We start from the raw sequence: 115389 nt of genomic DNA, 5'->3' as shown, positions 1-115389 counted from the left end.
AATATTATTTTTAGAAAGTGTTTATACATATTTCAAATTTAAATATATTTTCTATAGTGTTCTTCATCTCGTATCTTGTTTTCATCCTCTTCTTTCTCTCTTCGTGTATTTTCCAACATGCACACTTGTAGGCCATGGGAGCAGTACGGAGGGCTCGATCCGAGCTATGCCGGCCGCGATGTTCATCATCTGCCCACCATCCTTGTTTGCTTAATCCTTATCCGTCGTAAAGCCGAGCATTAGAAGGAAGACGCACCTGAGGGAGGCTGGCCAATGTTTCTCGCGGTGGCATCCGTGACGACCATGAGGATGGCGAAGGCGAGAAGAAGAAGAAGACGATACGAGAGCTCCCATTTCTTGGATGCAGCTGAAGGGCAAGTACGAGGTTGACCAAGAAGGTGCTGATATATAGGAACGTAGGAAGGTAAGAGATTGATGTGCTGGGCGTGGAGACGTCTGAGAGCGACTAGCTAAAGCGAGCTTCCATGGATCATGGAGGCCAGCCGGAGAGATCACAGGGTTCACGGCGAGCAACTGAGCGTCGGGAGAAACATGGTCGGTTGGCATCAGGGGTTGGTGAAGTGCATGTTGTAGGTCCTACTTCCTTCCTTCCTTCCTTCCTTCTCAATGTAAGTGTACAAACTTCACACCAAAGTTCATGAGCTGTATCTTCTTCATGTGGCTCATACTCGAATTGGGGCCGCATGAAGCTCCACAACGCCGACTTATCCGACGCCTCTTCCCTCCGCCGCTGGGTCGACGCCCTCCTCCCCGATGAGGTCTACAACCTGACCGCCCAGTCCCACGTGGCCGTATCCTTCGAGGTCCCGGACTACACCGCCGACGTGGTCGCCACCGGCGCCCTCCGCCTTCCCCCAAGCCCATCCGCTACTACCTGGCCGGCTCCTCTGAGATGTTCGGCTCCACGCCGCCGCCCCAGTCGGAGGCCTCCCCCTACGCCGCCGCCAAGGTGGCCACCCACTGGTACACCGTCAACTACCGCAAGACCTACGGCCTCTTCGCCTGCAACGGCTTCCTCTTCAACCACGAGAGCCCCCGCCGCGGCCAGAACTTCGTCACCCGCATGAATCACCCGTGCCGTCTGCCGCATCCGCCTCGGCCTCCAGACCAAGGTCTTCCTCGGCAACCTCTCGGCCGCCCGCGACTGGGGCTTCGACGGCGACTACGTCGAGGCCATGTGGATGATGCTACGTGGTGGCCACCGAGGAGTCCCACACCGTGGAGGAGTTCCTCCAGGCCGCCTTCGGCTACGTCGGCCTGAACTGGAAGGACCACGTGGTGATGGACCCCAAGTACTTCCGTCCCGCCGAGGTCGACAGCCTCAGGGGCGACTCCACCAAGGTGGGGTTCCAGGAGCTGGTGAAGATGATGGTGGACCATGATCTGGAGATCGCCGAGAGGGAGAAGGTGTTGGTGGACGCCGGATACATCGACGCCCAGCAGCAGCCATAGATAGAATCAAGACATTTGTTTTCTCTGCTTGGTTGTTGAACTCATAGATTGTTTCGTCTCGTTCAAAAACTCGAAGCTTTCCTGTTCTTCTCTTCCTTTCCGCTTCATGTATTCCCTTGCATTGTATTCTGCACCTTAATTTGGGTCCGATGAATCCACAATCTGTCGCGGTCAAACCACGGAGGTCAAAAGGCGGCTGCAATGGACACGTCAAAGACTGCGTGGAATTTGTCTTTACGTGCACTCGGTGAGGTCGATTTCTTTTTCTTTTTTTGTGTGTATAAATATTAATTGCATGACGGCGATAAATATCAGCGGAAATATTGTTACGAGTATATTCCAATGAAGAAATAAAGGCAACAATTTTCTCATTAAAATATCAACGACTAATTTGTGGCGTAAGTAAGTGGGAATTTATTTATACTCGAAAATAATTAAAAGAGAAAAAGAAAGGAAAAGAAATATCTATCTCCTCTGTGGCGATGGCATCGCCTCGTCCGCCGCTCACCAGTTATAACAGCCAGGGCAGGGATTCCTCCTCCTTTGGCACGCGCGGAATCCCCTAACGACCCCCATGGCCATAGCTTCCCGTTTCTCCCCCGTTTGCCTTCCGTCCCCCTCATCCCTTTTCCGGTCCGATCGTCACGGCTCCACCTCCATGCCGCCACCGTTGGCTTCCACGCCCCACGGTATTCTTCTTCGTCCAGATCGCTTGCGTCGTGTTCGACCAATGTTTCTTATCTGTCTTTCTTTTCCTCCCTTCCGGTGACAAATTTCTGTGGAGTTTTTGTTGCCCATACTTTTCTGTCGGAGTTGCGGCTGTTGTTTCCTCAATTGAGATCCGTAATTTCGTCTCTCCGCGAGCTTGGGAGACCAAATTTTCAGGAAATCGTTTATGTTCTCACTGCTTTATGTACATCCGCAAATTATTTTTTGCTTCTTGAGGTTCATATGCAGACTGTGCAACGCAATTAACCCCTAAGATTTACAATAAAAAGGAAAAAGGTGTATTTTTTTTACTTAGATGGTTATTTGTGTGGATTAGTTTTGGATTTACTTTTATTAATGCATTTACCTGGGCAAGAAGTATCCATTTCTATAAGCAATTAGCTAACTGCTGCTTTTCATCGATGTCCTCAATGGGGATGAAGCTCTTGGTGCTTATTATTTTTACATTAAATCTTACTAAGCAATTATTTCTTTGTGAAGCGGCAGATTTTGCTGGTGCATGTTCTATGATATACCGGCACAAGCAAAGGTTTGTAAGGACAATCCGAGAGGCCAGTGTTGCTGCAGCTCCAACTGTGGAGGAAACTAAAGAGTAAGAATATTTTAGATTGATATGACCCACACATATTAATGATATCTATTCCCAACTGTGGAGAAAATTAGAGCTAGCTTTTTATTTTACCCTGATATCTGCTGAATACTAGTAATAATTATCAGAACACCATATTCATAATGTCTGATATTGGTTTCTTTAACCTTTCTAGTGACATTTATCTTATATATTCAAATCATAAAGGTCATACTAAACATGGAACTTGATGGCCATACTCTCTCTCAAACCAGTTATTTCGGTCTGATCCACTAAAATATTTGGAAAACAATATTTCAAATTGGCTTCCTCAGTTATTTTGAATCAATATCGTATCCTGGCAATAATCTTTGGGAATATATTTACAGATTTCCACACCCGTTGTTGGAAAACAAATGATATATTGGAAAAAGGTTGCAAATTATTGTATATGGAATTAACTCCAGTACTGCACTAAAACTGGCTTCCACAGTAGTCTTTATTTATAAATTTTAGAAATTGTTACCATTTCCAAATTCAAATGGTTTGCAGAATTTGCTTACTGTTTGTGATCCCTTTTAATTAGCTTGTGCTTTTTCTAGACGTTTTATTAACTTGAGAACATTTTCAAGCTTACATTCTAATTTCTTGAATTTTTACAATATGACTTGTTTGTTTTCTCAATATTTCAGGTATACACTTCCTACTTGGGCTGAATTTGAACTGGGGATGGCTCCTGTCTTCTGGAAAACCATGAATGGTCTTCCTCCAACATCTGTATGTGAGGATATCAACTCATCATATAATGCCTTGATTTTCTCGTTTTTCTTCACCGAGTATAACTTTAGTGTTTGACAGGGAGAAAATTTGACACTCTTCTATAATCCTGTTGCGAGCAACCTCGTCCCTAATAACGAATATGGGGTTGCATTTAATGGTATTGAATCATCCATGGTTGATATTTTAGTTGTTGTGGTAATTCAATATTTAACATCGATATGCAAATAATTACAGGTGGTTTTAATCAGCCCATTATGTGTGGTGGTGAGCCAAGAGTAATGACAAAGAGAAATAGGGGGAAGGCTGATCCTCCCATCTTTAGTATAAAAATACGTGTACCGAAGCATGGTTTGTGATATTTTGTTATTGTGGTCTGAAATTTCTAGTTCACATAGGCTTGTTATAACTATAGTCTTGCAATTGTACAGCTGTTAACCTAATTTTTTCATTCACAAATGGAGCTGAATGGGATGGCCCATACAGGCTAAAGTTTCAGACCATGAAGATGTGGCGGAACAAACCACTAAGCTTTTTTAATGAGGTAAATAAGCTATTGCTCCCAAATTTCTTGAAAATCTTACCATTTGGCATTTTCCAATTCTTCAAAGGTAAGTATCGGTCATCTCGAATTATTTTAGCTATTGATTTGATTATTTGCGGTGCTCTGTCTCTTTTCATACTTCTTGAATTGCAATTTGTAACAAAGAATATGCAAATTTTAGCTTTAAGGTGGATCTCTTTTGCACAAACTATGTTGTATCTGAGAACTCCATGCCTTTTTTTGGCCAAATCCTAAATTAACCATAATCAACTCCATCACCTCATCTCCTTTAAACATATAGACAAAATGTAGGAGGGACCTTTTAACCAGTACTCCCACGTCTCTAGAAGAGCAGTGGTATCCTGGTGCCATCCAGTAGATTTAGGGTCCAAACCTTTACTTATGACACCTTGTGTATTTTTCAGTGCCTCATGCACGAATTTGAAAAAACTAAGGAAAAAAAAAAAACATGTATTGCTGTCAAGAAATCTCAGCTAACCTGGCTTCTGCAAGAAATCTCCAGATGTTGCAAATATGTATTGCTGTCATGCCATTTTTCTTAACACACTTTTTTTTCTCTTTTATCTGTATTACTTAGTGAACATGTGACTTGAGAAAATTAAGGGGTTAAAGGCTTGATGTAGGGTCTGGCTCAAGAGCTCAGTGTAGAAGGAGCTTGCGAGAGAGCCATCTTTCCTGATGCAAACAATTTTGTGGCAAGCTGTGCAATTGGCAACATTTACACCGAAGGAGTAAGAAACTACTTCAGCTTTCCTTTCAATTATACTAGAAAATCTTCTTCTCTCTTTGGGTGCATCATATTATTTGAAGAGAGTTTGAGGGGCTATGGATGACAACTTAGCCCATGAATTCAATACAGGGAAATAGCTGCAAGCTGAATCTTGTACAAGGATGCATGGATCCAGACTCTCCATTATATAATCCATTAGCAGATGTAGATGATGGGTCTTGTCCTTTGGACTCGGATTCCGAAGAACAGTGTGCTTCCCCATTGTAATAAAGGTTCTCAGGTATGGCTGCCAGATCTTATTCTAGCATGCTTATAAACATATTGACAGTAATATGCTTGGTTGATGTAGACTGTATTATCCATATACTTTCTACATAAGCCTCTTACTGTTTAGTGTACAGCATGTTTGGCAATCACAAGCATTTGCTGCTTTCTGTTTCCTTCTTGATGGGGGCATTGGTTCTGTGTTACAATATAAAGTTGCTATTTTGCTTCCAGTGTTTATCTTAATTTTCAAGATAAAAACAAAAAGCTCAACATATTTTGTGCTACACCCATTAGTCTAAACATGAGGATTTATTTGCCATTAGAATTTATTACAAATTGGATCATCTAATAGAGGCATCCATCCATAGTGTAAGTGTATTTTGATAGATAATGAGGAATAAATAATTCATGAAACAAAATGCATTACAATGGGATCTTACTAAGAGAAAAAGAGAAACAATAACAGCAGCATTTTGTTTATTACATATTACACGGAGCAAAGTGGACAGGAGATAACATAACATGTAGAGTTGTTGTGCTAAAATGGCAGCAGTCACAACACTTGTACTAGGCGACGTCGACGGCGGCGGACTCGTCGACGACGACGCGGGTGGGAGGGTGGAACCTGCAGTAGGGGCAGCTGGTGGAGAGGAGGGAGGTCGTGCGGTACTTGTCCTCTCCCCCCATCATGGGCATCGCCACCCCCTTCTTCACTGGGCTCACGTATTCCGCCCGGTAGGTCTGCCCCAGAACCCCCTCGACCCGCTCCGTCAGCCCGGCGAACCTGAACTGCATCTCCAGGTGCGCGAAGGCGTCGCCCGGCGGCAGCCGGTACCCGTGTGCCCGGTCCTCCTCCTCCGTTATCGGCACCACCTTCACGTCCATCTCCACAACCCCCGCCACCGTCACCCTCACGCTGTTCGTCTCCCCCGTCCTTTCGACCACCACCTCCCTCGTCCCGGTACCACCGCTTCCCTTCTTACCTTCGCCCCCGGTCGGCGCACGCCACTCGGCCTCGCCATCGGTGGGCACCGTGACCTCCTTGCCGTCCCAGCGGACCGCGAGCGCGTCGAAGCGGTCGTCCCACTTATCCACCCTCCGGGCGGCGACGACCAGGGAATGGGACTCGAACATGACGGCCAGCGCCTGCACCCAGGTGAAGTCGCGCGGCCTCCCCTCCGGCCGTATGCCGATGAAGTGGGCGTTGATCTGGAACTGGTCGTCGGACACTATGGCGAAGTCCCCTCCCTTGGCGCCATGGAAGTAGAACATCTGGCCGTCGCCGCCCACGAACCGGGGGTCGTAGCACACCGATCCGTACCCATTGCAGTTGGGCAGCCTATCTGCATCAACACAAGCCAAAGGAAACACAAAACATGAACGAAGGCAATGCACGTCATCTTCGAGTGAGAAGCTAAGAGTGACGGCCGCACGTTTGCAGGTGGTCTCGCAGCGGCTGCTGCAGTCGGCGAAGCATCCCTTGAAGACCTTGTTCCTCCTGGGCTTCCGTTGGGGGCACTCGGCGGGGCACTCAATGGTCTTATAGCGGCAGCGGCCTCTCGCCAGGCAGAAGAAGCGTTCCTGCCTCGACCTTCTCCTCGGTTCCAGCACGATGTAGTGCGTGGACGCAGGATCCAGTGCTCCCTTAGCCTTTAGATCCTTATAAGCAGCCGAGACGGCTCCCATGGACACCACCACCACCAAGGCGGCAAGCCAGACCAAGATGACGGCCCTCTTGCCACTCCAGACCACCATGCCTTTGATCTCCCTGTGCTCTTCCTGACAATAAGCCCTACACTTGCTATCAAGATCTGTCTCTCTCTCTCTCTCTCTCTCTCTCACACACACACACACAGGAGAAACACCTTCGAGGGGCTTCATATATATATAATATATATACCTCGAAGTAAACGGGATCATAGGTTGACTTGAGATCGATTTACAGCTAAGCTCTCCACGATCTAGGCGATATACTAAACATCTATCTCTGCATTCTGCATCCACCATTCCAAAATACAGCATAGAATGAGGAGGGTCTCATGCAAAGACACCAAAACCCAGGCTTATGCCCGTGGCCGTAGCATTACTTGCGGAGTGATCCGTAGTTTGCGTACTCGATCCGGTTGAGCTCGAGCTTTTATACGGTCTGTGTTGCGCAAGCAACGATCCATAGGCAACACGATCGAGGACAGCGCGTTGATGGTGAAGCCTCCTCGCACTGTGCCTGCCAACTCACGGGAAACGCTGGCGTTTGCTTCTGCTGCTGGACTTCGTCGGCTTGTTCGTGAGCCCCGAGAGAGTCGACTCGTACGGTGGATATACAAAAGAGAGCAGATGGAGCGGCGTCGGACATGCAGAAGGCTGCCGACTGTATGTATGTATGTATGTACGCATACCATCCATTTCATTCCCTCTCGTCGTCTTAATTATATTCGCTTAGTTACAGCAAATCATTCTCTGAAGGCGCAAAGCCATCAGAGTCGCAGTGGAGAATCGTGACGGACGCACATGCCGCACCGGAAAGAACGCCGGTCCTCTTCGCTATGTTCACCGGCGGGTGCCATCTCTCACGTGCACCCATGCACGTCAACTTTTATTTTGTTTATATATACAAATACATAATTTTGGATGAATTGTCGAAAGAATTTATTTTATGTTTATTTTTTGCTTCTTTTCATAATTTCTAATGGGTGTTTCTCATTTTACTGTAATCCTTAAAATGTCTCTTGATAAGATAAACAGTACAGTATCTCCTGAGTATACCCTATGGATTGATCTAATAATTCAGTTATAATATTATCATGTTTTGATAGAGATGTCAAAAAATAACTAATAACTTTATTATAAACAAATAAAAAAAATCTATTTGTAACTCTGTTTTTTATAGGAGATTAATTTTTTTTTGGGTTTTGAGTTTAATTTGTCTTTGTTTTAATATTTTTGAATACATTTTTTTAATGATAAATGTGTCAAAAATATTATAAATAATATAAATATTATATATTGGAGGTTAGACCAAATCGAATCGGTCGATATATATATATATATATATATATATATATATATATATATATATATATATATTCTCATTTCAAATAAGTAAAGCCATGTGGAAATAAACTAAGGAACTGTCGACATTAAAGCATGCGTCGATCTCAAGTTACTGTTCTAACGACTGCGTAGGTGAGGGAAAGCTATGTGCGTGGGCTTTTGACTTGGCTCGTCGACCGATGCCGACCATTAACGGAAGAGGCCATCGACGGTGCCCATCGCATGTGCGCCAACTGTCACTTTGACCTTTGAACTCCGTTCAACACAAAGATTTGACTTTTTTTTTTTTTCAACTAATATTAGTATTTTTATTAAAAAAATGATTTACTTATATAATATAAAAATAAAATTTATAATTTAGCAGAAGATGATGATACAATTATAACAATGTATGAATTACAAATAGATTTGATCCTTTTCGGATCAATATACATGAACATATTCATAACATAAGTTGAGAGCAATTCAATCAATATTTCACAGATTACCAGAACTGCAACCCATCAGAGAGCAAATCTCTCTCACTCCATTATTCTCGCCTTTCATACAAACCAAGTGACTTGTGAAATGGAGTACTTAAATATGATTCATTGTGCGTAAAACAAGCAATAGAAGACCAGGAAATCATTTAAAGAACAAAGGTTGAATGACTGAAACAATGAGGTCAATGTCCAGTGAGCAACAAATGTAGAGAATGGAGGCTTCCAAAGTTGTACATTTCATCTGATATCTTGCACAATCACACCCAGGAATTCATACTATACAGATTGACAGTAATGGCAATTTGACTGTTGATAAATGGGGGAGAAAAAGAAATCTTCAAGGGCACACCAAAAATTGGCAATTAGGAGCAGCCATTCTTGCTTTTCACCTACACGCCAGTGACCAGAAGTTCATGAGAAATGATGGGCAGACTGCAAACCAACTGATGAAAGCCATCGCCGTTGCAGTCTCGAAGCTCGTGCAGTGGTTCTGTGAGCATATGTTGAGATCATTGCCGATCAATACTGTAATGCCGGAAGATGCACAAGCAGCTGCAAATGTCAGTGTGGCCGTGATCTGCATGAGAAATCAAATTAATGCACTTTCCACTGCATAGATATTTACATGAAAAAAATTGTGCAAATCTTATGTCGGGAAAGGAGATTTCTAACTAGTCTGACTTCACAGTTATAGAGACATTTGATAGGGGCACGGTTGGTTTGAGCTCACCGACAAAGTTAATTGATGCATACTAAATTGCCAGATGGGAGACTCTTAAAGGATAAATTTACTTTTGTGAAGTCCACAGATTGAATTTATATGACAACATGCATCCTGGTGTTTATCTGCATGTGAAAAACCTCTTGATTTTGTTTAGAACAAAACCACGAAGCTAACATCCATCATGCAGTCGACCAACTTCCTTACCCCATCTCCAAGAGTAAACAAACGCAGTGCTCGGGGATTCCGCAAGCAGCGTTTTACTAGAAGTGCATATATATCCAGAAACGATGTTGCAGACAAGAGAGCATTCACCATATATGCCCACACTAACAATCTTCAAGAAGTATCTTAATTAAGAAATTTAAAGCGAGTTTTAATTAGATTACAAGAGCATCATGATTTCTTTAGATATAACTAATGGCTTATATTTATAGCTCCTTAGCTGCCTATTCACAAGGGCTTCATCACTCAGTTCGTGAATTTTTCAGAACACAAGTAAATTTGCAAACTAGGCAAAAACAAAAAAGACAGAGACAACCAGCACTATCCATCTATACATCCAAACAGATATCAGTGCAGCATGGCAGCAGTACATCTATTTTGAAAAGTCAAGGACATGCCAGAGAAGACAAATGAAATATCATGTTATCAAGTCGAAACAGACTGTTCTGAAGACCCTTCCTCAAGCTTATCTACATGGATGAAGGTAATGTGTATCATGATAAATACTTTACATAGGGCATTTCAAAGAGAATATTCTTAATTTTCATATTATCGATGATAAGAGCAAATTTGATGGCTTTAAAAGAGACAATAAAAGGCAGAGCAATGTACAAGTTATTGAAACTAAGAAAATGTAACTTGAAAACCAACAGCTGCTGTTCACCATAATTCAGCAATACTAAGACTAACTTGGTCACTTGAAAATGCCGATCCTAACACTCCTTATTGTCGACCTCGACCTCTGTCCCAGTCTCCCAGACTCAGTTTCTTCTCCAAACATGGTAATGATATATTAGTCAGGCTATATTTATATAAACATGAATGTTTGAAAAGAAAGAATGACCAGAAAGTATTACTGTGATTCCTTAATTAAAGGTTACTTGGCGTCATAAGAGGACAATATATTTTCCTCGATGCCATATGAGAAGTTTTTGGGCTTAAGAACGAATGGATAAAATTGACAAAAGAATTAAAATCTATATCCATGGCAGAAAGAACCATGGACAAAACCATAATCAGCAGAGCAACGATGACGGTATCTCCACCTTCTACTTAAGAATTTCTTTTCCTAATCTGATAGTAGTAACGAAAGAAATTCTAGAATCTTAAGAACTCAGCGGCAGTGTGATGAGACATACTCAAATTCTAATTCCTCAAAGGTTCTAGTGCAACTTGAGACATTTGAGGTACTGGTAAAGAGATATATTGGACCACAAGAACATTAACTTTTTGCCAAAATTTACTTTAGGATTATAATCATTATTATTCTGAATTACTTTGGCCTTGTGAACAATTTAGCAAGATAAATTTCAGAAGACAAAACCTCCAACCAGGCAAAAACATGACATCATCACTGCACCATATATAAACCCATAGTACTGAAAAAGGGATGATGTAAGTGTGTATATTACATAAGTGCACGTTGTTACGTGCTAACAGACTAAAAGTGTTGCCCAAATTCTGGCCGATAAACCGATTAAGTCTCCTCATCAAAACAGACACTCGAATACATGTACCTATTTGATTCATGCAACAACTATATTCATACATGCATGAAAAGGGCCTCCTTGGTACAATATGGATTCGCACATGGTGGATCATAAACCTTTATGGGAGGAACATAAATTAAGATATTGTATAGTTTCAGATTATGGTCGCTAAGTTTGAGTGAGCATTAAATCCTTCCTCCCAACAAGTTTCAATTGTTTGAGCAAAGGGCAAGACAAACAGAACCAAAAAGAAATTGACTTGTGTAGCTGTTTGTGAGTAGCCATCAATAAAGTGCCTGAAAATAATAATATGGCAATAACGGCTTGAGAGTCTGACTCATGCTGGAATTTAGTCAAAGGTGCATTCTGACTCTCTTAGCCCATCAACAGTTCAGGAAAGTTCAATGCAAGAATTGCATGCATCCAAGAGAGGCAAGACTAGTGAAGCCCCATTTTATGCACTTTGGCACTAACCACCAAGGATTGTGAACCATTAAAATAAGTAGAATGGAACTTGTATCCAGAAACAAATATCCAGTAACCCATACCCTAACCCAAAGAAGATGGAGGGACCCTGAAAAAATAGATACTTGAAGATAACACAGATTATGATGACGAAAGGCAAACTCCGCGTAACAACAGCATTTGCTCTTTTCCTGGCAGTTGCTGCCAATGCCCACACAAGCATAGTCAAAAGCAATCATTAGTCTTCAAAGAAGTAAATCCTGGTACCAATCCTGTAATGGTCACCTCATGGACAAGTATGATACGTTGGTACGGCGCACACCAGAACATCACTGAGAAAGTAATAGAATATTACTTTTGATAATGATAACATAATACAATGTGCTTTTGTACATGGCCAGACTGGTACAACGTATATGATATTTGAATCCATGACTATCCTTGTTGCTATTGCCGCTTCTCTCTGTAGTGACAGGAGCGGACATTCTACATCGTTTTCTTTGTAATTGACTTAAAGTTGGAGTGATAAGCTCTTTATGAGCCTAATGGAACTTACTCTAAAGTAATTATATTAACAAGTCTACAGTGTATCAATCAGGAGCCTCATAAACCATTGACTTGGTATACTGGCTGAAAGAAATCAATTAACAAGGATACATGCATCATCAATCAAAAAGAAACATTAAGGAAGACAAACTGAAACATTCAGAAGAAGAGGCCAAGGTCTCTTATAATTCAAACGCTGAAAGGTCAATGGATAATTCCTGTAATGGTATATTTGTTTTAAGAATCTGAGTTGTGTTAGCAAAATTTTATCCAAAATTTTATTTTTTATCATACAGCAAACTGTACTAAGAGCAAAGGAAACCAAATCACAATGATCAAAACATGGTGTATAACTATTGTAACCCAGTTGGTAAAGTTCTAACAGTAATTGCATCCACATGCAACAGACTTTGGAACTCCAACACCAAAAGAAGATAACCAATGGAGTATCAATAACATTTGGACTCTCTTTAGACATCCTAAGCATGAAACCAAAAGAAAGATTTGTTTATAACATGAATAAAAATTCTTCCACCCTGATTACAATGTCTTGTTGATCATTTTAATCCTAAGCACATCTATTTATGGTTCTCAATGATATTAATGTCTTAATAAAATAGTCTGTCAAGTCAAGAATGTAGAGAGCACAGTAAGTGATCTCTTCAACTAACTAGTAGAGAGGCTGGTTCTCTTAGAAATGCTTCAGGGAAGAAAAAGGAAGAAAGAAGGGAATCGATGAAGGGCTAAGTTACCAGAAGGCAGTGACGGAGGCAAAATCGCTGGCGGAGACCATGACGCCGAGGGCGGCGGCGGCGAACACAAACTGAGAAAGGCGCAGCGCGAGGCCGCCGGACGTCCCCGGCATGCCCTGGATCTCCTTCATCCTCACCCTCGGCGGGTTCTCGGCTGCATCCGTGAGAGGCGGCGCCTCCACGGGGTGCACTGCCGGCCTGCTCACAAACATCTCTCCTAGGCGAACTCCCAGTCCATGACGGCCGACGAGGCTACCAACTAGGCGTCGGATCAGGTGAAATCCCATCATCATCACCACCCTACCACCCCCCTCGTTAATCGAGATCCCTCTCTTCCTACCTCCAATTTGCCGGACTCCGGAATAAGATATGATTCTTGTACGGAGGACGCGATAGCAAAAGGAGAAGGATCAGAGAGCCGAGAGAGCGACGGCGATCGAAAGAGACAGCCGAAGACAACACGACGAAAAGAAAACACACGAACACAAAACGATCACTAAGAGTGACCGAAGATTTCTAAATGGTTTGTGGGAGCCACAAATTTCTCCAATCACAATACAGGTAGAGCTGTATGGTGTTGTGTAGAAGACGTAAGCGTCTTTAATATACAGGTGTGTGTATATATATATATATATATATATATACCTCAGCGCGTGCTCGGCAAACGTGTAAAGTGGCCGTCTCTTACGCCCGGATGCTTTCTTTGTTCTTACGCCGTTACAGCTATTTATTGAGGACTTCCGTTTCCTCTACATTGCCCCAAAAGACATACCCACCTCGGACGCTACCCGAGACGGCATAACCCTCACAGATGGGACCCGGTCCAATCAAGTGTGTATACAAATATACGCCACGTGGTTTCATGAGGTACGTGTGCAGTATGCTTATGGGCTCAAAAGTCAACGATTACAGAATCTTTGACCGACGACCTGTAAGACCTACAAATTCCATGCATGAATCCGTGGCGTAAATTCATTTACTCGTATTGGATCTCAATGCTTACCTACGTGGTTATTTAACGGAGTGGCGGTGACGGCCAAATACGACCTTCCAAGACAGTGTTCGGAACAAAAGGCTTCTTCCTCCTCTATCATCTTCTCCTCGCCATGAACCAACAAGATCTGGACTGCGTTCTGGTGCCGGCCGGCCTCACCATCATGTTGGCTTACCATCTATGGCTTCTCCGCCACATCGCTAAACACCCGACCGAGACTGTCATCGGCATCAACGCCATCAACCGAGGCATGTCTCTCTCTTTCTCTCTCTCAAATGCATACCTGTTCATGCAGATCTTGGCATCATGATACAGAACTCGACTAAGAACGGAGTCCTGGCTATCCAAACCCTAAGGAACAACATAATGGCGTCGACGCTGTTAGCCACCACAGCGATCATGCTCTGCTCGGTGATCGTCTACCTAATGACCAACAGCGGCGGGAATGGAAGCTCAAGCAAGCACAGCGGACAGGACTTGGTGCTGGGCCACCGAAGCAAGCTGGGTCTCTCCGTCGAGCTGTTCTCCATCTTAGTCTGCTTTGTGTTCGCCTTGCTTCTAAACATCGAAGCCGTTCGGTACTACAGCCACGTTCGCATCCTCATCAACGTGCCTCTCCGGGGCCGGCGGTCACCGGCTCACCTCGATACAGTCATGAACAAGGGGAGCTATTTCTGGTCTGGTGGACTCCACGCCTTCTACCTCTCCGCTGCTTGCTACTGGTGTGCTTCCTGTACCGAGGAGGAGAAAGAGAGTAGTGGTGGTGGCGGTGAGAGGATGATGGAAAGTGCGGTGAGAGGATGATGGACCAGAATCGACCGGTTGGGTCCAGATCTAATCGGTCACATGCAATGTAGTATTTTTAACGCTGACAACATCGCATTATGCATGCACTTTGGCATAAGAGACAACCAAATCTGCACTATCTCACGTCAACAAATGCAATGCACAGAATCATGTGTGTGTGTGTGGATCCCATACTACTTCCTCGACACGTCAAGTTCGTGAGAGTTTCTTTTCAAGGAATTTGGGGTATCGACGGTCGATGAGGAGAGTGCTGCTATTATGATGGTGAGTTTGTCCGGTTAGTGGTATCTTTTCGGTGACATCAAACTCATATTCTAACTTTCATGTTAATGCGGGCAATTCTCTCAACGAGTTAGTCTTGGTGAACAAATGTGTTTGTGACTGATGAATCAGCACGGTCTAGTTCATGAGCCAATATCGAGAGTCTTCGATCGATAAGCTGGTTGCTGAAGTTGGTCACGCTCTTGGGTCGGAGTGGGGCGCCGGAAGCCGTGCGCTGGCATCTCTCGATCGGGATGACGATGGTAGCCTGGTGAACTCCGCTTTCCTGCACATAAGACCCTTGTTGGTTGGTTACCGATGTTGGCCCCTCTGATGATCTAGTCAGTGCTTGGTAGGGGGGTATTTGTTTTTACCTCCCCTTTGCCAGATGCTGACTAAGAGTTTTTATACTACTGCACAAGGGTCGACCATACGCAGGCTTGGTGTGTCAACCGATCCTCGAGGGGCGCATTGGTATCTTTATGCAGTCGTTGTCTCGGGATGTGTGGGGGACGATGCCAAGCAACCATTGTACGTAGGTTTGGCGTGCTAGTCGATTCTCGAGGGAGGTATCAAGGAACGTCATTGTATGGATTCCGACTCGGCACATGGGAAGGGTATTCGTCGGTGGTGATGTGATGATGATAAAAAATGTTCAATAGAAGCAATAAGAACTAGTATCCAAGTATCAGCAAACGATCATCATGGCAAAATTTTGATGCCGACAATACTTTAGATAGGGCATTTCAAAGTGCCTTATGTAATTATTTATAAGATAATTATGATAATAGTTAAGAAATAATATATGTATATATATATATATATATATATATATATATATATATATAATCTATGTTATAATAATATTGAGAAGGATATATAAAGTTATCATAAAAGATGAAAAAAATATTTATATTCGTAAAGAATTAGATATCATTTTGAATAAGATAAGTGAGAATTGTTTAAAATGGTATGAAATATGGTCAGAAAATAATTACTATTAATAATGAAGAAAATCTTAAAATTTTTTAATAGAAATTATAAATAAATATATAATTACTTTAAACTTAATTAAATATATAAAATTTTACATATTTCAATTACGATAAAAGATTTATGCAATCAATCTTAAATAGTTAGAATTCATAAATTATTATTATTTTATAAGAAAATATAATTTACTATAAAAGAATGTCTCTTATGGTATGAGATGCATAGTCATCAATTTTATCTATAAACATCACCCTTAAATAAAATTATTTTTAAAAATAAACAAATATGAAAAGTTATGTTAGGAAAGAAAAAACATCTTTATGTTGTCTTCTTAGATTTGATAAAGATAAATTAATTAACGGTGACAGGTGAAGTGATTCATATATCTCTAGATAGCTGGGGATTCCATATCCCAAATGTCATGTCTACTATAGATCACATCGTCCTCTACATAGTAACGGAATGATTCGGTCCACCCATCTCTCTCTCTCTCTCTCTCTCTCTCTATATATATATATATATATATATATATATATATATATATATATATATATATAAAGAGAAAAATCTTATATAAAAATGGTAGAGAAAATGGGGATTTGAACTTTCGGGTGGGGCCCAAAACACTCGGGAGGAAGAGGATAACAAATGTGGGGTCCACGACAGCACGATGGTAGTCTCGTGATTCATTCCAAATCCCAACCTCTTTCCGTAGTTTTCCTCCAGAGGTTTCAATTCCAAATCAAATCGATCCCAATAAACAGATCGGGGAGAGAGAGAGAGAGAGAGGGATCGACTCCCCTCATTTCCTCTGTCGCCGGAGATCTCTGATTCGTCGGCCCAGATCCCACCTCTCCCTCTCCGTAAGGCAAGTAGGTGGTTGCTTCGATCCGTAGATCCTTGGATTGTTTTGTTCGTGGAGTTTCCTATCTTTGATTCTATCTCACAGATGGATCTGAGCTTTACTCGTGTGATTGGTCTCGGCTCGTAGATCTCCTCTCCCAGTTGCAATATTTGTCGGCGATACACTCTTCTCTTTGGGACCGAACGGTGGTTTCCGGCGAATGGAAGAGGTAAAGCATGTTTCGACCTGTGCTCGCTTTTGAGCTTTTCTAGGGTTTCCATGGTTGCTTTCTCCATGTAGGGACATGATTTTGTTTCTCTTTTTTGCTGAGCCTTTTGTATGGTTTGTGGTTTATGCGTTTGTTCCGCTAGATGAGCAGCTTATGGTTCTAAGGGAGAGAGGGAGTAATTGCGGAATTTTAGGATGGAGGATCTCTCCAAGTACGCCCACAGTCCAGCCCACCTCGCCGTAGCACGAAGAGATCATGCAGGCCTCCGGCGGATGGTCGCGGCGCTCCCGCGCCTCCCCAAGGCTGGGGAGGTCACCACTGAGGAGGAGTCCCTCGCCGGCGAGCTCACGGCTGATGCCGTCTCCGCCGTCATCGATCGGCGTGACGTTCCGCACCGGGAAACCCCCCTCCACCTTGCTGTCCGGATGCGCGACCCCATCTCTGCGGAGATCCTCATGTCGGCTGGCGCCGATTGGTCCCTTCAGAATGAGCATGGATGGTCGGCGCTGCAGGAGGCTGTTTGCACCCGTGAGGATGCAATCGCTATGATCATCGCCCGCCACTACCAGCCCCTCGCTTGGGCCAAGTGGTGCCGCCGCCTCCCTCGCATTGTTTCTTCCATTGAGAGGATCCTGGATTTCTACATGGAGATCACCTTCCACTTCGAAAGCTCAGTGATCCCATTCATCAGCAGGATTGCACCATCTGATACTTATCGAATATGGAAGCGGGGTCCAAACCTTAGAGCTGACATGACGCTGGCCGGATTTGATGGCTTCAGAATCCAGCGTTCTGACCAGACATTCCTGTTTCTTGGTCAGGGTGCTCCGGCTGAGGATGTGCATCCACCACTGCCTCCTGGGTCTCTAATTGTGCTTGCTCACAAGGAGAAGGAGATCACAAATGCACTCGAAGGAGCTGGAGCCAAGCCCACAGAAGCAGAGGTGGCTCACGAGGTTGCTTTGATGTCTCAGACTAATATGTACAGGCCAGGTATTGACGTTACGCAAGCTGAACTTGTTCCTCACTTGAATTGGCGACGTCAGGAGAGGGCTGAAATGGTTGGGAATTGGAAAACTAAAGTCTATGATATGCTAAATGTAATGGTGAGTGTGAAATCAAGAAGGGTTCCTGGTGCTATGACTGATGAGGAGTTATTCACCGTTGACAATGATGAAAGGATAGCCAATGGTGGGGATCTTGATGGGGAGCTTGATGATGTATTGACACCCGAGGAGAGGATGCAGTTAGATTCAGCGCTTAGGATGGATAATTCACAGGGCTTAGATGAATCTGAGGGGAATAGTGGGGCATTGGAAGGTGTTGAGAACTCTGAATCCAATGGTGTAACCAAAGAGAGGACAAGCTGGTTTGGCTGGAGCAATAAAAGGACTTCCAAGAACACTGGAGGTGAGGATGCAGATGATGTAAAGAATAAACACGTGAAGTTGTGCCCAGAGAATGGTCATCATAAATCTGAATCAGCAAAGGAGATGGGAGATATTAAGAAGGGGAAAGAAAAAGGCAGTAAGAAGAAGACCGGAAATGAGTCTAATAAACATGAAAGTGAGTTCAAGAAGGGTGTGAGACCAGTTTTGTGGTTGACTCCAGACTTCCCTTTGAAAACAGATGAGCTTCTTCCTTTACTCGATATCTTAGCAAACAAGGTCAAAGCTGTGAGGAGGCTGAGGGAACTCTTGACCACAAAGCTCCCACAAGGCACATTTCCTGTCAAGGTAAACCGACAAATGTATACGCTATTCTAATTTTTTCTTTATAATTTTTCTAATTCTTTTTTTTGTCAGTATGACCACTACTCTTTCTACTTGCTTGAAATCGAAGAGTAAGCCTTCCTTCTCTAGTGGTTTCACTCTTTTGTCTGTTAAAAGTTGTATTTGCTAATTCTACTGGAAAACCTGCTTTGCTAGTTATGCTGCCATAGTTTATGCATTTGTGTTTTTGTTTTTTTTTATTCATAGATCTATTTACAGGTAATGCTGATAATGCTTCTTTTAGCTGCACATTATCTACTGAAGTATGGTTCAGACATATTGTACTTATTTTCCATGTCAGACATCCTGAACTTCTCATTACCTGGCCATTAACGAAAGGTTTTAAGTTATCCTTATTGAGGAATTCAGCTTTAATCTTGGTTGTGCAATTTTAATGGTTCTCAGTGAAAAGATCATCTCAAATTCTGCTGCAGCTTTGTGTTATTCTTGTTAATTGGGGTGGATTCTTCTGACTTCTACAGAATCCCAGTTTCATTAGGAAGCGTAGCAGTCTAAGTTTGGTCAAAGGCCCTACTTGACGAGTCTTATAACTGCTTTGTTATTGTTTCAGTGTTATGAGCATGTCCTGCAACCCTATCAATCACTGTTTTGTCTCAAATGCTTCTCCAATCTCCATGTCTAAATGTATAGTTTCTTTCATTTTATTGGTGAAATTGTGACGTATTATTTGGTAAAAGGAAAATATTTATTCTAAGGAGGAATGGGTTCCCTCAGCAAATTTTTGTTTTCTTCCACTTCTCCAGCTTGAGAATTTCTCTGGTGGTAATAAAGTCTCTTTTCTTTTTGTTTTCTTCAGATATGTTCCTCGTAAATGACAACGTTTTTGAGATTTGGTTCGGTTGGATTAGGTGCAAATTCACAATAGTTCTTTTTAAGTGTAAATCTTTCTTTCCTTAATTTCACTGTTGGAACCAGCTAAGTATCATTTCTGTCTTGACACTTCTATATAATTTCTCCAGGTTGGAAAATTTGAGAAGCAAATGTGCAATTTTGTTGAGAATATACTTTTTTTGTTTGATCATGTGTCATCATAAACTTTTCTGATGGGTTTCTACTAGCCATTTTTACCCTTAAGGTGTATTTGATGAATTTTTTTGCAATGATCTGGACATTATGGATTGAACTTAAATCAAATAAATCTTTTATAATATATCTTCTGCAGCCTTTGAAATTCAGTTTATGTTCACATAAATAGTTAGTTAATCCAAAAGAATTTCAAAGCATTAATCGTGGTAGACCAAATTCCCAGTATGATCTGTCATGAATTTCCACATATATGATTTGCCTTTAATCTAGTCTTGTGATTTCTTGTCTCATTTTTTTGTTGTCTTATCCCTTGTGTGCTCAGCTGATCTCAGTCATGTGCAATCTTTTGGGTCTTTGTCCCTTCGCCAGATGATGTGATATGTTTATAGTAAGAACAGATTATCTCCTCACACCACCACGAATTGTTGTGGTTGTTGCTTTTGTTTCTATAGCAGTTTATTAAGTTTAAAGGTCTTTCCTTTTGGAGCAGTGAGTGCTGTTGAAGGGCTCATGGAGTGGTCAATCATAAGAATTGTCACCAAGGTTTTTCGTTATAGATCTGCAATGGTGAAATACTTTAGTGGATGAATCTCTAATGAAAGTTTAACATGCAATGACATTGTTTATAAAGCTTATCCTAATAATATTTCTCTTATTATGTCCTTTCTGTTTCTGATGCAAGGTGCACCTCTGTGGATCATGGAATATGACATAACATGTATTTTGTCAAATCTTTGTCTTGTGGTCACGGAATGGAAACAGTCAATTGGATATCGAAGTAGCCATTAATTTTCAGTCCATTGCTGCATCTATGATGTATTTAAAGATTAAAATGGCAAATTTTCATGGGCAAAATTTCACAATTCAATACTGCATCTATGATGTTTTGACTTTCTCAATCATCGACTTAATATTTTTTATAACAATTTCAGTTAGCCATTCCCATCGTTCCTACCATTCGGGTTCTCATCACCTTTACAAAGTTTGAAGAGCTCCAGCAATCTGATGAATTTTCGACTCCACTTTCCAGCCCAACTCATTTCCAGGAAAGCAAAGCCAAAGAAACAGAGGGATCAGGTTCATGGTATTCATGGGTGAAACGAAGCCGAGGCGGGCAGTCTAGTGATAGCAGTGAAGGACGAAGCTGCAAAGATGAGATCGATCCTTTTCATATACCCTCGGATTATACTTGGATTGATGCCACTGAAAAGAAGCGCCGGATGAAGGCCAAGAAGGGCAAGAGCAAGCGAGGTACCAACAGAAAGCAATCCACCAGAGGTTCAGAAGATCAGCAACTATTGGATGGTTTCGAATAGCAAACCAAGTGCTGTATATCCGGAATGTTAGGTAAATTAACACAGGTATCGATATGTGTATCTAGAGATTCATATTCATTCCATTTCGGTGAGAAGTGTGTGATATCCTCAGTACCACGCTTAAGTAGTTCTATTTGTTCTTTTTTTTGCTTGATGAAATGGTCAGTAGCAACCAGCTCACCCCTCCCCCCCCCCCCCCCCCCCCCATTTGAGGGTGTTACCTGCATTATGTTATGGATGCATCTATATCATTAAAAAAATCCAAAAAAGAAGAAGAAAAATGTAGTGTTCAATCAAAGAACAAAGTTTCTAGTGTGATCCACTCCTTTCTTGTTTTCCAACTTTGTTGTACTTAAATGATGTCAAGTAATTTATGTTGATCGTCTGATGCATTTCATTAAACTATGTTTTACCTGCCCATTCTGCAGTGTAGTTTCTGTCTTTCATGAATTCGACGCTGTTGTTACCATCAATGCGCAGATTTGAAGTTTATTCTGTCTTTCTTTGTTTGTAGTGGATGTTAATTTGATTGTTATGCTGCAATTTCTTTTAATGAAAATGGTTTGCTTTGCTGGGTCTGACCATTTATGGTCAACTAGGTTAGAACTTACAACACTCTCAGTCACAATATTGCAGTCTCAAAAATATATTATTGCTTATATTACATAGACTGTTATTTTGTTATCGATAGTTTTCAGATCAATTGGCATAATTTTAATTTTTACCTCTGAGAAAATTATATTTAGATATCTATGTTTTCAAAGATGAAATATTTAATTCTGTTCATCATCGTTACTTGTTTACGATCAGTATTTTCACTGTCCTCTCTTTCAATTTCGTTATCCTGCTTTGTTATTTAAAATCATTCACGTTGTCTTTGATGCTCTCCTTCCTCTGTCGAGCCTTGCTAGAGACGAAGTCAGTCCGCCGCCTCCTCGGTGGTTCCTTTGGCGGAGCCCCATGCATCTCCGGCCACACGGGATGCTTTGTCCCCCGATGTCTGCCACCTGACTTATACAACTCTATTATTGATCCAAGAATCATATAAGTCGAGACACCAAACTGAGAAGATGTGTATTGTATTTACGAAGGTACCTGACTGGCTGCATCACTGGCGATGCCTCGGCTCTCCGTCGCCATGTTCGCCTGGCCGAGGTCACCTCATCCTCCTTCGTTGACATCGGTGGCGCGTCCTCTCCCATATTCCCCTTTGCCACACACACACATCAACTCGACATTTCAGCCCGTCCCCGCAGTCATAAACACGAACGAGACAAAAGGGATACTACATTTCTCGCACCTGAGAAGGCCCCGCGGCAGCAGTGACCAGAAACCGCAAGCTCCTCGGACTTCCCCCCGGCGATGGCCGATCCGAGAGGGACGAACCTGGCGATGGCGCCGGTGAGGACGATGCTCGCCATTCTGTTGCTTTCTTGTTTGTGGTGGTGCGGAGGTGATGATTAAGAGGAGGAGGTATTTATAGGGCGGAGGAACGCACTCATCTTCTAACATCAAAGTAATAAAAGACTCATCTTCTTACATTAATAGACTCATCAAAATAATATTAGTTTCTTACAATGGATGAACTAATGTCGTTTATTGCTATAGATTATGGAACAAGAGATACCAATAATAATAATAATAATAATAAGAAGAAGAAGATGGTTATGAAACAACTGTTCTCCGATTCCCATGCGTCCAAAGAGTCTGACAGAACCCTTAAATTGGAAGCAAGACATATCAATGCTTCCAGTCACATACATTTACTACAGCACACCATCACAAACACCTGAAGCTAATTTTATTCCCCTGAAACCAAACCAAACCAACCAACCAAATAAAATGTAACGTGCGTTATTTGTTCCCTTTCTGCTTCTTCTGCAATCGACGGCGTAACGATCTAATGCTTTATTACCTACTTCCACAACTTGACAGACTTGTCGTGGCTCGCAGACGCTACCATTCCTGCGGCTGGTGACTCTGCCAGTGCTGCAATCAAACCGTCGTGCGCTTGGACTGACATGGTTTGGTTCTCTCCCATGTTCCACAGCACCAAAGTCTGCAGTTAGTTCGCATGTCAGTGAATGAAGAAGAGGACACCACAAACAAGATATAAATCGACTCTCAAATCCTATATGAGTTATCAGGTAAATGGTGATCGATCCTAGTCAACGAGGAGAACAGGAGGCTGTAAACCAACAGATACTAAGCAATTTAATAACAATCAGTAGTAGAATTGAGGAGATTTTGACTTGAGTTCTGCAAAGTGCTACAATGATCGATGAGAAAGCTGTGTCAGATACGATTGTATAACAGATCACTTGCTTCTATAATGCATGAACACAAATGAATTGTCAAGAATGGTTGGAGAACTAGACCACTACCTGATACCCGCCGATAACCAAGAGATTCGCATAGCTTGGATGAAAAATGCAAGAATGGAACTTGTTCCCGTTGGAACTTAGCTCATGAATGCACTCGCCTTTTGCTAACGACCACACCTTTACACAATCCTGACTAACAGATGCCAGGAGTTCTCCAGTGTTGTCCCAGCAAACAGATTGCACATCCTTTTTGTGAAGCTGCAAATAAACAGAGATGATGGTTATCAGAAACAACAACAAAGATCAACATTCTTGAGTTTGGCATTTCAATAAAAGTAATAACAATGCTAAAAGCTACTAATCTCTGGTAGAAGAACACCTGCCATGTGTGTTTCTTTCTATCTGTTTCCACATCAAAAATTGACACCACATTTTCCGCAGCTGCTGCCAGAAGTTGTCCAACATTAGGCTGGAACCTAACTTGTACTGTACCACCCTGAAGTGTACACAAGTACCATCCACTATAAAAATAGACATTTATATAAAGCACAACACAGGAAAAGAATTATAAATATTAACCTTCAAAACACGTGAGAGTGTGTACTGACTGACATTCCACAATCGAATTTCACCATTACCATCACAAGAGCACATTAGATCTGTCTTCTTTGGATGAAAATCCAGGGATGTCACTTGCGAATTGTGCCCCGAAAAAGTGTGCAAACAATAATTTGGCTACAAAGAGATGAAGATGGTCGCAAAAATCAGCTACTTCGTATAAGATTGTTGAATGAAAAGAAAAGGTGCTCCAATTTTGTCTTATTTCTGTTTTCCATTGGGCAGGATCACATGAATGGAACTCTAATTCTAATTTCTATCAGTATGCTAACATCAAAACAATGAGATCTCTCACAACAAACAAAGCAGACATATATGAGGATCAAATGAAAAATGTGGTAAGACGGAACATTTAGGTATAATGTTAAGGTAGCTTATAATCAATCTGGCTTGAAGCAGATTTTGTACAAGGAATAAGATATGCATTGGGTAGCTCAAACCAATGAAACTTTCTAAAGAAGATTTGTCACAGAGAATTATGCTTAGAAAAAGCAAGTAAAAAGAGAAAAAAGCAAAGGACCATCAAGTGTGCAGAACAAACTGGTACAGTTTAGACAAACTTAGGAGCTAGTTTGGACAAATCAAAAATACAAGACAACATTAGAAAAAATAAGTTGAGAAAATAAAATCCAGGGATTTCTTCTTTAGTGCTGTCATGACAATTACTACTATCTGGATGACATTACAAATGGTACATGATAACACAACATTAATCACTTCGAAATACACAGTTCCTATGATTTATCACTATTGTAAGTTCTTAAAAGAGCATAAATGCCATTGTATAGATTTTTATTGTTTAGTGGAAACATAAAGATTGATTGTATATATTTCTTTATGCATGTTGAATCAAATATGAATTTGGATATTCAATTGACCCCCACAGACAGTGCCATATGCTTCCACGTACAACATATGCAGCATACATTATCTTGACTGCCAAGATACCAACTATAAGTACATCAGAACTTGGTTAATATAGCATTAACTGTTACCCACTTCTTAATTATCAGAGAAAAGTTTTTAGGCTATAGACCTCAAAGCTGCATCATAATTGAAGCCATTGTCACATATTAGGGTTGGCCATACTGTCGTCCAAAATAATAGTCAAGAAAAATACAGTCAAAATAAAGTTCATTACAAAAGCCCAAGCTGCAACATTAAACTTGAAGAGCCTAAATAAAAGGGAAAAGTGACAAGACATGGCTTAGGTTTTAAGTCCAAAAAGCACCTGAAGCAAAACCCGTTTCAAGGATGATATCACAAAAGAACAGCTAGGTTTCTGTATATGCTACAAAATCATAGATGAAAGTTGTAGCTAAATATAATAAAAACCCAAGATGAAACATAGGACACATGAAACAAAGATACAAGCCAAGGCTTAAAGTCCAGAAAGAATAGATCCTTACTTGTGTTGCATCCCAGAGTTTCACATGCCGATCAAAAGATGAAGTTGCCAGTCGAGTTGAGTTTGGCATAAAACGAACATCGGTAATGATAAGACTATGCTCTTCCGGAGTACTCTCTGTTTTATAAGTATCCATGTTCCATAGAACAGCCTACAAGATGACAAATAAATTGTTAAATAAGACAAATTTCACTAGTTCAATACTGCAATCAACATAAATTACATAAAGAAACCTTAAGGCAAGTTAGTAACCATAAATTCAAATGGCAGAAATACTTGCAAGCATGGTTTGATGTTATGAGTACTGAACCCGTGTTGGTCCCAGGTTGGACCGGAATGGGTCTAATACATGTACATGCTAGTGTACTAACAGATGATACGCCAGCATGTGCCATGAAACTTTTTCTAAGAGGAGACTATGCAGTGTTGGGAGGCACGTGACTAGTCCATGATGCCAACCCAACAGGCCAGACTGGACTGGCATGTACTGGTCCAAGCAAAACATAGAACCATACTTGCAAGCACAAAAACAGAATGACAATCAGCAGGTACAGGAATTTTAACATCTAACTGGTCAAACATGTTCTACAAACTAGAGAATGAAATTATTTACCATTAATAAAAAGCCAGTGGAAGGCTCTAAGGAAAATACTTATGTCTTAGCTCTTAATGACCACTCGTGCTTCAATATAAGAGCAAAAAAGATGTACCTCAAGATACACCCATAATATCTTGGTTCCTTTTTACAACTAATGCACAATAAAAAAGACCAGTGGCAATAACAAACTATGTTTCAGTTGTAGCTTAATGAATCTCTAAAACTTGATACTACGGAATCCCTCTTTTAGCAGTTAATCTTTTGAGAATAATAATATATCATTGCACCAATTTGGCATCCAGAATTCTCAAATAAATGCTGCATGAGTTCAACTAGTTCCAATACCAATGCTTAATACCTTCATCTCATGTCCAGCACTGGCCAAGAATTTCCCATCAGAAGAAAAATGACAGCAGACAACCTTACTGTTACTTGTGCGAATACAATTGACTTCAGTGAATGTAAAACCTGGACAGAAAGTTTAAGCCTATTCAGGATCATTTTTGTAGTATAATACAAACAGCACTGTCATGTATACCTTTTGAAGACCCTTGATTTTGATCAGAAGGGCCTTTTTTTAATGCAGCAAATATGTCCCTTGCATCTCCATCCACATGCGATAAAAATGACTCTACATTATCTTCCAAAGAAGCAACATCCCCAAAGTTCTCCAGATCATCCTATACAAAATTTTAAACCAACATGGGGTTAATTGCAATAGATTCCTCTTGTAACTTTAAGATCAAAAAGAAAGAAAAAGAGAAAGAAAATTGAAATTGATACCATCTGATTTGAAGACGAAGCAAGCCCTGGTCCATCAGCACCATACATCATTGAACTTTTTGGCATACTGCTAACATGGTGCAAGTTTCCAGCCATCCCCACCCTATCACCAATTGTATGGGTAAATGGTGTTGACGAAGGAGAGTTGGGAGAATGACCCAGAGTGTTTCCAGTGCCAGTACTGTTGGCAGCCCCAGATGAAGAAGGTTGTTTCCTTTTCCTATTGTTCTGGATATCACAGTTAAGAATTGTCAGAAAATATATTTTCATCACTCCAAAAAACAGAAAGAACACAAACAGATTGGTTGAGGTCATTTGATGATGAGATAGTTGAAAACATAAAATAAGGGAGTTGCAAAAGTGGTTCTTTATTACTTGCTCTAACTGTTGTTGCTGCTGGAGATGTTCCTGTGGCTTCTGAGATGAGGACTGCTGCATCTGCACAATCTTTATCTAAATTCATAAAGTACCAGACAAGCAACAACGCAGAAAGGGGAAGACATCTATCTGCAGTTATCAACATGAGCTACGAGAAAGAAACCATTAAAAGCAACAGTTTCCAAAGAAATGGTGAAAAATAATATATCTGATGCAATAATAACACGACACATGAACATATCTTTTATGTCAGAATAACCGTAGTAAAACCACTAGGTTTCTCAAACGGAAAAGAAAAGAAGAGAAAAAAAAAAGAACACCCTCCACAGATAACATTGTGATTTTCAGTTAGTCGGATTTTCTTCTAGTGTCAATCATAGGACAATCCAGGAGGTGTCCTTGTAGGATGGAAAGATGCCAACAGGGGCGGGTTATATATGATATATTTTCTTATAATACTATATTTGAAGTTTCAAGACTCCGTTTTGTAGAAACAAGGAAGAATGGAATGCAATGACACAGAAAAACTTTGAAACATGGTTCAGATTGATCAACCACCTTATTCAAGTAAACATGGTCTTATATGAAACACTTTATTAGATTGTACCTCTTGCATAATAGATATACCAGATGTTTTATGAATTATGTTTGAATTTGAGAACAGGACTGCCAAAGAAATGTTTGGTTTGATTAGAACTTATAAATATCACCAGATTTGGTCTTTAAGGCAAATCTATAATGTACATTTCATGTCTGCATTAACAAAAGTTGATACATGTTGACACTCCAATATAGGGCTTAAAAGGACTGCTGAGAGCAAACGGAATCTGGGGCAAAAAACAGAAATATCTAGGAATTCATTATTGATAGGAAAGGATAAAACAGTTTGGTTTAAGATGGATCTTAAATGAGTTTAGGTTGAGAACAACAGGAGTCATTTATCTTCAACAGGATAATTTTCATCTTTATTTTCAGTTGTTAATGCAGACAGCCCTTGGTGTCTTATTTCAGTTTACGATCCATGTTCTTAATTTGAGTCCTATTTCAAGTACCGGTTGCATTCAGTGTTGTTGAAGATGCACCTAAGGAGTGATGCCATCAATGCTTTAATCTTGTGCCTTGCTTCAGTTGTGGCTCAATGACTTCAATAAATAGCACCTAAGGTGAGCACCGCAAGTCCATGAAGCCACTCCTTATGAAACTGGCCTCTGGTTTCCTTTATAAAGATAAGATCATCATTTGATTCCAATCTGCATGAGGTCCAAAAAGATGACATGAGACAGATACTGTCATGTCCATTGACAATGGTGGCAAGGTTACGGTCCTGTTTTCCTAATCGATAGACACAAAAGAGAATGGCCTGGAGAACCAAGGTTCGCCTTACCAGTCCGAACCGATGTACCGGCTGGCCAGCAGTATGGCACATACCGCTCCATACCGACATAGTATACAGATATACTATAATTGGTTGTGGGATCACACATGTGATCAATATATTGGTACACTGTATATAGTATATCGATACACTGTCCCAATCTTGAAATTGAACCCACGACATAATATATCGATACACGTGTGATCAATATATTGCTACACTGTATACAGTATATCGATACATAGTCCCAATCCTGAAATTGATCCCACGACATAGTATATCAATCAAGGTTCGCCATACCGATGTGTACCGCCCGAGAGGCGACCGGTCCGAGAGGCGACCGGTCCGAGAGGCGACCGGTACGCGGACCGCCCTCTACCGGGCGGTACACCAAAAAAAGCCTGTATCGGGCGGTAACGGTCGAAATCGACTGTTACCACACTGTAACAGTGCTACAGTGCTCCAACGGTCAATTTGACCGTTGGAGCCATTTCTCCTCCTATTTAAACTAATCTTCTCTCCCCTATTTCATTATACACTCTTAAACTCTCTCTCAAACATTTCTTTTCTCTCATAAACTCTATAAAATAACGATTTGTAAATTCAATCGAGGTAAATTTGGGAAGATTAAGATGAAGAACTTTCTAATCAAGAGGTATGAGTCAAACTGCTCGAGGAACTACCGATACCCAACGGTCACACTCGTCCGCCCAACGTGCAAAGGCAAAGGGGAAGGCAATAGCATCAGTTGCATCGTTGGAAAGAATCGAGTCGGGCGACGAGACACCTTCACAATCACATTCTCTTTCTCGTTCGGTCCAGAGACATGACAGCAACACGGACAGCAGTGCCTCAACAGATGATGGCGGTGATACCGGGCAGTTGTTGGTCTCGTCTGCACAACTTGAGGGTGGTGAATGGACTGAGGAGCAATATTTTACACATGCCACTCAAGATTCAGATCATGGAACTCGACAAGGTACTGGTTAAGTTTATGCGCGGAAGGGAAAGGAGAAGGGGAAGGGGAAGGCAGTGGATGAATATGAACAAATGCGACAGAGCATACATGATATAGACACAGAAAGAGACTCATCGTATTCACAGCCATCGTATTATGAAGAATCATATGGGCAACAACAGTATGGTGATAGTTGGTCATCCTTCTCTGAGCAACAGCATGATACAGAACAACACCAATATATGCCTCAAGAGCTGCCTCAGACAAATATGATTTATGACGATCAATCTACGATCAGTACCACATTGATGCATCAATGACATACGGTGTATCAATACACTATGTCATGGGATCAATTTCATGATTGGGTCCAACAAACGTATCATATTGATATGTATCGGATCGAGGACCCCGATCCACCACCCGTGGAGGCCCGTCGTTCGTTTTGGTGGTAGAATTAACAATCAGGTATATCTAGATATATGATTATTTAATTCATTTGAATTTTAGAGTTTATATTGTAACAAAATAGTCTAACAATTCAACTGATTTTTCTATAGATATTTCAATCTATAACGAGCTGAAATACGAACCTCGAACAAGACTACCTCAAAGCCCGAAAAAGATATGTGATGTTATTTTTACCAAATTTACATTGATTTTGCTAAACTTATACTATTACTATATTTATTTGTAACTTGAAAACTCTATCCTAACTTTTTTTTTAATTTTCAGGTATTTTCGGAGGGATAAATCGGTGAAATCAGGTGTACCGAGCGGTACACCTCGGTATACCGCTCGATACGCCGTACCGTACCGTACCGAGCCAGCGTCGAAACGCCAGTACGGTACGATTCGGCGAACCTTGATATCAATACACTGTATGCCATCGGTGCATCAATGTGGTTATGGTCATAGTTTGATCGTTGTGAATCACACGTGTTCGAGGCGACTCCAATGGTAAGTACAATTGTTGCATTTATTGGTGCGGAGCATGAAGAATGTCAAAACTTCTATTTTCACCACTTATTTGTTGCTCTGTATGATAAGATCGATCACCGTACTACTACTCGAAGAAGAATGACCAACTATTACTGCTGCTTAAAGATGAATGGCCAACTATCACGTCGAGCTCCATGATCTGAGTTTGGATGGTATGCATAAAATATTGCTTCTCGATCTATGCACCACTTTCAAACTGTGTAGAAGAGACCATTGACTTCCCAGTGTCGACACCATTGTCGATTGAGGCATTACTGTCCACGTCATTGCCATATCTTCGGACCAAGTGGGTTGTTGAATGCGATTGAGAAGTTGTCTACGATTCTATATACCTTTGATTAGAAAGTTCTTTCTCTAACTTAGGTGTTAATCCTCCATAATTAGCCTCCAAAACTTGATTTAATCCATAAATCGCAGCTTTGTGAAATTTTAAGAGAGTGCAAATATGAGAATTTTGAAAAAAAACGAGTGAGAAAGAGATTGGGAGAGTATAAGAGTTTGAGAGAGTGAAAAAGGATGAAAGAGAGGAACGAAAGAGCCGACCATTACCGAACGATACAGGTCAGTAACCGTCGAATTTTGATTGTTACCAAGCGATACAGGCCTGTATCGAGTGATATAGAGCTTTTAAGTATATACCACCCAGTACAGGGTAGTCCACATACTGATCCTCTGTCGAACTAGTATGTACCACCTGTACAAGGCGATATACCGTAGAACGATGAACCTTGTGAAGAGCAATACTTCCCTCATGTAGTCATGCCACCCAAATGATGATAACGACACAAATGAAAAATAGGTCATGGATGAAAAACACCAAGGCAAGGAGAAGCAACTTAAGCCTTTGAGAAGATGAAAAGAGCTTAGTTGTAATCGAGTTAAATAGGAATTTTCATAGTAATAACCATACAACCAGAACATAATTCAGGGCTATGATATGTTATCTATAATTGGTCCTAATTTGTGACTTTGCTTCAAATGGCTCATAGCCCCCATGGTCTCACCACTCAACACTAGTTCTACATCAATTGTTGCATAGCCCTACTTACCTTGCAACACTGATATAAATTAGACATAACGAACAAGATATCATAACTATTGCTAGATTGAATGTTTCAAAGTAATATCATGGGAGTTGTTTATAATTATAATACTTATCACCAACTGATTCACCTTGTGGACCTAGACACCTCTGATCCAACATGCCATTGCTTTTGGTGGCAGTAGTCATTAATAGCGCATGGCTCATATAGCTCTAAAATTCATGTATCTATAAGTTTTTCAATAATATGTTTATGATTTATTAGTCATACATGTATAATGTTCTAACTTCATGCATTTTTAGAATTTTTTTATGTATGTATTTTTAACATACGGACTTTAGTAGATCCTAAATGCATTTTGGTTTAACATTCGGATAAAAAAAAAGAAGACAAGATTTACTAGAGGTTAAAAGGGCCAAATAGGTACAGGTTGACACAAGCTCATACTTGTGGTAAAGTACTGGCCCAACCAATGTTTGTTATTGATCTTGAACAGAGGTTTTAATCCTTGACCCATCTGTCCTTTGACAAAATGTAAAAGAAAAAGAAAAAGAAAAAGAAAAGAACATTTAATTTATTGTACTTCTGAGATTGGAATTCTTGGTTGTATTTTAAATTTTACGCATTACAAACTATAATGTAAGATATGCATATGCTTCAGTGAGCTGCATTACTATGTCCAAAAATCCTGTCTGCTAATACCGAATATCGTGTCATGATAACTAAAACAATGGCAAGAACCAAAGGATGCACATAAAACATACAAAACTCTCCCTCCTGCTCAATTAAAAGAACAAATATATTATCCATGTTCATTGACAGACAAGTAGCCAAATATATGTAACTGAATATTCTTGTTCCAAGTAGTATTAAATAGTATGCAATGAGAAGCTTGAAATAATCTCAGTGTGATTACAAGTTGGAAAAACTAACCTTCATTATGTATTCAGCTTGATCCTGTCTGATCTTTGGTGAGGTTGACTGAATCAAAGAACCTATTGACCCATCAGTTCCAGTGGGTTGGCCCTCTTTACCACTTAAACTACCCCTAGGCAATGTCCTAAATCGTTGAGGATCCATATCTCCAGAGCTAGAAGAACTACCAAGATTGCCCTGTACTTGTGCTTGTGCTAGGAACTGTTGCTGTTGCTGTGGTGACAGAAGCTGAAACTGAGCTGGTGCAGATATAACAGGCTTCTGCACTTGAGGACCTAAATTGGGCCGAAGCTGGTCGATACCCTGTGCATGAATATGTAATAGAAACAAGTCAACATAGATAAGTACAACAAGATGAAATTACAGAAATCTTAACGCTCTGAAAAACTACTCACTGTTAGAGGCCAACCCTTCAATGGAAAACCACTGACACCTTGGTTCAGTCCTGTATAGGCAAAAAGTCATTTAGCACCTAATCTCGTATAAGTCATAAAAAATCAAATTCACCAAAAGGTATGTCTTGACAGCCTTGCACTTCCAAAGGCACCAGACCCTTGAAATACATAATTCTTCATATAAAGTCAAGAATCATGAAAAGAATGTGATCATCAGAAGACAGAAACAGATAGGAAATTATCTCAAAAGATAAAATCAAAAACTTAGAATGATCACTTCCCTTGACTTTCAAATAACAAGGTAAAGCTGTTTCTATGAAACACACACACACACACACACACACACACAAAAAAAAAACCTCAGTGAGAGCTCATTGTTGCAGCACAAAGACTCGTCCAGTCCTATGTGAAGCATAAATACAAGTATAGGATACTAATCCATAATGATCCTGATATGTCATTACTTCCAATATTGTTAAACTAGGACAGAATACAGTATCTAAGTAAACAATTATATAACAAAATTACAAAATCTAACAGTAATTTGTGAAATTTAATGGAGATTTGACCATTCTTTTCCTCTCAAGTAAATATCCAGATGGTTACAGAAATACTAGTTACAAAAAGTCATGGTAAACATTCACTTACCTGCAACATTTAATGCAGACTTTGACTGTATAAGGCCCTGTCCATATATCGAGGATGGATCCATGGGCAAAGTTCTTTGAGGCATATTCAAATTACCCTCCATCTTAATGTCCTATCATAAATATAATACATGAGAATAAAACAGATCGATCAAGTCTATGATAAAGCAAGATATCTAAATATAAAACATTGAAGATACAAAACATAAAAAAAAGTGCACTAAGTTACAGCTGTCTGTTGATTTCGAGCTTGAATTTGCTGCAATGTTGCAGAGATACTCCCTGGATTACCTTGGATTAACTGCCTGCAACAATGGATGAAACAATTGAATGAACTTTAATAGGTGTAGTGGCAGGTCTCAATATCAAAGAGAAATAAACAGATTTTACCCAGCGTGAGTGGTTGCGGACTTAGGAAGGGCCATCCTATTAGGATCGAGAAGCTGCGAGGATGTCTCAGTATCCATTGAGTGTGGGTGCTTCATACGTTCTTCATACATCTTGGCAGCCAAGACACTAGCAGTTGAAGGTCCTAAAATGCCATCAGAATTTACAGCATTTACAGGACTCATAAGCGAAGGATGAGTAGGATTATTTCTCTGCAACTGAGCATGTCGCTGTTGCATCAATTGTAACTGTTGCATCTGTAACTGTTGCTGATGTTCCCTTGCTTTGATTTGTTGAGCCTATCAGACAAAAAAATGTTCAGGAATGACTACTCAGAAAAGTGATAAAGGGAAAAAAATGAGGACAAGGATTGTGACGATTTTACCTCTATATATGCTGCTGCAACTTCAGAATGCTTGTCATTTGTCCTTGCAATGAAGATATCCCAAAAGACTGACCACCATTCAAACAGAAATCCTCCAGGAGCATCAATTGCTGTGAAATGAAGCCAAAAGTCATGATTTTCTTAATAAGTTTTCTTTGACATATAATAATTTCCAGAATTATAGCTAATATTTATGAGTTGAAGCTATTCCATCAAATTAAAAACAAAATGACTCCTCAAAAGATCTAATTAGGCAGAAATTTATACAGCAGAAACTATGTCATCTGGAAATGTGAAAAAAGCAGAAGAAATTGGAATGATGAATCTATTCTGAAAATCAGATCCAAGGATAAATATCATTCATTTGCATTCTAGCTACCCTTTCCGAAAACAGTATTAATGTAAAGAGACGATAATACAGGTATAAGGTAAAAGAAGGGAGATAATATCCACATCAAATGCTAGTAGATTACTTATGTTGTAGAGCTTTAGAAAAAATAGGAAGTGTCAGGGATGCACAATGAAATGCAATCCCGTCTTCTTGCCACTCATCCACTATGACCACATTGAGACATGGTCAATGAAATCCAGTAATGTCTTCTTGCCAACACATCCACAATGACCACATTGAGACATGGTCACAAGGAAATCCAATCCCATTTTCTTGCCAACACATCCACTATAACCACAACTAGACATGGTGGTAACCTTCATTTGGACTCGTGGCATACTAGACCTATCATCACTTAACTAAATAGGCGGCACACTTGACCTATCATCATTTAGGCAGAAAAAATTCATATAAAAGTAGGAATAAGTTGTGCAGTAATTAATTCAGTAAGACCATCATCTTTTGTTGGTCTTCAATAATAATATGACTTGAGCATCAGGGTGGAACTCAGCAGGATAAATTTTGGTTCTCTCACATCTTGGCAATGTCGCTACATGATCAGGGACTTGTAGGTCCACCTGATCCGGAAAAAATGTGACCTAGGCCAATTCTTAGACCGGCTCAACAAATTTGACTGTCAGAACTGATGGGCAACAACTAATAATCACAAGCTATGTCAGGTGACTAAGATTCTTTAGTTCTCCTAGTTAAAAAGAAGCATTTGGTAAAAGAATTTTGGCTGCTCTGTCCCCGGTCAGATAATTTGTTGTACTCTATGAATGATATCCCAAATTGAATATGCCAGAATATTATCAGCAAACATACCAAGAACCTTATATCACATAGAACATCTAGAAAGGAACCAAAAAGGGAATTCCATTACCTACTGGATCAGCTGCAACCTTCCCTTCAGCCATGAAAGCTTTTGCAGTGGTTTGCAGATTTCTCTTCATCAAATAATCATAAATATAGACATCAAGCCTACAGTACGAGAAATAAAAAAAAGAAAAAACAAAAAGCCAAGTAAGAAGAGAATACTACTCCAGTAGAAGTACAAAATATAAGTATCTTAATCGCAATGTACGAACATCTTATCAGCTTCCCAATTACTCTGCGCCATATTCCGCTCGACTCACCACCAGAAAAGCGCTACTCCACTCGTCTTACAGCATGATCCATCAACCAAAACAATCGACAAAACAAAACCCTAACACGCTAAGAGGAAAAGAGTAACAATTATATCACCGCACGCATTATCGATCTCGGCCTCTAATCATCAGTCACAAAACCAATTCCAAAATCTACAAGCCACAATCTACTTAATGCAAAAACGGAAAGCCAAAAATCGCAAATCCGAACACGACCTCTTACCACATAACTCAGCTCAACACCTACTGCGACCCACCGCAGTTCCGGGTGGTTCTTCTCCGAGATCCGAGCTCGAGGCGACCAGAGTCGATCGGTGCGAGATGGGCGCTCGAGATCGGGGGCAGGACACCACAATCGTTAGACGGGAGAGACGCCCTCTCAACCTGCCTCGGCAAGAGTGAGAGATCGAAGGAGGCTCGAGCTCCCGCTTCGTTCTCACAAACCAAGGTTCGAGAAGCTTCGGATCGTGGCTCGGTTATCCGAACCTACCGGCTCTCCTTCATACGCAGTGGCGCTTTCCAATAAACGCATGAAACTTGGCCGTTATTGCAAACGTGTTCGATTGAGATTGACTAGCTTTTAGTTTGCTGTTTATGGTCGGATAGCCGAGACGCGTCATGAAGGCGTAAGCTGACACCGGGGATCAACAGGAGAAGCATCTGGAAATCTGCGGCTGTGATTTCATTTATGCGACACGTGTGCTGTCCAGATTACGCCTAGGTGACGGGAAGAAGCGACGCTGCGCCTGATCAGGACCGTTGGTTGTCTGATGACAGCAGCATATGGCTTTTCGCGTGGTTCGGCGAATTCATTTCGCTGCTCTGTGTCGATCAGGAAGATGTGGGAACGCACAGCAATCCATCGAGGTTAAAATATTAATTTGGTTTGTGGATTGCGTAGGGCAAATGTCAATCGAGAACCACGACGCGTGGGTACGAGTCAAATTGACGTGATCAAGTTTGACCAGCTCTAACCAGGGGTTTGTGAGACGGAAAGTAGATGGGCCCCGTTACTGTAGGCTTTGGCCCGCGGGACCGACCGTCAACGATCGCAACCGCGATGCGCTCACCAACGCTGATTGAGACGGGCGGACGGAATCCGGTAATGCGCGGCTGAGATTTGAGATCGACGACTCGTGTGCGGTTCAGATGAGCCGAGCGGCCCGAAGCATTCCCGACACCCAGCCCACATGTTTCAACGCCGTGTTCTCTTTCCAACCACCGCTTGTGGCTTTTGGCGTCCGGGAAAGCGACCGACGAATTCGTCGCCCCGACTCCGTCTGCTTTTCACACTGTTCGCGCCGAGCCACCGGGAGGCTCCAGGTAACGCCGGGCAGATTGGCCCAATATCCATTTCCGGTTCGGCCCATGACTTGAGGGCATTATAGTGATCGGACATCTTAAAACCCTAGGTTCCCACCACGCTGCGCGCTTTAAATATGACCCACGCGTTAGCCCCTTACGCTGTCGCCGACTCCTTCGGAGATGTCGAAACGAGGTGAGTAGGGTATTCTTTTATCGGGATTTCTTCTTTCACCGAATCAATGCTTCCGTTGCGTGGTTTTCTTTGCTGTAGCTTTGGGAATACATTAATATTTTTCTTGTGTAAGATTTCGTTCTTAGACGTTGTTTTGTTGCAAAAGATTTCTTCTTTCGTTAGAAAGGTGGGGTTTTGTTGAGGTCTGGTTCCAATTTTAGATACTATCTACCCGATCTGTAGAATGCGTGCGATTTTGGTTTGTTAATTGATTTGTTTATGGTGATACAATAGGACGAGGAGGCACCGCTGGAAACAAGTTCCGCATGTCGCTGGGTCTTCCAGTGGCGGCGACGGTCAACTGTGCCGACAACACAGGGGCCAAGAACCTCTATATTATATCCGTCAAGGGGATAAAGGGCCGGCTAAACCGGCTTCCGTCTGCTTGTGTCGGGGATATGGTGATGGCTACCGTCAAGAAGGGTAAGCCGGACTTGAGGAAGAAGGTTATGCCTGCTGTCATTGTCAGGCAGCGGAAGCCGTGGCGCAGAAAGGATGGTGTCTACATGTACTTTGAAGGTAAAAGTTAATTGCTGGCTTGCATTTTCACCTTATGCTATGATTGGATGATTAATTGCGTCATTTATATAGTATTTCATAGTTTGCCTCGGTGTTTGGGACATTATGCACTTATCATATGCCATTATAAAGTTTGTCTATTTAGTTATTATCTGATAAATTTTACTTTCAGATGATATTGCCACATCATGTCTTGCTGCAGATTTTTACTATGTGATGCATCCATTTCCCCATGTACAAGTCAAAGTGGTAGCTATACTATGAATCTTTTTCTTCTCATACTCATACAGTAAAGCTTATCTATGTTGATGGAGGAGATTTTCTGGGTGAGAATTTCCTCAACATGATGGAGCAAACCAATTATGTTTGTAAATTCCTGAGTAAACATCACATACAAAGTCTCTGAGTGTTGACGGTTCTTCCTGAAAAGGTAAACCTTTGTAGGGAGTTTGTCCATTTGGAGGTGGTCTCATATTCCATCGCCTGGAAGAGCAGCATTGCTGCCATTACCTCTTGGGACTGGCCATGAGACATACATCTACCTAATGAGCTAAGATCAAGGTGGTGGCTACACTGGATCTTTATCTATGTTGACGGAGGAGATTTTCTGGGTGAGAATTTCCTCAACTTGATGGAGCAAACCAATTATGATTGTAAATTCCTGAGTAAACGTCACATACAAAGTCTTTGAATGTTGATAGTTCTTCCTGAAAAGGTAAACCTTTGTAGGGAGTTCCTCCATTTGGATGTGGTCTCATATTCCATCGCCTGGAAGAGCAGCATCATTGCCGTTATCTCTTGGGACTGGCCATGAGACATACATCTAGCTTTGAGCTACGATCAAGGTGGTAGCTACACTGAATCTTTATTTATGTTGACGGAGGAGATTTTCAGGGTGAGAATTTCCTCAACATGATGGAGCAAACCAATTATGTTTGTAAATTCCTGAGTAAACGTCACATACAAAGTCTCCGAGTGTTGATGGTTCTTCCTGAAAAGGTAAACCTTTGTAGGGAGTTCCTCCATTTGGAGGTGGTCTCATATTCCATCGCCTGGAAGAGCAGCATCGTTGCCGTTACCTCTTGGGACTGGCCATGAGACATACATCTAGCTTTGAGCTACGATCAAGGTGGTAGCTACACTGAATCTTTATTTATGTTGACAGAGGAGATTTTCTGGGTGAGAATTTCCTCAACTTGATGGAGCAAACCAATTATGTTTGTAAATTCCTGAGTAAACGTCATATACAGAGTCTTTGGATGTTGATGGTTCTTCCTGAAAAGTTAAAATCTTTGTAGGGAGTTCCTCCATTGGAGGTGGTCTCATATTCCATCGCCTGGAGGAGCAGCATCGCTGCCATTACCTCTTGGGACTGGCCATGAGACATACATATAGCTGTTGAGCTAAGATAAAGGTGGTAGCTTACACTGAATCAATTCTTCCCATATTTAAACTTTAATGTGAAGGTTATCTATGTTGATTGAAGAGATGCTTTGGATAGGACTCTCCTTAACTTATATGTTTACAATTCTCATGTTAATGTCACATACAAAGTCTTTGGTTGCTGATGTTTCTTTTTTGTGAGAAGTTGAATATCTTGCAGGGAGTTTTTGCATTTAGGGGTGGTTTCATATTCCATCACCTGGAGCAGCAGCATTGTTGCTGTTGCCTGGGACTGGTCGTGAGTCACACCTGCTTGTGCACTAGGTTTATATTAGCCTTTTTGTTGTGATGTCAGAAGTGTAATAATATGTTATTTTGTAATCTGGATCACAGTCGCCTCTCTTGTAGTTTCAAGTAGTTTGAACTTTGGTCGTCATCTGATCCTTTGGAGTTGCTTCTGTTCTGGAAGAGTGGCTTCCACTGGAGTCATTCTGTAGTGAGAAGCATATATTTAATTTGGCCAGTGTTAAACAGCATGATGTTATAGAATAGCATTATGTTACCTGTCTCCTGGTAAATTACTCATGCATAGTGAATTCACTTGGTTGGGTGGAAGATGATAAAATTAGTGGGCTCTTAATGTTCGTTATAATGATTTTTTAACTCTGGTACTTATGCATAGTTTTATGTTAGTGCCACTTGGTGGAGTCATGTTGGCTGTCCTTATATTGTATTTTTTTGCTGCTTAGTATAATGCTGAATTATGGACTCATTAAAAAAATTGTCTTCTGTAGATAATGCTGGAGTTATTGTGAATCCAAAAGGAGAAATGAAAGGTAAAATTTATCTCTTTTTTCTAACGATATCATAGTTTCTGAAATATTTATAGATTTTCTTTTATTTTTTCCTTCTCTCATTTAATCCTCATGTTAATTCTTGCAGCTATAGAAGTTGAAGGATGCTTGTCATTTAACACTAGATTGATTAATTCTTTTATTCTATCTTTTCCTTTTTCAGGATCTGCTATCACAGGACCCATAGGGAAGGAATGTGCTGATCTGTGGCCTAGAATTGCCAGTGCAGCCAATGCCATCGTATAATGGTGAAGGCTTAAGTTTTTCTTTTTCCCATTTTCCAATCGTTGTGCTCAAATGGAATTTTGGATTTTTTGTTGGTTCTATAAATTTTCTTTTTCTTGTGGTTAACTGGACAAGATTTTGATGTCTTATGTGTCACCCACGAATCTGGGTTTTAGTGTCAAGTGCTTGGATTCCTCCATATGAGATGCACTAATGTGGCATTTAACATAAAATTGACACATTCCATTATGACATTTAATGGGCACATATCAAAATTGCATATGCTGAAGGTTGCATGAATTTTTATGCACCGGTATTTTCTGTTCAACATAACATCAATATTATGTTGGTGATCACTTTCTTGGACTAAACGATCAGAAGACTGATCGACGTCTGAGCAAATGCCATAATATGGAATGCAAGTGGCCTGAAGAACAATCAGAGAACTTCAATTAAAACGACATCATCCAAATGATCATTGTATTTGGTATCATATATTCTCTATGTTTCGATCATCCCTTGATTCTCAAAGTTACCTATTAGATTCTCTATTTCTCGTCAATATTCAGAACAGCACACCAAACAATACATCAAGGTTGAGAAAATATAGATGTAATATGGTCCCAACAATATGATCTTTTACTGTCAATCGTTCGGCTCATCTTTTATGCAATGACTAGCCACAGTACAAGCAATGCTCTATCAAGTTTAATATCACAATTTTATGTCCTCTGATTACAAAGGAAGACGCAAAAATGGTCGCACCAAATGAACTAAGGCAATGTAAGATCATTATCTACTTCCTTATCTTTACACCTCTTTAGATAATGGAGTTGCCACCGCAAGTGCAAAACCTGTCATGCATATATACGAGTTCGTCGAAGTCCATTCATAATATAAAACACAAGAAATGAAGAAATGAATTGACGAGAAAGAATTAAAAGCAAGAGAAGCCAACCTCTTGTTGAAGAGCATCAGGTAGATTCTCGGTTGAAACAAGACCTTGGATTTCGGCCAACAAGCTCTCATCCTGAATGTCCAACCAGGTAGAGGGAGGTAAAGCCAATAACAGAACGGTTAAAACATCATTGTTTGCGGGGTGCATCACAATGCAATTATTCAATGTGGTATCACAACTGCTCCTTGTCGTTGCTTTTGATACCGGTACCAGCATATCAACCTCCTGTTCATTGCCGCCACCTGAAACTACTGTCCCAGAGACAACAGTCGTATGCTCATCACCGTTATCCTTCAAGCATCTAATACATGTTCTGCAACAAATTCCATTTCTAGATGTTAGGCCTCCGGATAACAGAGCTGCTCCTTCGCAACAGACATTAGCTGCAATCTCCGTCAATGAATCTTTTTTTCTTAGCTTGCAATTTGAGGTTGAAGAAGATAACAAGTCTGTCACACACTTATATAGCTCGGTTTCATGAACTTGTTGCAGTACCTCTTCCTGAAACCAGAGAATTACCAGGGACTATTCAGAGACAAGAAACAAAATAGGTTAAAGAGAGGGAATAGGAGGAAAAAGAAGCAAGACCTTCACGGCAAGCCTATCCTTTTCCTCTTTGCTTAAGCTAGATCCTTCTTCCTCTTGTCTCCTAACTTCTGCAACCCATTTGATGAAATTTCCAGCACATGCAGGCAAGGACATTAGTAGGAGAGACAGAACTTCGTGAACATTTTTTAGGTCCTCAGACTTCAGGAGAATAGGTACATCATCAATCAAGTACTTTGCCATGCTCACCCAACTTTCATCTCTGCAGCTCTAAAGAATATTCGAGAATTCACACAATATAATATTAACTATGACATCATAAATCACATAATCTAGATGACAAACTTCCCCTTATGCCTACGCAATAATCTGGGTGACAAACTAGAGAAAAGTTCACCTTGCTTTTTTTAAAGTTATTTTAACACATTAGCATCATAGATTTCATACTTATTTTCAGAAAATTATCATTTCAATTATAACAGGATCCTTGCATATTAGCACTGAAACACTTAAAATTACACTGAAGTTTGCAAAAGCTGTTCTAAAAATTAAGATAACAAACTATAATGCATATCATTATTTTCTGAAGTCAATTGACATATTCATTAAAATGGTATTGAAAATGGTAGATAATTAATTATATGTGATGGTCCAGACAAGCGAAACCTAGATGTCATGATTCTCCTTCACCATCAAAGCACCAAGGTGATTGCCTGTAACATGTTATAATACATGATAGATCCACAATAACTTGTAATATAACATAAGCATATTCATAATTATGTATATTGTGCACCTGACTGAATACTGTCTGTCTTTGCATATGTTAAAAAAGGCAAGTACAGAAAGGTAATTATATTTGATGACGAACTAAAATCCTATAACCAAATCTCTTCGATGGCCCTATATATTCAAAGAAGAAAGCTTAATTAAATTTTTAAGAGGGAAGAAAAGGAATGAAAATCATTTACCAACGTATAAAGCAAGGATGGGGCTCTCTGATGACTCGAAATAAGCATAAACCTGAAAAAAATTAAAATCTCCAAGTCAATAACTAAACGTTTAACACAAACAGGATTTGAATGTGTATCTAAGAATCAAATTCAGTGAGAGGACCAAAAGGATATAAGGGACCCATCAAAGTAAACAAAATACAACTAATTTTACTGTTCTATGTATGTGGTGACAAAAGGACAAGTTCATAAGAAGCTTCAGAAACCGAGAGGTTCCAAACCTAAATGCCTCCATCTTTAAGAAACATTTGAAGTATATGTGGGAAGAATCTTGCAAAAATCTGATTTGTGGACCACATACAATATACCAGGAATATTCATAAAGAAAGAAAATAAACATAAGAAAAGAAATCCACAAAACTGAACCTAGTCCATTCAGTTAGCCATCCCACAAGAAAAGCAAATGAACCAAGCAATGAAAACATATACTTAGTTAGCCATAAGAGTCCATATGCTCTTCGCTAAGGTCCTTGGAAGCATGATATGTTCAATGCACACATATGACAAGAGGGCAAAAACTCTCAGGCATTACTGTTGTTCTCTCTCTCTCTCTTCCCTTTTCTTTCTCTGTCACCCCACCTCTGGACAAAGGCTGTTGTCTCCCTCTTGATTTCTTTACTCCTTATTCTCTCCCTATCTTCCCCTTGACAAAGGCCACAACTACTGTCTTGCTCTCTCCCCCTCCCCTAATAGAAATTGCAACCAAGAAACTGAACCACTGAAATCAATCAATTGTCGCCTTGGTCAAGTGACTTAACCCATTTAGTCAAAATTCTGAATTTCTTCAAACCAAAATTTTCATTTCAGTTGAAGTGTTTGGACAAATATATAGATTGGTTCGCCAACATGTGGACCAGAGATTCCAAACAGAATGGTTAATATCAATCCTAAACCTTTTCTTGTGGGCCTTCCATCAATATTAACAAATAATTAAGACATATAATAGGACAGTACCCTCCTAGAACTGTGATTCCAACCCATGGAAAAGGATTCTCAATTCTAACAATCCAGTCTACTATGTTGCATAAACAAAATAATATCAATCTCAAAACAAGGCCTAGGCCTTACACCAAAGCACATATTTAGAAGCCAACGATACCCAAATCTTATGCCAGCTCTAAGTCTATTCTATAAAAGAAATATCTATCAATTAAAGAGTGATTTATGTCAACTACAAGAACTTCTACAGTGACTTTGTTTTGTAATATTCTGCTCTTCTATGTCTGATTGAATCTTTTTAAAGGTCAGCTACCTTGTAATGGTTTATCTCCTTTAGATATATCCAAATGAGTTTGAAGTCTTAAGACTTCCAATCTGAACTGTTGTGCTCAAAAGCGAAAAGATATCTCTCTAAATCCTGGACGTTCTCCCAATGACACTTTGTCCGGATCATGATCGATCATGTGCATCCAATGCATCAGAACGCTTCAAAGGGACCTCTTTACACCTTGCAGCAATTAACAAGATCAGCTGCTGCCCTGTTTCAGTAAGCACGGTTGTCTTATCTAGGGTCTTATAGGGATCTAGTTCGGATCTGATCTGCATTACGACAGATATAACGGATCTTTTTGTAACTACTATTTTTTTCACATCATGTAGAAACTTTAAACCACAGCAAATAATTACAAACCAGTTAAATAAAAGCTCAGATGAAAAATATGATGGGCTCATACTTGTAGGAAGCTAAACAAGATATCAAATGCCAGACACAATATGTTTGATGCCAAAAAATAATAAGACCATAAAACATCATATAGACACTGCCAACCAATGCTCACTTTACCTATTAAGCTTCCAGTACAAACCCTTTATTCTTATAAATGAACATGTGGAGTAGCAATGTTACCAGGTCAGCGCTAAAATATTGTTTCTCAAGCCCACTACATGTATGTCTATCAGGTTTTACATTTATGTAAATCTATTAAAAGTAACTCACATGTAATATATAAGACAGATCAGATGCAAGTAGAGCTTACCTACATCAAGAACATCAGAGATGACACATCTCCATTTCCCCCTGATTTTCAGATGATCATTTACTAGTAACATGTAGGTAACTATGTTTTCCTTAAAAAGTCGCATCATGCAAGTAAGAATTGGCACACAGCATAATGTTTTCCACACAAAAAATGGCAAGTTGAATCAACATGCTCCTTTTCAAGTGATGGACAAATAAAAAGTGAATGATTCAAAGCATACCCCCGTGGACGCCCAGTTGCTTCATCAATTGTATCCATGGCTTCCCAAAGAAGAGCAAGTGGAACCCAATGAGGAGGATATTTAAAACGGGCCACATCCAAAATGAGTGCCATGTCACTTTCTGCATGATATCCACCAATTGGTGAAAAATGGCCAGTTCCTGTCTGCATGTAAATAAGATACAAATATCAGGTATTTCTGCCAACACTGAACAGCGAATAAATAGGTGCCTAGGTCGTAAAAGAATAAAATACTTTCAAAGTCTAAGAACCAGTTAATAGTTTACATCAACTCCTGCAGATCATTCTATAACAATTAGATATGAAGCATATTGCTTACTAATGCATATTCAAGTAATTCAACTGTATGGCAAGTAATTTGAGGTGATATCGAAAGAAGTAGTGGTGAATAGCCACCAGCAAATGTGATGCAATCAATATGTTTAGAAAGTACAATGCTAGTTCCAAATAAAGGCAGCATTTCTATGTTCCAGACAAGCACAGCCACAGAATACCAAACCGGCAAGTGTTATTGCTTTCATTAAACACTTCCATTAATTCGTAGAACCAATTTGTTTAAAGAAAGCAATATTATCCATTAATGTGCCCACACCATGGTGCCTTTGGCTTAATCAGTTGGAGACAAAAGGGAGCTACAATATATAATTTTGCTTTTTTATAAAGCAATAATGAACTAAGACCAACAAGCTTCTCTGAACTTATAAATTTTATATAACTATTTAGTTCTTCAAACATATACCATTGAATAACTCATGATAAATACTAATACAGGAAAAAAAAAGTTTCCATGCATAATATTATTTCAACTATTAAGCTATAAAACCAAAAACTTCTAGCTGTGGATAATATTTGCAAAAAAACTAAAGATTAAAAAAAACACTGTTGCTAATGCATCTTTCTATATAAACAATTACTGATGCAGAGGTATAACTAACAAGTTCATAGGCCCCTGATCTTAAAAAATAAATCAATGGTTTACCATCATGCTTTTCCATATACAAGCCAACATTGCAAATACATCACTGAAGAAGTGAAAACTTGCATTCAACTCATATCCTCTTCCATATAAAGTCACTTGCAGTTCATTGAAAGCAATATTCCTCACAATATATCAATTTGATGCTAATTAGGATTGGACAAACATTCAAAAAGAATATTTGTTTGAGGAAAAGTAGAGGGACCTGTTTAAAAGGTTTCCTGTGATATGATGCTATCAAATGGCAGTGTTCTGAAGAGGTGCATTTGGCAACATGGTTACGAAAATCATCTATGGTGCTTTGATTCGTACGGAAAGATTCGACTTTAGCTCCAGCACATTGAGCCAAGCAAGCAACTTTCCCAAATGTGATACCTTCAGTTTGAACTTTCTCCAAAGGTTCACAACAATCTAACATGGACTCATCATACCATCTCCAAGGACCTAAAAAGTGAAAAAAGAACCATCATAACAAATTTTAAGTGAAGGTAAAAAAATGAAGATAAAGACGACTTCTGTAAATATTTCAGTTTTGTTATCACAGCACCACATCAAAAGCAATTAAGTTCAAGAAACATTGCATATTACCAGGTAGCAATCTGTTGTTACCAATAGCAAAATGTATATATTAGTATCAGAAATAAGTCATATATGATTCAGAACTGGACAATGAATTAGTCAAATGCTTGTTTATACATACAATCGGAACGGGAAATTGTTTAAGGATCCACACGAAAAAAAAAAATCAAATCTGAACCTAAAAAAATTCCTTTGAAAGGATATCACCAACCAAAGATGGGGAGAAGAATGTCGAGAGATACAAGTGTATATTTACTCAACAAGAATTTATTAAGTTGCATAACTGAAAGTGAATCTGCACAAAAAAAGATATCACCTAATTTAGGAAAAAATAACATGAAGACTAGTGATGAAATAATACCTTTCCACTTTCTCTGTGGATCTATTGCAAGAGCATTCAAGACCATAGACAAGCTGGCCAATCCACAGTATGCAGGCTCAGATTGTGTTTGGAAGTGAGAAATTAACTTGAAGAACCCCTCCATTGTTCCATTTTGAAGAGACTCGGAGAATAATCTCTGCAAATTTTGTCAGAGAAGAAAAATAAAATGAAGAAGAAATATAATGTTGGCTCATAAAGAAAGACAAAATCTGTCCTAATGACATCCAATGCTAGTACTTAAACCTGAATATAACCATTGTATAAGGAGCTAAAACAGAGTATCAACAATAAAAACAACAGCATCGTTTACTTTTAAATAGTATGAAATAACGAAAGTAGGTCTACCAGGAAAAAAATTTCATAAAAGACATACAAGACATATCTTATCATGGAAGACAGGAGAAACCTATACAGGGCGTATATCTTGTCATGAAAAATGCAATTATCTGTGGAAACAGGAACTAACTCATACAGACAAAAAAAAAAGCATCAAGAAGTCAAGCAAATTCCATATTACAGGATCAAACAAGAATTGTAGGGGTTAGTGAAACCAAATCCAGGGCATGAATCATGTTCTATTCTCATGAGCATTCAAAAAATTAAGTTCATATGTTTCTCATGGGATCCACCGCCTAGATACTGTGCAGTAACTTTTAGTACTTTCTTACCATCTGTTAGGCTTTGAGTTTCAAGGTCAGGATGTAAATTTGTAAAGAGCGTGAAACACTTCTAGCCAATCGCTGACTGTATGACTATGAGAAACCATTCATGAGATCAATACCATGAAGAACAAACTTGCACGTGACCATGTTACTCACCACTAAGTAGAAAAGATGCAATTTTTTTCTCGCTGCATAAAATCTCTCGGGTTCAATAGTTATCCAAAGAACATTCCAACAAGCTAAGTCCTCGAAAACCCTATGTCTGTAGCACACAAAGACTAAAACTTGTTACGCTTTTCTTCACCACACTATACTCATTAACAGTCAAATCACACATTAGGTATGCAACATCCAACATCAGTATTCGGGACGCACTGATGATTGAACTTATCAAGGAATCAAAACTAGAAAACCCAAATCGAATCTCCGATGTGAACGAGAAATTAGTTCGCAGAAAGCCCCATTTCTTGCTGATTTTCTTTCTCCGTCTTTGGATTAGAGAGCAGAACGACGGGGATCAAAGAGTGTAGCATAAAATTTGAGATAACTAACCTTCCCTTCCGACGAGGCGAACTCTATAGCGGGCGGAGAAGGGAGTATTCGCCGGTAAAGACCCGCGACGGCCATGTCTCCTCGCCACTCTTCGCCTTTGCTTCCTTCCTTCTTTATATATATATATATATATAATTGATTTATCACAATAATCAATTATTTATATGAATGAGTATTCTCATAATTCTTTTCTATGTTATGAGTCCAAAAGTAAGATTCACTTAGTAAAAGATTTAAGATAATAGAGAAGAGAATATTATTATTATTATTATTATTATTATAATAAAAGAAAAGAGTTTCAACCTCCAATATATCACTCTCCAATAAAAATCAATACGTTTTCAAATTACCACTTAATATTTTTGAAAATAATTTTGAGAAAAAAATAAATAAATTAGCAACAATAATTTGCAAGAAAAGTGAAGGAAAATAAATGCTCTTTAAAATGGTTAACGAAGACAACAATCACCAAACCACTCTTAAGCCATTTATTTTTGGTTCTATGGTTGCAGTATTATGTTAATCCCGTAGATTATGGTTTTGTTCATCCTTAATTAGAAAGAAAGATAGCCCCATTAATTCTCCTCTCACTGGATGAACTCACACAGGAAGTCTCGTCTCTGCCATCTCTCTCCGGCGAACGGAAGCACTCCGCTACAACCCACTCAAAACACGATCTCCTCCTCGCTATCTGGTGCTCTGCTCGTCTATTATTCTCGAAAGGTACGATCTTGATGCGCATTTTTTCGGCTTTTTTTGTTGCGACCTCATGTACCATTTCTTGTACGATTGGAAAGGTCCGTGATTTGCTTGCTTTCCTCGGTTTCGCGAATTTGTTGCCTTCCTTTGCTTCTTGATCCTATCGATTTTGATGCAAACTTGTAAGAAAAATCTGCAATTTATCAGCATTTCTTATCATTATGTTGCATATGTCACGACACCGTAGGTTTATGTTAGTCTTTTCTTTCTTGTTCTTGGATATCGGTTCCATACTTGTGTGAAATTGTTGGGAATCTTTTACAGACTGCTCATGAATGCTTCTCTCTCCTTTATATATATATGAGGTGAAAACAATTGCTCAAGTCAATACTAGTTGATTTCTTTTTAATCTATGTTGGTGGGAGTAATGGTAATTGGATGCAGGAAACATCCTGCTTTTCAAGAAGTAGGATTCTTTTGATGACTATATGTATGCTCTATTATTCTGCCAAGAGAGACAGGAAAATCTACGAAAAGAAATGTTTTTGTAATCTTGACATTACTCTTTTCTCTCATTTGCATTTTCAAAAGACATGACCTAATTAATTTGTAATCACATAAGCAACACTATGGCATGTAATTCCAAATTTTTGGTTCCTCGATTTTTGAATATTTTAGTTAATCTTCTTTCTAGGACAACATTTCTCGTGAACATATTAGCCTGACCAAGCTTTAAATGGGATAATTAGTTGTTGCCGCAATGTATGTTTTTGAGTCAAATTCGGAAGATGATTTTGTTCTCATTATGTCTATGATCAATGCTATGATCAACATATGTTTCCAAGCTGAATGGAGTATGTCCATGATCGATGCTAATGTTTGTTCTCGTTATTTCTATCAGCACTAACTTTGGACACAAAGTAATGTAAATATTAGAGGAACATAGAGTTACATATATGCATTTATATAGGTTTACATGTTATAAATATGTAAAATCTGATCTGTCAGGCTTTGATGTTTTGGAAAATTAAAGGGTTTAGCTTTGGAAAGCATAACAATTTCTTCTTTGGTTATGTATGATGTTGCAGAATAATTATACAATAAACTTAGCTACCTCCTTCTAACTGTAATCTTAATCATTTTGATGTAGCTTTTTTTTACATTTGGAGTGTTAAATTATGTCTTTTAAAGCAATAGTGTTCTTTTGGTTGCTGCTAATGCCTATGTGTATTTCATATTATCATCTTCTCAGAATAGCTTATTTATTGCAGTGAAGTCTTGATTTGTGATCTAGTGGCAATTTGATCATTAGCAAGTCATTTTGTAGGTTTTCAATAAAACATTATTATATCTGGTTTTGTCTTTTTTTTTGCCTTCTTCATGAACTGCAGCTGTTAGCATGTGTCTTTATTTATGGAGACTGCATATTTTTCATCATTGTTTCTTGGTGTCCTGTTTTCATATATCTGTAGTTGCTTCATGACTTACTCTTCTGGGTTTTACTTCAATCTCTAATTAACTACTGATACAATCATATTTGTGCTTACAGAAGAAATGGATCTGTATACCCTTAAATTACCTGATTTTTATTATTTATTTGACTAAACTTTTGTTCCTTTAGCTGCTTGATCATATGGTAAAACTTCAGTAGACAAGTCATTTGGAACTAGCTGGCTATTCATCAATTATATTATTTGACTATGATAAGAAATAACTGGAATAAGAACCAATCAAGAGCCACAGGTTACAGATTGCAGCCTCTGCTCTGTTTAGCTGAGGCCTTTGCTTGTTTTATATCATCTGATATGTTAATTTGTTCAAGTCCTAAATAATATGCAATCATTTGTTTCTTCCACAACCATTTTGAAGTAGAAAAGTTTGTACAGTAGCATCCATTATGAGCCCATTAATGCATCTCTTAATTGACCTTTACCCTGTTCAATAACAAAAACAACAAGAAGCCATAAAATAGTTCATTGTGTGTTAAATGACAGTTTTATTGAAATCATAGTTCATTCATTCAAATGAATTTCCAGAATTTTTTGTGTTACTCCTAATCATAAAAAAACTATGATCGATTTTTGATCAAATTTGGTTGTGTAAATTGATGCTGTAATTCATATTGCTACTAATTCTTCTATAGGTGTGCCTTCAAGTTTTATTGCCCAGGTATGCAGCTTATTTTGCACTAACATTTGTGCTTCTCTTGTTACAGAATTAAAGATACACGTAAGATTATATTTCTTACTTAAATGAGTAAAGAGAGAGTTATCATCCCAGTAACCTCTAAGGTATATAATAGAATAACAACTACAAATTCAACAGCAAAGCCAAATACCATGGCTTCACTTTCTTCTTCAAAGAGTGATGATTTCTGTCAATATGGAATTAAGCATGTTTTTGATGTCAAGAAAAAGCATCTCATTTTCCCAAGGTTCTTAGGCTTGCCTGTTGAAGAATACAGTAAATCAAATTTTATGACTCAGCGGCAAAGAAGGCAGAAACTGGGGCGAAAGCAAGATCCAACATATACAAAAGATGCACTCATTGATAAGATTGGATTAATCAAGCAGATGGATCTGCCACCAGAGAAGATAATTAGTATTTCTGATTTAACTGCCAACCTAGCTGAAGGATCAGCTAGTGAATCATCAATCTTAAAACATAATGCTGGATTGCAGGACCAAATAAATGATGCATGCCCTGAGCATTCTGTTGCTGATCAAAATGAAAAGTTGTCTGATGAATCTATGGTCATTGCATCTAAGGAGCAAGTATCAACTTACCAATCCAGTGGTTTATTTCGAGAACCAGAAACCACAAGACTCGATAGAAATAGATTACTGAATGATGTTGCAACTGAAGAGCATGTGCCCATCACTCAGGTTGGAGGATCATTTGACAAACCTGTCAGGAAAAAAATTGTGATTTCATCAGCAATTCAGGAATGTGTTACTTCTGTCGTGCATAAGTATGCAGATCCATCAAAATTATGCAGTGTGTTTGCTGAGTGTCAAACAGCTGATGGAACAGAAAATTCATATAGTAATCTGGTAGATGTCAAGGTGAAGACACTTTCTGGATCATCTTATCAACAAGCAAGGTTGAAGCTGAAGAATTATAAGACCAAATCACATGCTACTTGCAGACCTGTTATTCATGGAGATGTAGCATCCAAGGAAGTTTCAAGCATGAAGCTAAAGACACGATCAATTCAGAAAAATATCTACAAACCAACTGGTCTAACAAGATTCTCAAAAGAACACACACAGATGAAGAGCTTGAGTATAGGTGAGAAAGTAAAGAGAGAGGTGAACAAGCCAAAGAATGGAAACAAAGACAGTGGAGTCTCCAACAGACATAAAGTAAACAAACAGGAACGAGATGAGACATCTAGGGAACCAATTTTTGTCAAAAAGAGTTTTGCACTAAGGAAAACAACAAACTCAGTCAAGTTTCCAGCTGAACAAAAGGGCCAAGAATATGCCAAGAGCACCATTGAATCTCTCAGACCCAGAGTAATCAAGAAGGAAACTTCATCCCCTTCTAAGACAACTGGCTCATCTGCTGAACCTGCAATGTCTTCAAAACTAGACAAGTTGGTGATGAAATCCTCATCCCCATCTATGTCTTCAATATATCTATCTGGTCGAAGGATCCAGGAGAAGCTAATTAAGGAATTGGGCAAGTCAGATGTTGGTAAAAAGAAAGTGTTTTCACCAGTGTCAACCTCTCCATCCACTGAGCTTAAGTTTACTAGGGTATCAAGCATGAAGCTGAGGAAACATCGGGGAGTAATATCCCCCATCACAGTGAAGAATCAAGCCAAATCTGGAATATCTTGTACCAGTGAGAAAAATTGGAATGCCACTAAGCATAATCTGGGGAATGTATTTACCAAAACCTTCAATCAAAAGCTCGGGAATCGCAAATTATATCCAGACAGGAAAGGAGAAAATGTGGAATTTCTGTTTAAACTTAGTAGAGTGACTGAACCTAATTTGTACAGACAGGTAACTCAGAGAACCTACAGAGGTGTTCCAAAAAGTGTAATAAAGAGTAGACCAGGAAGTAGTAGTGTTAACTCAGAAGATAATGTTGTGGCTCCTCACAAGTTAGATTTCATCAGAGACAAGATAGCAAATCTTCATTCTGAAAGCAATAGCCCAAAGAGACTCAAATTTAGGCTGGCTAACATGGCGGGTGACGATCAGAATGGTAATGTTGCAGAGTCCAATACTTCTCTGGAGAAGACTAGAAACGTTGTTTTCAGGCATCAAGATGTTCATGATAAGGAACATGCACAATGTTTGTTTAATCAGCTGATTGAGGAAACTGCAAGAGACCTTCTTGCTGCTAGGAAAAGCAGAGTTAAGGCCTTAGTTGGTGCATTTGAAACTGTGATCTCTTTTAAAGAAAGCAAAGTAGCTCCACTAGTTGCAGTTCCCCGATTGCTTTCTGATGCTTCATTAATATTATGATGCAATTACCATATAATCATTCTTCATACATTGGTTAAGTGCCATTACTGGGAGGATCTTGGTACATGTATGTGCAGTGTAAAGAAGTAGCAGCTTGAGAAAGCTGGGTTTGCTTTGCAAGGCATACAAGCTTTCCATGATTGTTGTTGTTGTTGTCCCTATCCTATAATGCACTGATGATTCAAACAATCCCTGAGATTGTGATATAAATTAAGTGCACAACATTCAGACCAGTTCTGCCTTTCAGCAAGTACTTCTGCTGTAATGAAAAAAACTTTGATTCCTCTTTGTATATGAAGATTTTATGTTGTTACTCTAAATAATATGATCTGTTTCTGTCTATATTCCCTCTGGTTCATTTGGTGCATGCATCTACACTTTTCCTTGTCTCTGTGGCTTTAGTTGTAATGCTGAAAACTTTGCATGGGTCTGCTCTGCTATTACAATATTCTACTGTGATGTAAATTTTAACAGCTTCAATCCATCCTTGAGCACAAGTTTCTACAGAAAGCTGCAACTGAACTTGGACTTCTTTACTGGATTCATTGCATAATTTGATCAGATACTCAACTCCAATTTGTACTGTATCCTTTGACATTTCTTGATGATATAAACTACTTATACAATTTGTTGGATCCAAGAACCCCTTTTTTTCTTGAAGTTACAGATTACACTCAAGAACTTGAATTTTCTTTTCCATTGACTATAGTAATTACTATTTGGTGTCATCCTTTAATCCTAAAATTGACACATGACTTGCTAAATTTTGATCTTATTTATAAATGCATCTCTCTTGCTTTGTTTCAGCCCTTCAATTTCTCTCCAATCTTAATCGAGTATGCATCTATTAGTTTTCTTAAACCTCACAATTAATGTGGGCAATCAACCCCTCTGTTCCTTGTCATGCCCTTTTCTTTCTCTTTCTCTTGCAGTGAGCTCATTTTAGACATTAATCTGCATCTGTTTCTTCATTACATTTAATAGCTTAAGAATATGATCTTATGAGTAGGTTATGCAATCAGCCTTGCAGATTTACAAATGTAGTAAGTTACATTTTAATTCGATGCAAACATTGCACACTCTGAGTTACATCTGATAGCTTCTTCAGAGTTCTTCTCAGAACTGACATCTAGCTTTGTAGCTTTCCAAATACAATGTTTCATCTGATAGCTACATGAAGTGCAACCCCCCAAAGAGCATGTTTTAACCTCCCTTTAATGCCTACTTTATTGCTGTGTGGCATCGCCAAGATAGACAGTGAAATCACAGTGCGGGGAATAAGAGAAGGATTTGTGAGGCTCATGCATTACCCATGACTCAGGACAACACATGAATGCATTGAGCTCTCCACCACCATCCAATTTAATGAAATCATGAGCCTCTTTTGAGTCGAACATATTGTAGAGAGAGAAGATAACACAGATGAACTCCATGCACAGTCATCTCAAGAACTCAAACAACACTGGGAGATTTAACGCAGCAACAACTAAAGCAGTAAACATCCTCCATTGTGATTCCTTTCCACATCTCTTACACTATGGATGGAAACCAAGAAAGCGCCACAGGTTAAAGGGAAAGAAAGGACAAGAGAGGATGAAAACGCCAACCACCGGGACTGATACAAGAACTCAGTTGTGAAGAGGATTGGGCCCGGTCGGCACGAGCCGCTTCTCGACGCCGTATCGGGGATCGACCTCCTCCTCCCCGGGCGGCGGCTGCGGAGGGGGCTGAAGCTGGCCTGGCCGAGGACGGAGGCACCACGAAGGCAACCCACGCAATAAGGAGGAAGAACTCGCAGCTCGGTGGTGGCAGTGGCGGCGGCAAACGTAGGCCGAGAAGGTATCATCATCCTGAGAGAGACGACTCGTGGACGCCGGTGAGAGGAAGACGAGGACCAAGATAAGGGCCCAAAGCGCTGCAGAAGGAAAGGAAGAACTCGTCATGGCTCTCTCGGCCGCAGGAGATCATCAAGAAAGAGCGTCGCTATGATCCAAGAGAAGGAGAAGAAAGGAAGAGGAGAGAGAGAGAGAGGAGGTGATGGGCTTTAAACAGCATGGCGAGAGACCTATGAACAGATGGGGCTCCTCGGCAGTAAATGCATGCAAGGAGGACAGGGAGTGGAACTCAAGCTTGTAGTAACTTTTATCTGGTCGTATGCTCTGATAACACGTGTGGGAAGACAATGCATGCAAGAAGAAGAGAGAAAACACCATGGCACGAGGAAATGTTCATCATATGGACAAATGATAATATTCAATGTATTACGTAGATAAATGGATCTTAGAGTTTGGTAGACGACCGAAATTGATGTAAGAGTAGACGAGCTTTGAGTAGGGTAGCAGAGTTCATCTGGACTCAAGTTACGTACTTGTAGTCGTAAGGATGAGGATTCACCTCACCTTCACTTGCCTTGCAAGCAAAGGATAACATCCGGTAGATTTGAGATCTAATGATGTCCCTTCCAACACAAACCAAAAATTACGCAGGGAGGTGTGGGCATGCAGCCAGATTGATGATTTGATACTGTAGGGTGACATGAACTTGAATGATTCAGCCAGACCTATATTTTTCTCTACCTCTCATTTTGCAAAACTCACTTGCAATATTGGTTCCTATAATCTAGGTATAGTTATGGATAAACAAATACAAAGATAGATTTCACAAGCTCTAAATAATCACACAACAAAAAAAATCTAAAGTTAAATCTATCACATATATACACTATTTAAAATAAGATATATATATATATATTGACTCTCAAATAGAAGTTTCAAGTACTGAATCTTATTTTTATTCCTTATCCATGAGGATGAATAGAAGAAATTATGAGAAAAGGGGCAAAAAATATAAGAGCTAGCTTTCAGCATGCATAATTCATTTCAAACACCACAGTATTGTGATTCTGTAATTCAAACATCATGTTACCAGAGATGACATGCCTTAAAAGTTACATCTTGTCATCATTTCCAGAAGCAAGCAAAACAACCATACATTTTTTTCTCAAATTTGAGACACAATTCAACCCACCATTATTGGGTTATTACATTGTAAAACTCAAAACTAAAATTTGAAAAGCTTTAAACTCATTTTCTCACTTCATTTACAACAACCGGCAAGTAAAGTAGCCCTAAATTGAGTCTTTTGGGATGATAATAACTTACATGTTAATGGTACAGCAAAAGAACCCAGACCGGGGCAAGATAATATTAGTAAGAACCAAAAAAGGCCGACAAGAATGATTTAATAGGCAAGCAAACCATGCTACTGTACCAAATGCCATATGAACGTGATACCTGAAAAGCATATGCAGCTTATGACATAAACTGCAAGCAAAACATCTGAAATAACATTTAAGTATATAAAAGAAGAATTACAATCCGCTAACAAGATGGGAAGCAAAACATCCTAAATAACATTTAAGTATATAAAAGAACTACAATCCACTACTTCAGCTTTAGATAGCCATAAGATCTCCAAAGTTGCGCATTAGAACTATAGATGCAGCAAACAGCCCGGCGGCACGTAGCAGCTTCTGTAACAAAGTTAAGTGGGTAAATGAAAAATCTAGTATGAAGCTGGAAGGCTGTTAACACAAGAATATTATAAATGATTGACTACCATAAGCGAACAGGTAAAAAATGAACAATACAAAATTCACTTTCCGCTCCAATCATGCAAAACTGTTAAATAATAAAAAAGTAAAGGTACCGATATTAGAAAAAGACAACAAAAAAAAAAGGTATGTGCCATTTAAGTTGTGTTGCAATAGTATTTGCTAGTTTCTCAGTTATGCAGATGTTACATTCACATCATATCCATATTAGACCATGCATTTATGACTCTGGAAAGACCCTACCACACATAAAACATCATCTTGATTACTAGAAAGCATTAAAAAGTAGCAACTAAGATAATTTGATATTGTTTATATTTAGTAATATAAAAATATTGATGATGCTAGAAGGTTAGAATGCCCACTACGAGAAAGGTGCTGGCCATTTGCTGAGCAGACAGGTGGACAATTTTTCCCTCAAATGTCATCTTGAAAATTATGAGGTCAACAATTTGTTTAATCTAGCCAAGCAAGCTACGGCCAAAATTAGCAGTGTTACATAAGTCACAGCCAATTCCATTGCATCAAAGGACATGAGACGCTGGCAGAAAAGAAGATCATGGAAACTCCTTTTAGAGCGAAGAAAAAAGTGCCTCAGCAGATATCCATTTCTCAAGTTTTTGTAGTGGCTTAATCAATTAATGAAGTACAAAAGCAAGACTGCAAAAACCGAAGAAATAAAGAATGAGGAGTAGCTTTGCAGAAAAGCAAGACTGGGAATAGAGGATATTTAAAAAAAAAAGACCAAGAGAAAGAAAGAAGCAAATTAAAAGTGGTGGGAAGAAGCAAAGGAAAAGTTTTGATGGAGTGGAGGACTAAGATGATGGAAAAAAGAAAGAAAAGAAGAGGCTGCATGATTTAATTTCGTTTTCTTTCTTCTATCATCCCCTTTGTTTTGGTAGCTTGTTTTTTACTTCAATTGCTGTAAAAATTCTAGGCATGAATTATCTGGGTGATTGAAGGATAATATAATACATGAAAAAATGCATAGGTAATGTAAACAGCTATTTATCTGAATATTCAGCTACTGCACATCACATGTAAGCCGCACAAGCCCTGAATAATTTTTTGAGGGATTTTTAGGGTCCAGACATAAGAAATACAAGAGATCAATTTCTAAATATCTAATACCTAAGGGATAATATGTTAAAATAAACTACAGGATTTACAACAAGTTACATCTCTGGCGTAGCAAGGCACAAGAAATTAAGGGGAGAACTCATATAAAACAAGAAGACAACCAGTTTACTTCTTTCCTGCAAAACTCCTGAAAGATGCACAAGGTTTATGGATTCAGCATAACACCTACAATGTTATAGGGCACTATCATCAACTCCTAGTCAAACCTGGCACCCATATGTCGAACCGGTAAGCTCCAAAAACACAATGCAGTCATGAATTCGCAAAGAAAGTACATAATTGTCAAATAATTTGCTAAAGCAGCCATACGAGTATATTTAGATCTTTTGGTATTTAATATTTACCAATGATATCCAATACAAGAAAGCAAATAATGGTGCAAACTGCAGCAGTTAATATGTCCTCTTCAACAAAAAAAAAAAATCAATTGATTCAAATCATAAAGCAAATTGCAGAACTTAATACCCTAATTCTTCAGATAAGAGCATTAACTTGATCACTCTTTAAAGAACACCAAAATAATTTCTCGCCAATAGTATGCTCACTTTTATAATTGAACACTACCACTAGCACCTTAAGTTCATAAAGTTATAACTGCTCTCCAAATTTTAGTAGGTAACTTTATCAATCGAGAGATAATATAACTAGCAGATTTACCGGCATAAAACCTCCAAGATTTGGGCTTTAAACGACCAAACACTGTATTCTTGCTTTCTAGTATTTCTTGCAACGGAGCATGTACAGAAAAAAGATTTGCTTTAACGGTTCAAATAATCAGCTCAACAACCACTTCGAGGTAAGAGAATAAATCCGATGATCATCAAACAATAAAGGAGGGCAGAAGAGAATAACTTAAGCAAACAATCACAAGGATCATATGAAGCATTAACCTTTGAAGATTTCTGAATCCCATTATACCACGGGAACTCAGAAGAAACATAGCAAAGGGAGATTTACCGAATTCAGAGCCCACTTCTCCTCGTCACTGATCTGAGAACTCAAGAATCCCTTAAGCTTCTCCATGGACGTCGACGATTTCGCCATCGATATTGCTCGCTCTAGGTTTAGGGTTTTTGGTTCGCTTTTCCTGGCTGTCGAGGGTTTTTGCCTCAGCACCACTGAGCCAAAAATCGTGAGCCCGATCAACTCGTGATTGATACGTCTTAAAATCCAACGGCGGAAAGGGACGTCTTACATACGGGGAAGCCATGTGACGCGAAGCAGTACTGATGCGTTACACCGAACACCGAGCACTAGTTATGACGATTCGCATAAAGACACGTAACATACGGTGACGTTGGATGTGGGATGTAAGGCAGAGGGTTGGTCATGGGACGCCTGTGTCGATGTGTTACGTGTTGAAAACGTGTCCGTGACACACGCAATCGAGACCACGCGGAGGCGGGCCCCACTCCACGGCCCTGAGATCCACTGCTCCGCCGGAACAGCATTACCCGCACCCCTACACATTCGACCTACAAACCTTCGCCAATGTATGATCGCCACGTGTATTCATCGTCGCAAGGATAAAACTACCCCGTCGACCCATCTGAAATCCTTCGATCCTTCTCTCGTGCTTCTCGAAATTTAGGGTTTATCGAGGGGTTTCTTTTGCTGAGTCTTCCCTTCCTCATATTCTGTTGTATTTTTCATCCGTTGCCGTCGATTCCTTCCTTTCGCAAACCTAGATTTTGTTCTTCTTGCGTTTAATTAGTTCTTTTTCCCGATCTCAAAAGCTGTCGAGATTCATTGAGGAGCCGCTTTGTAACTCCGGACGCCTTCGCCAGCTTATAGAATTCTGCTGTGCGTTGTACTGCGGCTTCTGGTTCAGAAGCTGCTAAATCCTGGGGGGTTAGAGGATCGCGCTGGCTTTTGGGATGTGATGACCTGATCGCGAGCTTCATAGACGCGGCGGATGAACTAGGAGTGGCGGAGATTGGGCGAACCCTTGTTTTGGCGCTGGTAATATGATCGATCGAATATGAGCGATGGAAGAAAGAATAGTGGAAGGGGTCAACAGATCAGCTCGAAGAAGAGTCGGCTGTCAGGAGGTGACGATTTTGGCCATGCCATCGCCAAGATCGCAGTTGCCCAGCTTTGTGAGTCGACCGGATTTCACTACTCCCGTCGCTCTGCGATTGACGCTCTTGCAGAGGTTGCCGTCCGGTACATTTGCGATCTAGGCAAAAGTGCCAATTTTTATGCCAATTTGGCTGGAAGAGCGGATTGCAATGTGTTTGATGTCATCCAGGGAATACAGGATTTGGACTCGTGGAGAGGGTTTTCTGGTGCATCTGGTGTTCACCGTTGCCTAGTGAATACTGGTGTAGTTCGAGAGATCACCCAGTTTGTAAGCACAGAAGAGGAAATCCCATTTGTTCAGCCCATTCCTAGATTCCCTGTATCTCGAATGCCCAAGCCTGCACCTAGCTTTGTTCAGGCTGGGGAGGAACCGCCGGGAGAACACATACCTAACTGGCTTCCAAGGCTCCCTGATCCTCACACCTATGTCCACACACCAGTTTGGAACAAGAGGGACACTGATGTCAAAGCAGACATGGTTGAACTAGCAAAGCGGCGGAAGAAGGCTGAGAGGTCTTTGTTAAGCTTACAACAGCGGCTTGCCTGCAACAGGACAGCTGGGTTTCGTCCAACCAAAGATGGCCATGTTGGGAATGGCAATCAGGTTAATAACAATCCTTTTCTGGCCTCACCTTTACCATATGGTGAGAAAGAAGTATCTGAAATTGCCAGTCCACTGAAAGCTTATGCTGGCAAGAGGTTGTCTGTTCTTGAGACTTTTGTCCCTGTCATCAAGGCGGCAAAGGTTGGTTCTCTCGACTTCAATACTAATGAGAGAAAGCTTCTTCATGGAATCAGGCCTACAGTGCATTTTAAGGTTGGGACTGTCAAGAAATCTGTAGCAGCATCACTCCCTTCTGACACTTTGATTGCTGATAAGGATTCATGGTCTCTCAAGTACGATGAGAAGGATGACAAGAAGAAGAGAGCAGAGATTATATTTAGAGCAGTTATAGACAAACCACATGAACTTGCTCAGCTATAAAGAACATCTAGACACGCTTGCAGAGTGGATATGTAACTGTATTGTATGGCATGTCAAATTTGGTCGATTGTGCACTTTTCTGTTCCCAACGAGTTGGGCTGTGTGGGAAATTCTAGGTATGTGACACACTCCATTTGGAAGTCCTTTTCACTCTTTTCTCTCGTTTTCTCTTTATAAATAGCAAAGATCACATTTTTTACTAGGGTCGGCGACAAGACTGGTCGGTTGGTGTTTGGTACAAACTCCAAAGTAGCTCCAGTCTATATCTGCTATCCCTAACTCATCACCCATTTATAAATGGGTTGAAGGAAGTTAAACATGTTGGCAACCTTTTTTTTTCTGTAATTGCCTGTAGATAACTTGCTGATCTCTTGAATGGGAAAAAAATTAATTTGTTTTTTTGGTGGGGATTGTGGAATACTCTGATAAATGATTAAAAAATTAATAAATGAAATAAATTTAAAAAATATGGAGTGACACAAATAACCACTCACTCCCTTATATTTGATGTCCCAAATGAATGGGACATATTATTTTTATCCATCTCATCCTCATCATCATTATCAATAGGTGTTCAGACCAAACTTCTTGAAATTCATGAATTCCTTTCCTAATAAAAAAAGTTTGATGGTTACCTTTTTTCTTCTTTTAGAAGTTTCAGAAGGAGAAAGTTTCTACTTCTGAAAATAGGGAAACTTTTGTTAAATACTTTCTAAGAACTTCAATCGAAAGAAAATTTGCCAAACATTTTTTCTAACAAGTACTTATAAGGTCTTAATTTTATAAGTAGAATGACACAAATCGTGAGTAATGCCAAATATCTCTTAATGAAAGCCAATATTTAGGACTTCAAGTATCAGCTCCCAGCACATATTTATAATGAAAATATGCTGAAAAATTAATATGATTGGTTTTTCATCCATCATGTTCCATTTGGAAAAACCATACCGACCTCTCTTGATCTAGTGGGTGTTAGGATGACCCCAACCAATGCATACAAAGAGATTGTAGATTTATAGTGTCCTTTGGAGTATTATTGTTGCCTTTCAACAATGCTTTATGCTGTTACTTGCTTCAACAAATTTCCATCTGATGATTAAGAAATGGATCTTTTGTCCATGGACTAGCTTAAAGAGATAAGGTTCTTTAGTCATGCCCCATAGTTGAGTCTGGATTTCTCTATCAATTATGTCTCTCATTATATTCAATAATAAATCGTTGAAGCAGGTAGTTATTATACCTCACTTGAAGGTCATAAAAGGCAAATTCTTTTCCTAATTGGATTATTGTGGTTATTCACATGATGAATCAGTCAAATTTGCTCACATGGTTGCTGTTGGCAAGAATGACATAATGTCAGGAACTAGCGTGCAGTAATCCAAATATTAGAACCAGGGTTTACATCAGTTTGGTGCAATTGGTTGGATTGGATTGGTAGGCTTAAACATCAAACTAGGTCAACAAAAAAAGTTATAATAAAAAACCATAAAAATTGTGAAATATTATAAGATTTTCCTGCTTATTCCAGAAGATATTTAACTTTTGAAAGCATAATGGATTGAAAATTATTACCCAGTGCACGAGCATTTGCTATTGTGAAATTAGCAATGGTAACAATAAAATCATAACAGATAATATTTTTATTAAGTAGAACATTGATATGTTTTTTAGAAATAATATTAATTATATTATACAAAGATATTATTGTAGTACAAACTATTTACTTTTCAAAAATTATAGTATATATGCAATGGAAGAAGATCTAGAAGTTGTCTACTTGTATCTTTTAATATAGAAATAGGTGTATGGTCTTAAGTCGTCCCTAATAAATTTTGTGGGTGAATTGTTAGACAATGCAAAGACACCTAAAGGACTCCACCTAAAGAGAGCTTTCACATGATTTTATGATGACATTCCTATTCATTAAGAAGTGTTACTCTCTCTCGTTCCTTTTTCTCTTACCCTTTTCTCTCCATATCATGTGGTGGTAGACAATGAACATTGCAATACTGGTGGGGGATGTCTAATGTAAATGCTGCATTGAGTGGTGAATACAATTGCAGATGCATGTTTTTCCTTGTTTCACAATCATAGTGATGTCTTTTTCTTCCCTTTCTTTGACTTTCCTGCACATGCCCTCCTATTATTGTGCTTGTGGTGACCAACTGACCATTGGCCTCCTCCCTTTCCTCTTCATTTTTTCTAAAATCATTTCAAGGTTATCAAATCTACCAAAATTGAAAAGAATGGGCCAATTCTGGCCAAGTTCAGTTTATTCAGGTGATTTTTCACCATTCTGGGATAAGGCTAAGAAATCAGTCAAATATCAGGTTGTCCCTGGATGCTATCGATACGGATTGGGTATATCATATTAGATATGATCGATGTCATGAGCTGTGCTAAGACATCTGAATTCTGTTTTTATTTTTTTGAAAAATTTCTTCAGATACCAAGTTTGAGTTAGTTATATTCATGTGAAACAGCACGTGCATCCATGATGAGCATGCCATGCCTCTTCCTGATTATGTTTAGTATGGGATTGTTGCTGTCAATACTTCATTGCCAGGAAAGAGCCAGTTTCATAGGACAGCATAGGTTATTGCTTGTGGCAATGAGTATTTTGTGCTATATTATGTTCCAGTATGCCTTCTATCCTGGCACTTCTATGCATGTAATAGATTGACATTGTTCATGCACTTTGGTGAATTGCTTGTCTTCCTGGCAGACAGTCCTGGACTTGCAGCACCAATGAACCCCTCCATGGCATCGGTAGGGCCTCTATTGTCACCTGTGAAAAAAAAAGCATCATAAGTCTTTTGTGGAACTTGTCAAACCATGGAAATTCATAATGGGGTGGAATACCGGTGGTGCAACATGACATTGTGTATCTGATGTCTACCATACTGATATCTTTGCTCACTGTGTGCATTTGAAAGTTTTGATAAGCAGAATGATGCAAATCCTGTGGTTATTTTACTTTCAAGTTTTGGCATTTCATCTTAGGTGATTGAATTGCTAGTACCAATGCCAATTTGTGATCGATGTCCCAATGAACATATGAAGCTGCTTAAGTTGATCAATTTACCTGAATTTACATGTATAATGCAGTAAAATGGTCATGACCTTACTGTTGAGTGTCGTATAATCGCCTTTCACATTTCCTAGCAACTCAACACGATTTTACAAGTTTATTGTGTTTGTAATTGTAGGAACTTGGCAAGAAGAAAGATCTGCATCAGCTGAGATCCACTTACGGGAGATCAAAGCTTCTTTTTTTTTTCTGATTTCTGGAGTAATTATAAAGGTATGATGCTTGGAAAGTGTTAAATATCTGGATCCTTGAAGAGTTGAATTTGTATCATGCTTGGAATGCGTGGATTAGTCAACCGGATTGGGGAGGTAGTTTTATACATTCTTCCATGACAAATTGATGTGTTTCTTTGTGTGAATGTGTTGAATTTGTGTCTACTCTTTCCACTGGCTACTCTTATTGACTTTGATTTGTTGTCTTCTCTGTAGCAAGTTGCAGAATAGAAGGGCAGAAAAATATCATCAAGGTGAGTCATTGTTATACGTTCATCCTCCATTATTGCATTCTGTGATCAGATGCTTAGAGTAAATGCTGCTTTTGCTGATAGTTGTGATTTGAAATTGTCACCGGAACTTGGTCACAGTTTCCGTAGTGAGAATACAACCTCAATCACTCAAACTGAGAGTTTGAGAATGAAATAGATTTGTTTGCCCAGAAGTTGTCAATCCGAATTCAGATTTCAAATCTTGATACAGTTCGAGAATCATCTAACAACATGAAAATTGAGAGGGTACAAGTGACTATAGAGGTCTTTGCTATTTTTCTTAAGTAAAGACTGTTACCTAGATGAGTTTGATATCCATCTAATACTCAAGTTAGTTTAGTTAACGGTGACACGGGCCAAAATCCTAAAATAGTGGAGGGGTATTTGGAGTAGATTTGGAGTAGAGGGGAGAGACAAATCTATTGGTGCTTTGGTGGTCTATCTGTTCTCTGTCTCAAGTGTGAGATTGGGGTATTTGGAGTAGAGGGGAGAGAAAAATCTATTGCCCCTGTCAACATTCATATGTATATGGGATGTTGCAAAGTTAGTCTTTATCCCTACTCCAATTTGATTAGCACAACGGACGACAGCAAGTTGGATTCTTTTTTCGATTATTCAGATCCATATGTATATGGGATGTATATGAGAGTTGCTTTGTTGCAAGTCTCTTGCTCTTCTTTTCCTTGTCCGATATGCCTTGCCTCCTCCCTATTCAACTGTCTTCTCAGATGCTGGCTTTTACGTGCTTCCAAAGCAGTGGTTGCAGAGATCACAGATATCAGATGGAGCATCAAATGGGTAGAGGTTGAAACCAGAGGTCGGTTTCCTTTCTTTCTTCTTGTTCCTTTTGATGCTATGGAGAAGGAAAAGAAGAGAAGTTTAGAGAGGCAAAGGATTGGATGGTCTTGTAATAACAAAACAATAATCATAATAATTATTAAATATTAATCAGCGTAATAAAATTTTTTATTAATAAATATAATCATGATAAATCATAAATCATGTTTTTATGTAAAAAATAAATATTATTTTATAATTGTAAATATATGTATGTGAATAATAAAATAAATGTTTAAATATAATAATTAAATTTGTATCTAGTATATATAAAAAATATTATCAATATGTCATATGAAAAAACTATAAAGAAAAATTCTAATTTATATTTTTAATTTTGTACGAAACTCTTATATTAGTTAATCCTTTTTAATTGGATAAGTCTAAATTTGGATTAATTATTCAAATCAGGCTCATAAATTTGGGTTAACCATTTAAAAATGGATCAAAATTTGATTAACTATAGTCATGATCAAAGTCATATCAAAATATTTAATTAAAATAGCTTAAATTAATCAATTTTATAATTGAGAATATAAGTTTAAAAATTTTAATTTTTAAAGGGTAAAACTATAATTTTATTTGGGATATATGTTGGAAATATATAGTTTCTCAAGAATAGAGCTATTAATAGAACATAAATTATAATTAAAATAATATATAAGGGTAAAACTATAATTTTAATAAATGAAACCCTCGCAACCATTGTGTTCCACCACACCCGTTACATGGGTTAATGTTGCAATTTGTTGCTCGCAATGACATGGCTCTTCTCACGTGATTGACCAATGATTGTTGCTTTCCTCACTAATGGAACACATATGTGGTGCATCGTTGATCGAGCATCACTGACGAATTGTCTCACTACGTAATCATGCATATGCGTCAACTAGCGACCCCCACGATTACCACAAGTTTTATTTGGGATATATGTTGGAAATATATAGTTTCTCAAGAACAAAGCTATTAATAGAACATAAATTAGAATTAAAATAATATATAAGGGTAAAACTATAATTTCAATAAATGAAACCCTAAACATGCTCTCGCAACCATCGTTGTGTTCCACCATACCCATTACATGGGTTAACGTTGCAATTTGTTGCTCGCAATGACGTGGCTCTTCTCCCGTGACTGACCAATGATTGTTGTTTTCCTCACTAATGGAACACATATGTGATGCATCGTTGATCGAGCATCACTGACGAATTGTCCCATTATGCAACCGTGCACATGCGTCAACTAGCGACCCCCACGATTACCGCAACTTGCAGTTATGCCCACAAGTCTGCTACGTAGCTGTTGGGAGTCACGATCTATTATGTAATCACATCAAATATTTAAGTTAGGAATTGATTTTCTTTCCTTACTTGTTATTATAATTTAAGGAAATCTTAATCTACTTCCTTGTTTGTTGATATGAATTAAGGAAATAACTAGTAAGTATTCCAAATATGATGATATCATATTTGTTAGTATATTAAATGGAAATAATTTATATTAAATAAATACGAAAATTAAAATTTATTTCCCTTAATAGAGGCTCACCTCCTCCTATTTAAAGGGGAGGGATCTCTCTCCTTCGTTCCTCACCTAGTCGAGCCTGGCAGCGGGAGGAACGAGGAGTTACACCCTATTGACAAGAGAACGAGGAGTTACACCCTGTTGACAAGAGGTAGGTTTCCCTACCTTTCTTAAAAGTTTTAGCTTTTATTTTGATTCTTTAAATGTTGAAAGTTTTATACTTTGAAAAATATGTATCAATTCTTTAAATGTCAAATTTTTTGTATTAAAGTAATCAGTTAAAGTTTTCATAATATTCTTTGACCCATGATTAAGGTTTTTATTGTAGAATTAAATATGTTAAAAAGGTATATGTTTTATATGATATATTTTATGTATTATAGTTTATCTTTAATCTTATCTGGATTAAAATCTTGTTAGACTAGAATATGTTATCTAAAATCCTTTTTTGATATTCTTTGATCTGAAATTTAAAATATATTATTCTGAATGATTTAAAATATGACTAGAATATGTTGAAATTTTATGTGTTGAAAACATGATTTTTATTTGAATTCAGAAAGCTATTTCCTTGTGTTAAAACTTATCTCCTAGTCCCTCTTTTAATGTGTTATGATTTCTAGTCAAATTGAGAATTTTATTTCTTTGTATTAAAACTTTTCTCCTCATCCATATTTTAATGCATTATTATGTTTTCATATATGTTGTTAATGAGTATATGCTATCACTAGTCCATGGGTCAAGGTTGGGCCAGTTTTATGTAATGCATGCTCAATCATGTATAATGCACATGACCAATAGATGGACTGGCTCAATCTAGCCCAATATTATTGTTGAACTTGAGCCCAAATATTGATTGAATTAAACTATACTTGATTAGTCTATATCAATTCAGGGTGATTCCGAATTGATTGGCTTATTCAAGTTAGTTTAACCTAAATTGAACTTAATCTAGTCTAAATTATACTAGTCTAGGGTGGTTCCAGACCAGTTAAATAAGGATTAGAGATCAGTTCAGTTAGGCTCTAGTAAATCGAGTTTAATTGAATCGATTAAACTAGAGTTCAAGTCAATTGAGGGTTAATTTATATTATTTGATATTGATGATTTTTGAAAGAGATGTTTTAAATATGTTATTTCATCCCGAAATGGATATGACCGGTGTGAGATTATATTCCTGCCGAGAGCAGGTAGGGCGATTCCCTTCGGGGATTAGCGGGCCGTCAGACGTGGCGGTTGGACGGTTCCTCCATCCGCTGTTGGGAGGAACGTGTCCCCACGTTGGCGGGTGTGGGACACCACTCCATCCGCTGTTGGGAGTGTGATATGAGTTTGCCTCCATCCGCTGTTGGGAGAACACAAACTCATCCCGTAGGATAAAGCCTCTCCATCCGCTGTTGGGGGAGTGCTCCTTCGGGTACTTGATATACGCCAATGGGATGATTGATTGAATTTTGATCATGTATTTATCTTGATTTGACTTTTGGGGTTCCTACTAAGCATTGCTGAATTTTCTTTGTTTTTGATTTTCAGAGCAGCCTCCCTCTAGTACTAAATCGGATTCCAGTGGAGAGCGAACCTTCCTCTACCGCTAGGTAGAGCCACTTGGATGACTCTTGAAGTAAACTTTTCTATTTGTAATTTGATGAATAAATGAATTGTAATAAATGGTTATAGATGATGAATAAAGTGATGTTTATTTATTTGGCCTGTGTGAAAATATATGAAAAAAAAAAAATCCAGGATGTGACATATTACGTCCAAATGATGCCTGCCACAACCAACAAATGGTGCAGTAATGTTATTGCAAGTAGCAACACTGTCGTAGCCATCGCAAGCAATGACCATAGCCACCTATAATCAAGTCAAGCCAATCATCGTAAGCAGTCGTGCATGTAGTCGCTGTCGGTTGTCACACCCTACGATGCTTCCTCCGCATACTTGTCACACCCTACGATGCTTCCTCCGCATACATAGCTGAAGCTTGTGATTGGGTTGGCAACCATCGAAGGTCGTCACCCTCAATAATATTGTCATTGATAATAAGCTGTCAACGGTGGTCCATCGAACTACTGTAATATGCTATTGCTATACAGAAAACTTTAGTGTCAAAAATTAAAATAAAATAATATATATTAAATATACGATGTATATCCTTCGATGTCATCCAAAAAGTTTTTATCTGATGTACAAGCATATCATCGTCGGATCTGAAAGCTACAACAATATCGATTTGTAAGGAGAACTAGACTCATATTTTCCTCTTTTCCTATCCTTTCCGCTATAAGTGATGGATTAGGAACAAGAGGGAGATAAGAAAAAATATATAGTGTCATATATCCACATTGAATTCCTATGAGGTCATGTCTATTTATAGACAAGACATCTACTAAAAAATTAGGAAAGTATCTCTTATTAATGTTCTCTCTTATTAATTTTTTTTATTAATCAATAATCATAATCAAAATTCAATTATATCTATAATATATATTATCTAATTAAATAGGATCATATACTGTTTGCCCGGAATCTGTTCACGAATGAATCCTGACATTAGGTAATTAATATGCTCTGCTTCTTTTCTCGTGTCAATTGCAAGGAATTATCATCTTTTGGTTTGTTTTAATCAACTTCGGACATTGAAGGAGTAATGTTGGTAGTTTCCTTCCTTGAAAGGTCAAAACATAGAACTCAAAACGCATCAAGATTCCGATGAATTTGAGTTAGATTGTTCGAGATTAATATGCATTAGATGGGATGCTAATTCAATCTAAAAGTTTAAGATAAACTATTAGAATGTAGACAAACTTAATATACATCATCTGACTGTTTTAATGTTTATACAAATATTAGCGAAAGCCTCCGACACCACCAGCTTTGTTGGCTTATTAGTCTAATTGGTGTATAAAGAAGGACAATAGCAACATGAGTTATTCTATATATGACATGAGAGAGAGAGAGAGAGAGAGAGAGAGAGAGATGTTTGCTCCATCACTCTCTATCCTGTGAAGAATCTTTTCCAAGACTGCCATGGGAGAAATCCACCTGAGAATGAGCGCATTAAAACACATATTTAGTCAAATCATTTATTGTAGTTGGAATCTACAATTAATCGCTCTATTAAGTTCAAGAATGTGAGAGCAACTACTAGGAGATGAGTTGGACATACCACAGCCAGGACATCGGACATAGCTCTTGTCCTTGAGAAGAACAAGACCAGAGCCTGCACAAACTTCACATTTTCTTTGTGCTATCTGCAATAAAGATTGATCAAATTAGACCTTAAATAAGGGCTAATTATAAGAAAAAATAGACTCTTAGATTTGTTTGCATATACGAGATTGAAGAACACCAATAAAACTCAAATTCTTAAAAGTTGTGGATCGAATAATTCGTCTCTTTGCATTTCACGTGCAACAATATTTCCAACACTCTCTTATTTTTGAATGTCTTGGATCAAATTTTATTCAATGCAACTCAAAAGCCTATTAAACTTATATTTTATATATATATATATATATATATATATATATATATATATATATATATATAATCACCCAAATCATTTAATTCTTAGTAATTTGAGACTATTTTTTGTAGTTTATCTTTCTTAATCCGAAAGTATGCATGAGTGTAGAAATGGAACTCACGATTCTCTTGCTGAACTCGATCCCCGCAACCACGAAGGGTGTAATTCCAGCTGAAAGAATCCACGCGCTAAGCAGTTAATTCATGGAAGATGAAGTGGACATAGCAGGTGAAGGTGCGCGAGTAATAGATAGATAGATTGTGAGAGAGAGAGAATGAGATAGATAGAGAGAGAACCTAATGCGCCGACGGCGATCTGCCAGGTGATCTCAACAGGTGCCAGATCGGTTACTCCGGCAGCGTTCACCCTCGTCGGAGGCGGTCCACGGCCGCCGAGTTGATGAAGCCGAGTGCTGGTTGTTCCTGTGGCAGTAGCCGCAAGACGATCAGACGAGATGGCTCTCCTTCTCTGAGGAGTTGGAGGAGGAGGAGGAGGAGGAAGGCGACAGCGAAGAGGAAGTGGAGTAGCTGCCATCAGGCGGATAGACTGATACGAACGTGAACAGCGGAGGGCTTCTCTGTCGTCTCTCTTGGAGGGCTTCACTCGGATCCACACAATGCATGAGGCGATCAACACCAGAGAATGCACCAAGCTGCTGCTGCTGCTGCTGATCCTTAGCCACACAATTCTGACTGCAAATTCTTCACATTAACCATGAAATAATTGCGTCAAAAAAGTTCAAATATGGTGCCGATTATTAACGTCAATTTTCAAAGTCCCATTGCTGATCTTATCGCTTTGCATAATAATGTTGAATAATTAAGTTTAATAATTATTTATATTTATTTCTCATCTGTTCTAAATTTTGTTTACTAATGTTTTTTTATCGATGTATTATCTTGTAAGTTTATGATTTTGTATTGTCATAAACAATATTATTATAACACATTTTTAAAGTTAACTTTGTTTTATCTGTTTTACCATTTTGAATTATAACTTATGTTCCTTCTTTTTCTAGAAGAAGAAGATGATGATATGTTTTCATCGAGAACAAAAGTAAGCGTAAAAGGGAAATCTAATGCATAAGGTTGCCATGGTCAATGTACTTAGTCTTCTTATCTTTATAATCAGAGAGAATATTTCCGAGACACAAAACTAAGGAATGTTGTCATATAGGCATCAAACTCAAGGAAAGAAAAGAAAAAGTTTCATAACATGAAGAATGAGACATTTTGGACTTTGTCACCAAATAGGAATAGCCAAAGCACTGTTAAGTTCTGCATGCTTGCTTGTGGGGAAGACTAAGACTAAAACTACATTGATCACAAGGCATGTTGTCACAAATTAGCAATTTAGAGACTGTTCTTGAAGCTACCAAGATGAAACATCCACACTACATGCTGAAGCAACACCATGAAAAGAGACGCACAAATCCAAAACTCGAAGGAAAGAATCAAGGTACCTTTTGGGAGGAATATTAGCATCACATCTGTATAAATTGCTACTCCACTGCCACAAGGACATACGGAGGAGACACAGCCAGAGGAGAAGAGGAAGAGCAAGAGCAAGAGCAAGATGATCACTGCTGTGCCAAGGTTGCTCTCACTAGTTCTGATCCTTGTGGCACTGACACCAAGATCAGGTAATGCACACAAGCACAGTCCGGATGATGTCTGTGTTCCAAGTCTTCATTTTCTTCTTTATGTCGAGTGAGATCAGAGTCGTCTACCAACAACATTTCACCAGAATTGGGGGTGGTGGCAGATGGGGGTGGTCAAGGGAATCAGTGGTGCATAGCAGATGAACAAACGGCGGCTGATGTTCTACAAGTGGCTCTCGATTGGGCATGTGGCGCTGGGGGTGCAAATTGCAGCATGATCCAACCAAACAAGCCCTGCTATCTTCCCAACACTGTCGAGGACCATGCATCCTACGCTTTCAACAGCTACTGGCAAAAACACAAACACCAAGGAGGCACCTGCTACTTCAATGCTGCTGCCATGGTCACAGACTTGAACCCAAGTACATACACGCCCTTCGATCTTCATCTTCCTCTCTAATGCAGTCGCTTCGCTTTGCGGATAGGCCAGTCGTGAACCAAAATACTTTGGTCCGATGCATGTTACCTATATGTCAGAATGCCTCGGAGACTTTAATGATAGCGATGAATGCCATGGCCTTGACTCGTTGATCCATGCTCGCAGGTCATGATGCTTGCCAGTTCGAATCGCTGCCTTGAGGCAGCTGAGGAGGGAACTCGATCGCCGTGTTGGAGTTTGTCCGAATAATATGCTGCAGGTCTTGACATCGGCCATTGGAAGTTGGAAAGGAGGTCCTACCATAGCCCATTCAGGTCTGATGTTTGCCGTTCCAAATGACAAAAGTCGGGTAGAAGTTGATTGCTGTCAAACTTCACTAGTCAGTTGAAATTATTGGTTTTGCGAGCCATTTCTCTGATCTAAACTCTCACTTTATCTTGACGAGGCATAGCCACATCAGCTTGACAAGACATCACGACCTCATATTTCCTGAATAAGATGTTTGCTACTGGAAGATTATAGAAAGGTATATAGAGCTGAGTTTGTGCTTTTATTATATATGAACATAAATATGGTAAATTATATCCAAAAAAAATATTGAAAGAATGATTGCAAAAAACATCGTATTCAGAATTAAATGCAGACCAAATTAATCCGGTGAACCGTTTGCTCTCATGCGCACTAAACCTACTACAATGAACACATTTTATCGCACAGATAATATTGCAAGTTAGACGAAAAATATAGAACAGTTAAGGGTGCGTCAATGGTAAGCATTGTTGTGTTGTGATGTGTTCTTAAGATCAGGCAATGACCTCATATCATAGATTTTTTTTACATTTGTTTATGACAATCAAAGAAAGAAAACAATATAGGAATAAACTGTTTTCTGTCCTATACCTACATAAAAAATTAAGATATTTCTGAACATGCACAGAAAACAATCATGCAGATTTTTTTTTCAGATTCAACTCACATACTCGGATGCACTTGAGTACTCCCCATGTTCTTCAAAGTATTCAATTAGGCGCTTCAAGAAGTTGTCATGACTAACGGTATCGGTGTCGCATACAAGACAACACTGTCTTCTGGCGCGTGTCACTGCAACGTTCATTCGCCTATGGTCGCTCAAAAATCCAACCTGAACATGGAAAGTGATATCATGTAACAGAATGCTCTTTTCTACTGGCAAGTACTATTGAACAAGATGGAAGATAACAGCAGTCCAGCTGAGAGTAAAGGGGTTAGCTTCTCTACCATCGGATTTAATTTTTGAAATCCCTATGAAATATTTATTTCTTGGATTTTAGCAACCCACTAATGCAGAATACCACAGCTCAGTGCCCAATGTCAGGCACAACTCTTGCAGATAGGGCACATCCATAAGCACTTGACCCACCAACTCTCACCCTCTGAATGTGCACCATATCCGACTCATGTCTCATGATAAATAGCGCTATTCCAAATGAGATATTGGACAAGCTTGCTACCCATTCTAGGGAGCACTTGAGTTTAAAAGTAATTGAAAAGCTATGATGCATGCATGCCAACAAAAGTCATGGCAAGTCTTTCTTAAGATACCTCCTTTTTCGAATTAGATCGAACCATTGAAATGACAATGGCTTCTTTCTCCCGGCCTTGGAACCCATCGACTGTTGAAATTTCTACATCCTTCAATATGTTTTCTTTGCTCCTCATCATTTTAAGATAGGTCACCTGTAAGCGTATGTAATCCAATTATTATCCAAATAAACCAGCTAGCAGAATGAAAGCATCACTCGTAACATGAAGCAAAATGGAACTAGACATGGCTTTGTCAAGATGGAGAGGATAGCGAGGAATCTGAAAACTAAATTGAAACCATTAAATTCGGATTGCAAATAGAAACTGACCATAACATGACAGGAACACTAACCAGATATCACATAATGATGAGATTACATGAGGGAAAGAGTGAAACCTGTGCAGCATATGGAGTGATTATTCCAATATCAGATGCCTGAACACCACATTCAATAAGCTGCTTTGCATGAGCTATAGTAACTGCAGCCTCTCCCTCATTCATAGTGCTTTCTTCTTCGTCTTTCTTCTCATCCATGTCACACCTGTACCACAAGTACAAGTATTCAATACAAAAGATCCCCTGAGACAGACACACAGTAAAAAATATTAATCAACATATTGAGAACCATAGTATAGAACAATTGAAACTGAAAACCAATGACTTCAAAAAGTTTGGCTGGATTTGATAGATATATCAACAAACTAAAACCTGACTGAAAATTATGGTCACAACTCAACTGTTTTCAGAACATGGCGAGTTTAAGGTACCATCTGCTTAAACTACAACTTCAGTAGTCTCTAAGTGTTGCCATAGATCTTGTTCCCATGTATGGACAAAAGGATAAGAAGTTCCTTTTATTTTTTGGTGCTTGTCAGCTTTCATTTTTCTCCTTTGCTTGTTTGAAGCGATATCTCGACTATATTTTCCTAGTAACAAACAAGTAGGAGTATTCCAAACCACCATTCAAAACATGATGATGCAAAGGAAGCCATGATTATCCATTACTATAATGATATGCCAGAAGTTGAAACAAAAAAACATATTACATATTTAGGCATGACCTTTTATATGTACATTCATCTGAAATGGCAAGTTTGACCTGTTTAAGTAACAGGAACATAATCATGTATAAACAGACACCGTGAGGATAACATTGTCATATTGCAATTTACACGGTGCTCTTGATGAATTCTCTCAACAACTGTGGAAGATTTTTCCATAACACTAAAGGATATTAATTATTATAACTTCTTAAATAAAGCATTAGGGTAGGTGTATGATAAGTTGTTTAGCTAGGAGGCTCAGATTAGAGGATAAGTTGTGCCTTGGGATAGGTTTGGTTAGCTTGGGCTTGGACAAGCTCCAACAAAACCAAACGTAGATCGAGTTGCAAGGGTAAAATCAGTGAAGGTTCAATCTTCAAAATTTTGAGCCAACAGCAAGCACAATAGTCAAGCATTTCCGTTAAAATAGTTAAACAATTGTAGAGAGATTAAGAAGGGTAGAAGTTGTCAAAGCTAGTGAATGAGATAAATATGGAGAGGGAACAGCAAAACAGAGGTCATTCTCCAGAAAAACACAAAAAGAGACAAAACATGATGAACAAGGGTGGTGGTGTCACTTTTGTGGTTGTGAATTGCAGCTACCAGTGCAAACTCAACATAGCCTTGTCATTCAGATTCGATCAAGACATTATTGTCTCCCTTTTCTTTTGACAATATTTTACAAAAGAATAATTTCCAATATTCTGCATATGGGATTGCCCATAATACCCACCACACAAGCCACATGCCAAAAGCATATGTGATTGTTCTCAAGTTCAGTAGTGCACTTGAGATTATTCAATTTATATCAGATGTGAATCAAGGGAAAGTGAAAGACCAAAGAATATGCTAGAACCAATAGAACAATGGAAGAACATGATTATTCTCAGGCAGATAAAAGTTAAGCGGCCTTACATGGAAAATGTAGGTAAAAAGTTCCATGTAGTAAACCAAAATATGTGAACTTACAGCAATGCTAATTGTTCTTATAGGCAAGGTAGGCAATACCACCGGGCGGTACGTATCAGTCCGACGGCATACCGATACACGGTCCACCAGCAATCGGGCGGAACGGTTAAAAGCACCCCGTAACAGTGCTACAGTGCTCCATCGTATTATGGAGAATCATACGGGCAACAACAGTATGGTGATAATTGGTCATCCTTCTCTGAGCAATAGTATGATATAGAACAACAGATCAGTAACAAAAGTAGAAGCTCTGACATTCACCAATATATGCCGCAAGAGCTACCTCAGACAAATATGATTCATGACGATTAGCCTACGATCAGCACCACATTGATGCATCAATGGCATACAATGTATCAATACACTATGTCATGTGATCAATTTCATGATTGGGTCTAACAAACATATCATATTGATATGCAGATGTATAGGATCGAGGACCCCGATCCACCACCCATGGAGGCCCATCGTTCATTTTGGTGGTAGAATCAACAATCAGATATATCTATACATGTGATTATTTAATTCATTTGAATTTTAGAGTTTATATTGTAACAAAATAGTCTAACAATTCAAATGATTTTTCTGTAGATATTTTAATATTTACATAAGGACAATCCATACCGGACTGAAATACGAACCTTGAACAAGGCTTCCTCAAAGCCTGTAAAAGATATGTGATACTATTCTTACCTAATTTATACTGATTTTGCTAAACTTATACTATTACTATATTTATTTCTAACTTCAAAACCATATCCTAACTTTTTTTTTTATTTTCAGGTATTTTCGGATGATTTTACACCCTAAATTAGGTGTACCGCTCGGTACACCGTACCGTACCGAGCCAGCCTCGAAACATCGATACGGTACGGTATTGCAGACCTTACTTACAGCAATGCTACTTACATGAACACAAATAGATTAATTCCATCAATATCTAGCATATCAATGACATCACATGGTCGCGAAAAAGTATGCAGTTTTGTCCTGCTAAACACGGATTAAAATCTCAGCCCAATACCGGAAACATACCAGACCAGTACAGTAATGGTGCACCAGTTGCTATACCAACCTATACCGCCTAGTATTATTGAATAGAATAATAAAAATAACAAGAATGAATGATATTATACCTGGTATTTAGGTATTGAGCTATAGGTTCCAACACCAATACTTGGTTGGACTAGTAAATATCGATCCATGCCAATTGGTAGCATAGAGATATGAAAACTAGCTACCAAACATGGTTAATCATCTTGTAGTGCAACAGATAAATTTTCAAGCAATTATGATGATTCATTCTAAGCAAACTGTACAGTGACTATATGTTAATCTGTTTTGTTGTTCACCCAATCAACATTTACAAAAAAGTAATGGCAGAAAGAACACTTGCCCTGCTGTATCTATAAGAAGAAGAGTCGGTGTTGTTGATGATGAACTCTTCACACCTTCAACATCATGGAGCATATGTGCAGCTACACTAGAGTGGGCTTTCACCTGACATTTGATGATTTTATTAAAAAAAGCCATAAGTACTGAATTTCTTATCCCATATTTGTCAAGATGGAAAGAGCCAAAAAATTGAATAGGTTGAGCTACCTTATTATCGTAGAATTCTTTAGATGACCAGTTCATAATAAGCTCATGCATTCGGTATTGGACCGTGAGCATAGACATGACTTCCTCCCCGTACAAGCCTGCTAAACGTTCAAAGAGGGTTTTCCCTAATCCCTTCCTCTCTGCTTCTACACTTTGGATTGTAGGGGGAAGCTGAAGATGGTCTCCTGCAAGCACACACCTTGGTCCCTGCAACAGCACAGCAGAATTATTTATTTATGCACCCTGATAATCCAAGTAGTTACATTCTATCCTAGGATATCACGATCCACCTAGAGTACCTATAAAATAGCTCACCTTTTTCATGGTTTCTTGATAAATATAGAGCTACTGTGTAAAAGATATATTATCTATATTACTATATAGATGTCCAAATTTCCAAGCATCAAATGTATTTGTCACCGTCTAATTTCGTTGTTTGCATTAACTCTCTGACACTACTCACACAAGCATATTATCTTTGTTCTACCATTCGTGAAGGACAAAGAGTGGCATTTAACAAAGAAAGATTCATAGAATACATGACTAATCTCAAATTCAGTGGACACCTTCTTTAAATAAATTTGTCTAAGTTTGTATTTCCAGTAACTAACATTTCACACACATTATAATTAGAGAATTATCTAAGCTACAATAAGGTCTATAACTTTTTTCAAAACTTCAGGTGAATAAGTTTAAGGCTTTCGTATAACATCTATAAAATAGTTACGTACTATATTAAAATATTTGTATAATATGGCTATTATTTAAACAATATTATTTTTATTGTCCTTCCGTAAAGTTTCTATATCTTACATTTTGTTTCAAGTCCTTTCAGAAAGTTATATGGAGGAAAAATATTTAAGCATATAATATTTTTATTTTTATTTTCTCATACTTACTTTCCCAAACTTTTTTTCATGATTTTTTATATATTTAAATTTAAATTATTTTCAAATAATTCTGAATCTATTGATATATCCACCAATTTTTTATTCAAGATCATATCATTCTCGATCACAGCACTGACAATGATTTTGTGAAGTAACCATTGTGCTTGCATATCATGATTAACGTAAGTAATTAAATAGCATTCAAGAATTATTCATCAAGAAAGAGATTGTTTCTATCTATTAATATAGTACTTCAGAAATATAGATAAGTTATCAAAAGTTTGCAATATTCAACATGATTTTTTTTTAATTTCATTAACCATGATTTCATGCTTAATAAAAACAATTCTATCAATGTATCAAAATATCTCTTCATTATAGTTACTAAAAAAAATCAGTTTCCAAAGAAGACAAACTTCTTCGGCAAGAAGCATCCCCAAAGTATCCGTGAACTATCCCTAAGTATCCTAAAAGTAATTAGTCTTTATAATAACAATTTATAAGCACATACATACAAGAGTATCTAAAACATAATATGGATATGGCAAGCAATTCAAAATTTTAGTATTTCATAGACTCTGGGAGTAGTAAATCTTTCTTTTTCACTCACAATACACTGTTATTCTCAAGCTATAATTGAATAACTTACCACATTGACTTGTACTAGTTGATTGAAAATTAAGCCAATATATAAGTCTTCAGAAGCTCACAGCTGTGACTGTGTATATCCAGACAGGTCAACTGATCTTCCTTCTGGTCCTATCATCAGACAACTGCTAAACAGCTGTCTAGATTTATGTTCATCTTTTACCTTGCATGAACTTAATTGCATCAAGAACAAAAGTATGTATGCAACCTTAACCCTGCAAGTAAAGAGATTGTTTCCTTCTCATGAACTCTCATCACCCATGTTGCAAGGCAACTTCATTGGTGTTTCCATATCACGAACTCTCATCACCATGTTACAAAGGCAACTTCATTGTGATGCCAAGGCTCACCTTCAACATGTTAAACAACAACCGATATATCACTTTTCAATATTCATGCATAGTGCAAAGAACCTGCCAGTGTATGTCCAATAGTGTAGTTATGCACATGGTTACATTCAAATGTATTTAATAATTTTAGAAAGGACCTTCCATGTCAGCAAATATTTTGTTTATGAGTACATAAGGAAACATTTTTTTATATATCATGCAACCTATTTATATCCACTTTGAAGCTCAAACTAAATTCTCATGATCCTATTCACAAGAGAATACCCATAAAATATAGATATGAAATAAAAGGGGTGATCCAGTGCACAAGGTTTCAGCCAATATGAGTTTGGAGTGTCAATATAGATAACCTTACCCCCTAAATAAAGAAGTTATTTCCATGACTCGAATTTTGGTCATCTAGATTGCAAGAATAGCCTCACCATGACACCATGGTTCACCCTCATAGACAGAAAAAAAAAACAAAAAAGAGCAAAAAAAAATGTAGGAATGTTAAATAAAAAGAACTTAAGACATGAACAATATTAAGCAAAATGTCCGGCACCATAAGAGCTACGTCTGTGGATGTAGTAATTAATGAGCAACACACCTTGAGCAATGCTATCCAACATGCTACTTCAAGTGCCTGAGCAGCTTCATCAATTATAACCAAGTCAAACGCACTGCCCTCAAGTTTGCGAGAAAATGCACCAGTCAAAGTTGTCAAAACTACATCTGCCCGTTTAATAACATCTGTGACTGCCAGCTGCTGTCTCTTCCTCTCTTCTTTGGCAAGGGTTCTAAGCTCTTTCCTGATGTCTCTTTTGGTATTTCTATCTTTAGCTTTTAGCAGCTTCCCACTCAACACCTGATAAAATGATTATAATCTTATAAACTAAAGAATAAGAAATGAACAAAAGGAGGAGTCTAAAATGGACAACTGCTGAATACAACAGAAATGTATGACCAAGTGGGGATGACCCATGTTATTAATCTGAATTACATGCAGCTCCAAATATATACTTCAACAAGTACATAGCATGCAAGGCTTCTAATTCCACAACCACAACCACAACCACAATCCTATCAAACTCTTCAAGCATACTGTTGTCAAATACATGATTACCTTCATTTCCTTGCGAATATCATTTGCCAAGGCACTATTATCACCTCGCAGAACCTAGTCATGAATGGCAACAATATTTAGAATCACAATATATGGAACAAATAAAAACTGTATTCCTATCTCAGAAATAAAAACTCGATATACTAATTTCCAGCTGAAGTCCTTTTTGCACGTATATTGCACTTTAACTTTTAGTTACACCAGTGCTAAAATTCATTATGATAATGGAACAGTAACTATCCACATCTCACATACAGTTGATAAGGCAATACAAGATGGGAATTCACAATTAATAGCAGCAAATATAACCATGAGTGGACAAGTAAATAGAATAAACAACTAGCATTACAGAAGAAAGAAAACAATGAATCATGAAAAAGCAAGGACTGGCCAGAGCCAACTTAAGAAGTATAAAAAGGATAAAACAAAACCTTACATAGGACAATCATTTGTAAGGATGGTTGTGTCAGAAAATCATAAGTCAGCATTAAAATATTAAAAACTGAATTGAACTGTCGCTGGCTCCCCACTGCAAGTAACTACTCAAACCATAATTTCAAATTCAGGAACCAGATCTATACCAATCACTTACAAGATCGGTATGAGTCCAGTTCATACCAGTACGTGCTGCAATACCGAGAAGGGAGTTAGAAGGTTACCCAGGACAACAGCAACAGTCAATGGGTAGCACAAGCAATGGGTGGGTAAAAAGGCTGATGGTAGCGAGTGTGTGTGTGTGTGTGCGTGTGTGTGTGTGTGTGTGTGTGTGAGAGAGAGAGAGAGAGAGAGAGGGAGAAGTGGAAAGAGGATCGCTGTTTAACCGTAATAAAAAGAAATGAATGGAGCCGGACCACTTGAAAAGGAACAATCCAAGTTCCGGTTCAGATCCAAACCAGAATATAGTGCCAGGTACATATCGATCAGGGTGCAATTAGGAACCTTGACTTGAACCATGATTGTCAATGCAACTAGCTATAATGGAACATGTAGTCTATATGCACTGTTCTAACACTAAGCTGACACAATCATGGCAGTGGCAAATTAGAAGAAAAAGAAGCCAGTATCTGAGTGTGTGCGTGTGTGTGTGTGTGTGAGAAAAGAGAGAGAGAGAGAGAGAGAGAGAGAGAGCAAAAGAGAGTACATCAAGCCTCACAGTGCATGATGGATGCTACCACCGTTTCCACCACCAGGAAATTGGTGGCGGTCCTAACTCTCCATTGGTAACATGGTGTTGATTTGGTGTTCCATGTCTCATATCACTGATGAGTGCTTAAAAAGAGGCCTTAAGCACAAACATACAAAAACTGATAGACATATTTTCCACCCATGAAGAACGCCTATATTACCCAGAGTGACAAGATCATTCCCTCATAAACAAAGAATGTTTTAGCCAAGTACACATTTCAGACAAAACACAAATCATGAAATAAATTTCCATCTATAAAAACCAAGGAATCCTGTTTCATGTACCAGACCCATATCGATCCCTGATCATACTGGTAGGTACCAGTCCATACACATGTACCAGTGTTTCGAAGACGAGGAAGAAGGGAGAGAGGAAGGAACAGTGGAGGAAGAAGAAGGACGAAGGAGAAAGAGGTGGTGGTGGAGGAAGAGGAGGAAGAAAAAGAAGAGGTGGCAGTGGAGGAAGTGGAAGCGGTGGAGGAAGAAGAGGAGAGAACGGTGGCCAGCAAGTGGCAGGTGACGGGCAACAGGGGGGCTCGCATTCAGGCAAAGAGGGCTCACGAATGAGCCCTAAAAGTTTGAATGAGTCGGAGTGGACCAGTTTTAATGGGTCGGAGTGGACCACCCAAAATGAGGGTCATTCGCACACCGATTCATGCTCGGACTGCTACATTCCACCCATTTCATACCAGTCTGGGTGAAATGGCAGTTCTTGATCGTTGTAACATTTGTTATCCAAGACCTGAAAAGTTAGTGGTAGATACCTTAAATTGTCATGTTGCAGGAAATGGACAAAGATAAATGGAACCATATCCAAAGTTCAAAAGATCATGAATAGAAAGCAAATCCTAAAGCAAGGTGGATTCATAGAAAAAATCAAGATCTCTTAATCAAGGTTTAAAAACTCGGTCCGGTGCTAATACCAGTTGGCAACTGGATCTGTACAGTCGGATGTTATTTTTACCTATAAGTATAGACTACAAAAAGATTCAAGGACTGGAAAAGGAATTCCTATCTTAGGACAACAGATTTCGCTGCATGAGTGTTCAAGAGAGGCAGACAGAGAAAATGAAGGGGGCAAAGATAGCAGAGATAGAAAAGGGGAACGGAGACCACAAAAGAGGCAGAAAGAGAGATCTAAAGTGACAGATGTAATATCACACTAAACAAGAATAAAATAATTTACAACAAAAGCAATCTGAAAATATAAAGATCTACCTACCTATCAAATTTTACTATATATTTTCAGCCGAGACCTATGACTTAAAGTTTTCCCAACTCGATTCTTAAACTAGAAGTAAATACATCTATACTAAGAAAATATAATGACCTAAAATAGCAAGAACAATAAAAAAACATATACACTAGATATAAGTCAACCTAAATCCAAAACCAACCACATGTTACATGAGTTGTTCGCCTCACTTCCTCATGTGTGCCAAAACATGTTCCAATTCATATGGCACGATGCTAGTAGCATTTGATGATATGTGAAATGATGAAAGAAGCAATTTCTTGTATTACAGGTCAAGAGAAGGAAAAGCTAGCAAGTTTCAACAATCTAAGAAAACCGTGGAACTCCAAAATAAGATCTCTGTATGACTGCAAAGAAATTTACACAAGCATGAAAAAGCAAGTTTTAAGAGAGCCAAGATATGCCTCGATACCTGTGCATCAAGTGCACTTTCCAAAACTTGAGGTAACAAGCGAGCAGGATGTCCCAATCTCACCAACTTTACCCTATCAATAGAAAAGTAAAATTAACTCAAAAAAAATATTATTAAGCAATTAAAACGGGCAGCAAAACAATTAAAGGTTAATTTGATATTGTCAGTTCCATAAACAAATCAAATTACAATTTATCAGAAAATGATTATCCAATTCAAATATTCAAAATCAAGTCAGGCATTTGGTACAAAAGGGAATGAATGAGATTACTGCATGTAAATCAAGGGAGATAAAGTGGAAAGAGAATTACAATAAAAAAATGGAAAGGGAATTACAAAGTGATTAAAGTTTATATAATATCATCAGTTCCATAAACATTCAACAACAACAAAGCCATAAGTCCCAACATTAAACATTAAAGAAAGAAATTTTCAATTTCTAAAAAAGTGATATATCCTAGTCAAATATTCAAAAACAAGTTAGGCATTTGGTACAAAAGGGAATGAATGGGATTAACGCATGTAAATCAGGGGAGATAAAGTGGAAAGGTAATTGACGGTGCTGCAGTCGATCAGCAAAAACCATTAATTCAGAAGCAAAATTTTACAGTATTTCAATATCTTATTTCAAAATTTGGAAGATCTATAAAACAGTAAAAGCATGCCCAGAAAATCTAGTATACTCTAGATGAGAATTGAGGTAGATCAGTGATCTTGTTAGTTGTTAGTCAAGATAGTAAAGCAACATTGGGATTTGTGGAGTCAGAGGTAGCATCAATCTACAAAATAAAATTATGGTGCCACATTGACGTCCAAAGAAATGAAGCAAGCCACCTCTAGTCTAAAAATACAAAATGCCTGAAATAAGAAGTTCGTAAACAAATGAGAGGATACAAAATCTAAAAGCATGAAAACAAGTTTTTACGACTAGTGATATGCATGTGCATGTCTTGACTACATGTTTGAATAAGATGGATTTGTAATTTGTGAAAGAGAACATAAGAAGATATACAATTTAAACTTACCTGAATGAAAAAAGGCGTTCAACTATGTTATCAACAGCAATATTGGAAGCAGCGCATGCAAGAATTTTAGATCCACGTTTGACTTCTTGTAATATAATCTCAATCACAGTTGTTGTTTTCCCTGTTCCCGGGGGCCCATGAAGCAAAAATACATCCTTGCAGGAAAGAGATTTCAAGACAGCATCTCTCTGCAAAATAAATTTAAAAAAAACTAGTAGCTTAGTAGAAAAAATGACAAATTAGATCTAAAAGAGCATGGAAAATGACTGATATAACATGGTATTTGGTACTGCTGATTAAAAGGAATCCTTCAAACTGGTCAGGTCTTTAGCTGAAGCGATTAAAAATTTACTAAGGCCGCTATTGATAGGAAATAATTTTGTTTGACCAATGCAAATAACCAGATGAGATATAATTCAGCTAAGTTCATGACAGATGGGTGACTTAACAAATACAACATCATATACTGTCTTAAGTGTCATTAAGAGTCGGTATCATCCGGACCGAGAAAGAGAGAAGAGGACAGGAGCAAGCAGGACAAAGGAGAGAAAAAGAGATGAAGAACAAGAAAGGCAGTAGCTGCAAAACAAAGTAACTTGGACTTTGCAATGGCTGCAAATGCAAGCAGCAGTGGCAACGAGGTCCTAGGATTTGGAAGCAGTGTTGTAGCTTTAGATGAGAAGCCGGTTGTGGTCTCAACTCCCAAGGAAGAGGAGATTCACAAGATGTTTGGCAACAAGCTCAGGAGGACAATAAGGAGGCAACAGAAGATTTTGGAAGATAATCTTATCAAGTGGGGCACCCCATTGGAACCATACCAGACAAAATTGACCATCCTAAGAAGGGTGAAAATGTTGTCCATCATGTTCAATGTGTTTTCTTAATATACATATGTCAAATATTCTCCTTTTCACTGTTCCCTTTATATTCCAGATATCCCATTATACTCTGTCATAGAGTTGTCATGGTTTCCAAAACATGAGATCAGTATGTCTAAGGTTTCCTTTAACTAAATTTGGGGCACATGAGCTGGCATTGCAATTGCTGCAAAGTGGGGGAAAGATCTTATAATACCTTGCACAGAACATTCTAAATAACAAAAATAAAGTACAAAAACATGAACAACATTTGCATGGAAGAATAACAGTGAAAAGAAACACCTGTGAATGATCAAGATTCTTGTTAAAGGGACTGAATTGAGTGGCTTTCTTTGAAACAACTGGTGGTTTCTCACCAAACAATACAGGAACCAGGTCTTCAGCTGGTCCCCTCTGTATGCCCTTGCCAAGTTGAATTAATGCATTTTTCATACTGCGATAGGTTACCTAAGTAAAGATTCAAAATATCAGTCTATAAATGAATGATAAAACTTGCAGTCCAGTACTCATGTGATTTTTTCAAATCATGTCCAATATTATCCACAACTCTTCATAAATGAAGCTCTCAGTACAAGTAAATGATTTAAGTTTAAACTTCGTATTGAAAAAGATAAGGAACTCAAAAATATCTTACAACAAAACCATTTTCTTAGAAATACATCATTAACTTACTAATGAGAAGCAGTAGACACTTCATAGTTTGTAGAATTGATGGAAAAAAAAAAGAAACAAACAGGATAAGTGTCCCATCTCAAACAAAGTGAAGTATGTTTCAGAGAGAGTTATTGAGAAAGGGTATGTTTCAAAACAAAAACCATATGATAACTGGCTAACGGCAGGTATTCGAATTTCAACATTAAGCAGATTAGATTAAAGTAAAATATGCCAATTCCATTCACTTAATGCATCATGTTTCAGTTCATAGTTCTTTAAACAGAGAAATATATAATTGACCAATAAAGAAATCAAACTACAACTTATATAAAGGAACTAAAGACAGATCATTATACAGTTAACGGACTATTGACCAAGATTGAAAAAAATAAATCGGCTCATATTGAGTTCTTTTTTCCTCTCTCTTTCTAAGAAAGTTGGACCATGTCCCAATGACCTCAACTTCAACAAGGTATCAGAAATAGTACATCATTTTTCACTGTTACTTTGCATTAACTCTTGCCTTTACTTGATTTTTTTTTGTGCCATACTATGATTATTTATCAAAGGACACCATCAAACCCATGCCTGGTGTCTTCTATTTCCTTGCAGATTGGAACTCCAAGCTTTAGGTCAGTTTGATGTGATGGTGCTTTCTCATCGTAAGAAGGACCTGCTGACCAGGTCAGATCCACCATCTCACGTTAGTCAAACAACCAAAACAAGTCTCATCTTATCAGACAACTGAATGGAAATTGTAACATGTGAAACATTTTTTATCGGACAACAATAATAATGATAAAGAATCATTGGAGAACAACAATAAAGAAAGTGGACAAAAAGAAGGCTAGGAACAAAAGAATTACCGTTTATATATAATTTGTGTGGCCTGTTTTACAAAAGTTGACATTATAGAAAGGACCCATAGAAATAAAGTAAATAATAAAGAAAATTGAGCAAGTAATTGAATTCCTATAATAGACAAAATAAATTCACATTGCAGTTATCCATTTGTATTTATTCCTATCAAACAATGTGCTCATGAAAAAAGTTCTTAAAAAGCACATAGCTCATTAGGGTGTCTTAAAGTACATTAACCAAGAAAACTGATCTTAAACAGCATTTTGGAACTTCCTGAAACCTAATTAATTGTTGAAAGAAATGAGTAAAAAAGCATAACAGAAATCCTTGCCAACATGTTCTATAGCCAGTTGAGTACCTCATTTGCAACCTTCTCAAGACGCAAAGGGCCATTTAATCCATCTTCAGGAATATCATCGAAAGCAACAATGATGGAAGAATCCTGCTTATTTCAACAGGTCAAGACGAATAAATATAAAATGTCATTTGCAATCCCAAATTTATCAAGCATTATGTGCTTGTGTTACATACCTTAAGGCGATAAACCACACCTTGACCAAGTAGAGGAGAACTCGAATCAGCCTTATTTGGTTTCACAATAACTACATCATGATTTGAGAACTGCATTAAAAAAATATCAGTTAAGAAACCACCTATAAGAACAATTTAGCATAACTATTATCCCACAAGAAGCCTACTTGCATAGTACAGTTTGATTTAGACTATAAAGAAAAATGAACTGGATGTGTCAACAAGCAACAGAACAAGTGGTACATTTAATGAGATGAAGGATTAAAATATTTTATATATAAAGGAAACTCAGTAGACATTAAAAGTTGAAAATATGATACATCTACTATATCATGAATTCTTGCTCAAAAATTTAGAAAATTTGAAATATGTGTTGATGGTCACAAAGTAATGAGATTTGTCATGAGTCACAAAGGGAATATCTAATAATTAAAGAAATTATCACAAATTGGAAAAGGAGAAAATTAAGAATTAATTTGATAGTCTTCTGTAAAATATCATTAGCTAGAAATAGCATGCATTGATGTGGTAATTGATGATGTTGAATTAATAACAGTGGGAGATACAAGGATGAGCTGTGAAAGTCAACGAGAAGATGCTATTCATTTTTCATGATATTATGCATTTATGCACGGATCAGATAATCATGGACAATTCCTCAGAATTCAGTCTTTGAGGGTTTGAAAGTTATGCAACATTGTTTGTCCAACTTAAATCTAGTCAATTTGAAACAAAGACTACCGGCAGTGACCTAATTTCAACTAATTGGTCAACCTTACCATCGAAATATGCTTCAACAGCCAGAATTAGTTGAATTCCTATCAATCTGGTAATTGAGTTCCAAAAACCAATGAACAATTGATACCATACATGACCCCACTATATAGATGCCGTGATAAGGACAATAGCAGCATCCATATTGAAAAAGATAGAGGCAAAAGCACAGAACATCAATTGTTTCATTAATAATCATAGTTCAGTTCATGCATTAACAAAGAGACTCATCGAGTGGAAACTCCTACAACCTGGTGTTGACTCAGATTGTCCCCAACATCATCTCCTTTAAGTCTAACAGACAAAGAAAGACAAGACTCAAAACTACGTTTATATTTATTGATTAGACTAACTGTTGTTTTGTTAGCTCATCCAATGGGAATTCCATGGAAAAAGGTATTTTTGTCCTCAAAATTCTGAGATGCAGTGGTTGAGATCATTGTCATTGTGAACCATTGTACGTAATCTTACACCAAATTGACATTAAAAAAATACATATACCACATTATAAACACTACCACAAAGAAGATTAAAAAAACACCCTCTAACCTAGAGATGTTTGAACCCTTCCCCCTGACCATTGATTGAAGATGGGACACTTAAATGTTGAGAGATTCTTATGTGATAGATAAAAGGTGATATATATTTCCTGTTGCCTTAAATTCTAAATGATAGTATTTCATAATTTATAATAAACATCAAATTATTAGTCTGATATATGTTACCACTTCAATCATGTATGCCAGTGCTAATACAATCTGGCCACTAATAAGGACCTCTTACTTGTCCTTCATGATGTCATCAATAGATTGGAACCAAATGTCTCAAATGCAATCAGTGTGATTAGGCATATGATTACCTTATTATTATGAGTCTTTTAATTCACTACACATGAACAACTGACTTTTTGGTGTATGCAACCTTTATGAGTGCTTTTCCAAAGCCATGTAAAAGACATCGTCAAAAGGCCCTCTATTTCTTAATTGCTTTTCCACTGGAACTGCTGCCCTTGGTGACCATTTTCCTTAATAGTTGAACATTTCCACGATGCTTCCAACTATATCTTCCTTGCCATCTTTGCTAGCACCCACTACCTCCACCCTCATCACCTTTACTATTTAGTTTCAGCCACTTTCTACAAAAACATCAATCTTCTTTCCCTCTTGAAACTACACCATTTAATATTCATGTGGTTGTCTAAATTAAGGTTCTGAATATCGTACCGTACCAATGTACCAATCAACTATCGATACGGTATGCACTGAGCTGTAACGAGCATACCGACACATGGTACACTAAGGTGTACCGAAGTACCACCCATACAGGTCCTCTATTGGACCGGTACATACCACTCATATTGAGCGGGACAGTACGATATTGCAAACCATGGTCTAAATCCTATATGTTCCTCTCCGACATCAGCATAATCGCATCCTTCTCCTGCAACTTCACCCTCTTGTGCCTCTCCAGTGTTCATTCCTGCTTCTCACTTTTGTGCCTCCACTACTTAAAGATGTGATCTTCAACCATGAAGAGTGCTTGAACTGATGGTTGCTTCCAAAGACATGGTGTGTTGTAGCAATAGATCTTTCAGGATGATAAATTGGAGGAAGCAACCAAAGCCCGAAAATAAAACAATTAATAAGCTTGTTTTGCATTTTTCAAAGCCAGCGGGGAACGAAAGGTGCATAACTGAAATCACATGCTACTACTGACCCTTTTTATCCTCAAAAGTTAAGTTTTCATATCTTGCATTAGACTAAAAACTGTAAATAACAATAATTTTATAGAAATGCAACCTTAAACTGACAATATGAACATCCATTTTTTTTCTTTCACCTATATATCTATTGAGAAGTACAGTTCTATATATACATCATAGCATATAAATGATCATGACCTTGTGAGCAGGAAGCAGGTCCCCCTTGTTAGATTGGAATTCAAGAAGTACTTTGCCCATCAACCCTGTCTAGTAACGAATAATTTTAATAAGAAGTCATTGCAAAGGAAGAGCAAATTAATAAGAAAGCAGAGAGCATATACAGACCTGAGCATCCGTGCATTTAAGATTAAGAAGAACGGAGCCTTTCTTTTGAGCAACCTCCAGGCTCTTTGATGAAGCTGAACCAATAGATGCTGTTATTTCAGCTTCCTAAAGACCACAAGCAAAAACATTTCAAAATTAAGAACTTGACAATCTCATGCGACGATAGAGGAATTTACTATAAATGGAGTATAAAAAACACACAGTTTCAACTTAACGAAGTAAAGAATGCAATGGTATGACGTAACAAACCATAACTAGCAAAGAAACATAAGAAGAAGATATCAGATATGATATAATCATGTACCGGAGGATCTTTACACGGGAACACAACTACCTCCCCCGAGTGAATCCCATCTCACTATATTTTACATCAAGAAAGCAGCTTCAGACGAAGAAAAAGAAATGAGACCAAGAACGCGAATGGAATCACGACTTAAAGGGAAAAAACTAAACCCTAAACCCAGAAGCCATATAGAAACACTTCCATCGCCCAGAGTGTGCGGGTTGATCGGATTCAGAAACGCAAATGCGCTCACGTGGATGACATTTGACGAGAGGCACGAACAAATGAAGTGAACCGACCATCATATGAGAGTAAGAGAAAACAAGTGATACGATGGGGACAATGAACGATGGAGGAGTAAAATGAGAACAAAACCTTCTCCAGATCGATCAGAGGGGCCATGAGCGACACGAATTGGTCCACCGACATAGGAGAGGAAGAGGATCGGGTGCTGTGGCGGGAAGAGTTTTCTCCGGCTCGCTCCATCGGCGGCTTCTTTCGTCGAAAACCTCAGGGGCGGCAGCAGCGCCACGGCAGTAGTAGCGAGACGGTAGTCCCAAATCCTGTCGTCGCAATTTAATCGTCTCTACCCAGTCCTAACATCAGAGCCGTCCAAAGAAATAGGATTATCCAATCACTGTGCTGATCGCCGACTAGTTGTGAGCTTCAACCGTCCGATGAGCACGCCTTGTCTCCGCTATTTTTGTATTTTTGGCATAATTTCATATTATATATATATATATATACTAAGTTACATAATTGCCCAAAATCTTAGAATATATATCCTTATTAAATGCCAAATATCATACTAATACATGATATATTGTTACATATCAAGAACATAATAATGGAAGAAGGAAAAAAAGAACCAATGGGAAAGATAATGGAATAGACATCAAATGAATAATGTCTTATTAATGACATCATAATTACCTTACAATTGTCTTTAATCTAATATGCATCGAATGATGGCACAAAGCTATTAATATCACTCTCCACTTTAACCATTAAGACTTATTTTTTCATGTGGACAATATCCTTATAATAATTTATATTCGGATACAAAATATCATAAATGTGTACTTGTAACTATTTATCAAACTTAAACTACATCGTTAGTTTTTCTCTTAGTTTATATTTCATATATTCAGTGTCAGCTATATTTAATTCAAAACCTTTTTTTAAGTTCTATCCATAACTCAGCTGTGAGATTAAAATAATTTTTCAAAATAACAAGGAATTTTAGATATTTAAAAAATCAATGATGACCATTATAAATAGTAGTTAACTCAAATTTGGGCAACCATAATAAGAGTGCCAATTGTGAATTATTCAAATAGTTGAAAAATATAATTTTTTAAAGGCATATATATAATGATTAGATTTAGAGGGGCAAATATCCTACTTCAAGAACTATACTAATCTTTTATTTTTTTTAAATTAATAAAAAAAGATGAAATACATATAGGATAATTTAGCATCCATCATCTATAGAGGTTCATAAATAACATATTTTCCTCTTTGAATTTTGTTATTGTATTCATGATTATTCCTTCAAAAAGTATCATTTCAAAGATTTTAATCTCTTATATATGCCTCTATCTTTAATATCCATACCAAAAATTTAAATTAAGTTTCTTTTGAAAAAACAAAAAAATATATCATTGATCTATCATTTGGTATAATAGTTGAAATAAAAAAAGAGTGGTTAGATTTTGTTAGATCTGTAAAGTTTTATGTATTTATGTTCAATATCGACTAAATATATGTTATCCCTTTTGATTAGTTATTTTTAGTATATTTAATTTTTATATTTTAAAAAATTATATTGAGATCCCTATATTTATAAAAATAAAATATTTAATTATGTTTCTCTTTTATGTCATCAACTTTTATTGATGAAAATATCATGAAGTTTACTATTGAGTACGAGATTATATATTTTACTTTCGTAAGTATAGAGATTCCAACATAACTTTTAAAGATATAAAAATCAAGATAATAAAGATAACTAATTATAGGAATAATACATAATTAGTCCATCATAAGAATAAAAATTATCAGATAATTTGTATGATAGAAGCCATATCTAAAATGATATTACAAGGTTTCTTATACTCCAAGAGATTTTTTATGGAGTTGATGAACTAGATAATTTGAGCCAACAAAGAATATTTTTAAAACCGAAAAATATTATAGAGACCAATCATCCTAGACAGCAACATGGGCTTGAAGCATAGTGTATAACCAGTTCATCAGAAGTAAGTACTAATAATCATGAATACCAATATTTATTTTTTTAAAAAATAAAATATCTAAATACCTTTTTATTATCTATAATAAAAATTTAAATATCTAATTAATTTGTAGGAGCAAATATATAAATCACTACTTTTGAGGATATATATGTAATTTTGAAGAGAATAAAATAAATAAACACGAGTTTTGGAAATGTGGAAACTAATCTCGCCTCTTCTCTCTTTTTGGTCCATACAACCAAAGTAGCCTTCGACCCCTTTCGCTCCTCCATGGCCTTCATATACTGGTAACAGACGCCAAAAATCCAATGGCGCTCTCCCTCTCCTCCATCTCCGTCGTCGTCCCCCCCTCCAAACCCTCCTCCTGCTCTTTCCGTAGCCGCGGCCTTGACCTCTCCCGGCGCGCCCACCTCCGCTCCGCCGCCTTCTCCGTCGACCCCTCTCTTGCCCTCCGCCAGCGAAGGAAGGCCCGTCGGCGGGGGCGCGGCGATGGCTTCACGAGCTTCGTCAGCGCGTCCGCAGACTACTATTCCACTCTCGGAGTGCCCAAGTCGGCCAGCGCCAAGGAGATCAAGGCCGCTTATAGGAGATTGGCTCGACAGGTACTTATTTGTTGTTATGATTTTAGTTTATTTTTTTATTGTTTCTTTTTATTAGTGGATTGGAATGTTAGGCTTTTTAATAGTTGCGTGAAACATTTGGAAAAGAACCGTTATTACTTTGTTACAATTCACTTAAGATCATTCCTTGCTGGTGTTGATGCGATTGAAGTTGTTTGAACTATGGGTTGTACCACTAGCAGGCATCATTTGTTCGTCCAAGTGAAGTCGCACTTTGCGAGCAACTTTGCATTTGGCTCAGTTGTCGAATGTGAGGATCTCGAATATTGCTGTTTGCAGTGTTAAAAGTATGCAGTCCAGAAGGATGGTGAAATTTTGCTTCTTCCACTTAAAGACAAAGCCTCGGAGGATGGATCTGTATATCATCGCTTTAATGAAAATAATAATAATCTAGAAACATGAGTACAGGGACTTGGATTATGAAATCGTACTAATTGACAAGTTTCAGTATGCTGTCTGCTTTTCCGATCTAAATACTTGGACTCTAAAGGTTTAGATCATAGAATAACTTGCATTCTTAATATTTCTGTCTCACCGTACCGAGGCCGCTGATGAATGCTGATAAAAGGTTATTCCAGTTTTAGTTTTGTTTGTTATCTGCACAGAATTGCCTTTTTTCCGTTATAATGGGAATCAATGCTATTATGAGCCATTTGACCATTACTACGATGAAATTTGCTCTTGCAAAGGCTTTGGTCTTTCAGACAATTTCGTGTAGTCTGATTTTATTTATCTAACTAAGACCTTATTGTGGTCATCTAGAGGTCACTTTAAGAAAACTTGTGATGAATATCCTTCGTGTAGATATATAGCAAGTGAATGTGAAAGCTTGAATCCAAACCGTGAATCACATGTATGAGAGACAATGCGTCATTGTGCTTATTCTGATAGTCACAATGACTGATGGTTTGTAGGGCTTCAATCTTAATATCGAACCAATATTTTATTTCATGTTTTTCTGTTTCACCAGGACTGGTACGTACAGGGAGCAGTACTTACCAGTCCAAGGGTGAAAGGAGATGCTGACCACCCCTAACCGGATGGTCTGCATGCGAGTCAGGCGGTAAGCCTACCTGCAGGTCTTTGGAGCTCAAAGAGAAGCATTGGGTCTCTTTTGAGTTGTAAGAGAGGGCTGACAAACCCTCTTCTAACAACTATATTTCCTTACCCTTACTGTTAACTCCTCTTTTCACTCTATAAACCAACTATTATCAACCCCCTTTTGCTTTCATCTATCTCTCTTTCCCTTCCCTCATATCAATCCTCTTCTCAAACCTTCTACCTTCCACTCAAATCTCTTTCATATTCAAGAGTTTACTGAAGGGGAAATTTAATTTCTCAAGGAGAATGTTCTAATCGAAGATCCATCAGCTAATGTCTTCAAAGTTAGGTAAATCCAAACCAAGGATTGCAATACCACACAGTACAGTATGGTACAGGCGGTATTTATCAGGTCAATAACTTACCGAAATGCAGACTAGGGTAAACTGCATGGTATGTCCAGTATAGGGCCTGTACCAACCATGATGGTACAGGCCCTGGACAATTTTTTTTTTGTTTTTTGTTTTATGTTTTTCAGACTTTTTCATTTAAACCTTGCTTAATAAATTTTGTTCACCCCATTTTATGGATTGTAGGATCCAGAAAAAAAATCCATTTGCTAGTATGTTTCTTTTACTTTTAATTAGTTTCCAAGATCCATGCTATTTTGCAAATCCTTGCTTATCATGAATGTTAAAAGTTGTACTATAATTAAATACTGTTAGTTGCACTTGGCAGATATTACTATATTAGTATGCTTGATACAGTTTTCTACTTAAATTATTTTTTCTGTACCATGGACTGTGCATGATTTTACCTGTAAAGCGTCCAGATGAAGAGCCTTCTATTTTCCGAAAGTAATTGCACTTTTGAATCCTTTGTGTTGCAGCAGCAATAGTTTGCTGACTTTTGTTTTATGTGTTAAAGTATCACCCTGATGTCAATAAGCAACCTGGGGCAACAGAAAAATTCAAGGAGATAAGCACTGCATATGAGGTACTCAGTTGTGTCAGATGATTCAAGTTCTTTGATGTCTCCATTATATTTGTTCCTTTAATTCGAGTTCTTTGACTCTTCAGTTATATTTGTTCATGTTAACTTTGCTTCTTGTATTTGATCTTGAGGATAGTTATGTTATAGAAGTATCATTTTACTTCTTTCTGTGCCATTGACTTGGTTTTGATCATTAAGTTTGGAATTACTATGGATCAGCTAGTGTTCTTCCTTTTTCCTTTTGATCCTTTTGTGACATCAACTTAATTATCTCAACAAGAGAATTATTTGTTTTGTGCTATGGACATGAACCAAACTAGTCTCCAGCAAGCATAGTGGCATTCACTAATTTTAAATTGATGTCCGAATTCTGTTTGCAAATTTTACTAGCCATCATAAAACAGTGGTAATCCTTAAAGATCTACCTGAAACAAGATTTCTTGTGCAAGAGAAGGCTCCTGTTGGAATGTGTGCTTGTTTATTCGGATCCAAAGATTATTAACCATATATGCTGTCGTGGCTTGAGAGACTATGATAACTATCTTTAACATCCATAAGCAGGGTCTGCAGCATGTGACACCTAAATACACTCACTCAAAATGACTGGTATCATATTGCTTGAGCTTTTTAGCATTCCACTAGAACATGAAAATTGGTTTCTAACCAAGACTGCAAGTTGACTTATTTGGTCTTCAGTCATAGGATAGGAAGACTAGTTGTGTCAATCTGAAGCTTTAATCACTGTTTAGCTTCAGATTCAACAGAAGTTTTGAGCCTGGGTTCAGCATGAAACCTGAAAATTGTCTGGCTTTTGGTCTTAATTCTGTCTACTGAATACCACAATTTGTCAGTCTAAAATATGGATTTTAGTTTTAAATTTTGTAGCAATAGAGGTTAAGTGATAAATGTCTATGCAATTAGCTAAACTATATGCCTTTGTGCAACCTTGAATTTTGTGTTTTGATTTTTTTTTTCCAAATTTGATATGGACTATACAATTACTTGTTTTCTCAGTTCTGTTCTTTTTGCCATATCATATATTTTTGTTTTTTCATAATTAATGTTTAATAGTTCAGAACTTCAGATATTATATAGTGGTCTTTCCTAAATCCTAACTATATTGGCTTGTTCTTGCATTTAAAGGTTCTGTCAGATGATAAGAAGAGGGCTTTGTATGACCAATATGGTGAAGCTGGAGTTAAGAGTGGGGTAGGAGGTCCAGCTGGAGCATACACGGTAATCTATCTTGCCTTTTAATTTGTAAGATGTTGCCAACTATACTTTTGTCCTTTCCTTTTCATGCTGAAAGTATTCAAGAGTCTTGTTATAGGATTCAATTAGATTTATGGCAAGGCAAAGTTATTAGGTTACATTTAAGGGTTTCCAGAGCTGCAAAATGATATTATTGAAGTATCTACATAATTCTGGTTTTCTTTTTCCGCAGACCAATCCTTTTGACCTCTTCGAGACTTTCTTTGGTGCAAGCATGGGTGGTTTCTCTGGGATGGATCAAACTACATTTAGAACACGTAGATATGGTGCTGCTGTGAAGGGTGAAGATATACGGTAAGTACATTTGAAGAGTTCGTTACAATTATTATTGGTCTAAGACGAGCTATAATTTTAGGTTAAGTGCAAACTGTGATTTTATAGTTCATGTGGACTTTACTTTTGCATACTCTGTAACCTTTCTATTTCCTTATTATAATGAGTTTGAATGAGGCTTTGGCCTATTTTTTGCTTCAAAATAGAGTTAGATGTAGTTATAGAACTCTGTTTATTCTTTAACCTGAGAGATTATGTCTAAACTATAATGATTTTTTATAACCTTTTTTTCTATATATTTCATTGTTAATAACATATTCAGTCAGAGAATGTGTTTTACTCTAATTCAGCTTTAACCACTGTTCACTGAAGGACAATTTCATGTTGATTTGGTTATGCTCTCTCTGCATTAAAGTATTTATTCAATTACCCCACTTTTATAATAAATGGCTTGATTTTAAAGATATAAAATTCAGTGCGGTGCCTGCTTTCTTTACATTAATGCCTTTTCTAATAGTTTGTGACGAAAAAAACTATGTTATGACCTAACTAATCGTTGGTAATTTGTTTATTGTTGTCAAGTGGCAGTTGGTTGGCAATTGGAATTGCAATTAGAATTGAAATTGGAATCAGCAGTTTAAATTATGTGAAGTGGAATTGTAATGGCCAATTTTCTTCCTGTGTTTGGTACTTTCAACTTTGAAATGAATATCTCTTTCAGCTTTGGATCCAAGATCCAAATCAGAATTGCGGTATTTTTGCCTTTGAAATTCCTTTTTGGGAATAAATAAATATGGTAGTTTTTGTCATTGGCAGTCTTGTTCATTCCATTAGAATGAGAATTGAATTGAGATCACACTGGTCTATCTTCCCCAGAAGGGAATTTGATTTCCCTAAAAAAGGGGAGTCGATATTTAGTTGCTCCCAGACACTATCAAGAATTGGTACAGATGTTGACTTAGATTTGAGATGTAGAGTTTTTAAAGTGGCTTAGTCATTACACAAATTTATCTCTGTCCATTTAACATGAAAATTGATAAAGGAGGGGCAACCCTAGATTTCTTAGGGAAAAGTCAATGGCTGAATTTAAAGGTTCTTCTAGACATCATCGAAAATTTATTTAATCAGTGTTGCAATATATATAATTCAAGCAAAAATTAACTGTGATACAGGTGTAGTGCTAAAGTTATTAATTTTGTATTATGTGTTGATGAGTTTGTAGAAATTGGGAATTTGTTTATTGATGTTATGAAATCTTCGTGAGAGAAAACTTAAATTTTGCGCAAGAAAAGAAAATTGTAGCTGATCACCAACAAAAATGAGGACACTTTGGTCAATTAACTGTTACTCTAATGGTACATAGAACATACTTTTCAGAGCCTACACATATAATGTTTTGCTCCTAGGAGATATTGAAAATTCTTTAGATGTAAAATAGAGCTGGGAGAACTTGCTGTCAGAGAAACTAATTTGCAATTAATAAGTTGCTGTTATGTGTGTGTACTGTGTATATTTATCTTTGCATCCAAATGGTGCACATAGCTCATTCATTCCTAGGAAAGGCAACCTGGCATCCAAGACTGCCAATGTAGGGTATGGGATGCCAATACTCTGATGGACAGCTGGCTATTTTACTGCTAGGTATTTGACCTGCTTTTCAACTGTTAAGCAGCCATGCATATAATTAACTATTTTTAAGACCTGAGGGATACATGCTTCAGTTATGCAATTATCTTGAGGTCTTTTTAAGAAATCTCTTCTTTATGTTTTTTATTTTGTCTCTGTTCAGGAAATCATAGAGTTATTTAACTGAAACAAATTCTCAGGTATGACATAACTTTGGAGTTTCCAGAGGCCATCTTTGGAGGAGAAAGGGAAATTGTCTTGTCACATTTGGAGACATGTGATGCTTGTACTGGTACTGGATCAAAAATTGGCTCCAAGATGCGAATATGTGCAACTTGTGGTGGAAGAGGTCAAGTAATGCGAACTGAGCAAACACCCTTTGGCCTATTCTCTCAGGTTTTTAAGTGCTTTTTTTAAAATTTTTTTGCTTTAATTAGTGTACTGACAAAGGATTAAAGTATCTTTCCTGAAAGCTGCAGTCCATAACTTTTGGAGAAAGCTGGAGCTTTTTGATAACATACATTAGAAAATTTTAAAAATGAAATAGAGAAAGCCTGGAGCTTTTGGTAACATACATTGGAGAAGTTTAGAAATGAAATAAAGAATGCCTGAAGCAACTTAATAGAGCTTCAAAATTTTGTATCCTGGAGAAATATGGATAAGAAATTTAAAATATTTATAGTGATATTGAATTTTTATAACATCTGATTTGTACTCTCTGCTGCTTTTGTCTCTTCTATAGTCCATTAAATTTTATATTTGTTTGAATTTTTATTTAATAACTTTGGTACAGCATAGTCTGGACTCCGGTCTAACATATAGGAATACTTTCTTTTGTCTATTCATTTGATAATACAACACATTTTAGGGATCATAAACTGACATCACCTAAAAGGAGTTCTATTCATATACACTACTGCATTTTTCTTGACTCCCAATTATTCCCTAAACCTCACTATCTTTAAGCAACCACTATATAGACTCTATACTGCTACCTTATTCTCAATTTCATATGCTACTTCCTGTAGGTTTCTATATGTCCAACTTGTGGTGGAGAAGGTGAAACTATTTCAGAGTATTGCCGGAAGTGTGCTGGAGAAGGGCGATTACGTGTTAGAAAGGATATTAAAGTAAAAATTCCTCCTGGTGTTAGCAAAGGTAGTACTCTTCGTGTCCGTGGTGAAGGTGATGCAGGACTCAAAGGGTATGGAAATGCATTGCTATTGCTAGTGTTTGTTTTTTTTTTCATTTTTTTTTGAAAGATTTCATGTTTTCTGCCCCAATTTAATTTAACTCTATTTCTTGGAATTTCAAGTTTGATTAAATGTTTTTGTGCTTATACCAAATGAATTAGTTATTAAATGTTAAATCTCTTAAATTACTTGTCATGTGTTTGGGGAATTATAACCAAGGATTTAAATCTTGGCCTGATCTTGATTTTTGTAACTTTCTGACTGGTATGGTACCAATGTACCAGGTGGCAAATCAACCTATACAGTATACAGCTTGGTATTATTGAATAAAACAATAATTACTTGGTGGAACATTAGTTACCAGGTTGTACCTTCTAGTATGATTGAGATTGGGAGCCTTGATTACAGGAACTACCAGATCAGGCTTTCAGAATTAGTTCAATTTAGCACGAAGTATCAACGGATCATTAGGTTCCTGTCCCAATCAAGTTTAAGGGAAAACCAAGGAAGCCTAACTTACACATGTTTTCCTGGGCTCCAATTTTGTGTGTAACCTCAGCTGTCTTGTTCTTTTTAAGCTCAATGAATTCTGGCAAACTTTTTAATAATGCAACTGTCAATTATTTGGCTGCTAGGTTTCCTTCTGATGGCTGTATATCTACAGACTTGACTATATGCTCAACTTAAATTGTCAATGAAATGAACTTGTGAATAATCAAGATCCTTCAGACTCATTTTGGTTTCATTTTTTGGCTATAGGGTATCAATATGATAAAAGCTGGTCGCCACTCATCTTTGTTAAAAATGAAGTTTAACCAAGCACATTAAGCTTTTCAACTATTAGGTGGCGTCAATTAATCCTATTTTTCAGGCTTGAAACCAAGGTTCGCAATACCGTACCGTACCGGTATTTCGACCTAGGCTCGGTACCGGTATGGCACGGTATACTGAGCGGTACACCCAGGTGTACTGAGTACTGTAGCACTGCTACACTGCTACAGTACACTCGGACCGGTAACAGTCGGTCCGCGTACCAACAACCTATCGGACCGGTACGTACCGCCCATACCGGGCGGTACGGCTCGGTACGGCAGACCCTGCTTGAAACAATCTTACTAAAATTTGATCAAGCCTGGGGTCTGTGACTTTGATGGATTTCAGGATCAATAAATACCTAATATGGTGGTCTTTAGATCATTTTGTGGTATAGAACACTGTTTTGCTGAGTTGAGTTAAACAGGCAACCTTGTGCATTAGCCAACATTGCATTTTCTATTCCATTTTTGTGCAGGAAATTCTACTATATTGAGCTTGATGAAGCTTCACTTGGGAAGGATATGCCTTACTTGTATTGACAAATGATTTAGCTTGGACAAAGAGCATTTAACTAGTTGAAGATGCTATATTCAGTGCTATGACATCTTTAATCTCTTCGCCAAACTGACCATATATTTTTTGAACAAGTTATGAATTCCAAACTCCGCGTCTAAGTATTTTCCATGTTGATCTAGAACAATGCAAAATTCGTTTTATTGTTTGTAGGAAATGTTATGATTACTACAATACTTTTCGGGAAAGAAATACTTTTCTGCCTCAGCCAGAAAGGTGTAGTCCATGGTCTTGTAATGCTAGGGTTTTAGCTGAATGTTAGTTCTTGATGTTTGTTAGGTGCATCCACTAATGGTCATTCTATACAACTTCAGTGCCTTAGTACTTGTACAAAAGTTTGTATGTAGATTCAATATGAGATTTTTGATAAATTAAGATGTATGTATTTGATCCTTTTAACATTGCATACATTATCTTTATAGAGGGTCGTGAGGCTCCAACCAATGCGACATATTAGAAAGGTCAATTACACTCTTACCTTGCAACTAGAGAGACTATTTTGATGACATATAATGTCATTTTATTAGATGGCAGATGGAATTGAGTATATGTTTTTTGAAGAATTGCTGCTAGGGTGGCAATTTGTGCAGGTTGGTTTGGGAAATATATCGGGTTAGCCTAGAAGTTTTCAACCCGAACCCAAACCATTTATAATTGGGTTAGAATGACTTAACTAGGTTTGGTATTTAACAATAATCAGAATAATAAAAGCTGAAAAATTAAATATTTAAACTATAAAATGAATTATCATATGATGTTTCATTTTTCGTTTTATGAACCATCAAGGATTGAATACATTCAATACAATATCCTTCATAAATCTATTGCACAGACTGAAATTTCAAATAGTAGAGAAGTTAATCTAACTAAAACTATTGAAGAGGATTGAACTTAGATCATGTTACTTACCATAATCTTCTTTTCTTGTCCAATGTAAATGAAACATGTGACCTAGGAAGGTTACCTTTAAGTTCATGTAGGATGGTATTTATTGTACTTTCTTGACCTTGCTAACCTACCGGGTCCTGGAGGCAAACCCAAGCCTGATTCATTTAATGTCAGGTTGAGATTGGATTCAGATTAATTGATCTGAATAACAAATTTCCTCATTCAAACTTGGTACATTTCTAGCGAATTTGGCCGGTAGGTGCGTGTTAGTCAGGCATTGCCGCCCCTAATTTTCACTGCATTGAAGTTAAACACATGGCATTAAAACTCTTGAGTTGTTTTTGACTGAGTTTATGTATTGACTAACATTTTCTATTTTCATTCTCTATAAGGGGGCCGCCTGGTGATCTGTATGTCTGCCTTGACATAAAAGAGATACCTGAGATACAAAGAGATGGCATCAATTTATGCTCAACTGTTACAATAAATTACATTGAAGCTATCTTGGGGACTACTGTTAAGGTGATCCCTGAACTTTTTTTAAACATTTATTAATTGTTTTTCTCATGGATAAATCTGAGTTTAACATGTGTTAGCCTGACATAGATGCTTATTGTCAAATGAACCACCTTGGTGAGAAAGAGGTAATGAGAAAGGCCAAAACAAGACCTGAATGTCACAAAAACAACATAGTTCAATACTTAAGTGCTTGTTGGTTCTTACGATTAAAATCTAGACATGAATGCCACTTCTTCACAAGTTGAAGTATACCTGTTACTTGTGCCTGGGGTTCCGAAGTTGGCTAGTTTTGAAATATCGTCTCAAATGGTATCGGTGAAAGTTCATATTGAAGAATTTGTTCCAAGTGCATAATTTTCATAACAATTTTCATAAGGCCCATGACCACTTTTTGCGAGAATTTAGAGTGGGTTTCTTTATTTATTTCTAAATCAGGGATGAAAACTATATAGAAGACCTAGTTCCATTTGTAGAAGAGATAATGAAAGAAAGTATAATGGAAAGCATAGGAAAACAAGAATTAAGAAAAGATTTATGGATATTGATCCTTTAGTGGAAGAAACTGGAAACAAGAATGGAGGTATAAAATATAAATAAAAACCATGAATAATCGTAATACAGTTTTGCTCAGTGTGCTATGCAGGCGTTATATTGTGGTATGAGTGTGATGTGGACGATATCCACTTGATCTTCTGGATCTTGAATCTTGATGATATGTGGTGACCTCTACAACATAACAAGAGGAAAAAAAACTCATAATACATCATCAGTGCTTGGTCATGGGTGTCGGTGTTGAGGAATCTGTTTTCACAATTTTGTCTCAACTCTTTGATGAGTCTTTAAAGCTTGTGCATGTTGAACCTGATCCTCATAGTTCTCTGTTAGAACATTGGACTTACATGGATCCAAGGAAGAAAAAAAAAGTTGGCTTCTGAAATATTGGGAATACAGTGTGCTCTTCCTCCAGCTTTTATCATAGTTTGTACTAGCCAAGGTCTAAAAGCTTGGTCTGAAATCAGTTTCAACACCTTGGACTGAATACAAGTACCTGTATACTTACCTATATTGTTTAGTATAATAATGATGATGATGCTTAGTCAGTGCTATAACTACTGATGGTATGTACTAGTCCAATCGATATTTGAGACCTTGCTAGGAGTAGCTTACAATATGCCACCATTTTGGCTATCTTTGAGCTAAAATCTCATGGTTACACAAGAGTGACCATTTGTGTCCTTACTGCCTCATGGTTCATTTTTTTTCAGTTACTTGATTATCATTCTTTTTCATATTTAGGAGTAGAATGTTTCTTTTTCTTTAGTAAGTGGTTTTCCTCCTTTCTTGACTTTCCTATTTTATGTTATAATTGTATGCCTTTTTTCTTACAAAAGCTTGCATTGGGCAGGTAAAGACAGTTGATGGGATTAATGAACTTCAAATACCTCCTGGCACTCAACCTGGTGATGTGGTTGTTCTAGCAAAGAAAGGTGTGCCTAAGTTAAACAAGCCATCTATACGTGGTGACCATTTATTTACCATCAAGGTTACTATACCAAATCGTATCAGGTAGTGCTTTTCTGCTATAATCTTAGTTTTTTTATCCATCTTTTTGAATGAAGGGGTATGAAACATAGTCAAAATTTCAAATTATTTTGCTATATTGTAGGTATATCTTCAATAAACTTTTCCTCTCTTTCGACTTGACCCTTGGTTCTTTTTTCAGTATTTTTCCTAAATTATGTTTTTTTGCTGTTTTTGGATGTGCAATTATGCTTGTTCCATATTGGATAATTTTACTATTCCAACCCTCATCTGAACCTGACAGTTACTAATATGTACATTTCATGTATGCTCTGTAGTGGAAAGGAGCGGGAGTTGCTCGAGGAACTTGCATCTTTGAGTAGAGATTCTGTCAGCCGTGCGAGTCCTCGTACTAGTACAAAAGCACAGGGTAAGATGAGAGTGGTTTGTAACTATATATTTTGTTGTGTGATAAAAGTAATTGAGATAAGGTAAATAGGCATGAGCGTACAGAATTATTGCCAAGTGCAAGCTACACTTGATACTTTTATCTCCTCTGTTTTTGTGAGTAAGTTCACCTAATTGCATATGGCTACATCTACTATACGCGCAACATGACCCTAATGGTTATTCAAATAAAGGCTAAGCCTGATATACTTGTTTGCAGTTAATAGAGCAGAAAGTCAAAAGAGTCTGGAAGCAGAGGAATCAGAAAAACCTAGTCAGAATGACTTTTGGCAGTCACTAAAGGATTTCGCCGGGTATGTTTTAATCTAAATAGTATCTATCATGGTCTCTCTGGTGGTTAGCAATGCCCTTTGTCTATATAATCATATATCCACATCTGGCGTTTACCTGTGTAATGGTAGTTAATTCTTAGTGTCATATACCTTATTTACTCATAATATGGGAATAAGTATTAAGTTTGTCATCTCATAATGATGCCATTGTTAGTCTTTCACAATCTAGATTCCTAGTTAGGTCTAACTTGTGCCTTGTATTGTATTAGTTTACACCAGGTCAGGTAGTTCTTTCTTCTTCTTTCGTTGTGCAGGATTAGAAATTTACCAAAGAAGAAAATTCTCCACAAGTCTCCTTATATTACTTGGGTATTAGATCAACGTGAAGTTTGCAAATAAATAGCTATACAATGATCATAACGGATATTGTAATTGGTGATTACAAGATGAGAAGTTTGTGCTTTTTATAGGCCACTAACCTGGTTTCTTCTTCTCAGTCTCGTCCCTGTTAGTTTTTACTCAATTGTTCTCATTCAAAACCTGTTATGAACTCTTCCATGGGCTTATAATCTTCAAGTATGATCGATATAAGCTTTGCTATTGGCTTATAATTTTCAGTTTTGATGGATATGATTTCATGAAACACAAAGTAGAAACATTGTTACCGAACTAATGATATATCCTCCTGTTAACACATTTGTTTGTAAAATAAGAAAAGATACTACAAAAGATACCACAGGGACCCCTAAATTTGCCTGACATGAGAATAAGTTTATGCTTAAAGCTATCATAAATTGTAAATGCTACAGAAGCTGGTGACAACATTGGTTTGTATTTGCTTTTGCATCTATTTCTACATCCAGCAATTTTAGTTGAAAAAAAAGAATATTTGGAGTTAATATTTCATGAACAAGTAATCTTTTTGAGGAATTCTCATAGTGCGTAAAATCTAAAATTCTTGCAGGTCAGTGGCTAACGGGGCACTAAAATGGCTAAAAGACAACCTTTAGGCCAAAAGACCATTCTTTAACCAAGATGATACCATCTGCGACCTCTTTTTAGCACCATCCAGTTTCTCTCCTGTCTCTCGCTGACACCATTCCTAGTTATCACTTCCATCCCTGCTTAGTATCTCAGACACTGGATGCTGATCTCGATCATGATATCAAGTAAATTATGGATAAACAGCTCTCTCGTATGGAATTCTTTTTCTGCTATTTTCTTTTTTTTTAAATCTTGTTTCTGTATACTTAGGCAACTGTAATATTGAGAAAAGCAGTTCATTGCAAATACTTTTTTCTATCTGTGATGGATACCATGTTAGGACAATTTCAAAAGGTAATGAGCGATTCTTTTATTCCCTCAGTTTCTCATGTTGTTTGTTGAATATTTATCATAATAAAGTGACATTTAAATATCCAGAGAGGTGTAATTTCGTTTTTCTCCTTGATCGTGATATACAATAAGGTTGCTTGCCCATTGTTGTTTCATAAGAAGCTACTGTTTTTGTACCTTTTATTATATGTTATTATGCTTTTGTAGATATTAAACTGTGTTTGAATACAGACATATGACCAAAATTTTCACAGAAATTTGTTATCGGGCATTATTCTTGTTGTCAAACTATCATGTAACAGGGCAGTTGAGCCAAGAGTGAACTTGGAAATGAAAACTATGGGCATTACCAAGGAATTTTGACTAATAAACATTTGCTAAATCCTGCTTATTATAGAAGAATTCAAGGCACATTTTGAGATATAGATTCTTTTTCTCCACATGAGTTTGCTAAAATGCTAAATTTGTATTAAGTGATAGATTTCCTTTCAGGGTTAAAAATCCACTTATTTTAGGATGATCCGACAAGCAAATTGAAATGGTTCTGATGATTGATTCAATTATCAATTGGATGATTTGTAATACTGGAAAACCATCATATTTGAATAACGTCAAATCTTTGAACCCAAGATAAATGAGTTTGATGTATTCCTATTAAATTATTATTTTTTAAGTATTCAATTTATAGGACTACTCTTTATAAAATTTTAAAAATATAACTCTATTTAAAAATAACATAACTATAACTTAAATTTTAAATCTCGTAGATTACTTTATACATTATTTATATATTTTTTTGTGCTATATATTTTATAATTTGTGAATTTTATTTATTTATTGCTGATATTTTACTTATTTCAATTAAATTTATATTAAAATAATAACAATGAAGACTATTTATTTTATTGTTTGAAATGTACGGATTGTAACGGTTAGAATTGTCACGTACGAGCAAAGTACAATAATTCAAGCTTTCACATTTCGCTCTTCTTGTATCCTGTACATAAATAAGCTCCCTTCCCCTTCCGCCTTGGATCTAAAACTCTTCCGTTCTCGCCAGCGGCCATGGAAACCTAAAGCCGCGATTCTCCAAACGCACACACACACACACACTCTCTCTCTCTCTCTCTCTCTCTCTCTGTTTCTTTCTTTCCCTTGACCCTAATCCTACCAGTAACCTCTTTCATCTCCAGAACCTGACGATGTCCATCGAGACGCTTGCTCATCTGCTGCCGTAGTGAGGGTCGTTTCCACTCGGCCTACCTTGCTCTCTTTGATAGCTGGTTTCTCCATCGTACTGCCCGATTCGGTGCTTGCGATTTGCTCTGAGTTGATCGATCTGAGAATGGAGGCGACGGAGTCATCGGCCGCACCAGGGGCGGCAGCCTTGCCCGAGACTAAGGATGGTCCGGTGAGTGACGAAGGACATCCGCTAGATGCTGAGAGTTTGGCCAAGGCGGCTGCCTTCCTGTTCCAGAGCTCCCGACTCCAGGACTGCTTACATGTGTTGAATCAACTCCTACAGAAGAAGCAGGACGATCCGAAGGTGCGTGGCAATTTTTTTTGGGTGATTTGATCATTTTTTTCATTTTGCTGGTAACAATTTTTTATGTTAAAAAAATTGATATTCACTTAATTTTTTTTTGAAATGTTTCACTTTCTTTATTTAAGATAGACGATTTACAATTTTCTGACCTTCATCTCATCAGAGCGATGTGCTGTTGTGCAGTTTTGACTCTTAACTTCTGCAACTATTTGCATAATCTGTTGATGGGTTAACATATTACCCTCAAGTTAGTCATATTTAGCATCCCAAATTTTATATTTTAAAATATTAGGATCTCAAGTGAAACATTTAGTCTTAATTCTCCAACTTTATTGACCGAAAAAATCGCAAATGCTATCACAAGCAGTAAGGGCACGAATAAAAGGGGGCAAAAAAGTAATTTTATTATTCTCATCCGTTTCAAATATTAATTTCACAAAAGGAGAAGGATAACTTCTGTAGCATTGGTAAAAGGGCTTCACTATCCTGCCTTTTGGCTTTCCTCCCCTTCAGTGCACATCTTCTCGAACGGTTGATCAAATGACGTCGGTGGCACAGGAGGCCAATGGTGTTCCAGAGGAGATTCGAGCATCACCACCGACCTCTATGCAGCGTTATCCTCTCCTCCAGTTTCGTTATCCTCCTGGATTACCTACCCAAAGGTGGCATCGGTGTCGCGTGATGCTGGTGGTGATCCAGAGGAGATCCGGGCATCACCTTCGACCTCTGTGAAGGGCTATTCTCCCCTCCAACTTAGCTATCTTCCTGGATGGCCTGCCCAATGGCGACGTTGATGGTGTGCGCAAGGCCAGTGGCGTTCCATAGGAGATCCGGGTGCCACCTTTGACCTCTGTGAAGCGCTATCCTCCCCTCCAGCTTCATTATCCTCCTGGACGGCCTACCCAACGGCGGTGTAGGTGGCATGTGATAAGATATATTTTGGGTTCAAGACAGTCACAACCGATGCCAAGTTGTGCTACAGCCGAGTCAGCAAGGGGAGCACCCCGACGTGCCCAAGTCAGTGCCTCTGTACCAAGGCGTTGTTTGGTATGTTTTGTCCCGGAAGCTCGGGACAGCGCCGTTTGGCATCGTTTCGCGTGTCCCGGGACGACGGCCACACAAAAGTGTCGTCTCATCCCTCGAGGATCGGCTGCCACGCCAAACCCGCGTACGACCGACCCTTGTACAATAGTATAAAAGTCCCCGGTCGGATGCCGGTCGGGGGAGAGGAGGGAGGAGGAGGAAAAAGAAGAGAAAAACAACTACTGACTTGCTCGTCGGAGAGGCCAAAGTCGGGAATCACCGGACGAAGGTAATTTTTGCAGGAAAGCGACCACCCTCAAGTCGCGAGTGTCTCAACCTGGGAATTGCCATCCAGAGTACGAAGGTGAGCTATCGACCAGCCTGAAGACGGAGAGACGCTACTCAACACAAATGACACCCGGACCGAGGAACGCCGATCAACACCCTGTCACGAGGGCCAAGCCTACCTCGGAATCCAACTCAGCCGACAAAAGACTCCCGACATCGACCCGTGGACCAAGCCGTGCTGACTCATAAGCCACGACACATTTGTTCACCAACATTTTTGGCGCTAGAGGAAGGGCCCGGCCTACCTCGGAGCCTTCTTGTTCGTAAACGGAGACTCTCCCGAGGCGGTTTTGGGAGTCGTTCGCATTGCCCATAAGACGCTAGGGAGCTGGTCCACCTAGGGCTCCGTGCTCGCCCGAGATCCTCTTCTTGAGGCCCTCTAGAATCACCCGATTCATTACTTTCTGGCCGTTAGTTTGGGGGTGTGCAACCGAGCTGAACCTCAATTGTATCCCATATGACTGGCAATAGGCCTTGAACTTAGCGTTGTTGAATTGAGCTCCGTTGTCGGTGATGATAGCCCTCGAGATCCCGAACCAGGTGATAATGTTCTTCCACGTGAAGCTTTGGATTTGTTTCTCGGTGATGGAGGCCAAGGGTTCGGCTTCAACCCACTTCGTGAAGTAGTTGACCTCGACTATAAGAAAGCGTCGTTGTCCCGATGTTGGAGGAAAGGGTCCAAGGAGATCGAGTCCCCATTGGGCGAAGGGCCAGGCCGCATCCATCGGGGTAAGAGGGACTGCTAGCTGATGTTGCGGTCGGGCGTGCCTTTGACATTATTGACACTGCTGCACGTATGATATGGCGTCTTGGCGCATAGTCGGCCAGTAGTACCCCTGTCTAAGAGTCTTGAAGGCCAAGGTTTGTCCCCCGATGTGCTCCCCATAGATCCCCTCGTGGAGCTTGGCGAGAACTGTTTCAGCTTCTAATGGCGCGAGGCAGCGCAAGAGGGGTTGAGAGAAGGCCCTACTGTCATGGACTTAGCTGGTTTTGCCTAAGTCGTGCGGCACCCCTGCGTGTCCGTCCGCAAAGGTCAGCCTCCCCAAAGCCTCTCATTGTCTCTTAGGACCAACAAAAGAGAGAACGAGCTAGAGAGAACGCCTCAATCGGGATCCACAAGCAAACATCTCCGAAAAACACTTCATAGACAATGCAAATTACAAACAGACTTTACAAGCTCTGAACAGTGGCACAACAAAGGGTAAAATGATCCATTACAGATCGAAAATCTCTCGCACGTGTCCACATGACACAACCTTTATTTACAAGCCTAAAGAGGCCACTAACCCAACTAAAATAGGACTATTAAGCCTTTGGCCGCTCCTCTACATGTTGTACAAGGCATGAACATGCCGAAAGACACGGACATTCATATACATTACACCAAACATCCTGTTTCGAAGTTTGTCCGTGACATTCTCCCCCACTTATTCCTTCGACGTCCTCGTTGAAGCCTTTGTCGACACTGCAACTCCTCGCCTTTGCTGAGTCTTCAATCTTCTGCTCCAACTACAATGTGCCTCTTGGCTCCCAACTGCTCTCCACTGCTGTTTTTGAGTAATCGAACTTTTGATCCGCCATGCTGCTTCAACTCACCAATGACTCCGACTCTGGTGTGGGGTTGGTTGAGTTGTGTTGATCCTTGTTGATTCCTGCGGATCCCCCAGATGAAGGAAAAGACCATTCTTACTGCACCAGTCTCTCAAAATGCCTCATGTTGCTTGAACTGGGTGGATGCTTATTGGAGCTTTAACGAGCATCGTCTCGCAACCTTCTAAAGTTTTGGGTCATTTCTCCACAAAATTTGCTCATTGACTCTTCTTTCACTTAGTTGTCACATCCAAGTAGGTTCGCATCACTTTCGCTTTCGATTGGCATTTCGTTGGGAAATGAAGCGGATAATCTACTCTTAGTAGCACTGATCACCATTGGTGAGGATTTGACAACTATTGTCTTCCATTATCTTTGAAGGGTCTTTGAACATCTGCAGAGCTCCTCTGCTAGATAGATAAGAGAATTGGGGTACTCGGTTTCGCCTATTCTCTTAAGAGTTGAGAAGGCAAAGGTTACTTGACTTCGCCCGCCTCCTCGAGGTTGTACTCCATGCATCGAGCTGGTTACTGGCCTTCGCCTGCTCTTTGCTCACACTTCTGAAGCATTTGAAGTGTTTGCACTCCTTGCGTTGAGTTAGTTACTGTGATTCACCTTCTCAATGCCATTGAACTTCTGGAATGCAGGAAGTTTTCACTCCAACTTGGAGTAATTCTCTCATAGGTTTGGTCGCCTCTGGGATTGTATCGTCTTCTCCATCAACCCTGTCGCCTACTCCTCTGAGTAGCAAAGGTACAACACCACGTACTGCCTGCTTCATTCCTTGGTTATGCACTATTGCATGACTCGAAGTCCTTCACTTTCGGCTATCTTGATGAGAAGTTCATTAACACCAGTCTTACGAAGTTCTTCGGCCTCTGCCCTTCATCCTTGTCTCGGTACTTGGAGATTGCCTCTGCATGCTCCACCTCCTCGGCCCCTTTCACGACCAAGCGCTCTCCCTCCATGAGAGCAAGGGATCAATGACTTTCACAGAAGTCCCGCCTCTACGGTACCATGGCGCTGCCATGCCCATGGCCCTACTATCCGTCGCCTCGCATCTGCATCCCTTTTTCTTTATGATCAGTAGAAATGTCTCCGTGGCACTCCTCTGAGTCCATTTCCATTCTAACTGATGCTTGATTTTGGGTAGCTAAGTTCCTCTGGACTCGTCGTCGCTTCCTCGCCCCTTTCGACCCCCTGCTTCAACACCTCTGTGTTATCCAAGCAGTCCGTTTGGTCGATGGAAAGACAGACTGCAACTCCCATGCATGGCCTCTGCCATCACGTTGTAGGGTTTGCACCGATTATGTTCTCCTTAGCTTCTTTGGTAGCAACGTTCGCTTACTCGGCCTTGTCCTCTGACTTGCCGGGCTTCTTTAAGCGAATATGAGCTCTGGAGCAGTCCAACTCTCCAGCTGCTTCGATCATACCTCTGCATGATCAAGTTCCTCCCATGGAACTCACTGGTACTTGCATTCGAACTTTTCCCTTGGTGCAACACAGCCCCCATATGCTGATGACCAAGGCTTTCATCCGAAGCAAAATTCGATGCACGCACGGAAGACCCACCTCTGCGGTACCATGGCCTTCACTCCTTAAATCCATAGCCCTTCTTGTCGTCGTGTTGTTCACCGAAGTGGAGCTTCCAGTAGCTCCCGATCATACCTCCATATAATCTAGTCCCTCCCGGGACTATATCGTGTGTATCGCATTGCCACGAACTGTTCCACCAAGATATTCCACCTTCTATTGAAGAAAGCAAAAATTCGTAGTGGTTGTTGTGTGTTCAAAAGGTGGTTTTCGGTATGTCTTCTTCGCACACTCGTATTTGATGATACCCGGATCAAAGGTCCAGCTTTGTGAAGATTTGTTCTCCCTTTCATCCAGCAATTCATCTGCTATTGGAATAAGGTATTTGTCCTTGATGGTTATGTCATTGAGAGCTCGGTAATCAACGCATATTCGCCATGTTCCGTCCTTCTTGCATACAAGTAGCACCGGTGAAGAGTAGAGGTTGCAACTTGGCCGAATAACTCCTGTTTCGAACATCTCTTTTACAATCCTTTTTATTTCATCCTTCTGGAGATGTAGATACTGATATGGCCGAGTATTTGCTGGAGGTTTGCCTGAAAGGTTGTGCGGTTCGTCAAATATATCTGAAAATTCAGCAAGCAAAGGAAGTAGATTTGGATCTTCAAATTCTATTGGCTCTCCCTTAGTTTGCTGCTAAGTTGTACCAAAAAGCTGCTGCATGCTTTATGCAAAACCTTCTTCATTTGTTGTGTGCAAATCGTCGTTACATCGCCCCCACGTTTCCCATTCAGTATCACCTGTTTCTCCTTACTGTAAAATTTCATAATTAGTTGCATAAAATTCTAAGAAATATCACATAATATCGTCAACCATTTAATTTTGAGCATGGCCTCATAATCATCAAGAGGGAGAAGGAAGAAATATGTAATTATCTCTTGGTAAGGCCTCATGATCAGCAACAGTTTCACTTGCGGGAGCCTACGATCATACTTCAAAATCCATCTATCAGCGACCTTAATGTCAAACCTGTTGCAATTCTCGATAGGTAAAGCCATCTGGACAGCAACCTTACTATTTAGAAAGTTATTAGTACTGCCCGTGTCGATGAGAACAGTGATCGGTTGTTGTTTGATAAGGCCTCCAACTTTCATCGTTTGCGGGTTTGAGTAGCCGGCTAGTGCATGTACCGTAACTTCAGTCGGTTGTGGTTCTTCTTCTGCATCTTCTTCTTCGTGTTCAAGGCTCTCTTCTAGATGTTCAATGACCTCTTCTTTTATTGGTTCAATCATAAGAAGTCTCCCTTTACTACAGCGATGCTCACGACTCCACGGCTCGTCGCAATGCCAACATAACCCCTTCGCATATCGCTCCCGAAGCTCTTCTCTTGCTAATCTCTTTGGTATAGGTACTCGGTCGACAGTAGGGGGGGTTTAGGGCTTCAATATTGCTGGTTGAGGAGTGACCCTAGTCCTCCAAGCTTTATAGTTCAATTGCTCCTCTTGATGTCGTGCGAAAAAGATGGCTGCCATAAGCGTGTACGGTTGTCGCGCTTTAACTTCTCCCTGGATCTCTGGCTTCAAGCCCTCATTGAAGGTCCTCAATAGCTGTTTTTGAGACCAATCACGAGTTTGATTAGATAACCTTTCAAACCTGGTTTGGTACTCCTAAATGGTAGAGGTTTGTCGGATCTTTGCTAATTGTCCGTCAATATTCTCGTAATCGATTGGTCTACAGCGAATCAGCAATCCTTCTTTGAATTGTCGCCATGAAAGGACTCCATAAGTGTGTTCAAACTAGTCAAACCACTGTATGACATCCCCTTCAAGATGTATAGCTGCAATTTTCACCATAGATGCGTCTGCGGTTTTGTGGTACCAAAAATATCGCTCCGCATGCGAAATCCAACCAATTAGGTCTCCTTCTTCCCATCTAGGGAAGTCCACTCTCATGTATGGATAGTTGGGGTCGGTCATAGAGCTTCCCCTCTCTTGGAAGTCATATCTTCGAGCTTGGCGCGATTGGGCAAAGCTCTCTCCTTGATGTGATTTCTTCGGGCTTAATGGTCGACCCAATCTGAGTTCGGTAAAGAGCGTCCAAATCTTATCCTCCATTCGCGCCTCGATGGCTTCAAATTTAGCATTGATTACCTCTTCAGATGCCATAGTATATGCCGCCAAATCTGTGATGTTATGATCTCTCTTTTGTTGCCGGGTTAAAGGCATGTATTGGTTGAGAGAGGTGATGGTCGAAAGGGTTGGTGGATTGGTGGATGTAGGCTACAGTTTAGGCTTGTTTTGTGGCTATTTTAGGTGCAGTTTGAGGGTGTGGTTTGGTGGAGTTTTAGGGTTGTGGGTGAAAGTTTTGGATCTGTGGTAGATGGTAGCAAAGGTTTGATAAAAATCAGTGGAAGTTGCAGCAAGTATATGCTGTCTTGTAAGAGTAGAATTGTCGTCGAAGAAACAATGGTTTCTTGACGTAATTTCCACCAAAAACTTGAGAGAATTGAGAAGGGAATTGATAACAAAATTATAGTTTATATGACAGCAAGGATGTCTAATTTAATCAAGAAAATTTTGGCAGTATAACAGCAAGGAAATTGGTGCAAGTTGCGATTGCATAATTTTCGTCAAAAAATTTCAGCGGGTTACGACGAAAATTTACAGCAACACAAAATCGTTTTTAGAGATGAATTTCTTAATAGATTAATTTTAGATAGAAGGCAAGATTATCTATAAAGTGTATAAGAAATTTCATTCAAAAAAGATTGCAAATAGATGGGTTAAGGCAACAATATGTGGCTGAAATTTTCTACA

At 38.5% G+C, this 115389-nt stretch overlaps 12 protein-coding genes, 1 long non-coding RNA gene, 1 other non-coding gene and 1 pseudogene across 28 annotated transcripts; 8 read left to right on the top strand and 7 right to left on the bottom strand.

Moving 5' to 3' along the window:
• Positions 1-704: 704 nt before the first annotated feature.
• On the top strand, positions 705-1473 carry LOC135627843 (GDP-mannose 4,6 dehydratase 2-like; annotated as a pseudogene).
• Positions 1474-1957: 484 nt separating this feature from the next.
• LOC135627842 (protein POST-ILLUMINATION CHLOROPHYLL FLUORESCENCE INCREASE, chloroplastic-like) lies at positions 1958-5282 on the top strand. 2 transcript variants are annotated; one of them, XM_065134214.1, is made up of 8 exons: positions 1958-2162; positions 2683-2794; positions 3463-3547; positions 3629-3707; positions 3785-3898; positions 3979-4091; positions 4736-4843; positions 4972-5282. In XM_065134214.1, the coding sequence occupies exons 1-8, from the start codon at positions 2048-2050 to the stop codon at positions 5107-5109; spliced, it is 864 nt and encodes a 287-aa protein (XP_064990286.1). In that variant the 5' UTR covers positions 1958-2047; the 3' UTR covers positions 5110-5282. The 2 variants fall into 2 exon arrangements, with proteins under 2 accessions (XP_064990286.1, XP_064990287.1); XM_065134215.1 differs by having other exon boundaries at positions 1959-2162; positions 2689-2794.
• Positions 5283-5474: 192 nt separating this feature from the next.
• Positions 5475-7271, bottom strand: LOC135627841 (uncharacterized). Its single transcript, XM_065134213.1, has 2 exons — positions 6543-7271; positions 5475-6452 (listed from the first exon to the last, which is right to left on the bottom strand). The coding sequence occupies exons 1-2, from the start codon at positions 7129-7131 to the stop codon at positions 5677-5679; spliced, it is 1365 nt and encodes a 454-aa protein (XP_064990285.1). The 5' UTR covers positions 7132-7271; the 3' UTR covers positions 5475-5676.
• A 1513-nt stretch (positions 7272-8784) lies between these two features.
• LOC135627434 (uncharacterized) lies at positions 8785-13983 on the bottom strand. Its single transcript, XR_010492603.1, has 2 exons — positions 13845-13983; positions 8785-9219 (listed from the first exon to the last, which is right to left on the bottom strand). It is a non-coding gene; the product is annotated as an uncharacterized LOC135627434 (long non-coding RNA).
• On the top strand, positions 13948-14760 carry LOC135627433 (uncharacterized). Its single transcript, XM_065133535.1, has 2 exons — positions 13948-14083; positions 14131-14760. The coding sequence occupies exons 1-2, from the start codon at positions 13948-13950 to the stop codon at positions 14637-14639; spliced, it is 645 nt and encodes a 214-aa protein (XP_064989607.1). The 3' UTR covers positions 14640-14760.
• A 1866-nt stretch (positions 14761-16626) lies between these two features.
• Positions 16627-21284, top strand: LOC135627840 (uncharacterized). 4 transcript variants are annotated; one of them, XM_065134210.1, is made up of 4 exons: positions 16627-16764; positions 16846-16969; positions 17112-18705; positions 20721-21284. In XM_065134210.1, the coding sequence occupies exons 3-4, from the start codon at positions 17164-17166 to the stop codon at positions 21102-21104; spliced, it is 1926 nt and encodes a 641-aa protein (XP_064990282.1). In that variant the 5' UTR covers positions 16627-16764; positions 16846-16969; positions 17112-17163; the 3' UTR covers positions 21105-21284. The 4 variants fall into 4 exon arrangements, with proteins under 4 accessions (XP_064990282.1, XP_064990283.1, XP_064990280.1 ...); XM_065134211.1 differs by having other exon boundaries at positions 16631-16768; positions 16888-16969; XM_065134208.1 differs by having other exon boundaries at positions 16631-16768.
• A 1444-nt stretch (positions 21285-22728) lies between these two features.
• Positions 22729-36358, bottom strand: LOC103970584 (transcriptional corepressor LEUNIG_HOMOLOG). Of its 7 annotated transcripts, none has more exons than XM_009384406.3 (18): positions 36104-36358; positions 35821-35939; positions 35616-35713; positions 34342-34451; positions 33960-34255; positions 33799-33874; positions 33571-33682; positions 32923-32972; positions 32525-32830; positions 27211-27282; positions 26836-27063; positions 26591-26732; positions 26411-26520; positions 25456-25605; positions 24008-24163; positions 23808-23924; positions 23489-23686; positions 22729-23163 (listed from the first exon to the last, which is right to left on the bottom strand). In XM_009384406.3, the coding sequence occupies exons 2-18, from the start codon at positions 35850-35852 to the stop codon at positions 23020-23022; spliced, it is 2397 nt and encodes a 798-aa protein (XP_009382681.2). In that variant the 5' UTR covers positions 35853-35939; positions 36104-36358; the 3' UTR covers positions 22729-23019. The 7 variants fall into 7 exon arrangements, with proteins under 7 accessions (XP_009382681.2, XP_009382685.2, XP_009382682.2 ...); XM_009384410.3 differs by having other exon boundaries at positions 27211-27273; XM_009384407.3 differs by having other exon boundaries at positions 35821-35947; positions 36104-36351.
• An 870-nt stretch (positions 36359-37228) lies between these two features.
• LOC103970583 (large ribosomal subunit protein uL14x/uL14z/uL14y) lies at positions 37229-40652 on the top strand. 2 transcript variants are annotated; one of them, XR_010492717.1, is made up of 5 exons: positions 37229-37378; positions 37652-37936; positions 39235-39350; positions 40114-40155; positions 40337-40652. XR_010492717.1 is itself a non-coding variant. In XM_009384405.3 (4 exons), exons 1-4 carry the CDS (start codon positions 37366-37368, stop codon positions 40417-40419), a joined length of 423 nt encoding a protein of 140 aa, XP_009382680.1. In that variant the 5' UTR covers positions 37230-37365; the 3' UTR covers positions 40420-40652. The 2 variants fall into 2 exon arrangements, 1 of the variants encoding a protein (XP_009382680.1); XM_009384405.3 differs by lacking the exon at positions 39235-39350 and having other exon boundaries at positions 37230-37378.
• On the top strand, positions 39770-39900 carry LOC135628047 (small nucleolar RNA snoR137). Its single transcript, XR_010492773.1, has one exon. It is a non-coding gene; the product is annotated as a small nucleolar RNA snoR137 (small nucleolar RNA).
• A 342-nt stretch (positions 40653-40994) lies between the features above and the next one.
• LOC135627839 (glutathione gamma-glutamylcysteinyltransferase 1-like) lies at positions 40995-48388 on the bottom strand. 2 transcript variants are annotated; one of them, XM_065134203.1, is made up of 9 exons: positions 48286-48365; positions 47890-47995; positions 47051-47207; positions 46316-46554; positions 45115-45278; positions 42874-42925; positions 41945-42172; positions 41357-41857; positions 40995-41252 (listed from the first exon to the last, which is right to left on the bottom strand). In XM_065134203.1, exons 3-9 carry the CDS (start codon positions 47172-47174, stop codon positions 41172-41174), a joined length of 1389 nt encoding a protein of 462 aa, XP_064990275.1. In that variant the 5' UTR covers positions 47175-47207; positions 47890-47995; positions 48286-48365; the 3' UTR covers positions 40995-41171. The 2 variants fall into 2 exon arrangements, with proteins under 2 accessions (XP_064990275.1, XP_064990274.1); XM_065134202.1 differs by lacking the exon at positions 47890-47995 and having other exon boundaries at positions 48286-48388.
• A 6705-nt stretch (positions 48389-55093) lies between these two features.
• LOC135626342 (inactive protein FON2 SPARE1-like) lies at positions 55094-55408 on the bottom strand. Its single transcript, XM_065131569.1, has one exon. It carries the CDS (start codon positions 55406-55408, stop codon positions 55094-55096), a length of 315 nt encoding a protein of 104 aa, XP_064987641.1.
• A 4386-nt stretch (positions 55409-59794) lies between these two features.
• Positions 59795-65745, top strand: LOC135582155 (transcription initiation factor TFIID subunit 8-like). 2 transcript variants are annotated; one of them, XM_065133200.1, is made up of 3 exons: positions 59795-61401; positions 64495-64684; positions 64805-65745. In XM_065133200.1, exon 1 carries the CDS (start codon positions 60200-60202, stop codon positions 61283-61285), a length of 1086 nt encoding a protein of 361 aa, XP_064989272.1. In that variant the 5' UTR covers positions 59795-60199; the 3' UTR covers positions 61286-61401; positions 64495-64684; positions 64805-65745. The 2 variants fall into 2 exon arrangements, with proteins under 2 accessions (XP_064989272.1, XP_064989273.1); XM_065133201.1 differs by lacking the exon at positions 64805-65745 and having other exon boundaries at positions 64495-64751.
• Positions 65746-69985: 4240 nt separating this feature from the next.
• Positions 69986-72408, bottom strand: LOC135626167 (uncharacterized). The gene is made up of 5 exons (XM_065131273.1): positions 72213-72408; positions 71047-71451; positions 70872-70921; positions 70391-70475; positions 69986-70266 (listed from the first exon to the last, which is right to left on the bottom strand). The coding sequence occupies exons 1-5, from the start codon at positions 72232-72234 to the stop codon at positions 70220-70222; spliced, it is 609 nt and encodes a 202-aa protein (XP_064987345.1). The 5' UTR covers positions 72235-72408; the 3' UTR covers positions 69986-70219.
• Positions 72409-73581: 1173 nt separating this feature from the next.
• On the bottom strand, positions 73582-91424 carry LOC135626166 (uncharacterized). Of its 2 annotated transcripts, none has more exons than XM_065131271.1 (15): positions 91241-91424; positions 90583-90687; positions 90436-90504; positions 87762-87851; positions 87589-87672; positions 85998-86162; positions 84838-85025; positions 83813-83885; positions 80961-81014; positions 80445-80702; positions 77968-78174; positions 77762-77865; positions 74750-74894; positions 74371-74505; positions 73582-73930 (listed from the first exon to the last, which is right to left on the bottom strand). In XM_065131271.1, exons 1-15 carry the CDS (start codon positions 91349-91351, stop codon positions 73757-73759), a joined length of 1962 nt encoding a protein of 653 aa, XP_064987343.1. In that variant the 5' UTR covers positions 91352-91424; the 3' UTR covers positions 73582-73756. The 2 variants fall into 2 exon arrangements, with proteins under 2 accessions (XP_064987343.1, XP_064987344.1); XM_065131272.1 differs by having other exon boundaries at positions 90436-90500; positions 91241-91397.
• Positions 91425-93333: 1909 nt separating this feature from the next.
• LOC135626213 (uncharacterized) lies at positions 93334-106619 on the top strand. Its single transcript, XM_065131367.1, has 11 exons — positions 93334-93725; positions 95712-95780; positions 96921-97013; positions 97222-97343; positions 99149-99344; positions 99977-100152; positions 102811-102940; positions 104343-104503; positions 104797-104888; positions 105126-105219; positions 106163-106619. Exons 1-11 carry the CDS (start codon positions 93432-93434, stop codon positions 106206-106208), a joined length of 1473 nt encoding a protein of 490 aa, XP_064987439.1. The 5' UTR covers positions 93334-93431; the 3' UTR covers positions 106209-106619.
• Positions 106620-115389: the final 8770 nt, after the last annotated feature.

This window comes from Musa acuminata, chromosome BXJ2-11 (assembly GCF_036884655.1).
Source record: "Musa acuminata AAA Group cultivar baxijiao chromosome BXJ2-11, Cavendish_Baxijiao_AAA, whole genome shotgun sequence".
Lineage (NCBI taxonomy): Eukaryota > Viridiplantae > Streptophyta > Magnoliopsida > Zingiberales > Musaceae > Musa > Musa acuminata.
The sequence above is the reverse complement of the archived record's forward strand: the minus strand, read 5'-3'. Positions and strand labels throughout refer to the sequence as shown.

Excerpts from the sequence above, each read along its gene's own strand:
- LOC135627842 (XM_065134214.1), top strand. The coding sequence starts at position 2,048 with ATGGCCATAGCTTCCCGTTTCTCCCCCGTTTGCCTTCCGTCCCCCTCA. Across the intron at positions 2,163-2,682 it reads GTTGGCTTCCACGCCCCACG|CGGCAGATTTTGCTGGTGCA; the intron begins GTATTCTTCTTC and ends TTCTTTGTGAAG. Across the intron at positions 2,795-3,462 it reads ACTGTGGAGGAAACTAAAGA|GTATACACTTCCTACTTGGG; the intron begins GTAAGAATATTT and ends TCAATATTTCAG.
- LOC135626167 (XM_065131273.1), bottom strand. The coding sequence starts at position 72,234 with ATGCTAATATTCCTCCCAAAAG. Across the intron at positions 70,922-71,046 it reads GATCGCCGTCGGCGCATTAG|CTGGAATTACACCCTTCGTG; the intron begins GTTCTCTCTCTA and ends GGATTCTTTCAG. Across the intron at positions 70,267-70,390 it reads TGTCCGATGTCCTGGCTGTG|GTGGATTTCTCCCATGGCAG; the intron begins GTATGTCCAACT and ends GCTCATTCTCAG.
- LOC103970584 (XM_009384406.3), bottom strand. The coding sequence starts at position 35,852 with ATGGCGCAGAGTAATTGGGAAGCTGATAAGAT. Across the intron at positions 33,683-33,798 it reads CTCGAAATCAACAGACAGCT|GACATTAAGATGGAGGGTAA; the intron begins GTAACTTAGTGC and ends TATTTATGATAG. Across the intron at positions 32,831-32,922 it reads TGAAGGGTTGGCCTCTAACA|GGTATCGACCAGCTTCGGCC; the intron begins GTGAGTAGTTTT and ends ATTCATGCACAG.
- LOC135626342 (XM_065131569.1), bottom strand. The coding sequence starts at position 55,408 with ATGACGAGTTCTTCCTTTCCTTCTGCAGCGCTTTGGGCCCTTATCTTG.
- LOC135626166 (XM_065131271.1), bottom strand. The coding sequence starts at position 91,351 with ATGGAGCGAGCCGGAGAAAACTCTTCCCGCCACAGCACCCGATCCTCT. Across the intron at positions 81,015-83,812 it reads AAAGTGCACTTGATGCACAG|GTTCTGCGAGGTGATAATAG; the intron begins GTATCGAGGCAT and ends ATTCATGACTAG. Across the intron at positions 74,895-77,761 it reads CTTCTTATAGATACAGCAGG|GTGTGACATGGATGAGAAGA; the intron begins GCAAGTGTTCTT and ends CTTGTGGTACAG.
- LOC135627841 (XM_065134213.1), bottom strand. The coding sequence starts at position 7,131 with ATGCTGTATTTTGGAATGGTGGATGCAGAATGCAGAGATAGATGTTTA. Across the intron at positions 6,453-6,542 it reads CTGCGAGACCACCTGCAAAC|ATAGGCTGCCCAACTGCAAT; the intron begins GTGCGGCCGTCA and ends GTGTTGATGCAG.
- LOC135582155 (XM_065133200.1), top strand. The coding sequence starts at position 60,200 with ATGAGCGATGGAAGAAAGAATAGTGGAAGGGGTCAACAGATCAGCTCG.
- LOC135627433 (XM_065133535.1), top strand. The coding sequence starts at position 13,948 with ATGAACCAACAAGATCTGGACTGCGTTCTGGTGCCGGCCGGCCTCACC. Across the intron at positions 14,084-14,130 it reads CATCAACGCCATCAACCGAG|ATCTTGGCATCATGATACAG; the intron begins GCATGTCTCTCT and ends CTGTTCATGCAG.
- LOC103970583 (XM_009384405.3), top strand. Across the intron at positions 37,937-40,113 it reads TGTCTACATGTACTTTGAAG|ATAATGCTGGAGTTATTGTG; the intron begins GTAAAAGTTAAT and ends TGTCTTCTGTAG. Across the intron at positions 40,156-40,336 it reads TCCAAAAGGAGAAATGAAAG|GATCTGCTATCACAGGACCC; the intron begins GTAAAATTTATC and ends TTCCTTTTTCAG.
- LOC135627840 (XM_065134210.1), top strand. The coding sequence starts at position 17,164 with ATGGAGGATCTCTCCAAGTACGCCCACAGTCCAGCCCACCTCGCCGTA. Across the intron at positions 18,706-20,720 it reads AAGGCACATTTCCTGTCAAG|TTAGCCATTCCCATCGTTCC; the intron begins GTAAACCGACAA and ends TAACAATTTCAG.
- LOC135626213 (XM_065131367.1), top strand. The coding sequence starts at position 93,432 with ATGGCGCTCTCCCTCTCCTCCATCTCCGTCGTCGTCCCCCCCTCCAAA. Across the intron at positions 97,014-97,221 it reads GTCCAGCTGGAGCATACACG|ACCAATCCTTTTGACCTCTT; the intron begins GTAATCTATCTT and ends CTTTTTCCGCAG. Across the intron at positions 100,153-102,810 it reads GGTGATGCAGGACTCAAAGG|GGGGCCGCCTGGTGATCTGT; the intron begins GTATGGAAATGC and ends ATTCTCTATAAG.
- LOC135627839 (XM_065134202.1), bottom strand. The coding sequence starts at position 48,360 with ATGGCCGTCGCGGGTCTTTACCGGCGAATACTCCCTTCTCCGCCCGCT. Across the intron at positions 45,279-46,315 it reads ACAGGAAACCTTTTAAACAG|ACAGGAACTGGCCATTTTTC; the intron begins GTCCCTCTACTT and ends ATTTACATGCAG. Across the intron at positions 42,926-45,114 it reads GCAACTGGGCGTCCACGGGG|GTTTATGCTTATTTCGAGTC; the intron begins GTATGCTTTGAA and ends AATTTTTTTCAG.